The 144179-nt window shown below is 38.2% G+C and overlaps 1 protein-coding gene and 1 pseudogene across 1 annotated transcript in view; both read right to left on the reverse strand.

Annotated features, from left to right (window-relative positions):
- The window catches only part of LOC127073793 (meiotic recombination protein SPO11-1), a 3657-nt gene extending 1035 nt beyond the window's left edge, over positions 1 to 2622 (reverse strand). Inside the window, exons 1-11 of the mRNA XM_051015015.1 lie at positions 2352 to 2622; positions 2172 to 2271; positions 2013 to 2086; positions 1804 to 1905; positions 1303 to 1376; positions 1118 to 1134; positions 546 to 615; positions 429 to 465; positions 258 to 305; positions 98 to 156; positions 1 to 24 (exon numbers count right to left, since the gene is read on the reverse strand). The exon at positions 1 to 24 is cut by the window's left edge and continues 8 nt beyond it. Coding sequence (XP_050870972.1) covers positions 1 to 24; positions 98 to 156; positions 258 to 305; positions 429 to 465; positions 546 to 615; positions 1118 to 1134; positions 1303 to 1376; positions 1804 to 1905; positions 2013 to 2086; positions 2172 to 2271; positions 2352 to 2418 — 672 coding nt within the window. The 5' untranslated portion in view covers positions 2419 to 2622. The remainder of the gene's footprint in view (positions 25 to 97; positions 157 to 257; positions 306 to 428; positions 466 to 545; positions 616 to 1117; positions 1135 to 1302; positions 1377 to 1803; positions 1906 to 2012; positions 2087 to 2171; positions 2272 to 2351) is intronic.
- A 16073-nt stretch (positions 2623 to 18695) lies between these two features.
- Positions 18696 to 102822, reverse strand: LOC127136244 (ABC transporter C family member 3-like; annotated as a pseudogene).
- Positions 102823 to 144179: the final 41357 nt, after the last annotated feature.

Consider the following 144179-nt stretch of genomic DNA (forward strand, 5'->3'; position numbering starts at 1 on the left):
AGGAATATCTGGGTAGCCTCTTCCCTGTACAAAGATAGAATTCACACAAATGAAGTACTGAAGCAAAATTAAATAAGGTTTTCGGAAAATTGCTTACAGAAATGACAATGCAACGGTTTGCGTTGCAGAACTGGTCATTTGCTAATCTCTGGAAAACTGCAAGTTCAACATCAACTATCTTTTCAATAGAAAGTTATAGAAAAGCACCTTAACATTTCTCCTCATTTTTTCACTAAAAAATTAAAGAACTTAGTTACCTGATTCTTTCTCAACAACTAATATGTAGTCAGCAACATTTACAATATCTACAGACAGGAGTTAAGCGTTTATCATCTGCTGTTGCCACTTTTTCTTTAAGTTGATATGTAGAAAATATAATCATAAGGAAACTAAACAGATGCAGGGTATTCACCCAGAAAATATGATACCTTTAATTTCTTCGACATAAACAGGAATAGGGTGAGCCTGCAGAAAAGCTAAATATCTGCATGTAATTTAAAAGGTAAAAATAAATTACTACATTAAGGTTAGTTCTTAGTTCTTACCGTGTTGGGAGAACTGATGCAGTCAAATACCTTTTTTCCTTCGACAAATCTTATCCAGCCCATAACTAACCTGTAGTAGAAACAAGTTTAATCCATAAGTCATATTAGTCTTATTTTAATAGGAGTCAAACAATATCCCTTGAAAAAAGTGATAAATAACTGTTAATGCAGCTGAGATACAAATTTAGATGACTGAATCCCACGTATAGCAGCCCCATTAATGTTCCAAACACAGTAGGAAGAATCATAATGAAATTGTATTTTATTACTGGCATCATTATGATATCAATGAAACTGTATTTATCACCGACATATAATAATGAAATTTATGAAGCCAACAGAAGATATTAGAATTCCAAAAAATAGAATAAAAGTATCATTTGAAGTTCATAACTTTTAGATGCATCAGGGCAGGGATTCAAAGCATCAGTGGCAATAATTTGTTTTATACACAAATGCACACAGCACAAAATAGTTTCACATGTGAAAATAAAACTATCACGATTGTTCATATAAAATTAACTCTGACAGAAAAGTGTGTTTCCATGAATGAGTGTGATCTCATTAAGTACCCATTCCCGGCAGAAACCTACAAAAAATAAAATGAAAATACGTGGTTAGCTTGCTATTTGAAATGAATATGCAGCAAGAGACGCATAGCATAAAAATCATATCAAGTTTTTAATCACCAAATTAAGGGAAGCAAAAGAAAGAAAAACAGAAATAAATTGATAAAGTGAAGGAATAAAAAAACTACCACATTGAGGTTATGGCGACTGCACTGCATAAGGACACATATATCATTAATAGCACGATCCACAACTGATTGGTCTGCAATATGAAAATAAATAGAAGCGTACATGAAAAGGAAGTTAGTATCTGCCAAAAAAGAAATAAACCTTTATTTACCCTACAAATAAATCTTTCAAGAACCAACAATATAGAAATCATGGCACCAACTTTTAAACAATCTCATGTATAAGATTATGATAAATTAAGCCCGAATACAATGAAGAATCTAAATATATTTCTACAAAATTTTGTCATAAATAGAAGACATCTGATAATTCATGACACCAGAAACGGCACCGATATTGACACATCCACACTGGTAATTATTTGAAAAATGGATAAATTGAGCATAATCACAAGTGACACACATTTTTCAGAGGTGTCAGTGCTATAGCGGTCATTACCTATTGAAAATGAATACAAGTATCAACTATATGATCCATGTTGCAAAATTGTGAAGACTCACCCAAAAACACAGATGGATGCATGTAATAAATATCTCTCTTGGAACAATGTTTGTTCTCTTGCAAAAGCTTCTGAACAATCAGCAGAACTCTCAACATGACATCTAAAAGCAAGAAAACAAAAACTCAAAACCTAGAGAACAGTAGCACAACAGAACAATGAGCAAATTCAGTTTACAAATTGATGAAAGTAAAATACAGAGCGAGTGACCTAGCCTGTGAACGTGCGTTTCCTTGCAAAGTGTGAGAACCTGCTTGCCACACGGCAAATTGGAACTACAGAAACTGCATTGAAGAACAGAGAAGTTAAACACAGATGACGAATGAATAAGAAAGCGATAGAGAGAGTTCGGATTAGAAAGGAACCAACCAGTTGGAATCTGGAAGGATGCAGTGATTTCTGAATCGATCGAGGAGAATGATCGGTGAGTGTCCGTTGCTGAGATTCAGCAGTAAATCTCGAGTGAATTCTGAATTAGAAAACGAATGTGTTTGAATGTTTAGGTTTAGGGAAATTAGATATATGATTTTCATGAAGAAGAAGATGAACCTTTGATTTTGGTGAGTAGAATCGCGTTCAGTGGTTGTGATTCCGATTTCATCGACTTTCCCTCCATTTTTCTTCAATCTTTTACTTCTTCCAGTTTCAATTTCAAAGTTGATCAAGTTTTATGCAAACGCGCGCAATTCATTTATTTTGTATATGCCTTACTTAGACTCTTTGGATGGATGGAATAACATTGTTTTGGTCTTTTAAAATGAATAAAGCTGAATTGAAGGATTCATTTCATCACTTATTGATATATTTTTAAAATGAAGAATTTGTCTCTTCTCTCTTAAATTTTTTAAACTAAGGAATAAATCTTCATTTCACTCCGCACAATTCTATTTCAAACAATTTCTTTTCTTAGTGTACTTAGTGTGTTTTTTTAAAAATATAGAGGTAAATGAACACATCAAATCAAAAGTTTACTAAATGTGGAAAATCAATTCTAAAATATTTTTGACTTTTTTAAATATCAATCTCTTTTATAACTTAGTTATATAGAATAATTAAATCAAATGACTAAACATAATAAAAAATTATTTGAATTTTTCTAGAACGTTTGTCAACAAATTCGTAATTCTTTCATGTATGAAGTCAATGCATGAAGCTCGTTAAGAAGTGGAATAGTTCTCGTTTTTTCAGACTAGATAAATAAAAGTATAATTCAAAAATAATTATGTTTAATTAATAAAAATATTAAATGAAAATATAATTTTAAAAATTATTAAATTTACCAATTATACTGCAATTTCGGCGACGCTGATACTTCCTTAGGTGTGGTTGCAGTCGCTTACTTCAGAAGCTCTATTTTATTTGTTTGTTCTGATATTGTCTTAAACTAATCGGAATTCCAATAATCGATTAATTCTTTGAATACTTCCTCATCAATCCAATGAGAACGCCTTCCACGGGCAATCCAGCCAAGTCTGACACGCCTAAGAATGTCAGAAAGTCGAGCTCTACACTGTAGTCAAAATTATGCCTAACCAGGTCGTGATCTCTTATATCCCAAGTACATTTCTCCTGCATTGTTGTATGAATTTAAAAAATATATTAAATAAAGTATAATCGACAACATTTCAATAATCATAAAGTAATTAAAAAACAATTACTTATATGAATTAATTAAGTATACCTGAAATGACTTAAACCAAACATTTCTTTCGCCACTTAAGAGTTCCTCGTATGTCTTATAATTTTTTTTATATTTTTCTTGAATTCCCTCGCAACATGCAAAACATGTTCTGAACAGATTCGCATTTACTGCACATACCAATTTTCTTATTTTTCTGGGAAACACTGACGTTTTGCGTGGGGTCACCCCAGTACCCTCAACGGTCAAAGTTTGTTGAGGGTAGCCCCTCGTAACATGTAAACCGTGTTCTAAACAGGCTCTAAACACCAATAGCTCTTGGCTGAATCAATATTTCATACTGTGTGGGGTTACTCCTCGCTAAATTAAATGTGTCAATTTGCTTAGGGCTACCCCTCACAAACGTCTGATCACTAACCGCTCCAAAACTTTGAATAAATATTTGTTTCCCTCTTCAAGGAATTTGAGGCCATTTGAGGTCAGATCTTCAAGGAATTCTTATGTAATCTTATTCTTATTAATTGGTATTGTAATTTTGTTAGTATGAGTAACTAAACACTCTTAGGTTAGGTTTTGTCTAATGAACTTGTTTCAGACCTATTGGGACATATGTTTAATTTGATGTTGCATGAATTATCTTAGTTATATTTTTATTTAATTGTTTCTTTTACCTAATGCACATCATTTGAGATATTATGTTAATGTGATTATGGACATATAGGGAATACTGACCCTTAGTCTATGCGTCTGATCTAAGGCAATTATCGTACTTACGCATGTTGAATAGGGATAGGAGACCTCGAGTAGTGGCCTTAGAGTTAATGTATTGTATCATCGTTTGATTTCACTTACGCCGGTTGAATAGGGATATGAGACCTCTAGTATGAATCAGTAAGCAATACACCAAGGGATTGGGTTATATTGGTCTTGTTAACTCGTCGTGGAAATATAATGAAGCTTGATTTATGTAATGTATTAGACATCAACAGTGCAGAAATAGGGGATTATGGGCAAAACCTGACCACTTTCTCTAAATTGTCAGAACACTTGTTTTATTTTCAACTATAAACTTGAACCCCTCCTATTGTTACTTTTTACACTTTCATAACTATTGCTCTATTAAATAGTAGCCCATGTGGATTCGATACTATTTTTATTACTGCGACACTATCGGGGATTGTTGATAATTTCAACAAGGCAACGCTTGTGCAATGTTTTACTTATTTAGTTTTAGTTTTTTTTCTAGTAATTGCTTAATTATAGTGCTATTGGGGTATTTCTTGTTTGTGTATGTGCAATTCAGGTTCAGAATTGACACCGCTTGATCTTGAAATTGAAAGGACTGCATGTGCCATCATGAGAGCAGTTAGAGAAGCGACTCAAACTCAAAGGACGTTAGTAGAAGAAAAATCACTAATTTCTTCGGACTCCGAAGAGGAAATCATCATGGAAGACGTAACACCACCAACCATTATGGGGGACTATTGTATACCTATCAATGCAACACATGTTTCTCTAGGTTTTGTCCCAGCAAATCTAGTAAATTTTAACATCAAATATTATGTGCTTTCAGATCCGAGAGAAAATCAATTTGACAGGAACGCAACATGTGATCTATGGGAACATCAAGCATGGTTATATGAGACAACATCGATGTGTTAACCAGAAGGTATTATAGAGGATCATATCAAATTGAAATTATTTAGCTTCTCATTGGTGGGGAGAGCTAAGGATTGGCTATTGTGTCTTCCAAATGGAGTAATCAGAACTTGGAAAGAATTAGAAGATGAATTTCTGGAAAGATTCTTCACTATAATACATTCACAGAGAGAAAGGTTGAAATTATACACTTCGAGCAGCAAGAAACTGAATCTCTCTATGATTCTTGGGAGAGGTTTAAATTATTATTACGCAGATGTCCTAATCACAATATGAGCAACATGGAACAAATGCAGAGTTTTGTCAAAGGTTTACAAATTCAAGTATGAATGCTTTTAGATGCATCTGTCGGAGGTAAAATAAGCCTAAATGAATACAATTTGCAAATAAAAGAGACTTTAAGAATGTAGAAACAAAGAGCAGTCATAGTGAATTGACGTTAGAAGGTTACAAAAAGCTTCTTAAAAAGCTAGAACTGCTGAATAAAAAGTTGAATGTAACATGTACAACTCAAGAGTCTTCAATTGAGGTAGTATTCTTACTTTGTGCTAATTGTGGTGAAGAACATTTTGCATGTAACTGTGTTAGAGAACAACTTAGAGGAGAAGTAAAAGTTATAACCATAAATCCAAATCAAGAATCACCACAAATAGAAGCGAAAGTCAAAATCTCCTCTTTTGAAGATACATTGACTAAATTTATGTTAGTAACACAAAATGAATTCTTACAAGTTAATATATTACATAACTTATTGAACAAAAAGCACGAGGAGTCAATGAAAAGGCTGGAAGGGAAAATTTTGAATTTATCATAGCAAATCACATCACTAGAAAAAGAGAGAGGAGATTATGACGCAATAGAATTGAGAAATCACACGGTGTCCTTTGTTCCCAGTGTGAACAAGTAGAAAATAATTATGGAATAAAGCGGTGAGAAGAATGAGGAAACAAAAACAAAACCTATAGAGGAGGAAGTTTTGAGTGAAACTATTGTGAAGGGATAGACATTAGACAAATTCATTGATAAGGACTCACCTTTTAGGAGAACCAAATAAAAAATCATTCATGAACCAAACCCCGACTTACCAGATTATATCAAGCCACCTTATCATTTCATTAAGAAGAAACCGAACAGAGAAATGGAAGTGGGACAGTTTAAAAGGTTCATGGAGATGCTCACGTCATTACAAGTTATTATTCTGTTTTGTGATGCTCGGGAACAAATGCATGTATATGTCAAATTCATGAAAGAGATTATAAATGGTAAACACAAATTTAAGGATGATTAAAATCTTGCTTTAGCTTAAGAATGTAACACAATCATTCAACATAAACTGCCACCCAAACTAACAAATCCAAATAAATTTACTATTCGTTACTCTATAGGTTCATTAAAAAATGGCCAGGCACTATATGACTTAGAGGCGAGCATCAACTTGATGTCATTGCCCATGATGAAGAAATTAAATTGTGGAGATCCAAAACCTACAAAAATGACTTTGACTTTGGCCGACAAATTAGTCAGATATCCCTATGGAGTACTAGAGGATGTATTGGTAAGGGTTGATAATTTACTTTTTACTACTAATTTTGTCATATTTGATATGCTTGAAGATGCTGAAACACCATTATTGTTAGGTAGACCCTTTCTTGCTACGAGAAGATCTTTGATTGATGTAGAAAGAGGATAATTGTTTCTCGGGTTTAATAAAGAGCATGTAGTATTTAATGTGTTTGAAGTCGTGAAACACGCTCATGAGGATTTGCAATGTTACCAAGTTGATTTAATTGACGAATTGATAGACAATATCTTGAAAGAGAGGTTTCGCCATATCCAATTAAGAAAGTATTAGTACAATCTATTGAAAAAACATGTGAAGATGAAGATAATATTGAGGTAAATGAGTTGGTGTTACAAATGCGAGCAACACACCTGGAGCGTGCTAATAAAAGATTCAAATAATTAGGAGGCAGTTATGAGGAGAAAACAATGAATCCTGAATTAAAAGAACTTCCTGCATATTTAAAATATGTCTTTTTAAGTCGGAGAGATATGCACCCAACAATAATCAGTAACACATTATCAAATATTGAAGAAGAAAAGTTGTTACGAGTGCTAAGAGAAAAATAAAGAAGCATTAGGATGGAAGGTATCAGACCTGAAAGGGATTAGTCCAGCATATTGCATGCATAAAATCAAGCTAGAGGAAGACTTCAGGTCGGTCGTGCAACCTCAACGGTAATTAAATCTAGCAATGAAATTAGTGGTAAGAAAACAAGTCCTTAAATTGCTTGAAGCAGGTATGACTTATCCTATTTCTGATAGTTCTTAGGTAAGCTCAATTCATGTGGTTCCAAAACAAGGAGGTACCACCATTATACATAATGGAAAAAATGAACTAATCCCAACCCATACTGTTACGAGATGGAGATTATGTATTGATTATCGCAGGTTAAACTCGCCACACACAAGGATCATTTTCCCTTGTCATTCTTGGATCAAATGCTTGAAAGACTAGCAGTACAAGCCTATTATTATTTTCTATATGGATACTTAGGGTACAGTTAAATTGTCGTAAATCCAACTGATCAGAAGAAAATAACATTCACATGTCTATTCAAAATATTTGTGTATTGAAGGATGTCTTTCGGATTATGTAATGCTCTGACAACGTTCCAAAGTGCATGTTTTCTATTTTCTCTTACATGATTGAAAACTCAATAGAGGTATTTATGGATGACTTTTCTGTATTCAGTACTTCATTTGAATTCTATTTTGATTGATTAAATAATGTCCTAAAAAGATATACCGAGACAAACCTAGTTTTGAATCGGGAAAATGTCATTTTATGGTGACTGAAGGCATTGTTCTCTACCACAAAACCTCTGCTAAAGGAATAGAAGTCGATCAAGCCAAAATTGAGGTGATAGAAAAACTCCATCCCCCTCCCCCCGTAAATGTTAAAGGAGACAGGAGTTTCTTAGGTCATGCAGGTTTTTACAGGCGATTCATTAAAGATTTTTCAAAAATTGTAAAACCTCAATGTAACATGTTGATCAAAGAAAATAAATTTAAATTCAATAAAGATTGTCTACACTCTTTTTTTGTCATAAAAAAATAAATTGATAATTTCCCCAGTAATTATGTCACCCAATTAGGAATTACCATTTGAAATTATGTGTGATGCAAGCGATTATGCTGTCGGCACAGTGCTTGGCCAACGACACACAAAATTTTTCCATGCAATTTACTATGCAAGAAAAGTTTTAAATGAAAATCAGGTTAACTACACTACTACTGAAAAAGAATTGTTACAAGTAGTATTTGCTTTGGAAAAATTTCGCCCGTATTTAATAGGTTCAAAGGTTATTATTTATACAAATCATGCAGCTTTGAAATATTTATTCAATAAAATTGACTCAAAGCCAAGATTGCTATGATGGGTGCTCTTGTTGCAAAATTTTGATTTGAAAATTAAAGAAAACAAAGGGGTAGTAAATGTTGTTGCACATCACCTCTCCAGGTTAGAGAATGTTGAAGTGACAAAAAATAAACAAAGTATTACAGAGACATTTCCTGATGAGCAGCTAATGGCAATCAGTGAAAGATCTTGGTTTGCGGATATGGCAAATTATAAGGCTACGAAGGTTGTACCAGAAGAATACACTTGACAGCAGAGGAAACAATTCTATAAATAAGTAAAATTTTATTTTTGGGATGATCCATACTAGTTTAAAAGAAGTCTTAATGGTTAACTTCGCAGGTAAGTTGCAGATAAAGAAGCAAACAACATTATTTGGCATTATCATAGCTCGGCATATGGAGGACCATAGTGGCGAAAGAACTACAACAAAAATACTACATAGTGGGTTTTGGTGGCAAACCCTATTTAACGACTATAAGTTATATGTATCTACATGCCTCGAGTGCAACAGAACTAGTAACATCTCAAAATGAGACGAGATGCCTTTGAATATTATGCTTGAGGTTGAACCGTTCGATTGTTGGGAAATCTATTTCATGGGTCCATTTCCCTAATCAACCTCGTATCTTTATATTCTCGTTTGAAAAGGAATATTTTTGCCATATTCAGTGTACCTAGGGTGTTGCAATTAAAATTCCTGAACTTTAACGAAAAGATGGTTAAGGGGAAGAGATTATTGAAATTAGATGAATTAGAGGAGATGCAATTATCTGCTTATGAGAATGCATTAATTTACAAGGAATAGACGAAAAGATATCATGATAAAAAGTTAGTGACGAAATTTTCAAGTAGGACAAGAAGTCTTATTGTTTAATTCAAGACTGCGACTTTTTCCAGGAAAACTGAAATCAAAATGGTCAGGACCATTTGTAGTCACAGAAGTTTGTCAAAGCAGTGCTATTGAAATTCAAGATCCAGGTGATATGAGGAGATTTAAAGTAAATGTACAAAGGTTAAAGAATTATTAAGGAGGGGAATTTCCAAATAAAAAAGTTTGCCTAATACTTTTGGAACCTTGAATCCAGCAGTCAAGCTAATGACACAAAAATAGCGCTTCATAGGAGGCAACCCATCTTTTAACAAGTTTTTTCGTTTTTGCATAATTTAATTTATGTTAGCAGTTAGATTTAATAAGAGGAATTGGTCACTCTTGCACATTTCTTAAACACTATCTATGTTGTCTATAATGAATGAGTTTGTTATTGTTGTTTCTTTCAGATTTACAAAAATTGCAACTTTAGTATTGAACAGATGAACCAAAAGCACCATCAGATGAAACTTGATCATCAATAAAGTGACTTATAAATTGAAAGAAAAGGATGAAAAAGGAATCAACAGACTCGTAATCAACCTTCAGATACCTCAACTAGTAAGGTTTGAGCCAAATAACTTCCATTTTTTACTATTTCTTTCACTAAGTGTATCCATGCATTATTGCTTTATCAGGTTTGAACTATTTTCGATTCAATTTGTCAGCTTTGATTTACACACACAAAGGTAGTTGTTTTCTATGAACTTTGAACCTTTTTAAAACCACCCTATAGTAATAGGTAAAGTTATTTTCTAACCACTTTGAGCTTAGCCCTTCTTTCGGTGACTTAGCCTTATTTATTAGCCATGTGACTTGAATGATTACATATTTACACCCTCTTTTTGGAGTTAGGTAGAAATTGTTAGTTCTAAAGCTGTATGAAAAAGAATAAGTTCGGGGTTTCTCTTGAAAGTGAGCAAGGTCTAAGTTTGGGGTTACTAAAGAAAAAAAGTCAAAATTTCAAAAAAAATTGAGAAAATAAGAAGTTAAAAATAACTTCTTCAAAAAAAGAGAGAAAAAGAATGCAAAAATGAATATTAAGGACCACAATAACGATATCTCTAGTATCGTTAACCAGGAAAAGAGTTGGTATGATAGAAATAGAAGAACTAGGTACCTAATTCCAAAGGTTTAAACCTACTTTTCCAAAAATGTCATACCCGAACATAAGTCGCGTTACAACCGAAAAAATCCCTCAAGTGTGTATGTTTTGATTTCTTTGACAAATTCTATTAGAACATGATCAAACTCAGTATAAACTATTTTGCATGTTGATTGAGAGATTATCCTATCAATTGAGTGAGTCATGGTGAGATGAGAGACATGTTGAGTACTTGTCAAACATTGAGAATGTTTTCTGAATTTGTTGGATTGCAATTGGAATCTAGAATGGTGGTCAGGTAAACAAATTTCATATGATGATGTTCACTTGTTATTGTTGCAACTTGTTTTTCTGTTTGGAATTTGCAATACAATCAAGTTACTTGGGGACAAACAACGATTCAAATTTGGGGTTGTCATGACATTTTGTCATGGCATGTTTTCTGTTTAAGAAACAAAGAAAAACAAGTCAAAGATGATCAAATTTTATGAATAATGGCCAAAGAACATAACAAAAATGACCAAGTATGAAGAATTGAGGACGTAGAGAAGTTTGGTTGAAAAAAGGAGCAAAAGCAAGCAGGCTACTAGAATAATCACGCGCTGCATCACGCGCTATCGCACGCACGATAGAAAAAAGGAAAAGTGGCATCGTGGGCATGGAGGAGCTGCCAATGCAGTATTACGCGCGCGATGCAATCTATTGTGTACGTGATGGGCCTTTTTTCTAAGAAATTTTTGACGCGTTCTGGTACGATTTGATGGCTATAAAAAGACATACTTTGGACTTTTTTTAGGGGTTTTATGATTGGGTACTGGGGAATACAATTTATAACACCGGAAGTGAGTTTTGGAGCCCATTAAAAGCCATTAAAGGCCAGATCTTCAAGGAATTTTTATGCAATCTTATTCTTATCAATTGGTATTATAATTTTATTAGTATGAGTAGCTAAACACTCTTAGGTTAGGTTTTGTTTGATGAGCCTATTTCAGACATGTTGGGACATATATTTAATTTAATGTTGCAAGAATTATCTTAGTTATATTTCTATTTAATTGCTTCTTTTACTTAATGCGCATTATTTGAGATACTTTGTTAATGTGATTATGGACGTATAGGGAATACTGACTCTTAGTCTATGTGTCTAATCTAGGAAAATTGTCGTACTTACGCTGGTTGAATAAGGATAAGAGACCTTGAGTAGTGGCCTTAGAGTTAATGTACTATATCATCGCCTGGTTTCACTTACGCCGGTTGAATAGGGATATGAGACCTGTAGTATGAATCAGTGAGCAATACACCAAGGGATTGTGTATAGTGGTATTTTTAACTCGTCGTAGAAATATAACGGCGCTTGATTTATGTAATGCATTAGACATCAACAAGGGAGAAATATGGGATTTTGGACAAAACCTGACCACTTTCTCTAAATTGTCACAACACTTCTTTTATTTTCAATTATAAACTTGCCCCCCCCCCCCCCCCCCAATTGTTACTGTTTACATTTGCGCAACTATTGCTTTGTTAAATAGTAGTCCATGTGGATTCGATACTCTTTTTATTACCGAGGCACTATTGATACACTTGTCGAGAAGTCATCAGTCCTTAACCAGATTTTTCAACGTTGAACATTATTGTTCGCTTGGTAGGCCTTTTGGTCGAAGCACTTTGACCTTACCCTATGTTTGGAGAAATTCCCAGCGTGCTTCTTTGTTGAATTTCCTCTTTTGGAATTTTTTGGCTAACAATATGTTAGTGTTCATAGAGTGTAAGGTTATGAAAACCTGAATGGACTAACCAGTTCAATCAATTAGACCGAAAACCATGCATATGTTCGATATCATAAATACTTATAAGTTAGAACCTACTACTCTCGCTAGCCTGGTTTATAAACAAAAAAGACAACATTTACGCTTATTAAGAATGATAGTTAAATGCATATTATTTTCTTGATTTCATATAAAAAGAGATAATATGATTATTAATATACCCTTAATTGAATTGTCATCCCCTAATAATATCAAATAATTAATGTAGGAATAGTTTTAGAATTAAAGCATTTAATGCGTCTTGATTTATTCCCATTTGTTTACCTTTAAGGCCAAAATAATTAGATGATTTTTGTTTACAAATGAGTTCGGAGGGAGTACATATAAATTAACCGAGGTAGAAACCAATAAATTAGTGGTTCCACGGATTTTTAAAATTTCCATATTTTTAAAATTTATTTTAAAACAAAATATGATAAAATCTAAAATAAGAATATCAATAGATATTATTGAATCAGCTGCATCATTATTGAAATTTTCACACTAATGAATTTTGATTTTCTATTTATAACTAACACTCTCCGCTTTATTTTCTAATATTTTTAAGGCATAATTAGTTTCAAAGTCCATTAACTTAATTTAATATTTCACTTTAGTCCGTTAAACTAAAAAAAGTTATCTATTGGTTCCCTAAAAATTGTTGTGCTACACAATAAGGTCATTGTCGTTAAAAATATAGAGAAAAAACTTTAACTTACCTAGGTGGCATGAGAGGTAGGCAAGCCGAGACAGCATATATATCTAAAAAATAATATATTCTTTTTAAAACTAAAGAAATTTTATTTTAGGAGGTTAATAACCCCACCAAATATTAATAATGTGTAAACAAAATCAAACACTTCCATGAATGAATAATGTATAGATCAAACAAATATCTGCAACTATCTTTCCTAAATTAATTCATATCCGCAATAATATATAGATCAGATCAATCTTTAATTTGAAAATTTGACAAATATAAAAGTGGCACCCGAATTGTGGTGCATCCAGAGATAAGTTTATCAGCAATAGAATCATTCAGTTCTGGTAAATCTCCGTAAAAAAGTTCTTTGCACTCAACCTGATAGAAATGAAAGAGAAACTTAATTAGTTGATACGTTGAAAGTGTAATTGCCACACAACTTCATACACACAAATCAAAGGTACAAGAAAATGTTAAGATAGAAAACATCCACAAACTGTTCGTGAACAAGTTAGTATCTTATAAAATCAAAAGAAAACTACTATGCCGACTCGTTTTCCTAAAATAATTAATTTTTTAATTCAGCTTTAGAAACTTACTATAAATTGAGCATGAACAACCTAGAGGTTTTCCTGCATCCATGTTTAAGGAAAAACAAGGGGAAATGACTTTGTTTTGCCTCGAACGATTCTAATTATCAAAACTATTCATGCATATGTAGTATAAAGTTTAATAATAAAAAAACGATCATGATATATCACTTCAAAAGAACTGTTGTCACAAATCAGTTACTTAACATATTTCAAGCACATCACCATACCTTTAGTTTCAGCAGAAGGAATACTTTTGATATTTGTTTCATCCTTATCAATTGTTGTTGTTGATATGTCAAGTACAACAACATCAACAACCTAAAAAGACGAAAAAGTATCTTGTAGCAACCGACAATTTTAGCTAGCCAATGTGATATCAACTCATACGCACATTGATTATCAAGATGGCATAAACTACATACGTAAAGAAGGAAATGGTATTCATACGAAAATATTTTTCTTTGAGCCTGTTACTAAATGTAAAACATGCATGAGGAAACATTGACTGGTTCTGAATGTTTATTTGGTAGAACTTAGATAGAGGTTGGTGCGACTGCGGAAAGTTTTAAATCTTTCGTATGTCCTGCTTCCATGTTATTGAGGCATGTTCAAAGATTCGAAGGAATCCATCTTACTTACTATTTGACGTTTACAAAGTCATAAGCCTATTCAATGTTTACAAAATTAGCTTTTCAGTTGTTACAAAAGAGGATTATTGACCTGAATACCAAGGGGACATTCTCTGACACAATGAAGTAATGCGAAGAAAGAAAAATGGTCGCCCAAACAGCATCCGTATTCAAACTGAAATGGATACAGCGAATAAAATAGTTCAATTATGTAGTTCATATCGTCATCCCGGTCATAATCGTACTAACTGTCTCAGTGTTGTAACAAGCACAACAAGATAATTTTCATTGAACCTCTTTTGCTTTATATTAAAAACAACATTTATTTCATATGATAATTTTGTGAGAAAATACTATCACAAACAAATACAACACATACAATACATAAGCAACACGACATACTCCAACAAATAAAATATCATTACTATAACTATGCGATTACAACCATCAAAATAATTTTGAAGATATTATATGTGAACGTCTCTATCAGTCTTAATATCCACCCATACACAAACTTTTCCATTTTGGTCGAACGTGGACTCAAGCCATTGAATTCTTCTAATCCTTTCACCCTCTGTAATTTCTCCATCTAACCAACGGTTCAACGTCTGATTAAGACGTTTGAAGATTCTATATTCCAAAGTCGAATCTTTATCGGAGGTGCAACTACTGAAAAGATTAAATCAATATTTTTCTTGTGAATGTATTCAGACATGATTAAAGAAAACAAAATTGAAAGGGATTGAAGAAACTGAAGAAAAATGGAAGGAGGGTAAGAAGTTGTGTGAAAAATTATAGAAGATACGCATGATATTTATAGAAGAACCAAAGCATGCATGTGTTAATGCACTAGACTCCACACACACATAACACATGCACACATGCATGTGCCAATGCATGTGACGCCTACATGCATTGGTTTTGCATGCATGCGTCAAGGCTCTAGGTGCCTCCTTTGATGATTAGTTGGATGCGTCAGTTCAACTGACGTATAAGTAGAAAAATTGGTTATTTTGGTATTTTTTTTGAAAAATTAATTATTTTGGGATTTAATTTGAAAAATTGATTATTTAAAAAAATATATAATTTGGTTAATAAATTTTAAAAATTAAAAAACAATAAATAGTAAAATAAAATTGATTAATATTAAACAATTATATAAGCTAGTATTTACATAATATTAACCAATTTTATTTAATATTTATTGTTTTTTAATTTTTAAAATTTATTAATCAAATTATAAATTAATTGGTTAATATTATGCATTTTATTGATTAATGACGTAGTGAAGTTAGTTAATAAGCTATCAGAAAAATATTTGGTTAATAACCTATATTTTTGTGGTTAATGCAATAATAAAATTAACTAATGACAAATGATACATTTTTGTTACCAATTAATTTTAAAAAATATCATGTTGGTTTATTGTAATTAGATAATATATATATATATATATATTATATTAATATATATATATATATATATATATATATATATATATATATAATATATATATAATATATATAATATATATATATATATATATATATATCTATTATATATATATATATATTATATTGTCTTGAGATCATACACTTATTTGCATCGACTTCCTTACTCATATGTGCATTAGGATGGTGTTGACTGCTAGTATAAACTACTCGATGGACTACTTAAAAAAACTTAGAATTAAAGTCTTGGCATAATGGTTATTCAAATCAATGTCGCATACTTAAGGAGTTTAGGATGCTAGGACGGTACTGATATTATCGACACTTTCCCAAGTCTATCTAACAAAGTCTAAAAATAAAAAACGGTGGACTAGCCAGAAGCGTCTGCCACTATATGGTATATCTGAAAACAAAGAGAACTAAGTGTTTATGTATGAGACAAACAACTATTGGTTCATAAGGTGACACAAGATGGAGCTCAAAGAGATAATGTATTTGACGCTAAAAAAGAACAGTATATCACATGGAGTGAATGAAGGTAGATTATGAATGCATCATGAAGATGAATGGGAAAATGCCCTAAGGCGGGAGGAATAATTAAAATTATGCTTGCCAATGATTCACATCCTCGTGCCTACGTATTCTTACTGTGCAATGAGAAAGTCAGAGCATTCGTAGTTCGTGGAACCAAGAGAACAAAGAGAGATAAGGAAGTGATGAAAAGTAACATGTACCAACATAATGGTAGAAACTAAAAAGTTTGTCTAAGCAACATGGACTCACAAGACAAACCCAATTTCAAAGATTAATTGCAGTAGGAACAAGGAGAGAAATGTTTGTTTAAGCAATGGGGACTCATAAGACAAACACCACTTCAAGGATTAATTCCAGTGTTGTATAATACAGGGAATAATGTATTACATGTTGGGGAACAATCAATTTGAAATCAAAGGAGAATGTTATCTTGGATCCATGAAGGAATAGACTCTGAACAGAAGAGTAAACATGCGTCTTAGCCAAAAAAAATAGATGTTTGGGTATGAGCCAAACAACTCTTGGTTCTCAAGGTGGACTGTCGATATATCGTCCTTTAGGATATGTAAAGGTTGTTACTCATTCCTTCACAAGATCCCAAAGATCTTGATAATAGAACACAACATTCATCTGCTTGCAACAATTCTCATAATTATTGTTCTTGAGAATTGAAAGATTCGCTGAAAAATGTCTGTTTGGATGATTCATTGCCACTGTGATTTTCTTCCTACGAATCGCTCAAACTAAAGCTCTAGATACCAGATGTTGGAAGTCCACCACAACCTATGGAGAATTTCTATCAATCTTGCTGAAAAATATTATTATAACCACAGAATGACAATAAAAAGAGGAAAGGAAAAAAAAACGTTGGAGAAGAAGAAGAATATTTTCTGTAGAGTTTCCTTTTTGTCCACAACTTGTGGAAAACTTCTTTATTCACTTTACAATTGCAAAATTCTGTGAATATAATGTTATGAGTTCATTTCAAGAATAGGGGTTACTCCCTCCATTTATAGATTTAAGTTACCTTACTCCCTAAATCAAAACTCAAAACTATAAAAGCCCAAAATAGTTATCACTACTAAAAATAGGCCTAAGTTAAAATCCTGTGTGAAACAACATGCTTCGACACTTCGACACACTAATACAACACGACACATCCTTGTTTTATCGAGCAATCTGTTTCGACACAAGAAATTACAATTTAACAAACACAACAGCTTTTCTTACTAATCTTGATCAAGAAGCATAACCATATCACTATCAAGCACAAAAGTTATTTGATATGCGATGGTAATGATGGTCGAGTCAGTGAAACGCTTTCTAAGAATTTGTTGAATCAAGTTATCCATAGTTGTATCAACTGATGCAGTGGCTTCATTCATCAAGCACCAAAATTTTGCTCTTCTTAAGTTGGACCCTACCAAGGCAAACCAACTGCCTCTAACCCATGCTCCAATTCTCACCATTCTCAGTAACTATAAAAGCATCAACTTCCATATTAGCAAAAGGTTCAAGAGTAGAAATACTATATACTCCCTCTTGACCTAAATTTGGACCGAATAGGCGAATACATGTACGTTTTGCTTATATTTATGTTTAAACGGAGTAGTTATGTTCAAAAAAATTAGAGGACAATCCTAATACGTCAAGTTTTCCTTATTTATTTCTAACTTTGTCACCCGGTAGACATTCGTCAAAAATATTACAAGTATAATATTTTGGTTGGACAAAATCAAGTGTCATTGTTTTTGCATTTGTTTTCAACAAATAAAAAACATATAACTCACCTCCCATATTTGATCATCATTGTACTCTTCCAGGGAGTCCAGATTACTTCTCACAGTCCCCTTGAACAATAGTTGCTTCCAATTTGAAGAGTTTGAAAAAAAAATCTGAGCCAATATTATGAACGGTGCGAGAGCTCCTCCATATGCAGTTGTGATATACTTCCAATAAACTGAAAGCCCAACTTTACCTTTCACCCTTTTTCTTCATCTTGAACAAGTTGGCGTTTCAGTTTGCCAGTATCATTATCTGCTTTACCATTTTGCTCATTTTTGTTTACCTCTTCGAGAGGTCTAGAGATATTTACTTCTTGTTCTAACTTACTTATTTCATTAGATGCTTTTTCCTCACCCTATGATTCAAGCGTAGACAAAGCTTCTCTGTGTGCACCAACAAGTTCCTAAAATCGGTTCTAGTGTTAAGCAAATCAGCCTACTTTTCACTGAGTTATTTTTCCATCTTTCATGACCTATATACGACAACGGCCAAAAAAAAAGGTTAAAAGAAAATCCTTCCTTTAAATAAATGATAATACAATTATGATAAATACTCACCAATATAAGATCGGCAGTAGGTAAGAACTCCACTTGATGAGTAACATAAACAACTGTTTTTGAACTTAAAACCCCCATCAAGCATTCCCGTCACACATTAAAAACAGAAAATTTGACTTTAAAAAAATAGCCAGCCTTTTATATAGGCTCCTGAAGAATCCTGATTGTTGCAAGTGCCGACATAATCTTCCTGGATTCACGTGGGACCCCTATAACCATACAAGTACCAAAGTAACCATAGATACTAATGTAGGTGCAACCCAAAAGACAAATGTAGTTATGGCAGAAGTATAAAGAATTTTTTCAACCAACCTTGTTATGCGTCCCTGAGCTCGGTTATTTTAGATAGAAACCTCATTTTCCATTCTTGTAGTTTAAGGATCCTCATGTTCCTTAAAATTTCAGATGTGGTTTTCATTCTTGTATCCTTTGACTCCATCAAGTGTTTTTGAAACTTATCTTGCAACGATCCTAACGGAACATTTTCCAACATAACAACAATGGTCGTAACAAAAGCAGCAATTGAAGCAAGTTTGAGGTTTTTATACAAAATCAACAACGGCAATGCAACTTGCAAAACTACTAACCACATATCATGCATGTACCAATTGAATATACCAACTCTTTCAGCATTAACAATTGTTGTAAAATATTTTAATGATATATTAAAAAGTGATTCTTACATGTTACATCTACATGCTTTAAATAAGAGAGAATAGAAAATCTAATGGGCTTTGACTAATGGGCCTCATTACTAATAGACATAATTACTATTTACAATCTAATATTTATAACACTCCCCCTCAAGCTGGTGAATGGATATCTATCATTCCCAGCTTGCAAGTAAGTTGTCTGAATCTTTCTGTTGGTAAGCCTTTTGTTAACACATCTGCCAGCTGATGCCCGGAAGGAACGTAAGATGTAGTTATCAGTCCACTATCCAACTTCTCTTTGATAAAATGTCGGTCAATCTCAATGTGTTTAGTCCTGTCATGCTGAACAGGATTATGAGCAATACTAATAGCCGATTTATTGTCACAAAACAATTTCATAGGACCTTCACATTGTATCTTCAAGTCTTCTAGAATTTGTTTCATCCACAATAGCTCACAAATTCCTAGTGCCATAGCTCTAAATTCTGCCTCGGCGCTTGATCGAGCAACTACACTTTGCTTCTTACTCTTCCAAGCTACAAGATTACCACACAGAAAAGTACAATAGCCTGACGTAGATCTTCTGTCACTCACTGATCCGGCATAATCTGCATCAGTGTAAGTCTCCATAGTTAGATTTCCACCTCTTTTAAACAAAAGTCATCTCCCTAGAGTTGCTTTAAGATATTGTAGAACGCGGTCTACAGCCTGCAAATGTCTCACCCTCGGATCATGCATGAATTGGCTCACCACACTGACTGTATATGCCAAATCTGGTCTAGTGTGTGTCAAGTAAATCAATTTTCCCACTAATCTCTGATATTGACCCTTGTCAACTTTGTCACTTTCCTCCTCAAAGCTTATCCTGTGATTTTGTTCAATGGGAACACTTGCAGGTTTGCATCCAAGTTTGCCAATTTCCTGCAAAAGATCAAGCACATACTTTCTTTGAGAAATAAAGATGCCTTGCTTTGAGTAGGCTACCTCAATTCCCAAGAAATACTTGAGTTGCCCAAGGTCTTTCATCTCAAACTCTGCTGATAATTTCTCTTTGAGGAAATGTCTCTCAATCAAATCATCTCCTGTAACAATAATATCATCAACATAAACAAGAAGTACAGTCAGTTTTCCTCCTTGTGAATGTTTAAAAAATAAAGTGTGGTCTCCTTGACTTTGCTTATAGCCCAAACACATCATTGCCTTTGTGAATCTTCCAAACCATGCCCGAGGGGACTGCTTTAGTCCATATAAGGCTTTCTTCAATTTACACACCTTGTTAGCTCCATTTGTTATGCCAACACCTGGTGGAATCTCCATATACACTTCTTCCTCTAAGTCTCCATGCAAGAATGTATTTTTAACATCAAACTGTTGCAATTCCCATCCACATGAAGCAGCAAGAGATAGTAAAATTCGAACAGTATTCATCTTTGCCACTAGGGCAAATGTCTCCTCATAATCAATATCATACGTCTGAGTATAACCTTTTGCCACTAGTCTTGCTTTGTACCGATCAAGTGTACCATCAGATTTGTACTTTACAGTATAGATCCATCTGCATCCAACTGGACTTTTGTCTCTTTTCCTTTCAATAATCTCCCAAGTACCATTTTTTTCAAGTGCTCTCATTTCCTCATCCATAGCTTGGACCCAATTTCTATTTTGCAATATTTCTTCAACAGATGATGGGATTTTCACAGAATCAACAGCTGCAATAAAACTTTGATATTGTGTGGAAAGATGTTTAGTGGAGACATATTGAGAGATAGGGTGTCGATATAGGGAGGGACAAGATCTTTTATCCTTCCTCAAAGCAATGGGTAAATCAACTGGATTAGTGTCACAAGTATCAGAAATGGCACAATCATCACTAGAGGAATCATTTTCAGTACTTACCTCTAGTTCAGGCGATTGAATTTGTTTCTGGAGAAGGTCAGGTTTACTTCTTCTCTGATACACTAGAGTTGGTGCTGGAGGTGCTGATTCCTGTAAAACAGAAGGCCTTGAAGGACCAGGAACACTTACTGGCTCAGATTCAGGTGTTGAACTAGGACTCAAACTCAAACTAGGTGACAACTCGGGTTCAAGAGAGGGAACACTGATAGGTGTTCTAGGGAGGCTAGGACCAAGGATCAGAAACTCGAACTCTGACTCTGACTCTGACTCTAAGTCACTTATGTTCTCCCCTGAGACTGAGAACGAGTGAAATATGACACATTTTCATGAAAGGTGACATCTTTGGAGACAAAGAATTTTCGACTCGGAGGATGATAACATTTGTACCCTCTTTTGTTGGGTGCATAACCCAGAAAGATACATCTGACAGCACGGGGATCCAATTTGTTGCGATATTGTTTGTGAACATGAACAAAAGCAACACAACCAAAAATGCGAGACTCAAGAGTGTGTAAGATAGGAACAGATGGAAAGCGTGAAAGCATAAATTGGGCAGGACTTTTATTACCTAACACTCGAGATGGGACCCGGTTAATCAGATAGGCAGCAGTAAGAATTGCCTCACCCCAATAAGAGGTAGGAACAGACATTTGAAAAAGGAGAGATCTAGCAACTTCAAGTAAATGACGATTTTTTCTTTCTGCGACACCGTTTTGTTGTGGGGTGTCAACACATGTGAATTCATGGAGAATGCCATGTTTACTAGTGAAGTTGGAAAAGGTATGATTGACATATTCTTTACCATTGTCAGAACGAATTCTTTTTATGCCTTTCCCAAATTGCGTTTGTACCATATTATAAAATTGGATAAATATTTGTGGTACTTCGGATTTAGTATTCATCAAGAAAATCCAAGTTACCTGAGTACAATCATCAATAAATGAGACAAACCATTTTGCACCAAAAATATTAGAGGTAGGGGCAGGTCCCCAAACATCAGAATGAATCAAATCGAAAGGTTCATCACTTTTATTAAAACTGGAAGGAAAAGATACACGATTGTGTTTTGCCAACTGATAAACATCACACTTAAAAGACTCAACAGAATGGTGTAAGAACAACGGCGGAAACATAGACTTAATTATATAAAATGGAGGATGACCGAGACGCTTGTGCTGAAGCCAAATTTGTGAGGCTGAAGAGGAAGACTGAGACTGGAAACAGGAGGACAACACCTTTGGATGGTCATCAGAGAAGTAGTATAACCCTTCCTTTTCCTTAGCAATTCCAATCGTCTGCCCCGTGGTAAGGTCCTGAAAAACACAATGGAACATAGAAAAAATTACTTTACAATTCAGATCACGGGTAAGCTTATGGATGGAAATGAAATTGTGGGAAAGTGTGGGAACATGAAGCACAGATTGCAACTGGAATGGAGGTTGCAAGTCAATATTTCCAGTGCCAACAACACAAGCATGAGAGCCATCAGCAACAGTGATATAAGGAATACTCGAAGGTGTGGTATAAGAGCATAATAATGTGGAATCAAATGTCATATGATTAGTAGCACCAGAGTCAAGAATCCACGCATTCTTAGGAATATTACCACAAACAGTAAGAGATCGGGAGCACAAACTCTTACCAATAACTGCTAGAGACCCAGAACCAGAAGGCTTACTCATGGAGTCAAGCATAGACTTCAACCGTTCCACATCATTCTGACTGAAGGAGGAAAGATCAGTTCCCCTCTTTTCAGCCATTGAAAGGACAATCGAGAGAAAACAAACCAAGAAACAGGATGGGTTAGGGTTTCAAAGATGAGTGAACAAAAACAAGAAGCACGATGTGCTACAACACAAAACAACAATGACCCAAACACCCAAAAACAACAACAAACTGCAAACTACAGTAAAAAAAAAAGGCTCCGCTACAAAGCGGCTAGGGTTTAGGCGGAAGCGAATCCCCCAAAATCGGGAGCTCTTGATACCATGTTGTAAAATATTTTATTGATATATTAAAAAGTGATTCTTACATGTTACATCTACATGCTTTAAATAAGAGAGAATAGAAAACCTAATGGGCTTTGACTAATGGGCCTCATTACTAATAGAAATAATTACTATTTACAATCTAATATTTACAACAACAATCATGAAATTGATTATTTCTCCAGAAGTGTGACATTGCCTTGATTGACATGAAAGTGTTGAGGTTTTTTTATATATCATAGTAATGAGCCGTCCTCGGATACAAAGTCCGAGTTCCTGAAACCTAAAGAACCAATGCCTTTGTGTTAGGCACTCTAAGACCTTTGCAAGGAAAAACGCAGTAACCAACACATAGCCTTGATTCTCATATAGCCTTTTTCCATCAAAATATTGAACAAGAGAATTGGTAAGATAAGGACCGACATAAATAGCAAGAGTGTTTAACAGTGCAAGAAAAACAGTGATTACAAGCTCTTTCCACCCTGAGATTAGTATTGACTTAACCAACTTAAGTGAGGTTACTCTATTGACTGCACCACAATCAGCTTCTAGTTTTTCTCTAAAAGTTGGAAAATCTCCAACCACACTATCTCCACTATCTAGCTGAGGAATATCCTCAAGGTCTAAGATTTTCTTATTGCCAAATGTTATCAATGGACTCACCCATGTGAAAGTGAGATAACTCGAAATTCTAGCATTTGAATAAGGGCCTCTTAGTTTCTTTTAACTCCAAAGCATTACCATTACCATTACTAACATGTGTATCACCATTAAAAAGAGGTTCTTGAAGAGTTCTATCACCTTCTTCACTCTTAATTTTCACACAAACCCCATATAATAAAAGAATAAACCAACACAAATCGAAACCACGTCAGAAACAATGCATTGAATGGTTAACTCGATGCGATTTTCATACAAAACAACAATGTCAACCACAAAGCAATAACATGAAACAAAGATATAAAAGACACACCAAGCTCTAAAGAAAACTGGAAACCTTCTTTTTCTCTGACTTGAACTGAAGAAAAACAAGAACTCTTTATGAAAGCAAACACAAACAACACACCAAGCAACTGTTTTCAAATCTAAATCAAAAAGGGTAACAAGCTTTTCTTCTGACCAACCACTAGTATAACAAAAAAAATTATACTATAATTGTAACACCATAAGCCCCTTGTACAATTTTAATGCATAATTTTAATAGAAATTATGATCATATAGGGTGTCATTCACATCAAACTTATCCTATTCTATAACACGGGTTACAAAATATCACATAAAACCTGTCATCGCATGCTCACCTTCACTTAAGGTATCATCGCAGTATAATCATTATCAAATCAATTAAACATATTAATTTCAAATCCATGATGTTAAGTCTCATAACTTCAACTTTCATAACGCAATACAAGAATCGTAATATTCAACTCATCACAATGCTGAAATCTCATCAAACATAAACAACAACTTCAATAAAACAAAAGAAGTTAAAGAAAACGTTCTCAACCTGATGTTACATTGATCAGAGCGTGACCCTACTGATCGGAAAAATAACAAGTGTACTATTTTTACCGATGTAGTAATAAGGAGTTTTATTTCCAAGTATCGATCTCAAGGATTGCGTAGGAAATACTTATTTTAATTTGATTCTATCAGAACAAAAAGATAATGATTTGGTTGTTTTGAAATAGTAAACACGAAAATAGTAAAGATAATTGATTAAGATAAAAGATGCTAGGGTGAATGGTTGAGTTACCCAATTATGAATTCAGTCAAGATTTCCTTAATACATATGAAACATTCAATCACCTAACCTCAGAATGTTCTTACTTAAGTCCTTAAGGAAGAAACTATTAAACTACCAATTCTTACTCAAATGTCCATTCAATTAATCATTGGTTTTAATCATACAAAATATCAAGGTTTACGGTGATTTACGAAAGTTACTAGTCCTAGATGATGCATTCATAAACCCAATTGTGTGAAAACCCTAACAATCACAGTCCTGTTATTGAAAGTCGTAGATCAATTTGTATTTGTCCGATACAAACGCATAATAACATCACACAATTGAATTGAAATACGTAACATAGTAATCAAGAAATCATTTGTTCAAATTCATAACATGCGATAACATCAGGACCACCCCCTAGCATCAGGGGGTTTAGCCTCTCATAGTACTTAAAGAACTCATAAAGTAAAGATTAGACATTACAAAGAATTAGGAGAGTTTGATCTTCAATGGTTGATACCCTTGAATCTCGCCATCTTCAAATCCGTCGTATTCGCTATCTTCTCCAATGCAATGCTTTTGTTCGTCTATCAAAAGGTCCTTTCTTGTTTCTCTTCCAAGCCTTCTTATAGTTTCAGATGACCCTCTTCCAAGTTAAAGGTCCAAACTACCCTTACTGAGCAGAATCGGTTCAAACAGCAAAAATTAGGTTTTCCAAGCTGCGTTCAATCAACACGGCCGTGTGGTGGCACACGGGTGGCCGTGTTGTTCTTCAGGATTAATTTATTTCAGCATTAGTTACAGTAGCATCAACACGGGCCGTGTCCCTGCACACGGGCGCCCGTGTTAATGCACTGTTTTAATCAACACGGCCGTGTGGTGGCACACGGGTGGCCGTGTTGATCTCTGTTTTCTGCTTCATCTTTTGCCCTGCTTGCTCAACAACACGGCCGTGTGGTGGCACACGGGTGGCCGTGTTGACCTGTTGTTTTCTCATATTTTTGTCCTTCAGAGTGTCCAGAACTTCACCATTCTTGCTTTTAAACCTGTAACAATAACACTACCAAACGAAGCATAAACGAGATCTTTTTGACATAAACTCGTAATCAAATGCAATGCAATACCAAACCAACAAAACATGCTAATTGACTCAAATGCAACTAAAAACAACCATAAATCTTACCAAGGTGATGAAAATATGTCGGATTAGCGGCGTGAATTCAATGGAAATGGTGACCGATCACAACCTCAAACTTGTCTCATTGCTTGTCCTCAAGTGATGTATTGAGTCCAAACAAAGGTCACCCCCGAATTCGCTTTCCACAATGCAACCTAGTCTTTCACCCTTTGTGTTCTTCCTTTCCAATCGAGTTTCAGGTCTCTCCGATTCAGGCAGTTTACCATATTTCCACATCAGAAACCTCTTCACCTGCAAGCTTTTCACACACTCACAATATCTCTCAGGGTTAGGTGTGTACACTCACAGCACAGTATGCAATACCAACTCTTAACTTTGAATACATTCTAATGTCACTACCACAGCAGATTCCACACACTTTTTGAGGTCTTTTTAGGTTGTAACGGGGCTTGGGTACGGTGGGATAAACAAAAAAATTTGGATAACAAAGGGTTTTGAACTCGATAGTTATGTTGTGTGATTTTTCTTTCTCTTTATTCTGTGCATCGCATATACTCTGGGGGTTAATTTCACTTCTCTTGATTCTTTTTCTACTCAACTTTTCCGAGCATTTTATATCTGTTAGGATCTACGGTCTCGGCAAGTGCATTTTTCTCTTTTGTTTTTTTTTTTCTTTTTTTTTTTTTTTTTTTTTTTTTTTTTAAAGAAAATACATACTATTTTTCTTTTTGTATGATCTCATCTTATGCACTTGCCTTTCCTTTCAAGATTTCCACCCCAAACTTAGTTTTATTGCACATCTTGCAATTCACACAATCATATCGAGTTATGACATAAAAGGAAATGGATGATTAAAAGTTAACAGGGGGTTCATGATGAATAATGCTTAAACGTTAACATGGGGTTTACAATGAATAAAATGGCTAAGGCTCAATGGGGTTTACGAAGGGAAACATACATATAGGGATGGCTAGAAAGGCCCTGGCTAAACAAACAACTTGCCTCAGTGTGTGTTGTCATGCTGTGACGTGTCAACAGAACATACGCAAAATCAGAGTGATAAAGTCATACCTGGCTGAACTCTCATGTTGATATTTCGTGTTTGGCTTTTTGTGATCTCACCATGTTGGTTAGCTTGCAAGCTCTGAAGTCTCTTCGTGTTATGTGGTTCTTTCCTGACTTGGTCTTTCCATACCGCTTTCTTGGTCCGGTGTCCCCAAAATGTGTCCGACTTCTTTTCTCAAGGTTGCATCAACTTCCGGGGTGCCTTATCAGCCTTAGTTTGAGGGGTGTCATTCATCCACTATCATTGACCCCGGGCTCGTCCAACTGTTTCTCATCACTCTGTACACACAAGTAAACAACGAAAACAAACAAAAACAATACGACGACAACAAAACAAAAGCGATGGAAATAAAACATGAAAGGAAAACCCCCCCACACCTGAACTAAACATTGACCTCAATGTTTAAATCCAGATACAAAGGGGACTCACAGCGACTACTGTTGGTTTACTGCACTTGTGTGGTTTCCTTCCATTTGGAGGTGTTTGTGACTTTGCCCTTTGAATTCTCCTCCTCCCCTACACAAAATTTTAGCACACACAAAGAAAAATAAAAACGCAATAAATTAGAAATCAAACGCGTGGGTTGCCTCCCACGAAGCGCTTCGTTTAACGTCGCATGGCTCGACGGTTCATTTCCCTTATCATGGGGGGTATTTCAGGTTCAAAACCTTGTTGCACCTCTTGTCTACAACACGAACGTTGTCTCTTTTATCAGTGTGGACTCCTTTGTGCCACGATTCCTTTTTAACTATCCTTTCAGTGTTCGGAATCTTTCCATTTCGGGTGGCTACTGGCAGTGGTGAGCCTTTGATAGTATTCAATGTCCTGATTAAGCCTACTTGATACTGAGATTTTGTATCTTCCTCCATCTCCTGGTTTTCAATAGCCTTCAATGTTATTTCCTTGTTGTGAACTTTCAAGGTTAACGTGCACTCATCCATGTCGAGTTTGCATCGACTCGTCTTCATGAAAGGTCGACCCAGAATGATGGGTGCCTCATTGTCTTCAGGTATGTCTAGGATTACAAAATCGACTGGGAAAGTCAAGTCCGCTATTGTTACCAGCACATCTTCAGCTATACCATATGCATCTTTTCTTGAGTGATCCGCAAACTTCAGATTGGTCTTTATATCACTGATGTTTTTAATACCCACCCTGTGATAGACCGATAATGGCATCAGATTCACACTAGCTCTCGAATCTATTAGTACCTTTTTGAAGGTTCTTTCTTTGATTGTGCATGGTACTGTGACGGTTCCTGGATCCTTCTGTTTGTTAGGAATGTTCTGCTCCAGGAAGTTTGCATTATATTGTTCCTTACCAGATACCTGTTCTTCAGTGGTTGGTTTCTTTTCAGCCATTACCTCTTCCACGAATTTCTTGTACATGGGCATCCTTTCAAGTGCTTCAAACAAGGCCATATGACCCTCAATCCTTTTAAACATTGTCATGAATTTCTCCAAGTCTGACTCACTAGGTTCCTTCTTTGTCACTCTCTAAGGGTAGGGCAACTTAATCACCGGTTTAGTTCCTTTTGTAGTTTCTTCTTTAGTTGGCTCGCTCGGTGATATAATTTTTTTCTTTTTAGCAACCTCTTTCTCTGTCGTCGTGACAGTATTAACATTCTCCTGACCTCTCGGATTTTGAACTGTTTCACTTGGTAGGGAACCTGGTGTTCGAGAACTTGCCAGTTGTTGTGCTATCTGCCCCAGCTGAACTTCGAGATTCCTTAGGGAGGCGGTGGTATTTTTCTGATTGTTTCTAGTTTCTTCTTCAAATTGCATATTTTGAGCTGCCATCTTTTTAATTGCGATCTCCCAATCTGCCTTCTTAGGGACCTGTTGTTGCTGTTGCTGATATTGGTTTTGATATTGACCTTGTACCTGTTGTTGCACATTCCCGTTCTGATCCTTCCATGCAAAGTTGGGATGATTCTTCCACCCTGGGTTGTATGTGTTGGAGTAGGGATTGTTTTGCTTTAAAAACTTTATATCTTCTATCTGTTGTGGTGTTGCAAAGCAATGAACAGTATTGTGTGGTCCATTACAAATGCCACACACATCGTTTGGTGCCTGTTGTACTTGAGCTACTTTCTGAGCACCTATGTTTAGTGCCTTCAACCTTTTCTCCACCTCTGCAGCAACTGCTTCTTCAATTTTTACCTGTTTGTTTGTTTCAAGCTTCAAATCAATTACAGTGGATTTGCTTGACACCCTATCATACAATTCCATATGCTCATTGTCATACCCCAAAATTTGCCCGTTGATATTACAAGGTATCTTTCGAGGCATCCCGACTTATTCTGCAAGGCGCTGATCTCAAAGGAACAAAAGCCCAGCTCACAACAGACCCAATCCAGAAGAGGCCCAAACTAGCTTGCTCGCTAGGCGAGCAACTCCTTCGCCTAGCGAAGCTCGCAAGTACCAGAATGGTTGGGCTTCATTCTGAGCCCATTAGGTCATAAACTGCATGCTCGCTAGGCGAGCAAATCCTTCGCCTAGCGAACCTTCGCTACAGGCTCGCCTAGTGAAGCTTGCGAATGTTATAATTTTCGGGCTTCAGTCTGAGCCCATTAGGTCACCACTACCACTATAAATACCAGCTCTTCAGCCACGAAAAGGGAGAGACAAAAACAGAGAGACCAAGACGGACAGAGAAGGACGGAAACCCTGGCGCAGAAACCCTGCTGACCTAGAGAATTCAGAGTAAGGAACCCTGAAGGCAGCTCATCCGCACCGAAGCTACCGTCGCCCAACTCAATCCGGCATCCAGAGTGATCAGCCCCTTTCAACATCGCAATTGCACACAGGTTTGCGTATCACCACTGTTTTACGTTTCCAATCGACATTCTTTACATACATGATGCATTACGATTAGAGTTTTGATATGTAATTTGATTTCATATGTGAATCTAAATATGTCTGAATATCCTGTATAATTGTCTATGTTATGCCTGTAATCCAATGCCATGAAAGTTCAGGTTTCCGGAGATCATGCTGCCATCAAATCCAAAACCCGTGGCCACTCGCTAGCACATCGCTAAGCGAGCCTGTAGCGAGCATTCGCTGAGCCTTCGCTAGGCGAGGCAGGAGCGAACGAAGCAGTGGCTGTTTTGCTTCTTTGCTGCGGTGCCTTATGTTTGTTCGATCAATATTCATGATAATTCTGCATTATGGTCTGATTTAGGGACTGTTATGTTGTGGTGCAATTTCAATTGTATTTTACCTCGATACTCTAACCCGTGTGTTGAATTGTGCAAAGGTTACATATTCTCGAAGAAACGGCTGGCCAGGTGTTCCACCTTATGTGTGGGATACCCTTATGGCAATTCACTCTGGATTACTCAATTAATTTTAATATAGTACTTTTAATGTATCATTGTTAATGTATTGATTTTAATATGGAGATTTACCTAATTAACTTTAAAATATGGACTTTAAATAAATGATATCGGACCTCTCTTTTGCGACCCCACGATTACGGTATTACGGTCATGTCCCGCGAATGTAGGGATACACTTAGCAAAGACCCTTCGGTTAAATCATCATAAAATAAATCATGGTCCCTCGGACGTTGCCTTCGAAAATACGATTTTGTCCCTCGATGACCCTTCGGTGTAGCCTACGGTTAAATGATGATAGTCCCTTCGAATGCTAAGGTATCCTCACGACCGTTGCCTTCAATGACCAATTGATGACCCCTCGATGACCCTGTAACATCCAAAGGATAAAACTACTCACTTCTCAATAGTAAGGACAGTTTTACCCTCATGAGGATGGGAAATTCCCGGAAAGACCTCGGACAAGTATAACCCTTAATTGCTCATTCATAACCTAAAAAAAATACTTTTCACACCTCACACATTTCAAACATCCTTTTTTGGAAAATCACCACTTAGCATACATCCGTACTAGGATCATTGCCGAGTTATATTTTTCTAAACAACTTTCAAAATTAAACGAGATAACCACTTTGTATACATTCATACCAGAATCATTATAAAGTTAAATTCTCCTTTTCAAGTGTTTCCTACACATCTCTCAAACACTTTTTTCAAACTAGAAAAACATAAATGATTGAGCAATTAAGAGCCCATGGATAACCATGGATACAAAGGGTGCTAACACCTTCTCTTTGTATAATGTACCTCCCGAACCTAAGAATCTAAATTAAGGTCTTTCCTGTTCTTTTCCACCTTTCCTTATTGGATAAAAGAAAAGTCGGTGGCGACTCTTGCTAACCGCGACATTGCGATTAAAAACACAATAAAGTCAGTTCACCGTATGACAGAACTGGCGACTCTGCTGGGGAACATTAAAGAGAGGTCCATCTTAAAAAAAAAAAAATCATTTATGTTTTTGGATTGTTCCTTCTTTTAAGGGTATTCTGAGTGAAAGATCCTACACCCGGATCTAGTGTACCTTAGGTAAGTAGCAATAGATCATCGCGACTATCCGGCGTATACTGGAATGGTTAAAATGATGGCTACGGTTAATGTGACACTTTGGATGTCCTGATGCTCCTCATGTTACTTGAGGAAAAATTTGGCTTCCGCGTGGTGTCATCAAAGCATTAACCAGACCTTTAGAACCCTAATTGACTCATCCTAGCCATTAGAAAGTAGTGGGATAACTGGCTTCGGTTCCGACTGAAGTTGGTTAATACTCGATACTACACTCTTTGAGATTGGACTTTAGGGAAGCTTTGGTCAACCACTTGGTGTTGCATTAAAGTGGACTTAAAGAAAGGTCGATGATTTGAGATCCTTCTAGAACCCGGTTACTATTCTAGGACAGGTTGAACCAACCAAACTTCAGTGGGGAGGGTATTTACCTAAAGAACTCATGCAAGCCTTAAAACCTAGGAATGATTGTGTGACTTGTTTATGCTTATTATTTGCATAACATCATAACATCATAACATCATAACAGCATAACATCATTATACTAACCATTTCAAGGACTTAGGAATTTAGCTTTGCTCTGTTAAACAGGTTATGACTTCCAGGAAGACTATCCGGATTAATCTTGTGGCAATCTCTCCTCAACTCAAGGATTTAGTGTCAGAACTCCCCGATCACGCTCAGTTCAACAAAGAAACATGGTTCTATCCTCAATTTGGTTACCACTGGTTTCAAAGAAGATATGATGAGAGTGCTTTTCCAGTTCTTCGATCCTAAACATCATTGCTTCACTTTCCCAGATTATCAGTTGGTACCCACATTAGAAGAATTCTCCAAGTTGCTTGGGTTACCTATCCTTGATCAAATACCTTTCAGTGGTCTGGAAAAGATTCCGAAGTCTGAAGAGGTTGCCGCAGCTTTACACATGACAAAGGCTGACATTGAAACCAATTGGGTAACGAGAAGTGGAGTTAAGGGTTTACTTGCCAAGTTTCTGATAAATAAAGCCCGAGAATTTTTAAAAGTTATGAATGTCCGTGCTTTCGAAGACATCCTGGCATTGCTAATCTATGGCTTGGTGTTATTCCCTAATCCGGACCAATTCATAGACATGAATGTTATTAAGATATTTCTCACTCATAACCCTGTGCCTACCTTGCTCGGAGACATTTTGCATTCCCTTCACACCCGTACTATGAAGAGACAAGGGACTCTCATGTGCTGCGTACCTTTATTGTCAAGGTGGTTTATTTCGCACCTTCCTCAGTCAGTCTTGAAGAATGATCAAAATCTGAAATGGTCTCAAAGGATAATGGCACTCTCCCATTCAGACATCCGTTGGTGTTCTAATCTCAGAGAAAATGTTATCCTCATCGACCGTTGTGGAGAATTCTCTAACGTACCGCTCCTGGGGATAAGAGGAGGTATTACTTATAACCCAGCTTTATCTCTACGTCAGTTTGGGTATGCGCGGAGAGATGGTCCACATGAGGTAATTATTCAAGGCACTGTGTTTGATTATGACGACGACTCTCAAGGTCTCCGCCAAAGGTTTGTACGAGCTTGGGGCATGGTGAAAAAAAGCACTTTAGGACAGAAAAATTCTATTCCTATGGAGCCTTATCTCAGATTGGTACGCGCCAGAGCTCGTGAACTTGTCATGCCATATCTTGCAGTCGGACCATTGATTGTTGAATCAGGGGTCGAAGGAGGTACTTCCCAGATCATTTCTTATCCAGATATGCCTACCGATGTTGAGGAACTAAAGAGATCCTGGATCCAATTGAGAGAGGAGAGGGATACTTTTGAAGCCCAGTTCAATGCAGAAAGGAAGAAAGTACTAGAGCTCACAAACCAGCTTAATGAGGAACGAAGACTCAACGCATATCTTCGCCCAAAAAGAAGCCGTCCCTGGGAGACCTGAGCTTTTATTGTTTTTATTTTTCCTTGTTGTAATGAACATTGATTAAGAAATTAGTAATAGGAGTTCCTCTCTTTTTGGTAGTTTATGCAAAGTTAAATTCCACAGGTCCTTGAAAACATTTCATACATTGCATTGCATAACATAACATTGCATAACAGGTATTCTGAAGGACCATATTCTCACGGTCTGCCTCTTACACAGAAAAATGGATCTCGAACAAACCGTCAAAGATCTCCAGACTCAGAATGCTCAATTCAAGGAGATGATGCTAAGCTTATCCAAGGGGCAGGAGGAACTGAAGGCTCTTTTGGTCGAAAAGAAGAAAGACAAGAAAGCTGTGAGTTTCATTAACCCGGGAAGAAGGCGTAAAGGACAGGCTACGGGAATCAAATTTGGAATCCCGAATGGCCCAGAAGAGAGGGCGGAGAATGATTCAGAGGAAGAGAATGCTGATTTCTCCAACCCTGAGGATGACAATGAAGAGTATGAAAATGAACAGTACTCTCCAAGAGATGATAAGTACAAGTTGCTGGAAGAACGTATGCTAGCTATGGAGGGTCAGAAGGCGCCTGGTTTGGATTTCGAAAGTTTGGGTTTGGTCTCCGATGTGACCATTCCTTGCAAATTCAAAATCCCCACTTTCACTAAGTACGATGGTGCGTCATGTCCTCAGATGCATCTAAGGGCTTATGTGAGAAAGATTCAGCCGCATACCACTGATAGGAAGCTGTGGATCCATTTCTTCCAAGAGAGCCTGTCTGGCACACAGTTGGAATGGTATTATCAGCTCGAGAGCTCTGACATCCGCACCTGGACTGATTTAGCAACAGCTTTTTATAAACAGTACCAGTATAATTCTGAGCTAGCGCCTACTCGGCTACAGTTGCAGAATATGGCTATGGGATCTAAAGAAAGCTTCAAAGAGTATGCTCAGAAATGGAGAGATTTGGCCGGCAGGGTCAAACCCCCTATGACTGACCGAGAATTAGTAGACCTGTTCATGGGTACCCTGACTGGCCCATTCTACAGCCATCTGCTGGGAAGTTCTTCATCTGGTTTCACTGAACTTATACTGACAGGTGAACGGGTGGAGAGCGGCATCCGAAGTGGAAAGATACAGGCAGCTACCTCTACAAGCAGCAAAAAGTCCTACCATGGGAAGAATGAATCGAATGATGTGTATGGTCAAAAGAATCATAATAAAAAAAATGGTGACCACGCCGTTGGAGCAGTGACAATCGCAGCCCCGCCAGCTCAAAACTTCCAGCAAAGACAAGACAGACCAAGAAGGCAGTTTACCAAGCTCAATATGACTTTAGCACAAGCACTGCAAAGTATGCTAAAGGCAAACTTAATCACCCTCAGAGGTCCTCCTGCAAATGTCAACACTACTTCACCTCGTTATAATCCTAATGCCAGGTGCGCATATCACTCCGATAGCCCCGGGCATGATACAAACGATTGTTGGCTGTTGAAGAATAAAATTCAGGATATGATCGACGTTGGGGAAATTGAATTCGAGCCTCCGGAGACTCCTAATGTCATCACTGCACCTATGCCTAATCATGACAAGGCTGTTAATGCTCTCGATGACGATTCTCTCATCACTGCTGTAGCGGACTTAACATCTCCTCTCCTGGCCATCAAGAAGAAGTTGTTGCAAGCTGGTTTATTTCCAGGTTGTGCGGAAAATTGCGATCTCTGTCTATTCTGACCCGATGGTTGCCTGAAATTGGGGAATGGTGTTCAACGGCTGATGGACGATCGTACAATTCTCTTTGAAAGGGTTCCTAAGGCGGAAAACCCTATTGAAGAAATATCTGTGATTGCAAGGTCCAAGGTTCCAGTGAAGATTACTGCTCCCAGGGTACCTGTGAAGATTATTGCTGAGCCCAAGGTAGCCCCCCTAATCATTACCGCACCTGGCCCAGTACCGTATTCTTCAAGTAAAGCCATTCCGTGGAATTATGGAGGCGATGTCTACATCCATGGCGTAAAGCAAGTTGGTGATTCTGTTAATCCTAATGACATTGTTGGGACTAGTAAAGTCACTCGAAGCGGAAGGATCTTCTCTCCAGAAATCTCACCTCCAGTTCCTGAAAACCAAGGAAAGGAACCAATCAACCCTTCTCAGTCAGAGATACCGATCGAAACTACTACTGAGGACGTTGCCAAACGAGAGATGGAAGAAGTGCTGAAAATCATCCGCAAGAGCGATTTCGATGTGGTAGAACAGTTAGGGCATACTCCTTCTAAAATCTCGATGTTGTCCTTGTTGTTATCTTCTGAATCTCATGCCAATGCCTTGATAAAATTCTTGAAGACTGCCCATGTACCTCAGGAGACCTCCGTCGATCAGTTTGAAAACTATGTTGCTAATCTGACTGTTGACAATGGGCTAGGCTTTTCCGATGCTGACCTGACACCAGCGGGAAAGAATCACAATAAAGCTCTGCATATCTCCATTGAGTGTAAAGGGATCACCTTGTCTCATGTGTTGATCGATAATGGCTCTTCTTTGAATGTGTTACCGAAAGCCGTGCTCGATAAACTTGACTGTAAAAGCATTGAATTGAAGCCTAGTGACATTGTGGTGCGTGCTTACGATGGTGCAAAGAGTGTTGTCCATGGTAAAGTCGTCCTCCCTATCAAGATAGGACCTCAAGTCTTCAACACTACCTTTCATGTAATGAACATTCGCCCCGCCTATTCCTGCTTGCTGGGACGCCCTTGGATTCATGGGGCAGGCGATGTAGCTTCGTCTCTCCATCAAAAGCTGAGATATCCAATAGAGGGTAAGATTGTCACTGTGTGCGGGGAAGAGGAGTATATCGTCAGTAGTGTGCATACCTTCAGGTATGTTGAAATGGATGGTGAATTCTTCGAGACTCCGTCTCAGTCATTTGAAGTGGTTCCTCCGCCCAGTCCTGTCCTTAAGCCAACTCCCTTTGTGCCCGAGGTTGTTAGAGCTCCTCCCGCCATGGTTTCCCTGAAGGACGCTCAAGCTGTGGTTGAAGATAGTGGCTGTACTGGCTGGGGTCAACTGATCAACATACCCTACAAGTCTGATAAATCTGGTCTGGGATTTAGCTCTGAAAAGATGGTCAAAGATCAAATCAATGCTGTAGAAGATGCTGACAGTGATTGCGACTTGGATAGCTGGATTTTCCCAACAATTGGTGACGGACTCAATAATTGGAAGGCTGAAGACACTATCTCGATCTCCTTTAGTCAGGAGTAATTGTTATTGTCCATTTAGTATTGCAAATTTTTTAATTTTTCAATTGAAGCATTGTGTCTACGCCCGGAGCACAATAGCTAATTTGTTAAGGGTTTGTCATTTCATAAGCATATTCATATTCAATAAATCAATGGACTTTTTGCATTCAAATATTGCGCTCTTTATCTTTCCTGTCGTCTTTCAAACAAGCTATGTTTTCTTACACACACTCACGTAACGAATTGAAGATCCGTATCCACTCTGGATCCTATGGATAATAATTCCGCTACTGTTCATTATGACTTTGAAAATCCGATCTACCAAGCCGAAGATGGAAGTGAGGAAGATTGTGAAGTACCTGGAGAGCTTGCCAGACTGTTACTGCAAGAGGAAAGGACTATACAGCCGCATGAAGAGTCACTCGAAATCGTAAATCTAGGTACTGAAGCGGACAGAAAAGAAGTCAAAATAGGAGCAGGTTTGGAAAACAGTGTCAAAGAAAGATTGATTCAGATGTTACATGATTATGTAGAGGTTTTCGCTTGGTCTTATGAAGACATGCCCGGATTGGATACTGGTATAGTGGTGCATCGGCTGCCGATGAAGGAAGATTGTCGTCCTGTTAAGCAGAAGGTTCGCCGCATGCGTCCTGAAATGTCTGAGAAAATCAAAGCTGAGGTTACGAAACAATTCAATGCCGGTTTTCTAGCCGTTACTTCTTATCCTCAATGGGTTGCTAATGTGGTACCAGTGCCGAAGAAGGATGGTAAGGTGCGAATGTGCGTAGATTACAGAGATTTGAATAAGGCAAGTCCCAAAGACGACTTTCCACTCCCGCACATCGATGTTCTGGTAGATAACACCGCTCAACACAAGGTATTCTCATTCATGGATGGTTTCTCAGGTTATAATCAGATTAAGATGGCGCCTATGGACATGGAGAAAACTACGTTTGTGACGCAATGGGGCACTTTCTGTTACAAAGTAATGCCATTCGGTTTGAAGAATGCATGAGCAACATACCAGCGTGCTATGGTAGTTTTGTTTCATGACATGATTCATCACGAGATAGAAGTATATGTGGATGACATGATAGCCAGATCTCATACTGAAGAAGAACATCTCGATCACTTATACAAACTATTCGAGAGGTTGAAGAAGTACAAGTTGAGATTGAATCCGAACAAATGCACCTTTGGAGTAAGATCCGGTAAACTCTTGGGCTTTATTGTCACTGGTAAAGGGATTGAGGTTGACCCGGCCAAAGTGAGAGTGTCATGCGGTGAACTGACTTTATCGGATTTGTAATCGCAATGTCGCGGTTAGCAAGAGTCGCCACCGACTTTTCTTTTATCCCATAAGGAAAGGTGGAAAAGAACAGGAAAGACCTTAATTTTAAATTCTTAGGTTCGGGAGGTACTTTATACGAAGGGAAGGTGTTAGGCACCCTTCGTATCCATGGTTATCCATGGGCTCTTAATTGCTCAATCATTTATGTTTTCTAGGTTTGAAAAAGTGGTTGAGAAATGTATGAAAGATGTTTTGAAAATGAGAATTTAACTTTGTAATGATTCTTGCATGAATGTATACAAAGTGGTTATCCCTCTTAATTTTGAAAATGGTTTAGAAAAATATAACTTGGCAATGATCCTAGTACGGATGTATGCTAAGTGGTGATTTTCTAAAAAAGGATGTTTGAAAGGTGTGGGGTGTGAAAAGCATTTTTCTATTATGAATGAGCAATTAAGGTTATACCTGTCCGAGGTCTTTCGGGGCATTTTCCATCCTTATGAGGGTAAAACTGTCCTTACTATTGAGAAGTAAGTAGTTTTATCCTGGGGATGTTGAAGGGTCATCGTAGGGTCATCGATAGGTCATTGAAGGCAACAGTTGTGAGGATACCTTAGCATTCGAAGGGACTATCATCATTTAACCGTAGGCTACATCGGAGGGTCATCGAGGGACAAAGTTGTATATTCGAAGGCAACATCCGAGGGACTATAATTTATTTTATGATGATTTAACCGAAGGGTCTTTGCTAAGGGTATCCCCATATTCGCGGGACATGACCGTTATACCGTAGTACCGTAAGGCAGCAAAAAGAGGTCCAAGATCACTTATTTAAAGGTCATATTTTAAAGTCAATTAAGTAATTAAGTCCATACTAAAATCAATGCATTAAAATTAATATATTAAAATTAAGACGTTAAAATTAACACATTAAAATTAATTAGGCCACTTAGGGTGAGTCTCCACAAGGGTATCCCACAAATAAAGGGGAAGACCTAAACAGCAATCTTTTCCTGGGACATATGAACCTGTTGGCAATGGAGTCGCAACCTTGAATTGGCCGATCGGATAGAATTGAGCGGAGGTGACCTTGCTGCCGCCGTAAGATTAGATTCGGTAAAAAGGCACACAATAGTTTCCGTTGTAGAAACTATTGTGCGAAAAGAATCAACTAAATACCAAAAGGGAATCAGGAATTGCAAAAGAAATAGTATAGCACTTGTAAAACACAATGCCTAAGCTGCTGGAAAAGAAGAGAAAATGCAAAGGCGAAAACGGCAAAGGAAAAAGAATCTCGGCCAAAGCTCCCCCTTTTAGGTTTTCAAGGCGGCTATTTATATTGTTGTCATTAGGTCATGCCTGCTGCCAAAAAAGGTCTTCAACGCGCGCGTGGATCTAGGGCCCAACGGATCTTCAAGTCTCCGAAGCATTATCTGCGCCCAAAAGTAGGGGAATGGTGTGACGTTCGTCACACCATGTGTGACGCCCGTCACAGGGGTGTGCGAGGCGTGACGCTCGTCACAGCCTCTGTGACGCTCGTCACAGATGCCACACCCGTGTTCTTGTACTTTGGGTTGGGCTTTGCTGTTTGGATCGTTTTCTTTCCTTTTTGCACCCCTTTTCCTCCGCTTCCAAATAAACCACTTTCATATTATCATTAGGTGAGCGTGTAGCGAGTAGGCCAGTTTGAGTCATTCGCGAGCTGGGCCTTTGTTCCTTTAAGTGTCATAAAATGAGTCGGGGTGCCCTGAAATGTCTTGAAATATTAATGGGCAAATTTTGGGGTATGACAGCTGCCCCTGTTCAATATTCTTGAACCGAGAGAGTAGAATGGTATGTGCACCCTTCGTGGTCTGGAGGTGGAAGATTATTGAACACTAGAATGCCCCGAAAATTTGCGCTTGTCAATTGGTCTTGATGGAGATGGGCTTAAAGATGCCATCCAGGAAGTTTGATGATGGGAGCTTCAGACTGTGTCGTACGTTAGGCCAATTTGAAGGCATGGGTGCCACACTGGGTCGTACATTAGACCGAATAATGAGTCATCCATTAGGCTGCCGACTTCGCTGGGGAGTCGGAGTGTGTCATATGCTGTTGGGGATAAAGGATCAGAATGGACCATACGCTAGATCGTATCTGAGTTGAAGAGAGAGCCGTTCGTTAGGCAGGTGACTTTGATAGGGATGAAAGATCAGAACGGATCGTACGCCAGATCGGTTCTGAGTTGCAGAATGAGCCGTCCGTTAGGCTGAATCTGCTTGAAGAGGGAGTAGTTGTATACCAGACTACCATTCAGGAATGTACCTGTCCGAAGGCAGCACCTGAGTAAGGGAGTAGCCGTATACCAGACTACCATTCAGGAATGTACCTGTCCGAAGGTAGCACCTGAGCAAGGGAGTAGCCGTATACCAGACTACCATTCAGGAATGTACCTGTCCGAAGGTAGCACCTGAGCAAGGGAGTAGCCGTATACCAGACTACCATTCAGGAATGTACCTGTCCGAAGGTAGCACCTGAGTAAGGGAGTAGCCGTATACCAGACTACCATTCAGGAATGTACCTGTCCGAAGGTAGCACCTGAGCAAAGGGGAGTAGCCGTATACCAGACTACCATTCAGGAATGTACCTGTCCGAAGGTAGCACCTGAGCAAAGGGGAGTAGCCGTATACCAGACTACCATTCAGGAATGTACCTGTCCGAAGGTAGCACCTGAGCAAGGGAGTAGCCGTATACCAGACTACCATTCAGGAATGTACCTGTCCGAAGGTAGCACCTGGGAAGATGAAGGTCTAACTTGGTCGTGCATTAGACTGTAATTGAGTTGAAGAAGGTCAGAATGGATCGTACGCTAGATCGTATCTGAGTCGAAGGAGTCATATGTTGAGCTGAATCAGAATGAACCGTATGTTAGGCTGTATCTGTATACGTTGTACTTGCAATAAATGTCTGGGATGGGCTTAAAGATGCCATCGCTAGGAGGATATCGAAGTGTTGTCAGAATGAATGTTCCCATGAATTGCATCTGGAATATGTATCTGAATCTTGTCTGTGATTGATAAAGGCGTCTGCCTGAATGAGCCTTTTACTTTGACTATATCAGGAGGATAATTAATCTGCAAAGAAAGGTTAGCGCTATGCTATGTCATGATGCATGAGATGTTTTATGCTTTCGAAAATAAATGCGAATGTTGTATGCATGCGTATGTGGTGAAACGATGTAATGAATGAGTTATGCGTATGAGAAGTTCTGCTTGGGGACTCTACTGGGGAAAATAAATCCCCATCTACTGATTGGAGATATTCGTGTTGAGGACCCTCTCTCGGCTGGGGGTTCTGATTTCTGTCTGATGGTAGAGATATTCAACAGAGCCTGGCTGGGGATGGATGAGATGATCAATCTGTCTGATGATGCCGACCTCCGTTGGGGAATAACTGGCGTTGCCGGGGAATCGAATTAGTAACAGCCTCCTTGGAAAGCATGGTTAGACCTTCTCCTCGATCCTGAAGTCGTGTAGTAATTGCTATTGCTATTTTAGGCATGCATTTTTATAAACATTGGTCATATCCGAGTGCATAAGTCAATTCAAGTCAAATCAATGGACATTTACGCAACCAAAACAGAAAAGTAAAAAACAAAAGCGTCTTTTTGGAGATGAAATTGTATTGATGTTGAAAGAGGGCCTATAAACAGGCAATTTATGTACAAGGAGACAGAAATCCTAGTAAGAGGAAATTGTCAAGAAAGCAAAGAACAAGCTATGAAGGAAAAGTCCTATCGATTCTAATTCCACTACTGTCATCATGTCTTCAAGCATCTCATCTCTTGCTAGCGGATAGAAGTGATTGGCTTGTTCAGTCCCTTGAACTTGGTTGAAGCTGACAGAGAACGGGACATAGTCCTACGCTTTAATCCCTAATTTTTGCCTGGACCGCCTTTTCAGGTTTTCAGTCCACCGGGATACCCTTTTTTGCCCAAGCCGCCTTTTCAGGTTTTCGACTTGCCGGGTGTACATTTTATATGTTTATCCCTAATTTTTGCCCGAACCCTTTTGGTTCGCCGGGATGCCCTTACTTTTGCCTAGGTACGTCGACCTAGCGGGTCTCTGTTATGCGTAGTATTTTTTAACTATGTCCGCGTTCACAGGATGCGGGAAGTCTTTGCCATCCATTGTAGCAAGTATCATGGCTCCACCAGAGAATACCTTCTTAACCACAAACGGCCCTTCGTATGTGGGAGTCCATTTGCCTCTGGGATCACCTTGTGGTGGAGTGATACGCTTGATCACCAAGTCGCCAAGTTGGTACACCTGTCTCTTAACTCTTTTGTTAAATGCCTGGGTCATGCTTTTCTGATATATCTGCCCATGACAAACAGCCGCAAGTCTCTTCTCATCAATCAGATTTATCTGATCGAGTCGAGTCTGAATCCATTCATCTTCATCTACGCCCGCCTCTTTCATGATTCTTAGAGAGGGGATCTGAACTTCCACTGGTAAAACGGCTTCCATTCCATAGACTAAAGAGAAAGGGGTTGCCCATGTCGAAGTGCGGTAACCATGAAGAGCAAATGGTAACATCTCATGCCAGTCTTTGTACGTTACCGTTATTTTTTGTATGATCTTCTTGATATTCTTATTAGTAGTCTCCACGGCGCCGTTCGTCTTTGGCCGGTACGGAGAAGAGTCATGGTGCTTTATTTTGAACTGCGTGTAGAGTTCAGTTTAGTACAATTATCAGTGATAACTCTCTCAGGGGACAGCAGGTTTCTCAGATGCATATTTGATAGAATCCCTCTTAGAAATCAATAAAGTGGTATGATTCAACATATACTGTCTTAGTCGGCGAGCAGCCTAGGCCAAAGCGTAGCAAGCTTTCTCAGGCTGTGAGTATCTTGTTTCACAGTCGGTACCTTTTGCTAAAGCAGTATATGACATGCTCTTTTCGACCAGACCCGTCATGTTGCCCCAGCACACCTTATTGAATTTTCTAATACGGCCAAATACGTGATTAGAGGTCTTCCTTCAACTGGCAGCATTAGAATTGGAGGTTCTTGGAGATATTTCTTGATTTGGTCATTCATCATTCCATACCATCTCTTGATTTTTCTTTTTTTCTTGTAACTTGAAGATGGGTTTGCAAGTTGCAGTCAAGTGCGGGATGAATCGGACAATGTAATTCGAGTGCCCCCAAGAAACCTCTGACTTCTTTCTGGTCTGTTTCAGTACCCATTGCAATTTCCATTGACTCCTCCTGCGGCTGTATGGTCTTTTCCTCTTGTAGTACCAGTCTGGCGAGTTCTCCAGGGACTTCACAATCCTTCTCACTTCCATCCTCGGCTTGGTAGATCGGATTTTCAAAGTCATAATGAACAGTAGCAGAACTATTATCAACAGGATCCAGAGTGGATGTGGATCGGAAAATTGTTACGTGCGTGTGTGCAAGAAAACATAGCTTGTTTTGAAAACATGACAGGAAAGACAAAGAGCGCAATATTTGAATGCTAAAAGTCCATTGATCTATTGAATATGAATATGCTTATGAAAATGACAAAACCCTTGAAAAATTAGCTATTGTGCCCCGGGCATAGACACAATGCCTTAAAATGCTAAAACAACAATAACAATTACTCCTGACTAAAGGAAATCGGGATAGTGTCTTCAGCCTTCCAACTATCGAGTCTGTCACCAATTGTTGGGGAAATCCAGCTATCCAAGTCACAATCGTTATCAGTATCTTCCACAGCATTGACAGTCTCATCTTGATTAGGCAGAGGGGCAGTGATGACATTAGGAGTCTCAGGCGGATCAAATTCAGATTCTCCGGCGTCGATCATATCCTGAATTTTGTTCTTCAACGATCAACAATTGTTTGTATCATGCCCGGGGCTATCGGAGTGATATGCACACCTGGCATTGGGATTATAACGAGGAGAAGTAGTGTTGGGTTTTGCAGGAGGATCTCTGAGGGTAATTAAATTTGCTTTTAGCATACCCTGCAGTGCCTGTGCTAAAGTCATATTGATCTTCGTAAACTGCCTTCTTCCCGGGTTAGTGTGCCTCACAGATTTCTTGTCTTTTTTCTTCTCGAGCAAAAGAGCCTTCAGTTCCTTCTGCCCCCTGGATAAGTTCAAGATTATCTTCTAGAGTTGAGCATTCTGAGCCTGGAGGTCTTTGACAATTTGTTCGAGGTCCATTTTTCTGTGTGGAGGAAAACCGTGAGAACACTGATCCCTTTAGAGTACCTGTTATGCTATGTTATGCTATGCAATGCATGAAATGTTTTCAAGGACTTTTGGACTTTAACTTTGCATAAACTACCAAAAAAGGAAACTTTTTTTTTTGTTTTTTTTTTTTATTTTTTTTTATTTTTTTTTTTTATACAAAACAGAGCAAAGTTAAATCCCTAAGTCCTTGAAATGGTTAGTACAATGTTATGATGTCATGATGTTATGATGTTATGAGGTTAAATAAATAACAAGCACAAGCAAGTCACACAACCATCATTCCTAGGTTTTAAGGCTTGCATGAGTTCTATAGGTAAGTACCCTCCCCACTGAATTTTGGTTGGTTCAACCTGTCCTAGAATAGTAACCGGGTTCTAGAAGGATCTCAGATCATCGACCTTTCTTTAAGTCCACTTCAGTGCAACGCCAAGTGGTTGACCGAAGCTTCCCTAAAGTCCAATCTCAAAGAGTGTAGTATCGAGTATCAACCAACCTCAGTCGGAACCGAAGCCAGTTATCTCACTACTTTCTAATGGCTAGGATGAGTCAATTAGGGTTCTAAAGGTCTGGTTAATGCTTTGATGACACCACGCGGAAGGCAAATTTTTCCTCAAGTAACATGAGGAACATCAGGACAACCAAAGTGTCACATTAACCGTAGCCATCATTTTAACCATTCCAGTATACGCCGGATAGTCGCGATGATCTATTGCTACTTACCTAAGGTACACTAGATCCGGGTGTAGGATCTTTCACTCAAACAATCCCTTAAACGAAGGAACAATTTAAAACATAAATGATTTTTTTTTTAAGATGGACCTCTCTTTAATCGTCCCCAGCAGAGTCGCCAGTTCTGTCATGCGGTGAACTGACTTTATCGGATTTGTAATCGCAATGTCGCGGTTAGCAAGAGTCGCCACCGACTTTTCTTTTATCCCATAAGGAAAGGTGGAAAAGAACAGGAAAGACCTTAATTTTAAATTCTTAGGTTCGGGAGGTACTTTATACGAAGGGAAGGTGTTAGGCACCCTTCGTATCCATGGTTATCCATGGGCTCTTAATTGCTCAATCATTTATGTTTTCTAGGTTTGAAAAAGTGGTTGAGAAATGTATGAAAGATGTTTTGAAAATGAGAATTTAACTTTGTAATGATTCTTGCATGAATGTATACAAAGTGGTTATCCCTCTTAATTTTGAAAATGGTTTAGAAAAATATAACTTGGCAATGATCCTAGTACGGATGTATGCTAAGTGGTGATTTTCTAAAAAAGGATGTTTGAAAGGTGTGGGGTGTGAAAAGCATTTTTCTATTATGAATGAGCAATTAAGGTTATACCTGTCCGAGGTCTTTCGGGGCATTTTCCATCCTTATGAGGGTAAAACTGTCCTTACTATTGAGAAGTAAGTAGTTTTATCCTGGGGATGTTGAAGGGTCATCGTAGGGTCATCGATAGGTCATTGAAGGCAACAGTTGTGAGGATACCTTAGCATTCGAAGGGACTATCATCATTTAACCGTAGGCTACATCGGAGGGTCATCGAGGGACAAAGTTGTATATTCGAAGGCAACATCCGAGGGACTATAATTTATTTTATGATGATTTAACCGAAGGGTCTTTGCTAAGGGTATCCCCATATTCGCGGGACATGACCGTTATACCGTAGTACCGTAAGGCAGCAAAAAGAGGTCCAAGATCACTTATTTAAAGGTCATATTTTAAAGTCAATTAAGTAATTAAGTCCATACTAAAATCAATGCATTAAAATTAATATATTAAAATTAAGACGTTAAAATTAACACATTAAAATTAATTAGGCCACTTAGGGTGAGTCTCCACAAGGGTATCCCACAAATAAAGGGGAAGACCTAAACAGCAATCTTTTCCTGGGACATATGAACCTGTTGGCAATGGAGTCGCAACCTTGAATTGGCCGATCGGATAGAATTGAGCGGAGGTGACCTTGCTGCCGCCGTAAGATTAGATTCGGTAAAAAGGCACACAATAGTTTCCGTTGTAGAAACTATTGTGCGAAAAGAATCAACTAAATACCAAAAGGGAATCAGGAATTGCAAAAGAAATAGTATAGCACTTGTAAAACACAATGCCTAAGCTGCTGGAAAAGAAGAGAAAATGCAAAGGCGAAAACGGCAAAGGAAAAAGAATCTCGGCCAAAGCTCCCCCTTTTAGGTTTTCAAGGCGGCTATTTATATTGTTGTCATTAGGTCATGCCTGCTGCCAAAAAAGGTCTTCAACGCGCGCGTGGATCTAGGGCCCAACGGATCTTCAAGTCTCCGAAGCATTATCTGCGCCCAAAAAGTAGGGGAATGGTGTGACGTTCGTCACACCATGTGTGACGCCCGTCACAGGGGTGTGCGAGGCGTGACGCTCGTCACAGCCTCTGTGACGCTCGTCACAGATGCCACACCCGTGTTCTTGTACTTTGGGTTGGGCTTTGCTGTTTGGATCGTTTTCTTTCCTTTTTGCACCCCTTTTCCTCCGCTTCCAAATAAACCACTTTCATATTATCATTAGGTGAGCGTGTAGCGAGTAGGCCAGTTTGAGTCATTCGCGAGCTGGGCCTTTGTTCCTTTAAGTGTCATAAAATGAGTCGGGGTGCCCTGAAATGTCTTGAAATATTAATGGGCAAATTTTGGGGTATGACAGCTGCCCCTGTTCAATATTCTTGAACCGAGAGAGTAGAATGGTATGTGCACCCTTCGTGGTCTGGAGGTGGAAGATTATTGAACACTAGAATGCCCCGAAAATTTGCGCTTGTCAATTGGTCTTGATGGAGATGGGCTTAAAGATGCCATCCAGGAAGTTTGATGATGGGAGCTTCAGACTGTGTCGTACGTTAGGCCAATTTGAAGGCATGGGTGCCACACTGGGTCGTACATTAGACCGAATAATGAGTCATCCATTAGGCTGCCGACTTCGCTGGGGAGTCGGAGTGTGTCATATGCTGTTGGGGATAAAGGATCAGAATGGACCATACGCTAGATCGTATCTGAGTTGAAGAGAGAGCCGTTCGTTAGGCAGGTGACTTTGATAGGGATGAAAGATCAGAACGGATCGTACGCCAGATCGGTTCTGAGTTGCAGAATGAGCCGTCCGTTAGGCTGAATCTGCTTGAAGAGGGAGTAGTTGTATACCAGACTACCATTCAGGAATGTACCTGTCCGAAGGCAGCACCTGAGTAAGGGAGTAGCCGTATACCAGACTACCATTCAGGAATGTACCTGTCCGAAGGTAGCACCTGAGCAAGGGAGTAGCCGTATACCAGACTACCATTCAGGAATGTACCTGTCCGAAGGTAGCACCTGAGCAAGGGAGTAGCCGTATACCAGACTACCATTCAGGAATGTACCTGTCCGAAGGTAGCACCTGAGTAAGGGAGTAGCCGTATACCAGACTACCATTCAGGAATGTACCTGTCCGAAGGTAGCACCTGAGCAAAGGGGAGTAGCCGTATACCAGACTACCATTCAGGAATGTACCTGTCCGAAGGTAGCACCTGAGCAAAGGGGAGTAGCCGTATACCAGACTACCATTCAGGAATGTACCTGTCCGAAGGTAGCACCTGAGCAAGGGAGTAGCCGTATACCAGACTACCATTCAGGAATGTACCTGTCCGAAGGTAGCACCTGGGAAGATGAAGGTCTAACTTGGTCGTGCATTAGACTGTAATTGAGTTGAAGAAGGTCAGAATGGATCGTACGCTAGATCGTATCTGAGTCGAAGGAGTCATATGTTGAGCTGAATCAGAATGAACCGTATGTTAGGCTGTATCTGTATACGTTGTACTTGCAATAAATGTCTGGGATGGGCTTAAAGATGCCATCGCTAGGAGGATATCGAAGTGTTGTCAGAATGAATGTTCCCATGAATTGCATCTGGAATATGTATCTGAATCTTGTCTGTGATTGATAAAGGCGTCTGCCTGAATGAGCCTTTTACTTTGACTATATCAGGAGGATAATTAATCTGCAAAGAAAGGTTAGCGCTATGCTATGTCATGATGCATGAGATGTTTTATGCTTTCGAAAATAAATGCGAATGTTGTATGCATGCGTATGTGGTGAAACGATGTAATGAATGAGTTATGCGTATGAGAAGTTCTGCTTGGGGACTCTACTGGGGAAAATAAATCCCCATCTACTGATTGGAGATATTCGTGTTGAGGACCCTCTCTCGGCTGGGGGTTCTGATTTCTGTCTGATGGTAGAGATATTCAACAGAGCCTGGCTGGGGATGGATGAGATGATCAATCTGTCTGATGATGCCGACCTCCGTTGGGGAATAACTGGCGTTGCCGGGGAATCGAATTAGTAACAGCCTCCTTGGAAAGCATGGTTAGACCTTCTCCTCGATCCTGAAGTCGTGTAGTAATTGCTATTGCTATTTTAGGCATGCATTTTTATAAACATTGGTCATATCCGAGTGCATAAGTCAATTCAAGTCAAATCAATGGACATTTACGCAACCAAAACAGAAAAGTAAAAAACAAAAGCGTCTTTTTGGAGATGAAATTGTATTGATGTTGAAAGAGGGCCTATAAACAGGCAATTTATGTACAAGGAGACAGAAATCCTAGTAAGAGGAAATTGTCAAGAAAGCAAAGAACAAGCTATGAAGGAAAAGTCCTATCGATTCTAATTCCACTACTGTCATCATGTCTTCAAGCATCTCATCTCTTGCTAGCGGATAGAAGTGATTGGCTTGTTCAGTCCCTTGAACTTGGTTGAAGCTGACAGAGAACGGGACATAGTCCTACGCTTTAATCCCTAATTTTTGCCTGGACCGCCTTTTCAGGTTTTCAGTCCACCGGGATACCCTTTTTTGCCCAAGCCGCCTTTTCAGGTTTTCGACTTGCCGGGTGTACATTTTTATATGTTTATCCCTAATTTTTGCCCGAACCCTTTTGGTTCGCCGGGATGCCCTTACTTTTGCCTAGGTACGTCGACCTAGCGGGTCTCTGTTATGCGTAGTATTTTTTAACTATGTCCGCGTTCACAGGATGCGGGAAGTCTTTGCCATCCATTGTAGCAAGTATCATGGCTCCACCAGAGAATACCTTCTTAACCACAAACGGCCCTTCGTATGTGGGAGTCCATTTGCCTCTGGGATCACCTTGTGGTGGAGTGATACGCTTGATCACCAAGTCGCCAAGTTGGTACACCTGTCTCTTAACTCTTTTGTTAAATGCCTGGGTCATGCTTTTCTGATATATCTGCCCATGACAAACAGCCGCAAGTCTCTTCTCATCAATCAGATTTATCTGATCGAGTCGAGTCTGAATCCATTCATCTTCATCTACGCCCGCCTCTTTCATGATTCTTAGAGAGGGGATCTGAACTTCCACTGGTAAAACGGCTTCCATTCCATAGACTAAAGAGAAAGGGGTTGCCCCTGTCGAAGTGCGGTAACCATGAAGAGCAAATGGTAACATCTCATGCCAGTCTTTGTACGTTACCGTTATTTTTTGTATGATCTTCTTGATATTCTTATTAGTAGTCTCCACGGTGCCGTTCGTCTTTGGCCGGTACGGAGAAGAGTCATGGTGCTTTATTTTGAACTGCGTGTAGAGTTCAGTTTAGTACAATTATCAGTGATAACTCTCTCAGGGGACAGCAGGTTTCTCAGATGCATATTTGATAGAATCCCTCTTAGAAATCAATAAAGTGGTATGATTCAACATATACTGTCTTAGTCGGCGAGCAGCCTAGGCCAAAGCGTAGCAAGCTTTCTCAGGCTGTGAGTATCTTGTTTCACAGTCGGTACCTTTTGCTAAAGCAGTATATGACATGCTCTTTTCGACCAGACCCGTCATGTTGCCCCAGCACACCTTATTGAATTTTCTAATACGGCCAAATACGTGATTAGAGGTCTTCCTTCAACTGGCAGCATTAGAATTGAAGGTTCTTGGAGATATTTCTTGATTTGGTCATTCATCATTCCATACCATCTCTTGATTTTTCTTTTTTTCTTGTAACTTGAAGATGGGTTTGCAAGTTGCAGTCAAGTGCGGGATGAATCGGACAATGTAATTCGAGTGCCCCCAAGAAACCTCTGACTTCTTTCTGGTCTGTTTCAGTACCCATTGCAATTTCCATTGACTCCTCCTGCGGCTGTATGGTCTTTTCCTCTTGTAGTACCAGTCTGGCGAGTTCTCCAGGGACTTCACAATCCTTCTCACTTCCATCCTCGGCTTGGTAGATCGGATTTTCAAAGTCATAATGAACAGTAGCAGAACTATTATCAACAGGATCCAGAGTGGATGTGGATCGGAAAATTGTTACGTGCGTGTGTGCAAGAAAACATAGCTTGTTTTGAAAACATGACAGGAAAGACAAAGAGCGCAATATTTGAATGCTAAAAGTCCATTGATCTATTGAATATGAATATGCTTATGAAAATGACAAAACCCTTGAAAAATTAGCTATTGTGCCCCGGGCATAGACACAATGCCTTAAAATGCTAAAACAACAATAACAATTACTCCTGACTAAAGGAAATCGGGATAGTGTCTTCAGCCTTCCAACTATCGAGTCTGTCACCAATTGTTGGGGAAATCCAGCTATCCAAGTCACAATCGTTATCAGTATCTTCCACAGCATTGACAGTCTCATCTTGATTAGGCAGAGGGGCAGTGATGACATTAGGAGTCTCAGGCGGATCAAATTCAGATTCTCCGGCGTCGATCATATCCTGAATTTTGTTCTTCAACGATCAACAATTGTTTGTATCATGCCCGGGGCTATCGGAGTGATATGCACACCTGGCATTGGGATTATAACGAGGAGAAGTAGTGTTGGGTTTTGCAGGAGGATCTCTGAGGGTAATTAAATTTGCTTTTAGCATACCCTGCAGTGCCTGTGCTAAAGTCATATTGATCTTCGTAAACTGCCTTCTTCCCGGGTTAGTGTGCCTCACAGATTTCTTGTCTTTTTTCTTCTCGAGCAAAAGAGCCTTCAGTTCCTTCTGCCCCCTGGATAAGTTCAAGATTATCTTCTAGAGTTGAGCATTCTGAGCCTGGAGGTCTTTGACAATTTGTTCGAGGTCCATTTTTCTGTGTGGAGGAAAACCGTGAGAACACTGATCCCTTTAGAGTACCTGTTATGCTATGTTATGCTATGCAATGCATGAAATGTTTTCAAGGACTTTTGGACTTTAACTTTGCATAAACTACCAAAAAGGAAACTTTTTTTTTGTTTTTTTTTTTATTTTTTTTTTTTTTTTTTTTTATACAAAACAGAGCAAAGTTAAATCCCTAAGTCCTTGAAATGGTTAGTACAATGTTATGATGTCATGATGTTATGATGTTATGAGGTTAAATAAATAACAAGCACAAGCAAGTCACACAACCATCATTCCTAGGTTTTAAGGCTTGCATGAGTTCTATAGGTAAGTACCCTCCCCACTGAATTTTGGTTGGTTCAACCTGTCCTAGAATAGTAACCGGGTTCTAGAAGGATCTCAGATCATCGACCTTTCTTTAAGTCCACTTCAGTGCAACGCCAAGTGGTTGACCGAAGCTTCCCTAAAGTCCAATCTCAAAGAGTGTAGTATCGAGTATCAACCAACCTCAGTCGGAACCGAAGCCAGTTATCTCACTACTTTCTAATGGCTAGGATGAGTCAATTAGGGTTCTAAAGGTCTGGTTAATGCTTTGATGACACCACGCGGAAGGCAAATTTTTCCTCAAGTAACATGAGGAACATCAGGACAACCAAAGTGTCACATTAACCGTAGCCATCATTTTAACCATTCCAGTATACGCCGGATAGTCGCGATGATCTATTGCTACTTACCTAAGGTACACTAGATCCGGGTGTAGGATCTTTCACTCAAACAATCCCTTAAACGAAGGAACAATTTAAAACATAAATGATTTTTTTTTTTAAGATGGACCTCTCTTTAATCGTCCCCAGCAGAGTCGCCAGTTCTGTCATGCGGTGAACTGACTTTATCGGATTTGTAATCGCAATGTCGCGGTTAGCAAGAGTCGCCACCGACTTTTCTTTTATCCCATAAGGAAAGGTGGAAAAGAACAGGAAAGACCTTAATTTTAAATTCTTAGGTTCGGGAGGTACTTTATACGAAGGGAAGGTGTTAGGCACCCTTCGTATCCATGGTTATCCATGGGCTCTTAATTGCTCAATCATTTATGTTTTCTAGGTTTGAAAAAGTGGTTGAGAAATGTATGAAAGATGTTTTGAAAATGAGAATTTAACTTTGTAATGATTCTTGCATGAATGTATACAAAGTGGTTATCCCTCTTAATTTTGAAAATGGTTTAGAAAAATATAACTTGGCAATGATCCTAGTACGGATGTATGCTAAGTGGTGATTTTCTAAAAAAGGATGTTTGAAAGGTGTGGGGTGTGAAAAGCATTTTTCTATTATGAATGAGCAATTAAGGTTATACCTGTCCGAGGTCTTTCGGGGCATTTTCCATCCTTATGAGGGTAAAACTGTCCTTACTATTGAGAAGTAAGTAGTTTTATCCTGGGGATGTTGAAGGGTCATCGTAGGGTCATCGATAGGTCATTGAAGGCAACAGTTGTGAGGATACCTTAGCATTCGAAGGGACTATCATCATTTAACCGTAGGCTACATCGGAGGGTCATCGAGGGACAAAGTTGTATATTCGAAGGCAACATCCGAGGGACTATAATTTATTTTATGATGATTTAACCGAAGGGTCTTTGCTAAGGGTATCCCCATATTCGCGGGACATGACCGTTATACCGTAGTACCGTAAGGCAGCAAAAAGAGGTCCAAGATCACTTATTTAAAGGTCATATTTTAAAGTCAATTAAGTAATTAAGTCCATACTAAAATCAATGCATTAAAATTAATATATTAAAATTAAGACGTTAAAATTAACACATTAAAATTAATTAGGCCACTTAGGGTGAGTCTCCACAAGGGTATCCCACAAATAAAGGGGAAGACCTAAACAGCAATCTTTTCCTGGGACATATGAACCTGTTGGCAATGGAGTCGCAACCTTGAATTGGCCGATCGGATAGAATTGAGCGGAGGTGACCTTGCTGCCGCCGTAAGATTAGATTCGGTAAAAAGGCACACAATAGTTTCCGTTGTAGAAACTATTGTGCGAAAAGAATCAACTAAATACCAAAAGGGAATCAGGAATTGCAAAAGAAATAGTATAGCACTTGTAAAACACAATGCCTAAGCTGCTGGAAAAGAAGAGAAAATGCAAAGGCGAAAACGGCAAAGGAAAAAGAATCTCGGCCAAAGCTCCCCCTTTTAGGTTTTCAAGGCGGCTATTTATATTGTTGTCATTAGGTCATGCCTGCTGCCAAAAAAGGTCTTCAACGCGCGCGTGGATCTAGGGCCCAACGGATCTTCAAGTCTCCGAAGCATTATCTGCGCCCAAAAAGTAGGGGAATGGTGTGACGTTCGTCACACCATGTGTGACGCCCGTCACAGGGGTGTGCGAGGCGTGACGCTCGTCACAGCCTCTGTGACGCTCGTCACAGATGCCACACCCGTGTTCTTGTACTTTGGGTTGGGCTTTGCTGTTTGGATCGTTTTCTTTCCTTTTTGCACCCCTTTTCCTCCGCTTCCAAATAAACCACTTTCATATTATCATTAGGTGAGCGTGTAGCGAGTAGGCCAGTTTGAGTCATTCGCGAGCTGGGCCTTTGTTCCTTTAAGTGTCATAAAATGAGTCGGGGTGCCCTGAAATGTCTTGAAATATTAATGGGCAAATTTTGGGGTATGACAGAGAGCTATTCAAGAAATGCCAGCTCCCCGTACGGAAAAAGAAGTCAGAGGTTTCTTGGGACGCTTGAACTACATTGCCCGATTTATCTCCCATTTGACCGCTACCTGCAAACCCATCTTCAAATTACTAAGGAAGAATCAAGAGATGATGTGGAATGACGACTGTCAAGAGGCTTTTGACAAAATCAAGAAATATCTCCGGGAACCTCCAATCCTGATACCACCAGTTGAAGGAAGACCTCTAATCATGTATTTGACCGTGTTAGAAAATTCAATGGGTTGCGTATTGGGGCAACATGACGAGTCTGGTCGAAAAGAGCATGCCATATACTACCTGAGCAAAAAGTTTACCGACTGTGAAACAAGATACTCATTGCTCGAGAGAACTTGCTGTGCTTTGGCCTGGGCTGCTCGCCGACTAAGACAGTATATGTTGAATCATACCACTTTGTTGATTTCTAGGATGGATCCCATCAAATACATGTTCGAGAAGCCTGCCCTCTCCGGAAGAATAGCGAGATGGCAGATGATCTTAACAGAGTACGATATCCAGTATACTACCCAGAAAGCAATCAAAGGAAGCGTGCTAGCTGATCATTTGGCTCATCAAGCGGTGGACGATTACCAATCTATGAATTTTGAGTTTCCAGATGAGGATGTCATGCTTGTTGCCGATTACGAAAAACCTAGACCGGATGAAGGACCCGAACTGGGATCCCGATGGACTATGGTCTTTGACGGATCTTCTAATGCATTGGGCCATGGGTTTGGGGTTGTAATTATTTCTCCCGGAGGTTACCATACACCTTTCACTGCTAGACTGTGCTTTCATTGTACCAATAATATGGCTGAGTATGAAGCATGTATTTTGGGACTCAAGGCTGCTATAGACCGGCGAATCAAGTTTTTGAGTGTGTACGGAGATTCAGCCTTGGTAATCAGTCAGATCAAAGGAGAATGGGACACCAAACATCCAAATCTCATCCCTTACCGAGAGCGGGTGATGACATTAATCCCACACTTTGAAGAGATTACATTTGAACATATTCCACGGGAAGAGAATCAGTTGGCAGACGCATTAGCTACCATGTCATCTATGTTCAGAGTCAGATGGGACAACGAAGCTCCCAGGATCACTATTGAACGATTGGATGAACCAGCACACTGTTATGAACTTAACGCTGAGAGGGTGCAGGAGAAACCTTGGTTCCACGACGTAAAAAGATATTTAGAAGCTCAGGAATACCCTGAAGGGGCATCCATCAATGACAGAAAATTCCTGAGGAAGTTCTCCGCTAAATTCTTTCTGAGTAATGGAGTGTTATACAAACGTAATCATGATTCGACTCTGCTTCGCTGTGTGGATAGAAAGGAAGCAGAAAGGATTATGGAAGACATGCATGACGGTATTTTTGGGACTCATTCTAGTGGACATACGATGGCCAAGAAGATTCTGAGATCAGGGTATTATTGGTCTACCATGGAAGCTGATTGCCACCATCACTCCAGAACCTGTCACAAGTGCCAGATCTATGCGGACAAAGTACATGTGCCTCCTGCTCCATTGAACGTGTTGACCGCACCTTGGCCCTTTGCAATGTGGGGCATTTATATGATTGGGGAGATTAAACCTACTGCTTCTAATGGACATCGCTTCATCCTTGTCGCTATTTATTACTTTACAAAGTGGGTAGAGGCCGCCTCATTTGCTTCTGTCACCAAGAATGTGGTGGCACGGTTCATCAAGAATAGTCTTATTTGTCGGTATGGTATCCCTGAAAGAATTATCACTGACAATGGTACTAATTTGAACAACAAGATGATTACTGAACTCTGCACGCAGTTCAAAATTAAACACCATAACTCTTCTCCGTACCGGCCAAAGATGAATGGCGCCGTAGAGGCTGCTAATAAGAACATCAAGAAGATCATACAAAAGATGACAGTAACGTACAAAGACTGGCATGAGATGTTACCGTTTGCTCTCCATGGTTATCGCACTTCAGTACGCACTTCGACAGGGGCAACTCCTTTCTCTTTAGTCTACGGAACGGAAGCCGTTTTACCAGTGGAAGTTCAGATTCCCTCTCTAAGGATCATGAAGGAGGCGGGTTTAGGCGAGGATGAATGGATTCAGACTCGGCTCGATCAGATAAATTTGATTGATGAGAAGAGACTTGCGGTTGTTTGTCACGGGCAGATATATCAGAAGCGCATGACCCAGGCATTTAACAAAAGAGTCAAGAGACAGGTGTATCAAATTGGCGACCTGGTGATCAAACGTATCATTCTACCACAAGGGGATCCCAGAGGCAAGTGGACTCCCACATACGAAGGGCCATTTGTGGTTAAGAAGGTATTCTCCGGTGGAGCCATGATACTTGCTACAATGGATGGCGAAGACTTCCCGCATCCTGTGAACGCGGACATAGTTAAAAAATACTACGCATAAAAGAGACCCGCTAGGTCGACGTACCTAGGAAAAAGTAAGGGCATCCCGGCGAACCAAAAGGGTTCGGGAAAAAATTAGGGATAAATATATAAAGACGTATACCCGGCAAGTCGAAAACCTGAAAAGGCGGCTTGGGCAAAAAAGGGTATCCCGGTGGACTGAAAACCTGAAAAGGCGGTCCAGGCAAAATTAGGGATTAAAGCGTATGACTACATCCCGTTCTCTGTCAGCTTCAACCAAGTTCAAGGGACTGAACAAGCCAATCACCTCTATCCGACAGCAGGAGATGAGGTGCTTGAAGACATAATGACAGTAGTGAAATCAGAATCGATAGGACTTTCTCTGCATAGCTTTCTCTCTGTTTTCCTGGCAATGTCCTCTTACTAGGATGTCTGTCTCCTTGTACATAAATTGCCTATTTGTAGGCCCTCTGTCAAAATCAATCCAATTTTATTTCCAAAAGATGCTTTTGTTTTACTTCCTCTGTTTTGATTGCATAAACGTCCATTGATTTAATTTGAATTGATTTATGCATTTGAATATGATCAATGTTTACAAAAATACATGCCTAAAATAGAAATAGCAATTACTACGAGACTTCAGGACCAAAGAGAAGGTCTAACCACGCTTTCCAATGAATCCGTTGCTAATCCTACTCCCCAGCAAAACCAGTCATTCCCAGAGGAGAGTGGCATTACTAGACAAATGGGTCATCTCTTCCACCCCCAGCCAGGCTTCTGTTGAACATTTCTACCATCAGACAGAAATCAAGCATCCCCGGCTAAGAAAGGGTCATCAATACAAATATCTCCGACCAGAAGAGGAGATTTATTTCCCCAGTAGAGTTCCCTGGAAGGATGTTCAGACGCATGGTGCATTCATTACATCATTTCATATTACATACCTGCATACAATGCTCACATTTACTTCATTCCGCATCATATACTTTACATCATTTCATAGCATGTATATGCATGCCAGGTTCGCAAGCATAAAGCATCTCATGCATCATGACATTGCATGAAACTAACTTTATTTTTCAGGCTAATTATCCTCCTGATCACATTCAAGATTCGAATACAGCTCTCAGATGTAATCCATCTGACGAACGTTCTGACATCCTCCCAATGGTGGCATCTCTAAGCCCATCCCAGATATTCACTGCAAATACAACAAATATTATCAGATACAGCCTAACGTACGGTTCATTCTGATTCAGCCCAACATATGACTCCTTCAGCTCAGATACAGTCTAACGTACGATCCATTCTGACTTTCAACAACTCCAATACGGTCTAACGTACGACCCATTTGGATACTCAAATCCTCAGATACTGCCTAGCGTACGGTACATTCCGGGGTGTAGTCTAGCGTACGACTACTTTCTTCTTCAGATACAGCCTAACGTACGGCTCATTCTGCAACTCTAATACGGTCTAACATACGACCCATTTGGATACTCAAATCCTCAGATGCTGCCTAGCGTACGGTACATTCCGGGGTGTAGTCTAGCGTACGACTACTTTCTTCGTCAGATACAGCCTAGTGTACGGCTCATTCTGCCACTCAGATACGATCTAGCGTACGATCCCTTTTGATCTTTCATCCCCAGTAAAGCCATCCGCCTAATGAACAACTCACTCTGGTATTCAGACACGGTCTAACGTACGATCCATGCTGATTCCTTATCCCCAGCAGTATATAGCACACTCTGACTCCCCAGCGAAGTCGACAGCATAATGGATGACTCACTATACGGTCTAGCGTATGACCCGGTATGACACCCATGTCTCCAGGTATCGTCTAACGTACGACGCAATCTGGAGCCCTCATCATCAAACTACCTGGATGGCATCTTTAAGCCCATCTCCATCAAGACTAATTGACAGGTGCAAATTTTTGGGGCATTCTAGTGTTCAATAATCTTTCACCTCCAGACCACGAACGGCACATACCATTCTACTCTCTCGGTTCAAGAATATTGAACAGGGGCAGCTGTCATACCCCAAAATTTGCCCGTTGATATTACAAGGCATCTTTCGAGGCATCCCGACTTATTCTGCAAGGCGCTGATCTCAAAGGAACAAAAGCCCAGCTCACAACAGACCCAATCCAGAAGAGGCCCAAACTAGCTTGCTCGCTAAGCGAGCAACTCCTTCGCCTAGCGAAGCTCACAAGTACCAGAATGGTTGGGCTTCATTCTGAGCCCATTAGGTCATAAACTGCATGCTCGCTAGGCGAGCAAATCCTTCGCCTAGCGAACCTTCGCTACAGGCTCGCCTAGCGAAGCTTGCGAATGTTATAATTTTCGGGCTTCAGTCTGAGCCCATTAGGTCACCACTACCACTATAAATACCAGCTCTTCAGCCACGAAAAGGGAGAGACAAAAACAGAGAGACCAAGACGGACAGAGAAGGACGGAAACCCTGGCGCAGAAACCCTGCTGACCTAGAGAATTCAGAGTAAGGAACCCTGAAGGCAGCTCATCCGCACCGAAGCTACCGCCGCCCAACTCAATCCGGCATCCAGAGTGATCAGCCCCTTTCAACATCGCAATTGCACACAGGTTTGCGTATCACCACTGTTTTACGTTTCCAATCGACATTCTTTACATACATGATGCATTACGATTAGAGTTTTGATATGTAATTTGATTTCATATGTGAATCTAAATATGTCTGAATATCCTGTATAATTGTCTATGCTATGCCTGTAATCCAATGCCATGAAAGTTCAGGTTTCCGGAGATCATGCTGCCATCAAATCCAAAACCCGTGGCCACTCGCTAGCACATCGCTAAGCGAGCCTGCAGCGAGCATTCGCTGAGCCTTCGCTAGGCGAGGCAGGAGCGAACGAAGCAGTGGCTGTTTTGCTTCTTTGCTGCGGTGCCTTATGTTTGTTCGATCAATATTCATGATAATTCTGCATTATTTGGTCTGATTTAGGGACTGTTATGTTGTGGTGCAATTTCAATTGTATTTTACCTCGATACTCTAACCCGTGTGTTGAATTGTGCAAAGGCTACATATTCTCGAAGAAACGGCTGGCCAGGTGTTCCACCTTATGTGTGGGATACCCTTATGGCAATTCACTCTGGATTACTCAATTAATTTTAATATAGTACTTTTAATGTATCATTGTTAATGTATTGATTTTAATGTGGAGATTTACCTAATTAACTTTAAAATATGGACTTTAAATAAATGATATCGGACCTCTCTTTTGCGACCCCACGATTACGGTATTACGGTCATGTCCCGCGAATGTAGGGATACACTTAGCAAAGACCCTTCGGTTAAATCATCATAAAATAAATCATGGTCCCTCGGACGTTGCCTTCGAAAATACGATTTTGTCCCTCGATGACCCTTCGGTGTAGCCTACGGTTAAATGATGATAGTCCCTTCGAATGCTAAGGTATCCTCACGACTGTTGCCTTCAATGACCAATTGATGACCCCTCGATGACCCTGTAACATCCAAAGGATAAAACTACTCACTTCTCAATAGTAAGGACAGTTTTACCCTCATGAGGATGGGAAATTCCCGGAAAGACCTCGGACAAGTATAACCCTTAATTGCTCATTCATAACCTAAAAAAATACTTTTCACACCTCACACATTTCAAACATCCTTTTTTGGAAAATCACCACTTAGCATACATCCGTACTAGGATCATTGCCGAGTTATATTTTTCTAAACAACTTTCAAAATTAAACGAGATAACCACTTTGTATACATTCATACCAGAATCATTATAAAGTTAAATTCTCCTTTTCAAGTGTTTCCTACACATCTCTCAAACACTTTTTTCAAACTAGAAAAACATAAATGATTGAGCAATTAAGAGCCCATGGATAACCATGGATACAAAGGGTGCTAACACCTTCCCTTTGTATAATGTACCTCCCGAACCTAAGAATCTAAATTAAGGTCTTTCCTGTTCTTTTCCACCTTTCCTTATTGGATAAAAGAAAAGTCGGTGGCGACTCTTGCTAACCGCGACATTGCGATTAAAAACACAATAAAGTCAGTTCACCGTATGACACTCATTTGAGGAAATTGCTTCAATTATCTTCTTCATACCGGTGGCTGTTGCAAAGTTAGCTGAGCCACCAGCTGCTGAGTCAAGGATTTGTCTCGTTTGAATTCGAAGACCATTAACAAACATTTGCATCTGCTCAGTTTCATCCATGTTGTGAGTAGGACAAGCCACTAGAATTCTCTTGAATCTTTTATAGGCATCTCCTAGTGACTCACCCTCCTTCTGCTTGAAGTTTAGGATTTCGTACCTTTTTCTCAGTGACACTGATGCAGGAAAATATTCATGCAAGAATGCTGTTTCCATCTCTTCCCATGTAGTGATACTGCCAGCAGGTAAGGAATAGAACCACTCTTCGGCTTCATCTGCTAAAGTGAATGGGAACATACGAAGCCTTATTGCTTCTTCGTTATGTCCAGGCATTTTCAGCGTTGTGCTCATAGTTAAAAACCTTTGGAGATGCTTGTTGGCATCTTCATTCACTCTTCCAGAAAAGGACCGCCTTTCAAGTTGATTAATGGTGCTGGGATGCAGCTGAAATTGGTCGACATTTACCGGTTGGTTTACAATTGTCATACGACCACCCGGAGTGTTGTTTCCGCCATAGTCACCGAGAAGTCTCTCTGGTGGTGGTGGTGGTGGATTAGCAGCCATGATTTCAGGAATTGTTTCCGTGTCTGAATCTGAATTCTCTGAGTGCACTGAAACAACTTCTCCCTCCGCTTTCTCTTCTAATTCCAGTTTCTTTCTCTTAGCTTGTCTCAGCCTAGCGCGAAGAGTTCTTTCTGGATCTGCGTCAAAAGAAAAATTCGCTGAGGACTTACCTCGCATAAACAAGTTAGACAAATATTTGAATTGAATAACAAGGTCGTCACAGATAAAATTTTGGTTGACGAGCAACAAAATTTCAATAGAATAAAAATTAAAATAGGTAATTTGGCAATCCCCGGCAACGGCGCCAAAAACTTGATCGGAAAAATAACAAGTGTACTACTTTTACCGATGTAGTAATAAGGAGTTTTATTTCCAAGTATCGATCTCAAGGATTGCGTAGGAAATACTTATTTTAATTTGATTCTATCAGAACAAAAAGATAATGGTTTGGTTATTTTGAAATAGTAAACACGAAAATAGTAAAGATAATTGATTAAGATAAAAGATGCTAGGGTGAATGGTTGAGTTACCCAATTATGAATTCAGTCAAGATTTCCTTAATACATATGAAACATTCAATCACCTAACCTCAGAATGTTCTTACTTAAGTCCTTAAGGAAGAAACTATTAAACTACCAATTCTTACTCAAATGTCCATTCAATTAATCATTGGTTTTAATCATACAAAATATCAAGGTTTACGGTGATTTACGAAAGTTACTAGTCCTAGATGATGCATTCATAAACCCAATTGTGTGAAAACCCTAACAATCACAGTCCTGTTATTGAAAGTCGTAGATCAATTTGTATTTGTCCGATACAAACGCATAATAACATCACACAATTGAATTGAAATACGTAACATAGTAATCAAGAAATCATTTGTTCAAATTCATAACATGCGATAACATCAGGACCACCCCCCTAGCATCAGGGGGTTTAGCCTCTCATAGTACTTAAAGAACTCATAAAGTAAAGATTAGACATTACAAAGAATTAGGAGAGTTTGATCTTTAATGGTTGATACCCTTGAATCTCGCCGTCTTCAAATCCGTCGTATTCGCTATCTTCTCCAATGCAATGCTTTCGTTCGTCTGTCAAAAGGTCCTTTCTTGTTTCTCTTCCAAGCCTTCTTATAGTTTCAGATGACCCTCTTCCAAGTTAAAGGTCCAAACTACCCTTACTGAGCAGAATCGGTTCAAACAGCAAAAATTAGGTTTTCCAAGCTGCGTTCAATCAACACGGCCGTGTGGTGGCACACGGGTGGCCGTGTTGTTCTTCAGGATTAATTTATTTCAGCATTAGTTACAGTAGCATCAACACGGGCCGTGTCCCTGCACACGGGCGCCCGTGTTAATGCACTGTTTTAATCAACACGGCCGTGTGGTGGCACACGGGTGGCCGTGTTGATCTCTGTTTTCTGCTTCATCTTTTGCCCTGCTTGCTCAACAACACGGCCGTGTGGTGGCACACGGGTGGCCGTGTTGACCTGTTGTTTTCTCATATTTTTGTCCTTCAGAGTGTCCAGAACTTCACCATTCTTGCTTTTAAACCTGTAACAATAACACTACCAAACAAAGCATAAACGAGATCTTTTTGACATAAACTCGTAATCAAATGCAATGCAATACCAAACCAACAAAACATGCTAATTGACTCAAATGCAACTAAAAACAACCATAAATCTTACCAAGGTGATGAAAATATGTCGGATTAGCGGCGAGAATTCAATGGAAATGGTGACCGATCAAACTTATCCTATTCTATAGGGTGTCATTCACATCAAACTTATCCTATTCTATAACACGGGTTACAAAATATCACATAAAACCTGTCATCGCATGCTCACCTTCACTTAAGGTATCATCGCAGTATAATCATTATCAAATCAATTAAACATATTAATTTCAAATCCATGATGTTAAGTCTCATAACTTCAACTTTCATAACGCAATACAAGAATCGTAATATTCAACTCATCACAATGCTGAAATCTCATCAAACATAAACAACAACTTCAATAAAACAAAAGAAGTTAAAGAAAACGTTCTCAACCTGATGTTACATTGATCAGAGCGTGACCCTACTAAAGGAAACGACAAACTATTGGAAGCCACTTCAAGAGCTATCTTCCACTTACTTCAACAAAGCTACTCTTGAGTATCTGTATGATGCCCATGTAAAGGTAACTTTCAAACAAAAAGGATGAGAAATAAATTCAAATAATAAGCGGCGCATAACAATCAGAGTAGATTAAATATAATATAGTTCAAACATAACCCACTATACAACACAACACATATATTCAAGTTCACTCACTTCATAATAATATGCATTGTGACTCTTAACCATATTATATACTCAAATTCATGCGGTACTGATATCAACGATGGTTCTTATCATGAATCGGGTCTCAATCAACTGCGAACCCATGAGTCTCACACTGAGCTCCGGACAGTCACAAAGTCCCCTCATCGAGACTTGTAGCCCGCCTCTTTCACCAAGAACAACAACTCATGATGCATGAATGAATGAATGCATCATTGTCACAATTTAACAATAATTAACAGTATCACATTGAATCGTATGATTCCTGTACAACAACCACATGGTATTTTCCACACCAAAACTATATATCTCAACTCAACATGTTATCATTATATATGACAATTCATATCATAATCACATTAAAAATATAACACAACAACATCATAATCATCAACGACATCAAAATCATCATAGCATTCATCATCAACATAAAATCAATAATACATACAAGCCTCATCAATTTTTCATACTAATACAACAGTATATAATTACATTATTACTTGATAGGAAATCTCATTAGCTTTCCAACGCTTTGAACGACGTCTAAATCGGACTTACGGGTCAAAAGGTATGGCCAAAATTGTCGAACAATGTAAAACAAACATTCTGGCAGTTATATGTCGATGCATGACTCGTACAGGTCGGCTCACGATCTTTACATGTCAGCTCATGACCTTTTCAGTTTGGATCATAACCTTTTCAGGTCGGAGCATGACCTTTTCAGGTCGGCACATGATCTTTCCAAGTCGGCACATGTACTTCATTTTTAAAGCATGTAACGTTCTGTGAGATGCGCTGACTCCATGTGTCGACCTATGACCTATACAGGTCGGCACATACTGCGGAATTGACCCAAAAATTAGTTTTTAAACCATCCAAACACTCCCTCATGTGGCAAAAACTTATGCTACGAAAATCCATCAAATAAATCTAATTTCTCATGGTTATAGTTTCCTAACTCATCATTTACTCCATAATTTTCATGTATCAACATCATATTACAACACATCATCATACTCATCATCTTTAAATCACCAATAACAGAATCAATATCAAAGTCTTCAAACATCAATCAATGACATAATATCATCAACAACATCACAACAAACTATAAGCATACATAGGGTTACCCAATTTCACATCAATTTCATCATACAATCAACAATTATAACACAAACATCATAATTGAGATTTAAAACACCCAATCCTAAGGAGGTTAAGGGTTCCTCCATCTACCCTTCCATCACACCCCTTATTATTGAAACCATTTCTCACTCTTACCTGAAATCCTGATAATTGATGCAATCCTCTCTTGATTTCCCTTCTTCTTCCTCTAGCCAATTTGTCTCTTATGCTTCAACTTCCAAAAATGTTTATTGTGACATCTATCTCCTCACAATTATCTCTATTTTTCATCTAAAAACCTAATTCCCTCATTAGGTTATCCTCATCTTAACCTTAATATTTTTCCATAATGTCTACCTTGTCCTCACTTACTCAACATAAGTTCAATATTACCCTCAAAATCTCTACACACTCCCATTTTCTTATTATTTTATTAAATAATCGATTAAATCATAATTATTTTAATTATCTAAAATAACTCTAAATGATTCTATATAACTCCTATGGTCAGAATCCCTTAATCATAAAAATATATAATTCTAACAAAATTACATAATTAAATCAAAATGACTTACATAAAATAAATTACTAAAAGTGGGGTGTTACAGTAATTGACAGACACTTATGCCCAATTGATTGGGTTAATGAAAAAATGTGCCATAAACGTTTAGGACAATGTCTTAATCACTTGTAACGGATATATATATATATATATATATATATATATATATATATATATATATATATATATATATATATATATATATATATATATATATATATATATTAAACGATTGATTTTAGGCCAACTAGTCGATTGGAGCACATCAATTCTGGCCCTACAAATTTTCCTTTTTTATACCAATATCTGGCATATAAATAGAGGTCTCTTCCATCATATATTCACATTCATAATTGTGAGCTCTCATATCTCACTCCTCACTGTCTCTCTCTCTCTAAAAATATTTTCTCACTTTCTCTCACTTAAAAATTTAATCGTAATGCTTTCGAGAAAGGTCTTTTGTAAATGAGGCATTTGTGTAATTCTGAAAGGATAGTATTATAAATTCACTAAGGAATAAGTCTTCTTGACTAAACCTGTATAATTCCTGATGTCTTCTTTCTTCCCTTAACTTTTAATTTTTGCTGCTAATTTCTAAAATATTTTTAAACTCTGAAAATGATCCTCAAAGTATTTTAAAACACCATTTTCTTTAGACTGAAGAGGAAAATTTGAACTAGATTTAAAAACCTAGAGTTTTATTGTAATGTTCCTATATGATAGTAAATTTCTTTATGTTTACAATTGCAAAACCGCCAAGAAAATGTGGGATACTCTTGAAATGATATATGAAGTTTCTCCAAGTATCAAACAAGAGGAAATAAACACGCGAGGTGAAGAAGATGAATATATTATTCATCAATGGTTTTCAAATTTTATAAATTCTAGAAATTATATTGAAGTATTTGTCACTAACCAATGTCTAAAAATTAAGAATTGGAAACTTAATTCAATCCTTAAATTGAAAGATGAAAGTTTTCATAAACTTTAGGAAAACCTACTCAAAGTTATAATTGGACAAATAAACGTGATAAATGATAAGTTCGACTTGATAACCTGACACTTCATCCTAGACAAAACCTAACTACTGTAGCGGGGTATTCGTTACCATTAGAGATATTGAATAAATCCAAGGTAAATCATACAAGTCGAGTCGCCACCGCACTTCTATTTATCCAAAGGAATGGTTAGAAAGCGAACAAAAACCTAAAAGTTTTATCGAATCAAAAACTAGTAAAAATGTCAGAGATCTGGGTAAGGGGGTTGGTTATGCAATGGGAAGGTGTTAGGCACCCAAAGCATCCTAGGTACTCCTAGAGAGCCCTTTTCACATTTGTTGTAAGGTTGTTGTTTTTTTTTTGTGAAAATTTATTTGTGCAAACATGATTGAATGGATGAGAAAAGAATATACAAATTTATTTACATTTTGTGTTTGAATGGATGAACCCATTGCCTACGTACCATCTTAAAAAAAAAAGATTAGGATCAAAACCTCGTAGTTCAGGGTAAAAAAATTCAAAAAAAAGTTGGTGAATTGATTGGTCCAAAAACCTTAAGGTCTTTTGTTATCAAAGGGAGAAAACTCAACCTAAAACCACAAATCCACCATGTGAGGATAGCTTCAACATGCTAGTGAGGGGTTAACCCTATAATAAGCATGGAAGACTCATTGTCCATCACTAAGGATAAAGGTGAGTATTATATCTACCTCAAGGATAATTCAAACCTAATATCTAATGGTTATAAAAAAAGGTTTGATTAAGAAGGTGGCCATTGAAATCACAAAAAGTATTTGAATGAGTTATATTTACCAATTAAAAGTATTTACAAAAATATGGTTAAAGTGGATTAAAAGGTTCAATTCAGAATAAGTGTTATGAAAAATAAGTTTTGAAAATCAAAAGCATAAGGCTTAGGTTTCTAATGTTGAAAACAAAAGTTATTGTTTGCACAAAAAGTTTTGGCTTGAGTTAGAATGGAAAAAAAAAAAAAGGGTTAAATTCCTAAACATACAAGAGATAAGGGAAAAGAAAATAAAACCACATTAGGAGTTCCCCTCTTGAGATCATATTGATGATCCAAGTAGCTCACATCCTTTGGAATAAGCAGTCACAAACAAATATCTCAAGCCATTAAGCACAGGTAATCGGAATAAACCTCCAGGGGGTATCCCACAAATAAAGTGGAACACCAGGCCATCTCTGCAAGAGTCATGTGAGCCCTCACAAAAAAACTCAACAAATAGGTTAGAGAAACAAGATAGGGTAATCAAGAGTTGCCCCCAAATCAAAATGTAACCACATGAATCATGCCATTAAAATTCACAAAAAATATCAAAAAAAGCAACCAAGGGCAGGAGGCCTAAACCTCTTGTCAAACACATATATTAAAAGGGTATCAAAAAATTTCAGGTTGAAAGTATAAAGTAGTGAAAATAGGGCATACCTGATTGGGGAGGATCGATTGAAATTGAGTTGCACTCGTGAGGTTTGCAGAGCAATCTGAGGGTTTATATGAGAGGGAATTGGTTCTTTGGCGATGAGTTCCCTTCAGCCTCTGGAGGTTGCTCTGAACTCTGTTAGCTCTTCTCTCACTTTCTTTTTCCTGCCAGGGTAATAGGAATGGCATGTCATTTTGTTTCACTGAAACTCTGAATTTATAACCTGGTTTTTGTGTACCTTGGGCTCAAATGAGAGAGGCCCAAGTCCAAAATTTTTTTTTGTTATATTTTATTTATTTATTTATTTATTTGTTTTCGTTTTTTTTTTAGTAAACAAAAGTAAGAGAAACAATGATGTATAATTCAAGCATGCTTGGTGATCTCAAACCAACCACAAGGAGTCCCACCCAAAGGCAAAGGGAACCAAGATGCTCATGATCCTTGAGGCTGTGCAAATGCAATGTTATGATGCCATGAGGGATCTTAGGGTCAAAATTGGGGTCTTACAACTACCACGAGAGTTGTTCTTCGATGATGATTTTGAATAGTCCCACCTAGTTGCCTTAGCGTGTTTAATTTCATGCAATTTCCTATTTTTCATAATTTAATTTAATAATTTCTCTTTTGTAATTTAAATTCCTAGCAATCTCAATTAATAAAAAGAGTGATATTTTCCTTTTTCTATTGCTTATTTGCCTATGTTTGCATATTTAAATTATGATAATGCATACTTACCTGCCTTTTTTATTTCGACAGAGGGGGAGAAGTATACTCTCTAGAGGAGTAGAGTATATTATCTATTTAATTGATGGTGAGTTTAATTACTCCAAACACATATGTGTTATTTCTTTTACCACGTCTCTTGAGAGATGCATTGTCATCATCAAAAAGGGGGAAAATATGGAACCTTGTTTTGCATGTTACGTCTTTAGAGCATACTTTTGATGATGACAACTAAAAAATGAACATGCTTATGATATTTACAAGTCTTTAAAGAAAATAACTAAAGTTAAGTGCAAAATGATTAAAGATGTAATCAACTCAACATAACGTGATAAGTTGGATTATCTGATGATGACACCTAAGTGGAATATAACTTAAGCCTCATCTCAAGTAAAGATCAAACAAATGTCTACAAGATTGAGAAAACTGGAAAAAAAATCTTAAAGTATAAGAAAGTATGCCTAAATGCATATGAGTGAATATATTGTAAATGCATTAGGGTTTTCTCGTAGAGTATACGACTAATCACCACACACACACACACACACACACACACACACACACACACACACACACACACACACACACACACACACACACACACACACACACACCACAAACACACACACATATCTTTTAAAATTATTTTTCTCAATAAAATATTTTCATAAATTCCTTGAAGTCATGTTAGATGAGTTGGGAGCTGTCAGAGTAGCCATGGGCAAAATTTTGTATCTGCCAATCGATTGACACCTTATCCCAATCAATTGAAAAAGCTCAAAAATATGTCATATGTGATTAGGACAACATCTTAATGATGGGTAACAGCTACATATCTTTACTCACTATTTTTAACTTAATAATCAATTATTTTTAGGGTAACCAATCAGTGTGTATTGCCAATCGATTGACAAGTCATAAAAGAACTTAAAAATTATTTCTTTTTTGTGTCAACCTATAGCCTATAAATAGAGGTTCATTCCTGCGTATCTTTTCATCCAGAAACATGAGAATTTCGTATCTCACTCCTCACAGTCTCTCTAAAATATTTCTTTTACTTTCTCTCACGAAAAGCTTAGTCATAGCACTTTCGAAAATTTCATTTTGCAAGCGAGGCAATTGTATTTATGGAAGGGTAGATTTGTAAGTTCACTAAAGGAAGTTTTGTTTTTACCTTGGTTGAACAGTTCATCCATCTAGGTGATTATTTATTTGGGTTCAAAGTTAAACTCGTAAAAAGCTTGATTTTATGAGGATTTAGTATTAAGTCACTCGATTATATTCGAAGGCTCAGCTTGTGTAAAAGTCTTCATAATATTCAAGTTTAGCCCGACATTAAAAGTTTGGTAAGGTTCGAGATAAGCCCGATGTTAAAATATCTTAGGTTCTTGGTTAGCCCGGTATAAAACCAATGTTTGACTCATGAGTAAAGCCCGATGTTAAAAGCTCTCACAGGTTCAAGATTAACCTTGTAAAATCTTGGTTTAAATCTTGAAGACTAACCGCTTTAAGCCTCTTTTTGGAAGGAAGACTAACCGTTTCAATCCGCCATTTGGAAGGAAGACTCGTCGCTTTTCTCCATGTCTAATGTTTGGTTAGAAGTTATCCATAAACTTCATTTTCCTTGTAAAAGGGGGTTCGAGAGTTTAACCTACTAAAAACTCTTAAGTTTATTAGATACTCTTAAGAACAAACTCGGGGAGAGGATTATGTCTTTTTCTTTTGACCGAACCTCTATAATTTATGGTGTTCTTCTCTCTTCCCTTAACTTTTATTTTTTTGAACTTTACCTTTTAAATATTATTTTCCAGTGCTTTATTTGGAAAACGATTTAAAAATATTTTTAAACTCTGATTTTGATCCAGACAGTTTTTCAAATTTAAGTTTTTTCTAAAACACATAATTCACCCTCCCACCTCTTATGTGTGAAGTTGCATATCCAACAAATACAAGTATAAGTATATGATAATAACACTCACCACTTGTGAATATTTGTTGATACAAGAATACTACACAACAAAAAGAAATATATTTTTAAGTTCTACAGGTATTGCAAAACAGAATTGGTGCATAATATATATATATTATATAATATATATATATATATATATATATATATATATATATATATATATATATATATATATATATATATATATATAATTGATAGATGATAATTTAATTAAATTAAATATTCACCTCCTTGTTTCATATGCGAGAAGCAATATGGTTCAAATGGAGTGGGGACAATGATATGTTTGATGAAACCCCTAAGATATCTTTTGGATGTGGGACCTGGAGCAGAAGAAGGTGTTTGTGTCTGACCACGAGCATGAGACCAACAACCCTGACTCTGAGATGCCAACCCCACCTCATGATGGAAACCTTTAGCACCAGACGTCTGCCATGACTCAAAACATGTATGTTGGACTGTGATGCATGCCTTTCTTTTTAATCACATATGTATGTTGAATTACTCTATCATGCCTTAGCAGGGCCGACCCTGTGGGTGTGCGACTTGTGCCACCGCACAGGGCCTCAAAAATTTGGGCGTCTCAAATATTAAAAATATATTAAATATTTATTATATTGGTTGTTTATTAAATATATGTAAAATGTTTATGTATTGGCTTGATGGAAGTGTATCAATGTATTTTAAATGGTCATGACCTGAGTTTGATTCTACCATAATCTTGTTTAAGACTAAAATATTATATTTTTATAATCATTTTTTATTATATCTTTTAATATTATTTACGATTTAAATAAAATTTTATTTTATTTAAAATATTTTTTATTAGAGCTCAACACGAAAGATTAGTTTAGGGCCTCGAAATGTTTTGGGTCGGCCCCTGTGCCTTAGTCGTTCCTATACATCTGCCATTTTCTATAATTTTAAATGAAATATGATAAACAAATACATTAAAACATATGCAAATATAAAAATTGTGAAACAAACAAATTAAAACATATGCATAATGTTTTTGTCATGGTCCGAAAGGATGATTCTACAGTGCACTCTTTATGATGTCGGAAAGATCGATTTGGATGGCTTCTAATAGGGGTGTATATGGGTTGGGTAAACCCAACAAACCCAGTAAAATCCATCCAAGTCAATCCAAAAAATGGGTTGGGTTGAGTTATTGAGTGAATACGATTTTTAAAAAGGAAAAAACATTCAAAATAACTGGGTTATGGGTAAATTCACACCCAACCCACAAAACTCATGGGTTATTGAGTAACTATTTTTTGTAATTTGATGAGTGGTGACTTTGATATCTTTAATCTTCATTGCTTCCATTACAACCTTTTAAACATATTTTATTTTCTAAGTAATGATTTAACTTATTTATGATGCTTCACTTTGACTATTTTGATATTAATTCTTGTAAGTTACAATCATTTTATACAATTTTAGGTATTATCTAATGTAACTTTGATATTTTTAAATATGTTTATAATGAATTTTAACATGCATTTAACATTCAATTTTAAAAAAAATAGCGGTAATAGATTAAACTACTTATTAAGAAAAAATATGACACATAATTTATAATTATATAAGGAAGAAAAAAAAAGTAATTGGATAATCCACTATCCAACCCAATCCGATCCAATCCAAAAATTTATTGTTTTATCCAAACCGACCCAACGATATCGTGGATGGTTTTCACCTCACCCAAACCAGTGAACCCTATATGAGTTAGGTCTTGATTTTGGCTAAACTCAACTTAAACCGACTAATATACACCCATAATCTCTAACATAGTATTTTTAAGATCCTATGAAACTATATAAATAATAAATACATCGTAAATTCAAATATACCTAATAAAATGTTTGAATATTTACATGACATTGATATAACATCTGATTTAGATGAAAAATGAGACTTTAAAACTTTTAGAATTTTTTAAAAATATGAAATTAAGAATGAAGGAAGAGAAGACTCATTCGTGACTGTATTGATACACTCTAGAAGGAAGTTTCAAAAACATGAAATGTCTAGATAGATTATTTCCATCGTATTCAAAATGAAAATTTAGAAGTTGGTTGAGAAAATGTATGATAGATTGAAAAATTATTTATTTTAATTTACAACTATAAATTAAACAATTGTAAAAAATAAATTCTTGTTCTAGAAAATGGGCTTAACTGTTGAGCTAAGTGAATTAATCTTTTTAATTTTATAATGTTTTTTTCTATAAGTTTTCTTTTTATAGAAAAAAATAATAATTATGGTATTAATAAAAATTCAATATATATACTATTTATTTTCAATGCTCTATATAGATTTGAAACTTTATATCATTCAAAGTCACTTAAACTTTTGTTTATTAAAAGAAATTGAATATAGACAACCCTTTTATCATTGGACAGCTATACAAACACTTGAGCTTCCTTATCGGAGAATGATTTCCCACGTCCTCTTTTGAGAAAGGGATTGAAAGTAACTTAATCAGACAAAATGATTTGAGATTAACTTTTAAATAAAAGAAATAAAATTGAGATTAGGGAGTAATGGCATGCATGTCAATGATGTAATGACAATTACATCCGCGCTCAAATGTCTGCTTCTGCATTATATATATAATCAAGAATTGGTGGCCTTTTCTCTTGATTGTATTCAAGGGCCAAAGCTAGTTAGTAGAATATTCAGGGCTAATACTATTGTCAACAAGATTTATCATAAATAATATATCTGAATACATAATATGTTATCTAGTTACACCAATGGTAATTTTGTGTTTGATGATATAGTGTTTGATTTTATAATTTTGTCTTTGATTTTATAAGTAAAATTGATTTTGACATATCTGAATGAAGCTGTTAAAAATTAAAAAATTAATTGACTCTAATACTAATTATAAGATCTAATTACAGTCATATTTTATGTTTTTAAAGGATGAAGTTATGATCATTAAATTACTAGATTAAAAAAAGTTATAATTTATGTAATTTTTTATTTTAAATATGAATTTTATGTTTAAATTTATTGCTTATTTGTTCAATTCATTTTTAAGTAAATGAAATTAAACATAAAATATTATATATATATATAATATATATATATATATATATATATATATATATATATATATATATATATATATATATATATATATATATATATTATATAATATATATATATATATATATATAATATATATTAAAATCAATTTTATAGAATTTTTGAGTTTATCTCTAAAATTATGGTCCACTTGTTTTAGTTTTAATAAAAAAAATATTTTCTAAAGTGTTATATATATTTTTTACAATGAAAAATATAAAAAGTTAAAATAAAAAATTAATTTAAATAAGCTTTTTTATAAAATATTATGTTAAATGTTTCATTGTTTTATTATAACATTTTTTTTATATTTAAACTTCAAAACAATTACTTAAATTTAAAATTATTTTAAATAGTTTTTCATAAAGATCATTTTTGAGATATATCTTTTTAAAAAATATGTGTAGCGGGGTATTCGTTACCTTTAGATTTATTGACTAAATCAAAAATAAATCATACAATTCGAGTCGCCACTGCACTTCTATTTATCCAAAGGAAAGTTAGAAAGCGAACAAAAATCGAGAAGTTTTATCAAATCAAAAACTAATAAAAATGTCAGAGATTTGGGTAAGGGGGTTGGTTATGCAATGGGAATGTTTTAAGCACCCAAAACATCTTTAGTACTCTAAGGGAGCCCTTTTTGCAAAGTTGTATGGTAGGTTGATATTTGTGAAAATATTTGTGCAAACATGATTGGGGAGATGAGAAAAGAATATACAAATTATTTACAATTTTGTTGTTTGAATGGATAAACCCATTGCCTACGTACCATCACAAAGGTAAGATCAAAACCTCGTAGTTCGGGGTAAAAAATCTTAAAATATGGGTGAATTGATTTGACAAAAACCATAAGGTCTTTTGTTATCAAAGGGAGAAAACTCAACCTAAACCAACAATCCACCATGTGAGGAGAGCTTCAACATACTAGTGAGGGATCCACCCTATAATAAGTATGGAAGACTTATAGTCCAATCACTAAGGATGAGGTGAGGTTTACATCAACCACTATGATAACTCAAATCTATGGCTAATGTTTATGAAAAAGGTTTTAACAAAGGTGGCCATTGGAACCACAAAAATAATTTGAAGCGAGTTGTATTTACAAATTAGAAGTGTTCACAAAAATGAAGTCAAAGTTGACTAAATGTTCAATTCAAAACAAGTATTAATGAAAAGAGTTTGAAAAAATCAAAGGCATAAGGCCTAGGTTTCTAATTTGAAAAACAATGTCAATGTTTGCACAAAATGAGTTTGGCTTGGGTTAGAGTGGAGAGAAGAAGAGAAGGGCTAGTCCTAAACATGAAAAGATGAGAGAAGAGAATAAAACCCTTAGAGTTCCTTTCTTGAGATCATAAAGATGATCCAAGATGCTCCTTTCCTTTGTACTTAGCAATTAACTCAAGCAATCAAACAAATATTCAATCAAGCTCCTAGGATTTCCATTTGGCTTGTCTCTTAACTTGGATGCTCATGACAATGGTCCTTCTAACTATCTCAAGTTTGGAATCCCTATCACACAAGAACAAACAATCAAAAAGTTCACAATGCAATAGTAGAAATGGACAAAGAGAGAGTTTATATTAGGGGTCCTTTCAAGTCAACATCAAGATGTAAGCATTCTAAAGGCATGAAGTCTAGTTGCTCTTCAACAATTTTAGCATTCTAAAGGCATGAGATCTAGTTGCTCTTGAACTCCATTAAGCATAGGTAATGTCCTAATTCTAAGTCCTTTCTCCTTTTTGCATTGAGTCCACACAAACAAAGACAAAACAAACACAAGGCAATAGTATATTTACACAATAATTTGCTCAAATGAGCAAAAGGCAAATGGCATAAACATAAACATGAGCTCAAATGAGCAAAAGGAAAAGACAATATGAATAAATGAGTAAGAAATTAAATTGCATTAAAGTAAATTGCAAGAATTAAATGCTTGAATTAAAAGTTAGTAATTAGTAGTTAGTGTTAGTGTGCCATAAGACAATTTAGCGCTATGTTAAGCAATCGTAAGTGGACTAATGTAGTAGTCACACCTATCTGAGACCGGTCAATAAAACTATATGCAAATAAACACAAGTTGGAGATCATGACTAGTAAGCCAAGCTCCTACAACTTGTCATGCCAAAAGAAAAGAAGAATAACCTTGTATGGATTTCAAGTTCTTTGCTTGACCAAGAAGCAACCTATCTTGGACACAAAGCAATTCACTTGATCTTTGATCAAGTTGAATTCGATTTGGATCAAAGAAGGTTAGGCCCCTCATATGTCAAGGCTAACCACAAATCATTAACTCATTGGTCAAAAGAAAAAGAAGAAGATGAGAGATGAAGAGGAAATGTACAAAATGAAAATTCAAAAGACATAACCAAAACACAATGATCAAATGTGAATGGGATCAACATCAATCAATGGTAAACATAAGTGAAATGAAGATTAGAAGTCAAGAAAGGTCAAACATATTTTTTGTATTTTTTGGAATTAAAATAATACATAAAATAAAATGAACAAAGTAAGGTCAAACTTCAAATCCAATTCAAATCAACTTGGATAAGTCCAATTGGATCATCATAAGTCTAACATGGTCAAACAAGGTTTGACAAATTTTCTTAACATTTTTTGAAAACAGAAACTATTTTTAAACAATTTAAAATTAAGAAAAATAACACAAATGGACTAAAATCTCAAATAAATCTCAAATCAATTAAGAAATTGATGATAATATTTTTCATAGATTTATCATCATCCACATGTATTAAGAAAATATTTTTGGCATTTTTGAATATCAAAAAGTATTTAAAATGAATTAAAAACAACCAAAAACAAAATAATTCACAAAAAATATTAAATGGAATCACAAAAATAATTAAAAATCAGATTATGAAACTAGAATTTAAGAGGATTTTTTTGCAATTGGTTCCATATTTTTGTGATTCCAAATAAAAGAGTTGTGAAATTTTGAAAATAAATGGAATAAAAGAAAATAAAACAGAAATTAGGAAAATAGAAAAAATCAGGAAGCGTTGGATCATCATTCATTAATTGACGTAGCCAATCCAAGGGACATGAGGTGCGCGCGCATGGTGATCATGAGTCAACAACATCACACCACGAATTAAAAAGAGTCAAACAAAAGCATGGCCAGGATTAGATCGTGGTAGCCTCATCCAAGGGTTCAGGATCAACCACGTGGGAACGGTGGTGGAAACCACCGTCTTCTCTGGTGAGTTAACTAAATCCGGCCACCAGTTGCAGGTTTTGCAACCTCAACCAAACAAAACGTGCCTTATACCAAATTACAGTTGGGGTGATGTACATCACCCCTATAACCTTGGATTTCACTCAAGATCCCTATAGAAGGAGAAATCTGAGATGGAAAATCCAGGTGTTCAATCTGCAGAGCAACAATTCATGAAATTAAAGCCACCATTGGCCTGCCTCTCACACGAGGACTTCAGAAAACCAAGCAAACTCAAGCAAACACAATATATAGTGAAATTCGAAGCAAAACAGTTGAGATGTAAACCTTTGAAGTGCAGCTTTGATGAGCACGATGCACTCCAATTCTTGATTGCAGCTTGATCTTGAGGTATGGTATAAATGCAAGGCTTAAGAATTAGTATTGAAGATCAACTGATGTTGTTGAAAATCAAACTTGAAAAGTGAAATGAAAAATGCAAAATTCCTTTGGTGTAAGGTTGGGATTCAATTCTAGCAGAGTTTTAGGCGCCTTCAGGTTGATCATTCAATGAAGCAAGCATCCTATTTATAGATGAAATGAAAGACAAGCAAGGCAAAAACTTGTGTGCATGATCATTGGGTCCTCCATGCATGGGCCTGTACAGGCGCATGTGAGGCCCAAAACCAATTGGCAATGAATGTTGAGCTTAAACCAAGTTGAATTGGACGTGTGATTTGAATGGCATTTGCTTGTGTATCAAGATTTCATGTGAATTCCATATTTGGGCCTAAATGTTCCCTTCTTCGAAAGACATACATAATAAATCCAAACATAGGCATGTGAGTAATGGTTGGAAAGGTATTGACATAAGGAACAAAAGCTATGTTGTACAAAAATCCATTTGGAGTTTAGAAAATTGTGAAAACTGGCCATGAAGTTTGATGTACAAAACATGTCTTTGAAAATTTTGCCAAAAGTGACCAACTTCAAGCCCTTCTGTTTCAATGATGCAAGCCTCAAATGGAAAAACCTTCAACACGAAAGTTATAGATATTTTCAACACAATCAATTTGGACTAAAACTTTGCACCATTTGGATTTTTTATGAGAAATGTATGGGCACTTGAAGTTGGACTTTTTCAAGATTCAATGGCTTTGGTCCAAAGTGACCTATAATGTTTTGTATTATCACATGTGTTTCTTTTAGGATTATGAAATTTTGTCCAACATAACATTTGAATTATACATATTAATATTTCCAATTAAATTAGTCTCACTTCAAAATCATAAAAAATGAAGGAGTTAGGTCCTTGGGAAGTTGACCCAAAATTAGGGTTTCAGTCAAAATGACCTATAATGTTTTGAAATGAATGATGACCTTACAAGTTTCAAATGGATTTTTGATGAACATTAAAGTTGTTCATATGGTTCTTAAGAACATATTTTCTCTTGGGGTAATCATCATTTGACGAACACATCAAAAGTTAGGTCTCAGTGGATTTCAAAATAGTTAGATGATTTGACTGGTCAACTTCTCAAGTCCAAACTTCAAATCTTGATGAATGAATGATTGAGGATATTTACATAGGCTCATATATTCATAAAATGATGAATGAAATAACTTCCCTTGATTGAATTTGATCATAGGTTGAGGTTTCTTCATGAGCAAGGCACAGTAAATGCACATCTGAATTAGGGTTTCCTTGGAAAACAAGCCTCAAGCCCTTTGGTTTATCTTGATCAAATTGACAAATTAAGATACTTGGGAGAAATATATGATGATTGAGAGATTTGGGGACCATTGTCATGCTTGCTTTCATCTTCATCTAGCCATTTTAATGAGCATAGGAGCCTCCTAGGAGAAAGGGATCTCATGATTGCTTAAGCTTCAAAACAAACAAGTTAGTGACATATTTTTGTGCTTTTGGTTAGTAAACAAAAAATAAGAAAAGCAATAATATACAATTCAAGCATGCTTGGTGGTCTCAAGCCAACTCACATAAGTCCTAACCCAAAGGGTAAAGGAACCAAGATGCTATGATCCTTGAGACAAATGCAATGAGCAATGATGTGATGTCATACGGGATCTTAGGGTCAAAATTAGGGTCTTACAGATGCCCCTATTTAAGATCATTCTAGCCGGAGATATGAAGGTTAAAATCTTCGTCTCGACGAGGTGGAATGGGCTTAAATAATAAGAAAGAAATGAATTTTGGTCCCTAAGAGACCTCATGATGCAGATGTATGCATGCAACGGTTAATACTCTGTGGGGATATATGTCCACAAAAAACAAGAAATCCGGAGAAACTGAGAATCCAAAGGAGTAATACACTCACTAGGGAGGCAGAGACTATGGGGGGAAATAAGGGTAAAAATGCGTGAGCAGGTCACGACTTGAAACTTGCTGGGAAACACGAAGGGATTCCACGAAAGTAAATCAGTGGAAAGACTCGAGCCGACGCAAAGATGCATGTATTGGAGAATATGCCAATACAGCAAAACTATCCACAAGGGATACTTCGGATAAAAATCCGGACTCTGGTGAGGAAATCCATAAAGGACTCAGTTGAGGAAACAAAAAATGAGGTATTACCGGTTACTGGGTAATAAAACTCAAAAAAAGAGACACGTGATCGCACACCGGTATGAGGGTGAGAGAACAACACGCTCAGGGAGAAAGAATATCTAAGACTAGTATAAGGGTGAGAGATATCAATCATCCAAAACATCTGAGGGAAACCTAGAAGGTATATTTCAACTCAGGAAAATCTGACTCCACAGGGGACAAACAGTCATAATAGGGAGCAGAAAGAAGGAACACCAGGGATACCGGTTACTGGGCATATAATAGGTGACCAACCAGGCGTGAATTGGGGAATATTTCCAAGACACTCATCATCCGGAGGGAGGGCTGAAAAAGCAAACTTGACTTACAGGATGGGCATTCAATTCCATAAGGAAATACGAATCTTACTCAACTGGGGAAGAAAAAGACTTCGACTGAAGAGCGCATGAGATGTATTATCTATTACCGTCAGGACGTAGATAACATACTCGCATAGAAGATTATCCACAACCGGTTACTGGGTTAATAAAGGATAAATCGACCGAAAAGAAAGGACATCGGGATACCATCTACTGGGTATATAATGATGACCAATCCAAAGGAGAAACAATCATTACCAAACACGGGTAAATGAAAGATGACTCGGTGGGGATACATTGACAAGAGGAATGGTCCAGGAGATATATCACCGGCTACTGGGTGGTGTACTAAAAAACGAAGGAAAATCAATACCGAATATTGGATAAAGATAACCAACAAAGAGGGGATTACATCCGCTGGGGAGAGAATGAACAATTACTGTTTACTGAGTAACTGATCACCTGAAGCACAGGGAATTGCAGGGGAAATAACAAAGAAAGGGGGTCAATCTAGGAACAAACTAGAGAGACACAGTAAAGCAAGACTCAACCCAATGAGGATATAACTCAGGGGAGTAATTCCGTCCCAATACATATTTAGGGAGGAAACTGAAACAATAATCATCCACGAGGACATAACTCAGTGGGGAGTATAGAAGGAAAGATAGATACTTTATGCCTATGGGGCTGACCCAAAATGAAGAGATCAGACACAACATCTGCTTGGCGAAGAATATTTCATCAACAACAGGAGATAACAAGTAAAGATATATGGCAAAGAATGCAATATGAATATCTGAATGCTATGATTATGCATGTATATGCGTGGTTTATGTATGATTAATGCTGACAAACAGACATATCTAACACAAACAGGTCCAAAAATTAATGGACAGACATCCGGTATAACATCTCCAAAAAAAAAAGAGGTCGGGCCCACAGGAGAAATTAATTCTGGTGGGAAACATCAAATACCAGGAAACACCAATCACCGTCGGGGATCAAGCAGAGTCGTTGCCGGGGTCAAAGACTTCCGTTGGGGACCAGAGACCGCTGTTGGGGATAAGCAGAGGTCACACCTACCAAATTCTGGGGATCTTCCAACAATTCTCGGGAACATGCAGAGATATGGATAGGATCAGTCATAGAAGAACTCTATTGGGGATCTTATCAGGCAATAGTATGAAATTCTATGGGGAACAACCACCAAACAAAAACACATCAACCAAGCATTCTCTTCTAACCGCTGAAGAAACATCTCTGCTACCGGGAGAAGGAACAAATTGCTCCACTAGGGGAAGCTATAGAGTCACCGCCAGGGATTTGTTGCTGAACAAACGAGATCCGAGGCAGGGGAAACTCTATCGGGGAGCTCAACACGGATAGGATCCATCGTAGAAGAAACTCTACTAGGGACCTTATCAGGGGGAAAGGATATGAAACTCTGTGGGGAACAACCACCAAACAAAAGTTTCAACAAATAAAACACTTTCTTTCATATGCTGGAGAGATATCTCTGCCAAGGAGAGAGAACCAATGCTCCGTTGGGGAAGGAAATAACATCTTCAACACCAGACCTGCCAGGAGGAAACTTTCCAATAAGGAGGGGAATACAAATATCAAGCTCTAATCAGGCAACTCGTTGAGGAAGACTGAAGGCGATCATACTGGGGATAATCTGCTGTGAGCAACCCTACCAGGGATGAGTTGTAAGTCAACTTGTTGAGGAGAGGCTACAAGCCAAACTGTTGAGGATTTCCACTCATGCTGGGAATTCCTGCTCACTCTGCGGGAGATTTCCATTTATGCTAAGGGAAAGACATACCTCCTCGAATTGGATAGCATATCAATTTTTATCAATTTATAATAGATTTTAGGTCAGTCCACACAAGGGATGACAACCATATAACTGATAAAACACAGATGCTAGACTCAGACTCTCTGGGGATCTGAGGACGAAGGTATACACATCTCCCGAAAGATCAAGGCCAAAACTCCAGATTCCCTGGGGACTTGATGATGTATCACCCTTCTCTGCGCTCACGGAGGAGACAACCTAAAAGATGATGAAGAGAATAAAAATATGCTAGGAATATGAACAAATGTCTTACCCTTTTTTAAAACGAGTTCAAGTTTTTTTATTATTTTAATATTTTTCTATACTTTTTTTTAAAATTAGAAAATAACTATCTTTTTAAAATTAAAACAAACTGGTCACATATTTGACTTATTATTCAGATTTAATTTGGAAAAATATTTTAAGAAAAAACTTTTTGCAAAGCTAAAAAATAATCTTTAATAAATTAGTTAAAAGGCATATTAAATTAGTGAGTTATGATGCATTTTAAGAGTTATGGATAATTTATTCAACACCAATAAAAAAATAGTTATACATAATTTAAAAAAAAATAATCAATAAAATAATATTTACTTCACTTATTCACTTACAAATTTATTGATTCAACTAATTTTTATTGGTGTGGGTAAATTTCTCGCAGGTTCTTAAAAGAAAACACAATATATAATATATATATATATATATATTATATATATATATATATATATATATATATTATATATATATATATATATATATATATATATATAATTGTTTTGAAAAGGCGAAGATTAGATAAGATAAGATGATGTTTGTGTTTGTAGGTTATATGATACAACATGTGAGAGACTTAAAATTCTCATAATTGATAAAACTCTTATCTAGGGGACTCATCGGCTTCTCGGGTGAGACTACTTCCAAAAATCACGAGTAAGGAATGCGACCTATATCAAGTCCTGGAGACTTAGTGTCAAATCTTGCTAGAGGGTTCGGTAGAAGTCCCGCCTGAAAGGCTAAACACCTCACCTGAGGGACTCAACGTCTCAACAGTCAGGTTGCATGATACAACGTCTAAGGGACTCAGGTTCTTTAAAAATTGACTAAGAGTGCCTCATCTGAAGGATGTAGCGCCTCATAGGCCAAGCTGCATATTAGTAAGTATGTAAAGGCATGAATTCTTAAAGGTCAACTGGAACCTCATAAGGGAAAACATCAGTCCTCAGGATACTCCCATTAACCACAAGTTAAAAAATACTTCACCCTCTGTCAAATGACTCATGCATAAGGGACTATGTAAGGTTATATTTACAAATAATCTTAAATAGAGCGGCAACTTAAAACCTCCCTAGAAAAAGACGACGATGTGAGGTCGCCTAAATGGAGGTACCGCCTCGCCCTTAAGTTTTCCTCGCCCCATAAGAGGAAACCGTGAGATAAGACGTGTCTTAGGTGAAGAGAAAGTCATAGTCATTACTAACTCACGTCTCCTTTGAAAATAAGGATTCAACTGTCCACCTTTTGACTAAGGAGCGACGATCTTTCCCAAGAAAATCCTAGGTATCGAGAACCCATATGAATATTTTATCCCTTAAGAGGATAAAGGATATTCTCAAGTCCTACATATCTACTACTCCTCAAAGAGCATTACGCTTCTAGTAGCCCTAACTGTAACACCCCGATTAAAATAAGAGAATTATTTAATGGAGTTAATATTATTTTATTAATTTAATTAAATAAAGTTGAATTATTGGATTATTATTATTATTATAGATGTTATTCATTTTAATAATAATTAAATAAATAAAATAAATGGAATATGAAGAGTGGAAGGGTAAAAGTGGAAATTGGATAAAAGAGGCCAAAGTGAGGACTCAGGTTGTTTCACGTGTTTTGCCTCAGAGTCAGAGAAAGGGGGGAGAAACGCTGAAGAGAAAGAGAAGGAAGAGGAAAAGGCCAAAGATTGCTCAGAGCTTCCTTCAATCCAAAGAGGTAAGGGGTCTGAACCTTATTAAACAATAATATGCTGAAAATGGTGAAATATTGGATGAACGAAATTGGGATTTTAATCGAAGGAATTCGTAGAAATTATATGCAATGATGTTAGGATTTGTGAAATCGAATAGGGAACTGTTTGTATTAGATGATATGAGTAATTTTGTGCGAAATTTGGACTGTGGAAGGATGAATTTGGATAGATCTCGTAGCAGAGAAGCCATTGCAGATCTGGAGATCTGGTTTCTGGTCATACGCGTATGGCACTAGGCAATACGCGTATGAGATGGCCTGGTACGCGTATGGCACTAGGCAATACGCGTATGGATGAGGAAGATGATGTTTTGAACGTGTTTTGGTCTCTGTTGGTACGCGTATGGGAATGTGATACGCGTAGCATACGCGTATGGACATGGGCAATACGCGTATGGATTTGGTCAGGCGTGGGTAATACGCGTATGAGCATAGGCAATACGCGTATGGGCAGACTGTGGTCTTTCCGGGGCTGTTGTTGTGCAGTTTTGGTTGTTTAGGCTGAGCGAGGTAACTTAGCTGATGCATGGTATATGAGGGATCATTTCCCGTTGCTTTGAGTGGTATAGATATTAGTAGAGTGTGATAATACTGTGTTTGATTATATGGCATGATGTGATATGCTTTTGGTGATAGGATGTGTTAATGATGATGATAACATGACTATATGATGCTGTTGTTGCTATGTTGATTATGATGCATGCTTGGTGTGCATGCATTCATGAAAGGCCGATGCCTAGTGATGAACGGACTGAGTTCCAATGATGTTGTTGACTCCGGGCTTGTTGAGAGGCTTGGTTCCTTGCGGGGAACTCGGATTCTATGGTGATGAATCTGGGAGTGGTGATCCTGTAGTTGGTCACAAAATGGGTATACCGAGTCGTGTTGAGTCATGCATGGGTGTGTGCATTGCATTTGATATGTTGTTTTGTTGATGTTCATGAATATGTTGATTATGAGGATTATGATGAGCTGTGTTGGCATATGTGAAATATATTTATGTTTATATTTCTGTCGTTATATTATTATTTAATAATGTAATTCTCACCCCTTCTGCATGTGTTTATGTTCATCTATGATGAGCAATGTGCAGATAAAGAGGAGTAGCTATTGTTGAGGTTTGAAGAATAAGTGTAGAGTTATTCTACAGAGTCGAGTCAAATGCTCTGGTCATGTGACACCGGGGTTATGGGATTCGATAGATAATTGATTATTATTTACGTTGTTTATGATGACTAACATGTTGAGATATTTTGTTAAGATAATGTTGAACCATTATTATGAATTGTTATATGATGAATGATAATATTAATGTTGTTGTCCGCTGCGAAGTTTTAATAAAATAAATAATATGTTTTATGTTGTGATGCGATAATTGTTATGTTGTAAGAAATGTAAACTCTTCTACATGTTGTACTCTGATAATCTATTTAAATATGTCGTTTGGGTAGAAGGGTGTTACATTAGTGGTATCAGAGCATTGTCAGTCCAGTCGAGTCATAGTGTGATGTTTTCCCTGTTGGTCGATTAGTGTAAATGACACTGTCGATATTTAACGGTTGTAGTTGTGTCGTGCAGAGTATGGCTGGAGAAAATGACCGTGCGATTGCTGAGGCTTTGGCTGCTATGGCGCAGGCTATGCAGGCGCAGCAGAATCCGCCGGTCGACGAGTTTAGGAATTTGGGAAGGTTTCTGAAGAATAACCCTCCTACATTCAAGGGGCGCTATGATCCAGATGGTGCTCAGATTTGGCTGAAGGAAATTGAGAAGATTTTCCGGGTGATGACGTGTACTGAAGCACAGAAGGTGCAGTTTGGTACGCATATGTTATCTGAAGAGGCTGAAAACTGGTGGGATAACACTCGACAGAGGATTGAAGTACCAGGTGCTGAGATGACTTGGGAAAGGTTCAAGACGGCCTTTCTGGAGAAATATTTTCCTGCTGATGTGCGATGTAAGAAGGAGATGGAATTTCTGGGACTGAAGCAGGGTAACATGTCTGTTGCTGATTACGCTTCGAAGTTTGAGGAGCTAGTACAGTATTGTCCTCATTATAATAATGCTGATGCTGAGGAATCCAAGTGTGTCAAGTTTGAGAACGGGTTGCGTCCCGAGATCAAACAAGGCATTGGTTACCAGGAGATTCGTAGGTTTCCTACACTGGTTAACAAGTGCAGGATATTTGATGAAGATAGCAAGGCTAGGACTGCTCACTACAAGAGTCTTAGTGAGAAGAAGAATAAGGATCGTGGTAGTCCTTATGCATCTCCGAATGGTAAAGGTAAGCAGAAAGTGGTAGATGCGAAGAAGCCAAGTGGGGGAGGATCTCCCGTAGCTGGTAAATGTTTCAAGTGTGGCGAGCCAGGCCACCGTGCTGATAATTGTACCAAGAAAGTGCTGAGATGTTTCCGATGCGGTCAGGCTGGTCATAGAGTTACGGAATGTAAGGATGCTGGTCCGACATGTTTTAATTGTGGCGAGAAAGGCCATATCAGTTTGCAGTGCTCGAAACCGAAGAAGGCGGCTACAGCAGCTCATACTACTGGTAGGGTGTTTGCTCTGAGTGGGGCTGAAGCTCCTAAAGAAGATAATCTGATTAAAGGTACTTGCTTGATTAATAATGTTGAATTGCTTGCTATTGTTGACACTGGTGCTACTCATTCGTTTATTTCGTATGAGTGTGCGACCAGGATTGGTGTGATTATGTCGTCCCTAGGCGGAAGTATGGTGATAGATACTCCTGCTAATGGTTCTGTGAAGACTTCTGTTGTCTGTCGAGGTTGTCGTTTGACGATCTTTGAGAGAGAGTTCGTAGTTGATTTGGTGTGCTTACCCTTGCACCAAATTGATATTATTCTGGGAATGAATTGGCTAGAATTCTATGGCGTGTTTATCAACTGCTATAGTAAGACGGTGCGGTTTTCTGAAGTTGGTGAGAATGATGAGGCAAGATTTCTATCTGCTAGGCAGGTGGGGGAATTTGTGAAAGATGAAGCTCAGATATTCGCTTTATTTGCGTCTCTGCAAGCGGATAAGAAAGTGGTGAGTGTAGATTTGCCTGTTGTCTGTGAATTTCAGGATGTGTTTCCGGAGGATGTAAGTGAATTACCTCCAGAACGGGAAGTCGAATTTGCCATTGACTTAGTACCAGGTACGAGTCCAGTGTCGATGTCTCCTTATAGAATGTCGGCAACTGAATTAGTTGAATTGAAGAAGCAACTTGAAGAATTGCTTGAGAAGAAGTTTGTGCGTCCAAGTGTTTCTCCTTGGGGTGCACCAGTATTGTTAGTGAAGAAGAAAGAAGGTACGATGAGGTTGTGTGTCGATTATCGGCAGTTGAATAAGGTGACTATCAAGAATCGGTATCCATTGCCGAGGATTGATGATTTGATGGACCAGTTGGTTGGAGCTCATGTTTTTAGTAAGATTGATTTGCGGTCGGGTTATCATCAGATCCGAGTGAAGTCAGATGATATTGCGAAGACTGCTTTCCGTACGAGGTATGGTCATTATGAATACACTGTGATGCCGTTCGGTGTGTCTAATGCCCCAGGTGTGTTTATGGAATATATGAATCGTATATTTCATCCGTACCTTGATAATTTTGTTGTGGTGTTCATAGATGATATATTGATATATTCTAAGACGGAAGAAGAGCATGCAGGACATCTGAGAATTGTTTTGCAGGTGTTAAGAGAAAAGAAATTATATGCAAAGTTATCTAAATGTGAGTTCTGGTTGAAGGAAGTGAGTTTCCTTGGCCATGTGATTTCGAGTGGTGGGATTTCTGTTGACCCGCTAAAGTTGATGCTGTATTACAGTGGGAGACTCCGAAGTCTGCTACTGAGATACGCAGCTTTCTGGGGTTAGCTGGTTATTATCGCAGATTTATTGAGGGCTTCTCTAAGTTGGCATTGCCGTTGACGCAGTTGACTAAGAAGGGTCAAGTGTATGTGTGGGATGCAGCTTGTGAAGCGAGTTTTGTTGAGTTGAAGAGGCGGTTGACCAGTGCTCCAGTGTTGATCTTGCCTAATCCTGGTGAGTCCTTCGTTGTTTATTGTGATGCTTCTTTGATGGGTCTTGGTGGTGTTTTGATGCAGAACGGTAAAGTTGTAGCTTATGCTTCTAGACAGTTGAAAGTTCATGAGAGGAATTATCCTACGCATGATCTAGAACTTGCAGCTGTTGTATTTGTGTTGAAAATGTGGAGGCATTATCTGTATGGTTCCAGATTCGAAGTGTTCAGTGATCACAAGAGTCTGAAGTATCTGTTTGATCAGAAAGAGTTAAATATGAGGCAGAGAAGGTGGTTAGAATTACTGAAGGATTTTGACTTTGAATTGAGTTATCATCCCGGTAAGGCTAATGTAGTTGCAGATGCGCTGAGTAGAAAGTCTCTACATATGTCTATGATGATGGTTCGGGAGCTTGAGTTAATTGAACAGTTCCGTGATATGAGTTTGGGTTGTGAAGTTTCCGCTGATAGTGTAAAGTTGGGTATGCTGAAGTTGACTAGTGGAATTCTGGAAGATATTCGGAATGGTCAGCAAGTTGACGTCGCTCTAGTTGATCATATTACTATGGTTAACCAGGGTAATGGTGGTAATTTTGAGATTGATGAGAATGGCATCCTGCGATTTAAAGGTAGAGTTTGTGTTCCTGAGGTGTCTGAATTGAAAAAGAGTATTCTTGAAGAGGGCCATAGGAGTGGATTGAGTATCCATCCAGGTGCAACTAAAATGTATCAAGATTTGAAGAAGTTGTTTTGGTGGGCTGGTATGAAAAGAGATGTTGCTAAGTTTGTGTATGCCTGTTTGACTTGTCAGAAGTCAAAGATTGAACATCAGAAACCGGCAGGTATGATGCAACCTTTGAAGATTCCTGAATGGAAGTGGGATAGCATTTCCATGGATTTTGTGACGGGATTGCCGAGGACGGTGAAAGGTAATGATTCTATTTGGGTGATTGTGGATCGGTTGACTAAGTCGGCGCATTTCTTGCCGATGAAGATTAATCACCCTTTAGAGAAGTTGGCAGAGTTGTATATCGAGGAGATAATGAGGCTGCATGGTATTCCATCCAGTATTGTGTCTGATAGAGATCCCAGATTTACTTCTAGATTTTGGGAAAGTTTGCAGAAAGCGTTGGGGACTAAGTTGAGGTTGAGTTCAGCTTATCATCCTCAGACTGATGGTCAGACTGAAAGAACTATCCAATCCTTGGAGGATTTGTTGAGAGCTTGTGTGTTGGAGCAGGGTGGTTCTTGGGATAGTTATTTGCCGTTAGTGGAGTTTACTTATAATAATAGTTTCCATGCTAGTATCGGTATGGCTCCATATGAAGCATTGTATGGTAGGAGGTGTAGAACTCCATTGTGTTGGTATGAATCAGGTGAGAGTGTTGTACTCGGACCTGAGATTGTGCAGCAGACGACTGAAAGGGTTAAGATGATTCAGGAGAAAATGAAGATTTCTCAGAGTCGTCAGAAGAGTTATCATGATAACAGGAGAAAGGCACTTGAGTTCCAAGAGGGAGATCATGTGTTCTTGAGAGTTACTCCGACGACGGGTGTGGGTAGAGCTTTAAAGTCTAAAAAGCTTACTCCGAGGTTTGTGGGTCCGTATCAGATTTTGAAGAGGGTTGGGGAAGTGGCGTATCGGATAGCTTTACCGCCGTCGCTTTCTAATCTGCATGATGTGTTTCATGTATCTCAGTTGAGAAAATATATTGCGGATCCTTCGCATGTTGTTCAGTTGGATGATATCCAGGTGAGGGATAATTTGACCATTGAGGTGTTGCCAATTCGGATAGATGACCGAGAAGAGAAGACCCTGAGAGGTAAGAAGATTGCTCTAGTGAAAGTTGTTTGGGGAGGTCCAGCTGGTGAGAGCTTGACTTGGGAGCGTGAAGATCAGATGAAGGAGTCGTATCCGGCTCTATTTGCTTGAGGTATGTTTTCGAGGACGAAAACTCTTTTAGTGGGGGAGAGTTGTAACACCCCGATTAAAATAAGAGAATTATTTAATGGAGTTAATATTATTTTATTAATTTAATTAAATAAAGTTGAATTATTGGATTATTATTATTATTATAGATGTTATTCATTTTAATAATAATTAAATAAATAAAATAAATGGAATATGAAGAGTGGAAGGGTAAAAGTGGAAATTGGATAAAAGAGGCCAAAGTGAGGACTCAGGTTGTTTCACGTGTTTTGCCTCAGAGTCAGAGAAAGGGGGGAGAAACGCTGAAGAGAAAGAGAAGGAAGAGGAAAAGGCCAAAGATTGCTCAGAGCTTCCTTCAATCCAAAGAGGTAAGGGGTCTGAACCTTATTAAACAATAATATGCTGAAAATGGTGAAATATTGGATGAACGAAATTGGGATTTTAATCGAAGGAATTCGTAGAAATTATATGCAATGATGTTAGGATTTGTGAAATCGAATAGGGAACTGTTTGTATTAGATGATATGAGTAATTTTGTGCGAAATTTGGACTGTGGAAGGATGAATTTGGATAGATCTCGTAGCAGAGAAGCCATTGCAGATCTGGAGATCTGGTTTCTGGTCATACGCGTATGGCACTAGGCAATACGCGTATGAGATGGCCTGGTACGCGTATGGCACTAGGCAATACGCGTATGGATGAGGAAGATGATGTTTTGAACGTGTTTTGGTCTCTGTTGGTACGCGTATGGGAATGTGATACGCGTAGCATACGCGTATGGACATGGGCAATACGCGTATGGATTTGGTCAGGCGTGGGTAATACGCGTATGAGCATAGGCAATACGCGTATGGGCAGACTGTGGTCTTTCCGGGGCTGTTGTTGTGCAGTTTTGGTTGTTTAGGCTGAGCGAGGTAACTTAGCTGATGCATGGTATATGAGGGATCATTTCCCGTTGCTTTGAGTGGTATAGATATTAGTAGAGTGTGATAATACTGTGTTTGATTATATGGCATGATGTGATATGCTTTTGGTGATAGGATGTGTTAATGATGATGATAACATGACTATATGATGCTGTTGTTGCTATGTTGATTATGATGCATGCTTGGTGTGCATGCATTCATGAAAGGCCGATGCCTAGTGATGAACGGACTGAGTTCCAATGATGTTGTTGACTCCGGGCTTGTTGAGAGGCTTGGTTCCTTGCGGGGAACTCGGATTCTATGGTGATGAATCTGGGAGTGGTGATCCTGTAGTTGGTCACAAAATGGGTATACCGAGTCGTGTTGAGTCATGCATGGGTGTGTGCATTGCATTTGATATGTTGTTTTGTTGATGTTCATGAATATGTTGATTATGAGGATTATGATGAGCTGTGTTGGCATATGTGAAATATATTTATGTTTATATTTCTGTCGTTATATTATTATTTAATAATGTAATTCTCACCCCTTCTGCATGTGTTTATGTTCATCTATGATGAGCAATGTGCAGATAAAGAGGAGTAGCTATTGTTGAGGTTTGAAGAATAAGTGTAGAGTTATTCTACAGAGTCGAGTCAAATGCTCTGGTCATGTGACACCGGGGTTATGGGATTCGATAGATAATTGATTATTATTTACGTTGTTTATGATGACTAACATGTTGAGATGTTTTGTTAAGATAATGTTGAACCATTATTATGAATTGTTATATGATGAATGATAATATTAATGTTGTTGTCCGCTGCGAAGTTTTAATAAAATAAATAATATGTTTTATGTTGTGATGCGATAATTGTTATGTTGTAAGAAATGTAAACTCTTCTACATGTTGTACTCTGATAATCTATTTAAATATGTCGTTTGGGTAGAAGGGTGTTACACTAACACCGTAATCTAACCGCCAACCTGCAACCAAGAAGTGTCGACCACCAACAAGACCTTTCACATCATGTGAGCTATTCCCTCAAACAGTCTAAAAAACAACCATACAAGGCTACTCGCCGCGGTGAGCTATTCCACACCCCCAAACATGGTTTGATTCAAAAGTTTGTGAGTAGTTATGACTTGGTCGACAGTTTCATGAGTTTGACGAGTCATTAATTTAAGTTCATTATGTTTTAGAATTGTTTTAAATTAAGAGGGTTACGTTTAATATAATTAGAGTGGAGCCTGAAAGGTTTAAAATGGAATATTTATAGTTAGAGTTGATTTTGATACATTTAGAGTTGTGTGAATTAAATGAGTTGAGTTTTCTGATATGTTTACAGTTGAGTTGGAGAGTAAATAAGTTAAAGTTAGAGTATGCCTTATGACTCTTAATTTTGAATAAAAAGTGTTAGAGTTGTTTGTGAACTCTGTTGAGTTATGAGCATACCATTTTGAATGTTGATGATTGTGTAATGTTATTTTATATCCTGTTGGTGAGCGTTGTTGAGTAGTCATATAATTATATATTATGTTGAGTTATAGTTATATATTATGCTGAGCTATGTTGATATGTGCGGTTCAGAGAGCAACTACTATGGTGGCCTTATATTAGCGATGATGTAGGTTTAGAGAGGAACCTGTGATGAGTATTGCATTTTTTTATTGCATTCATGCATCATGTATATCAAAGATATATGACAGACTTAGATTCAGTGATGAGTCTGATGGTGACGGACTTTGGTCCAGGGATGAGTTTTTGGTTCGGATAGGGGATCGTTGATGAGTTTGGGTTCAGAGAGGAACCATCGATGAGTGGATTAATCAATAACTTAACTCTGATATCCAAATTTGGTACCACATGCATTGGAGTAGAAGAGTTGATTATATTGCATACATACATACACTTGTGATTGAAGATTGTTGTGAATGATTCATATGTTTGATGTTTGAGTGTGTTATCCTTTGTTATTTTATGCAACACTAACATTTACGAATATACTCTCACCCCCTATTGTTTATATGTTGTTCTTTACCCCTATGGTACAGATACTAATGTATAGGAACCTTAGTTGTTGTTGAGTTGGAGGATGGCATAGTGACCTTCTTCGTTATTTTCTACTTTTTGAGTTTATTGTAGTTTTCGTGCGTCGCTATGATAGTGTAACACTGGGATGGTTTACCTATTTCTAATTGTGTTTATGAGTTTTTGGATTATTGATTAAAATTAAGTTGAATTATATTTTTTTGAGACAATTAAAGTAATTTTGATGTTTTGAATTCAGCTGCTTTATTATAATATTTTTGAGTAAGATGCATGTTGAGAATATGTAACACCATTTTTGAGAAAACTATCATGCGTGTTTCATTAAATAAAGAGTTTGGGGTTTAGGGTGTTACAAGTAGGACTTCGGTCCAGGGACGAGTTGGATACCTCAGAAACATATCTCTGAATATCCTAGAGATTGATACCACAAGCATAGGAGTAGAGGAGATGAACATTGCATACCTAATTGCATTTGTTAATTGATTATTTATTGTCATTCAATTTTGTGATTGTGATTGATTAATTATAATGATTATACTATCCTTATTGTTTTATGAACCGTTTATATATGGAATGTATTTTCACCCCTTTTTATTTCCATGTTGTTTTATATGTATGTTATGCAGATTCTGAGGTATAGAGTAGTGAACATTAGATGTTACTTATTTTGGAGGATGGCAAAATTTTCCTACTTGCTGCTTTATTTCTTGTTTTGTTCGTCATACCTTATCAATTGTTTAGTTTTTCGTTGTGTCGCTCTGATAGTATAACAATGGGTTAAGAGTATTTTGAAAAATCATTAGCACACACGAAGATATACTTTTTCCACCAAGACTTTCCACTTGCATAAGACCCATAAGGTCCATGTGAAGTAACTCAAAAAATTTAAAGGTGGTAAGATGTTGCAGCTTCTTGTGCGACACATTAGTTTGCTTACCTATTTGGCAGTCTCCACAGATTTTTCCTTCTTTAATCTTGAGTTTTTGTAATCCCTTGATAGCTTCTTCAAATATGAACTTTTTCATGTTCTTGAGGTTGAGATGACCGAGTTTTTGGTTCCATAGCTTGGTCTTATCCACCTTGTATATCAAGCGTGTTAAAAGTTGATTCTTGTTTTGAGATATCCACATATAACAGTTGTCTTTGGAGCTTGAACCTTTCATTAACACTTCTTGATTTTTGCTAGTAACGATGCATTTTGATTTGTTGAAGTTCACATTCATACCTTGATCACATAGTTGACTAATACTAATCAAGTTAGCAGTTAGTCCTTCTACCAGCAACACATAATCAAGGCAAGGGAAACCCGGACATACCAATTTGCCTATACCCTTAATTTTTCCTCTAGCTCCATCACCAAAAGTAACATAACTATTCGAGTAGGGTTTTAACTCTTTTAGATAGCTCTTTTCCTCTAGTGGGAACTTTTGTTTTTTTGTTCATGGAGTTGTAGTCAAATCACATTGCCTTCAATTTCCTATACACCTTCCCAACTTCCAGGATTTCATCCAGCATATTTGAACCATTGCTCAACATACAAGCATATTTTGTCATATTTTCTAGTTTGGAATTTAACAAGGTGACCTCCTCTTTTAAACCAGTGATCACTACTATAAAATTCACCTAACATAACATGTTATTACCATGGATATTAAACCAACCCAGGTAGTAGCTCTTATTTAGGCGTCTGCTTTTTTATTTATTTTACTAAAAGACTTTTCACTATGGTCCATAGTAATAATCGTAGTGATATGTTAATGCTTACATGATTTGATTCCCAACACCAACAACTTTCCTTTTTTATTACAATATGGGTGTTTCAGTTATAATGTTAATATTTATATTAAAAATAAAATACCTTTTACCACGGTCTAAAGTATCAACCGTTGTGAAAAGTGTCTATATTTTATCACGGTCATTTTAAGCAACCATGGTGAAAAATGTAACATATATTTAAGTGAAAGTTCGCTTTTTCAGGACAGAATAATTGTCTCTCTCAAAACGAAACCCTAACACACTCTCTCACACCTTTTCCTTATGCCATGAATGTTCTATATCACTTATTCACAAAACCTAAACATATCTTCTTCATCTCTTATGGATCAAGGAAAGGTGTTACACAAAACTTATTTTTTTCACTTCCTTTTCACATTTCAGGTACGTGAGACTTTTTCACATTTTATGTTGTTGTTGATTTTGCTTTTGTTGGTATATGTTGTATGTTGTTTAAGGTATATTGTTGTTGATAAAATTGATATGTTTTTTTATTATTTATTTTTTGTGATATATGTTATATGTTATTTAAGGTACGTTGTTGTTGATAAAAGTTGTATGTTTTTGATAAATGTTGTATGTTGTTGATGGTTTTGTGTTTGTTTATATATGTTGAATCTTGTTGTTGATAAAAGTTGTATGTTGTTGATAATTTAGTTTTTGTTGATATATGTTGTATGTTGTTTAAGGTAGTTGATAAAAGTTGTATGTTATCGATGATTTTGTGTTTGTTGATATACGTTGTATGTTGTTTAAGGTATGTTGTTGTTGATAAAAGTGGTATCTTGTTGATGATTTAATTTTTGTTGATATATGTTGCATGTTGTTTACGGTATGTTGTTGTTGAAAAAAGTTGTATGTTGTTGATGATTTTGTGTTTGTTGATAAATGTTGTATGTTGTTGATAAAAGTTGTATATTGTTGATGATTTATTTTTTGTTAATATATGTTGTATTTTGTTTAATGTATGTTGTTGATGATGATTTATATGTTGTATGTTGTTGATTTTGAATGATATACCTTGTACAATGCAGCTTTCACTACGTTGAACCAAGACGTCCTATAAGATGAGTTTATTTGTCACATATGGTTTGAATGTTTTACCAACCCGTCACTAACTAAATAACCTTTCTAATTGAATTATAAATTTATAATATTCAAAATTAAGTTATGTTAGAAAACAACTTACATTGATAAATGTTTTTCGAGCTTTCTTCCTTGCATTCTACATACCTTCCTCTTTAAGAGTTATAATTTGGTTTAATGCTTGTAATTCTTCAACCAACACTTCCTTCTAATACTAATACTAAAAAAAAGAGACACAGAGAATGAATGGAAGAAATCTAGGAAAACATTGATCATTATAACTTGTTATTCTAATATAACTCAATTTGTCAAATTATTAATATTTATATCATATTGAAAATGTTATATGTTTAGTGAGTAGTTGGTAAAATAATAATTCCACATATATTATAATAAACTCAAATGAACACATCACCACGGTTGTAAGATATAACCGTAGTGAAAAGTTGTGCGTTGAGTCTTTCACTACGGTTGGAAAGAACAACTATGGTGAAACATTCAGAAAACAACCAAATTACTGGCCTGATAATCGAACCTCTAACCTCTACCTTTTACTACAATTATCATAAGAAACCGTGATGATACGTAAAGCCTACTGTATTTTTTTCCACGGGTTCTAGTCAGTGGTGGTAAAGAGCGTACTTACTACCACGCCCTACATTACTCTGGACCTCCACCTGTGGTAATATCCTTCCCCCAACTATGGTGATACGTAAAGTGCTACTGTGTTTTTACCACGAGTTCCAGTCCATGGTGGTAAAGAGTGTACTTACTACCGCATCCTACATTAGCACAGACCTCCACCCGTGGAAATATCCTTCCCCCGACTGTGGTTAGATGTCCTTTCCATAGTAGTGGATGGTTGAAATAATTTTCTCTTTTTCCTGAAGGAGATTACTTATAATCTTCTTCTATTTTTCTCCTACCATGCATGCTTCCTCCAACTTGATGTACAAAAGTTTGTATGTTTCAGCTAACTCTTCATCATAGATATCTTCATCACTAGACTCACTATTAGATTCACATTTTCCAATGAATGACATCACATTATTATTTGTTTCTTCTTCACTTTCATCTTCAGAATCTTCATCAGACCAAGTAGATGACATTCCCATTTTTTGTTTCTTTAAAAACGTGGAACATTAAGCTTTAATGTGACCAAAACATTCACATTCATGACATTGTATTTCTCTGCCTTTGTTTGGGTAAGACCCCAATTTTGACCCTAGGATCCCTCATGGCATCATGTTATTGCACAAGTGCATTGCCTCAAGGATCATAACATGTCTGGCTCCTTAACCCTAGGGTTGGGACTTGTGAGAGTGGTTTGATACCACCAAGCATGCTTGTATTATATATTATTGCTTTTCTTATCTTAACTATTAACCAAAAGCACAAAAATATGCCACTAACTCTTTTTGTTTTGAAGCTCAAGTGATCATGTGCTCCAATCCTCCTAGGAGGCTCCTAAGCTCAATGATGTGGCTAGATGAAGATGAGAGAAAGCATGACAATGATCCACAAAGTTCTTAATCATAATATATGTATCCCAAGTATCTCAATTTTCCAATTTGATCAAGATAGCCCAAAGAGCTTGAAGATTGTTTCCTAAGGAAACCCTAATTCAACTATGCTTTGACTGTGCCTTGCTCATGAAGCAACCTCAACCTATGATCAAATTTAATTAAGGGAAGTTCTTTCATTCATCATTTTATGCATATATGAGCCTATTTGAGGCCCCTCAATCATTTATTCATCAAGATTGGAAGTTTGGGCCTTGAAAAGTTGATCAGTCAAGTCATCTGACTAAACTAAGGATCACTAATATACAACTTTTGATGTGTTTGTCAAATGAAGATGACCCCAAGAGAAACATTGTTCTTACAAACGATATGAAAAACTTTAATGTTCATCAAAAATCCATTTTAAACTTGGAAGGTCATCATTCATTTCAAAACATTATAGGTCATTTTGACTGAAACCCTAATTTTGGGTCAACTTCCCAAAGACCTAACTTCCTTAATTTTTATGATTTTGAGGTGAGACAAAATGCATTGGAAATATTAAGATGTCTAATTCAAATGTTATGTTGGACAAAATTATATAATCCTAAAATAAATACATGTGATAATACAAAACATTATAGGTCACCTTGGACCTAAGTCATTGAATTTGAAAAAGTGCCCAACTTCAAATGCCCATAACTTTTCATGAAAAATCCAAATGATGCAAAATTTGAGTCTAAATTGATCATATTGAAAATATCTACAACTTTGATGTTGGAGGTTTTTCAATTTGAAGCTTGCATCATGGAAACAGAAGGGCTTGAATAGGCTTGCTTTTTGGGAAAATTTTCAAAGGATGACTTAGACATGTTTTGTGCCCAAACTTTCGCAGCTAGTTTTCATTAATTTCCAAATGCCAAATGAATTTTTTCCCAACATGACTTTTGTTCCTTATTTCAAGGGCTTTCCAACCATTAATCTTATCACTTTTTTGGACTTTCCATGTGTGAGTTTCGAAGAGCTCTTTCTTTATGTTTATTTTTGCATTTCATGTTGAAACTTAGTGTGCAAGCCAATTCCACTTCAATTGCACGTCCAATTCTATTTCATTTGATCTTAGCATGGTTTAGCACCCATTATTGGGCCTCACATGCGCCTGTACAGGCCCATGCACCAAAGTTTCAAATTGCCATGCACACGAGGGAATCATGAACTCAGCCCTCTTCAGCTATAAATAAGCAATCAATCTCATTCATTTGGCAACCTTGTGGAGACCTGAAATGTTGCAGCACTGAAATCCCAACCATTACCAAAGGAATTTTTCCAGATTTTTCTCTCTTTTTCAAGCTTGAAATTCAACATCATTAGTTGATTTTCAAAGCTCAATTCCTTAGCCTCTCACCTCCATTACATCTCCAGAGCAAAAAGGGATCAAGATCTTAAAGAATTCGTGGCCTTGAGAGCTCCATTTCAGAGGTAGAACTTCAAACTTTTTGGATCTAGATCTTGCAATTCAATGTAGTTTTCTTTGGTTTGTGTGGTTTTCTGAAGTCCTCACACTTGAGACAGGCCAATGGTGGTCTCAATTCTTCATTTCGTGCATTTACAGTTGACATACAATGATCTTCCATCTCACGTTTCTCTTTAAATAGGAAGAGTGAGGAAGATCCATGGATCCAGTGGTGGTGTACATCACCTGAGATTCATTTTGATGTCCTTGTTTTTCATTTTCGTTACAAAAAATTTCTCTGCAACTGGTGGCTGGAGATTGTTGGATCACCGGAGAAGATGGTGGTTTCCACCACCTGCACCACGTGTGCATCTTCAGAACCATTGGATCATGCTTCCACGTTATAATCTTGGCCATTCCTTATGTTTACTTGTTTTAAATCAATATGTCGCGCGTTTGACTTATGTCCACCATGCGTCCTCACCTTTGGGCCTTTGATCTGTGCCATGTCAATTAGTGAGGTTGATCCTGTGGCGCTGAATTTTTCATCTTTTCTATTTTAATTTTAATTTCAGTTAATTCCTTTTATTTTCAAAAATTCATAAAAAATTTATTTGAAGTCACAAAAATATGAGACCAATTCCAAAAAAATTCTTGAAAAATCTAGTTTCATATTTTGATTTTTAAATATTTTTGTGATTTCATTTAATATTTTTTGTGAATTATTTGGTTTTTAATAGTTTTAATTCATTTTAAAATACTTTCTGATATTTGAAAATTCCAAAAAATATATTCCTAACACCTATGGATCATGATAAGTCAATGAAAAATAGTTTCATCAATTTCTTATTTGATTTGAGATTTATTTGAGATTTTAATTCATATTGTGTTATTTTTATTGTTTTTAATTGTTTTAAAATAGTTTTTGATTTCCAAAATTGTTGAGAAAATTTATCAAAGTTTATTTGACCATGTTAGACCAATGAGAATTTAATTGGACTTGTTGGAGTTGATTTGAATTAAATTTGAGGTTTGACCATGTTTTGATTATTTTATGTTGTATTTTATTTTAATTCAAAAAATACCAAAAATTATGGTTGATTTGTTGACTTGTAACCTTCATTTCTCTTCTGTTTGGCATTGATTGATGATGACTTGGTTCACATTTGACCAATTGAGTTTGGTACTTGAATTCTCTTTCCCTCCATTTCATCTTCATCACATTCTTTTCATCATTTGGCCAATGAGTTAATGTCTTATGGTTGGTCTTGACAAATGAGAGGTTTAACCTTCTTTGATCCAAACCAAACTCAACTTGATCCAAGATCAAGTGAGTTGTTTTGTGTCCAAGATAGGTTGCTTCTTGGTCAAGCAAAAAACCTAAAGTCCATACAAGGCCCTTCCCCATTTGTTTTGGCATGACAAGTTTGTGGAGCTTGGCTTACTAGTCATGATCTCTAACTTGTGTTTATTTGCCTATAGTTTTATTGACCGACCTCAGATAGGTGTGACTACTACATTAGTCCACTTAAGATTGCTTAACATAGCGCTACATTGTCTTATGACAAACTAACATAACTTCACTAATTACTAACTTTAATTTGAGCATTTAATTTCTTGCCCTTTACTTTTAATGTCATTTATTTCTTGCTCATTTATTCATATTACTTTTCATTTTGCTCACTTGAGCACATATTTTATGTTTATGTCATTTTTCTTTTGCTCATTTGAGCTCATTATTATATATAAATATATTGTTGTCTTGTGATTGCTTTGTCCTTGTTTTGTGTGAACCTAATGCAAAAAGGAGAAAGGACTTAGAATTAGGACATACCTATGCTTAAAGGAGTTCAAGAGCAACTAGGCCCCATGCCTTTAGAATGCTAAATTTGTTGAAGAGCAACTAGGCCTCATGCCTTTAGAATGATAAATTTCCAAGTTGACTTTAAAAGACTTCTTATCTAAATTCATTCTTTGTCCATTCCTCTTATTATGTTGTGAACCTTTTGATGTTTGCTCTTGTGTGATAGGGATCCCATCTTGAGATTGTGAAAGAAGGACCATTGTCATGAATAGCCAAGTTAAGAGACAAGCTAAATGGAGATCCTAGGAGCTTGAATCCAAAATTGTTGTTTGCTTGTTTGTGTGCTAAGTCCAAAAGAAAGGAGCATCTTGAATCATCTCTATGATTCCAAGAAAAGGAACTCCAAGGGTTTTATCTTTCCCCTCTTATCTTTGTATGCTTTAGGACTAGCCTTTCTCTTCTTCTCCCCACTCTAACCAAGCAAAAATCTTTTCTTGCAAACTTTAATTTTGTTTCAAACTAGAAACCTAGGCCTTATGCCTTTGACTTTTCAAAAAAAAACTTTTCATAAATACTCATTGTGAATAAATCTTAAATCCTACTTTGACTTCATTTTTGTAAATACATCTAACTTGTAAATATAACTCACTTCAAGTTGTTTTTGTGGTTCCAATATCCACTTGTTAAAACCCTTTCATAAAACATTAGTCATAGGTTCGAGTTATCATGGTGGTTGATGTAAATCTCACCTCATCCTTAGTGATTGGATTATAAGTCTTCCATACTTATTATAGGGTTAACCCCTCACTAGTATGTTGAAGCCTTCCTCACATGGTGGATTGTTGGTTTAGGTTGAGTTTTCTCCCTTTGATAACAAAAGACCTTAAGACTTTTGATCAAATCAATTCACCAATCTTTGTGATTTTTACCCGAATTACGAGGTTTTGATCCTACTTTGTGATGGTACGTAGGCAATGGGTTCATCGATTCAAACAACAAAATTTGTAAATATAATATATTCTCTTCTCGTCCCCCCAATATTTTTGCACAAATCTTTTCACAAATACCAACCTACAACACATATTTGCAAAAAGGGTTCCCTTAGAGTACTAAGGATATTGTGGGTGCGTAAAACCTTCCCATTTCATAACCAACCCCCTTACCCAGATCTTTGACATTTTTATTAGTTTTTGATTTGAAAAACTTCTTACCTTGGCTTTTGTTCGATTTTTAGCCTTTCCTTTGGACAAATAAAAATGCGGTGGCGACTCGAATTGTATGTTTACTTTTGGTTTAGTCAATAAACCTAAAGGTAACGAAAACCCCGCTACAGTTTGGTTTGTTTTCATCTTTGCTCTTGCGCTAGAAACCAATGTTCTTGGAGTTGTCTGACCCTTTGTCTTTTATGAGCATAACTCGAACGCAAATATATCTTGCTAAATACACAAGCACCTATTAAATGATCCATCACATCATCAATCCTCGGAAGTGGATACTTATTATTTATAATCACACAAAGCCTCATACTACTGTCCTTTTTCTTTCCTAACAACACCGACGCATCCCAAGATAAAACACTCAGACGAACAAACTTATTCTCAAGAAGATCTTCTAATTGCTTCTTCAATTCACCCAACTCTGAAGTAGACATCCTATGAGGAGCCATCAAACTAGTACCAGGTACTGAGTCTATAAAAAACTCCACATTGCACTCTGGCGGCAAATCACTAATATCATCTGGAAACACTTTTGGAAAATCACTCACTGCAGGTATCTTGTCCAACACAACTTTAGTATCTGCCTTCATAGAAGCTAATATCATAAACACTGCAATATCGTCCTTCACAAACTCATTCACCTGTTTAGCTGACACGAATAACTCATCACTAGTATTAAACTCTAGAAATGACACTGTCTTGGAAAAATAGTTGATATGAACATGATTGAACTCCAACTAGTTCATTCCAAGGATAACATCAAGATTCCTCAAAGGTAGACACACTAAATCCATACCAAAACTCTTATAATATATAATAAGCGTACAATTCAAACAAACCCATGAAGTGATTACCGGACCTAGAGTCGGGGTATCAACAATCATGTTCCCATCCATAGAAGACAAATTCAAACCCAACTTCTCAGCACAAACAAGTGAAACAAACAGATGAGTTACACCCGTGTCAATAATAGCAATCAAAGGAATATTATTTATAAAACACGTACCTTGAATCAAATGGTCAGCACTAGTAGTCTTTGTCCCAGACAAAGCAAAGATTTTCCCTCCTGATTGTGCTTTCTTCGGCTTCTGACAATTGGTACTGATATGACCCTTTCTTTCACAATTACAAAAAATCATCCTATCACTCCTACTATCTACAACACGGTGACCTGTGTTACCACACTTAAAGCACCTCAGAACATTATTCTTGCACTCATTAGCATGGTGGCTCGACTAGCCACATTTTAAACACTTGACAGAAGTAGAAGTCCCTTCCCCAGTAGGCTTTTTCTCATCTGTAGCCCTCTTTCCCTTTTCCAGATGGAGCATTATATGGTTTTCCCCTAAATTTATTATTTTCCTTCCTCTCACTAACACTCTTGTAGTGAGCGGAATGAGCCATGCAATCTTCATCATAAATCCTACACTTGTTCACTATAGTAGGAAGCATGCAAATATCTCGGTAGCCAATACCCTGATTAATCTCATGTCGTAGTCCGTTCTCAACTTAATGCACTTGGACCCCTCCACAGCTGCACCATTGTAATAAGGGTAGAACTTCACTAGTTCCTCAAACTTGGCGGCATACTTAGAAACTATCATGCTTCCTTGCTTAAGCTCAAGAAATTCAATCTCCTTCTTGCTATACACATCTTCGGGAATGTACTTCTCAAGGAATTTCACCCTGAATACAAACCAAGTGATCTTAGCACCAACAATTTCTAGTCTCTGGTAAGTGTTATCCCACTAGTCCTCAGCTTTCTCAGATAACATGTGAGTACCAAACAATACCTTCTGCTCTTCAATACAAGCCATTACTCGGAAGATCTTCTCGATCTCTTTGAGCCACATCTGAGCACCCTCCGGATCATACATGCCCTTGAACGTCAACAAATTATTTCTCTGAAATTTTCCCAAACCACGAAACTCATCACTTACCTGATACTATTGTCCGTGTAGTGTATGGGCCACTAACTCTAAAGCATCAACAATAGCGCGATCTTTTCTTCCATCAATTGTTCACATCATTAAATAAGCATAGAAGAAATAATGTATCAATATTGTACACACATATGTCGCATACTAGGGACTTGACTACATTACAAAACCTGGCCGGATGGACCAACCAGGCTTTGATACCACTATGTAACACCCTAAACCCCGCATACAATTTTAACACATAATTTAATAAAAATTACAACCACATAGGGTATCACTCACATCAAACATATCCTACTCCATAACATGGGGTTATAAAATGTCACATAAAACCTGTCATCACATGCTCACCTTCACTTAGGGTATCATCGCGGTGTAATCATTATTAAATCAAATAAATACAATAATTTCAACTCATGACGTTTAGTCTCATAAACTTCAACTTTCATAATGCAACAAAAAGAGTTTTATTATTCAACTCACAAAAACTTTGAAATCTCATCAAAACATAAATAGCAACTTCAACAAAACAAAAGAAGTGAAAGAAAATGTTCCCAACCTGATGTTACATGATCAAAGCAAGACCCTACTAAAGAAAACATAGAACTATTGGAAGCCACTCCAAGAGCTACCTTCCACTTACTTCAACAATGTTACTCCTAAGTATCTACACGATGTCCATGTAAAGGCAACACTCAAACAAAAATTGTGAGAAATAACAAGTCAATATAAACAGTGTAAAAATGCTAAGGTAGAGAATACACATCAAGTACATATTCATTACACAACTATAAATAACATGTTCTCACACCCAATTCATGATAGCATTTACATAATCACATCCAATCATAAACATCATGAAAAATCAACAACATATGTAATCATATATGCAAATGTACTCCAAAACTGATTCATTATGCATGTGGTACCATTCATGAGCACTCAGGTTCATCTCGCTCTCGGTCCCCACCATAGGATTAGAGCACACAAAATCATTACCACCACCAAAGGTAACGCTTCACCAATTTCTGCTTAAAATAGGCTACTCGTTGACGATCCCCACCATAGGAGCAAACCAAAACTAGATCGAAGCCCGTACCCTATGATGCATGACTCTCATCATCATGCATTATCACAACAAGGTTCACCAAAAGGATCCCTATACACATCTCACCATTTATGCATCATATCATTCATCATGCACAATAACCTATTCATGTTACAACATCAATAACATCAACAAATAGCAATAACTCATCAAACATGATTCCACAGCCATTCATTCATGTTACTTCACCAAAAAAATAACACATCATCGTATAAACATGACGAGTCACTAACCAATCATACAAGTCATCACAAACATATCTACAGTATATAATTGAATACAAGTCAAACATTTCACCAAGCATAACCATGAGGTAGCCCTATGCGTTAGCTTTTTAACGCTTCAAACAACATGTTATTTGGACCTACGAATCAAAAGATACGACTAAAATCGTCGGAGAACACAATAAAGGTAAAACAATTTTTTTCACAAAATTGGCCCATGACAATCGATTGTCATAGGATGACAATCCATTGTTTCCATGAGGATTTTGCTACTCACTTCTTAAAACAGACAAACAATCGATTATCAAAAAGGTGCAATCAATTGTAGTGTTAATATTTTTTAAAAATTTAACTGGTGCAATCGATTGTCATCTGGTAACAATCGATTGTCATCTGGTGACAATCGATTGTCACTTAAGCCTTTTCCAAAAATCCCAGTTTTTACACACGTTCACCTTCTCCTTCCTCCCTAAATCACCATACATGAATCCAACCAATTTTTCCCAAAAATTAGTCAACTCCAACATGAATTAAACACATGCTATCACAACCATCACATGTTACAACACTTATTTTCATCATGATTCATGGTTATCCATCAAAGATTGCAACAACAATTTCATCATCAATCATGAACGTAACTCAAGGATTCAAACATTCATCAATGGCAACATTTTATACATGTATGTTCATGATATTTCAAACATATATTCAGCTATAAAAACACATATACACATAAGATCAACCAACAAATTCTAGAAATTCATCATATAACAATTTATCAAAAGGGAAACCTAAAACCCTAATGAGATTAAGGACTTCTCATCACTACTCCATCATGCAATACACCTAACTAATAGCCCTTTCTCCCTCTTGTCTGATTTCAACAAAAACACTTTTGATCCTTAGGGTTCTTCCTCAACCTCAAGCCCTTGCTCTTCCTCTTTGCCTCTTTTGCTCCAACTCTCCAAAAATACGTATTGAGACTCTCAGGTTCTCCAAATCCCTATTTTATTCCAAAACATATTTCCTTCTAATTAGAATTTTCCCTTTTTACCCTCTAACTTGTCCTTGTACTCCCTTCTTATCCTCCATATTTTCCTTAATTTCAACATTGCCCTCAATTTCTCTATATATCTTATTTTCTTATTATTTTATTAAAAAATCTAATATTCCTTATTTTTCTATCACCCATGCTATTTTAATCATTTACCTCATAATTCTATTTATTTAATTAATTCAAATAAAAATATTATTTATTCTAATAATTAATCAAAATTAATTAATTTTTAAATAAATATGTCAAGCTCTTACTCTCTTTATACATCTACTTCAAGGAAACTTACCCCCACAATCATACAACACATAATTTAGAACACCAATTAATCATATAAAATTCTAAATAATTAAATTAATTAATTGAATTCGGGGTGTTATACAATGTGTATAACTTGCTTATAACATATTAACATATAAAGGGAAATAAATCATAAAGCAATAAAGAACACAAAGGATTGTTAACCGAGTTTGATGCAACGTCACCTACGTCTTGGGGGCTTCCAATCCAAGAAAGGAAATTCACTCTCAATAGTATTAGTACAATTAGTCTTAGATGAACCAACTTTGTTCAATGCCTTTCTACCTAATACTACCTGTGACTTTCTATTTAGGACTCTCCCTAAATATGAGAGCCCCTATCACTTTCTCTTAATCACTAACCCTAATGATCAATACATAAAACAAGTTTGAAGATTGTCGAATTACAATTCAACTAATAAAACAACCTTTATGCCTTTGATATGGAACTTAGAAGCTATATGGTGCACAAATAACAATAAGTGCAAAGACTCAAATATCATACACTATCACACTATATCTTTAATTCTTGCGCATAAGCTCTTATTAGGAATGAGTCTTCTTATATAGAAAAATATCTGTTGGGCCTAGACATCTGAATTGATTCCAAACATATTTTGTTTTAATGTAGATTTGATTTGCTATACATTAATGTCTACCAAGAGATTTGATCTCATCTAATTTGATGTGGTCTTGGACAATCTTTTTAGCCAATCTTCCTTAAAAAATATATTGTTAAAAGATACAACTCATAAATGACAAATCTCTCTGAAACTAATCAAACACACGCACAGATTTACTCACGTAACTTGGCTTACTGTTTACCTTGGATTTTGGTAAACAAACACTAGTCTTCCACAATTGATATTTTGATTACTACAGGATCGACTAGATTGATCATAGGACATATGTGTATAGTTTTTTGTTCTACTATTACGTTCTTCGAGGATAATGATAAAATTAAAAGTAATGCAAAGAAAAATTTGTGGAAAATATGAAGAAAAAACATAATTTCGACATGAAGGTAAATGGCATGTAAAACGACTTTAATGTAAATAGATTGACATTGAATGAAAATATGGTGTTTCGTACACACATATTCTCAGACAACTCTTTTCTCAATAACACTTAGATACTTCAAGTGGTTTTAAGTTTGATACAATATTGAGCACACTGAATCCTAATGCTAAGGCTCATATTTATACTACTTTGACAGTAACGGTAACAAATGGTCTTTTCTTCAGAAAACAACACGTTCTTGCTTGCATCTGTTTCGCCTTTCGCAGGCCTCCACACATCCTTTGAATGATTTAGATAAGGCCAGAATATGGTTATCAACCTTACCTTGGATGTTGATTTTATCTTCGCCGAACTCATATTCGAACCATTTCAGGAATTTCTAAACCCTATAACGTTATTTCGACAATATAGCAATTTCTTTGTTAAATTCCAATCGAAAAAGCTTTGTCTGACTCTTGTCGAAGTCAGCTTGGATTTCTTCCAAATATTTCCTTAAGTTTTACACTTGACTTCTTATATATTTTTTTAGTGTCGAATTTACAGATAACAAATTTTCCCCCCAAAATGTCTTTTTCGACCAAGTGGAGAAAGGGACATTTTTTGAAAGCTTTTGACGCGACAACACTTACTATTGTGACGTCATAGTCATCATGACCACTTTTCTAAAATATCTCATTGGATACGTGCAAACTGAAAACACCATTATTATCCCTATATTTATGGGAGCAGCATAGCAACTTCAAAAGCAACCGCCTGCTTAACCAATTGTCGCAACCTGAAAAAGGAGATGCGAAAAAACAACCGGCGAGAAAGAAAAGATAGGAGAGTCGCCACCGTGCGTTATTTATCCCAAAGGAGGGAAAGGAAACGCTCGAAGTAAACCTGGAAAAAGGAAAGGAAAAGACAAGGTCTCTCAACCAAATCCTGGGTTCGGGAGTCGATTATGCGAAGGGAAGGTATTAGCACCCCCTATGCATCCGTAGTACTCTACGGGATCCACTTTTGTTGTTCTTGTCTAAAGGGTGTGGGTTTATCTAATGTACTATTTGCTAAAAGAGGGGGTCAAAAGAAAATGACTCGCACGGATATCGCATCCACTGCATACGTATCTCATCTGGATATGAGAATCGGAGTCTTCGTAGCTCGGCTGCCTATGGGCTAAAGATGAGTGTGCTCGCTAAGACATTGCGTCTTATGCCTACGTATCTCATCTGGAATGAGAATCAGAGCAAACCGTAGTTCGGCTAAGTACGGGTTAAGGGTTGTGTTTTTTAGATGAACGACGTTACTATGCAATCTACCGGATGCTCGACCTTTGGAGACTTACTCGCCTGTAGTAGAAGGAGTTAACGTGTTCTTAGGAGAAGAAAAATCAATGAGTTTGTTTGGGTTTTAGGAATGCTCATGCAAAAAAGGAAGTCCTAGACGAAGGAACAGTGCTACCTTAATTTACATGCAAACAAGAGACTATACGAAGCCTAGCAATCCTATGGGGAGACGATCACACCATACAAAACAAACATGCATAAAGTAAAATGCCACCAAGGGGGCTCAAACCTACATGGGTAGGGCTTTAGTCAAGAGGGGTCATATCAACCTCAACAAACAAGCCATGGAATAGGTAATCAAATGGGCTCTTAACCACTGACACTGAACGTCAGGGTGAGCAGATCAGAAGGGTAATGAGGATAAGACCTCATAGCTCTTAACCCTGGATAGGGTGAGCTCATGACAAAAAGTGGGGATTCAGAAAGGTGGAACCCTCTCCACTGACTGATCGGACAAAAGATCTTGGGCTTTTGTTCTGAAGCTTCGACACGTAGTGCGAGCATAAAGAACGACACACTGAATAACGGGGGATTGATTACTAATCCCTTTTATCCGTCAATTGCCTCTTCGTGGAGGTCTTTAGCACTGATGCCTCTTCTTGGAGGTCTTTGGGCATAAAAGTAAACAAACAAAAGAAAAAATTGCCTCCTATTGAGGTCTTCCAGCTAAGAAAGCGGTAAAATGCGGGAAAGATAAAGGGATCAAGAGGTCTACCACACGGATAAAGATCCGAAGTAATAACAGCTAAAGAAATAAGAAACCCATAGATCTCTCGAGCTGGCACCATCAAAGAAAGCAAGTCAATACAGGTAATCGGAATAAATCTCCAAATGGTATCTCACAAATAAAGTGGAATGCCAAGCAAGCTATCCTTTCAGGAGTCATGTGAGCCCTCACCAAAAAACTCAACAAACAGGTTAGAGTGACAAGATGGGGTGCAATCAAGAGTTGCCCCAAATCAAAATGTAACCACATGAATCATGCCATTAAAATTCACAAAAAGAGCTCACAAAAAGCAACCAAGTGTAGGAGGCCTAAACCTCTTGTCAAACATATGCATCAAAAGGGTATCAAAAATTTCAGGTTGAAAGTATAAAGTAGTGGAAATAGGGCATACCTGATTGGGGAGGATCGATTGAAATTGAATGGCACGGTTGGGTTTGCAAAGCACTCTTAGGATTTATATGAGAGAGAATTGGTTCTTTGCAGATGAGTTCCCTTCAGTCTCTGGAGGTTGCTCTAAACTCTGTTAGCTCTTCTCTCACTATCTTTTTCCCAGGGTTTTTTGGGAGATGGAAGTCTAGAATTTATAACCTGATTTTTGTGACTTTGTGGGCTCAAAAGAGAGAGGTTCAAGTCCAAGATTTTTCTGTTATATTTTATTTATTTATTTATTTATTTATTATTATTATTATTTTATTTATTTATTTATTTATTTCGTTTTTTTTTCAAAACGCGTGGGCTTTGCCTAGCGAGCATGACAGTTCAAGAAATTCCTCTGAGCGTAGGTGAGTCTGGTGGCTTTTCTTGGGACTCGCTAGGCGACCCATTCTGCTCGCCTAGCGAGCATGACAGCTCATGAACAAACTTTTGCTCCTTCAAGATTAACATTTTGACTGATGAATAGACCCCATTTGAACATGTTGGAAGTATCTCAAGCCATTCCCTTGTGTTGACTGATCACCCAGATAAGACCCATAAAGCGTCTTGGATGATATTCGAGCTTCTTGGATCTAATTCCGATTGACATGATGAAATGCAATATGAAATGTTAAATGACCTAAAAATGAATGCATGAATGAGGGGGGCAAATTTTGAGGTATTACACCAATGAGAAACACACACTCGTCCTACTATTCGTCCCATTTATCATCACAAAGGAAATGTGAAAGGATTTTTCTCCCTCTATAAATATTCTTCATCTTCCTTCTTTGTAAATTTTCCATCTCTTGAGCTCATTACCTCTAATTTTCCTCTGATTCCTTCTCAGAAACAATCTACACCAACTTTTCCTCTTCCAAAGTTCAAATCTTCAACAATGGCATCTTCAAAGACCAAGAATAACAAAGCTGGAAAACAACATCAAGATTTCTTATCACCCATAACCCAGATTGAAAAGCCATCACCAGTAGGAAATCAAGAATATGTTCCTGAACCTCATATCCTTGAAGAAAAACTCAAAATCTATCAATCCCAAGCATTGATTCCTCTCACTATTGCTAGTAAAACTCATGCGCATATGGGTCCTTTGCCTGACCCTAATGCCGATGCTGAAAAACTCAAAAAGTTTTTTCCCACTTATCGTCGCACAAAACCCTTATTCAGTAATCCAGACACTAATGATTCCCAAGTGAAAACTATAGATGATAATCGGGCAAAGTCTTCGACTGAAGCTTTAGAAACAAAAAAGCATATTAACCTAAATTATATGAGTGGCACTCTTAGAGGGTTTCACTCACACCCCTTGTCGAAAGACCCTGAATCCTATCTCACTTAGCTCACCAAAGTTGAGAAAGAGAAATCCCAATTTTGGAAAGAAATTGGTATTTATGACATGATTCAATTGTCAAAAGTAGGGCCAGGATATAGTTAAAACATGCTAATAGCCTCTTTATATTTTTGGGATAGTACTCACAATACTTTCCATTTCCCCTGTGGATTATTGACCCCTACCATTTTCGACATTGCTATTATTACTGGTTTTCGACCAACTAGAGAAGTCTTTGACCCAAGCGACATTAAAGAAAACACCATTAATTTTGATACCAACAGAGCCATTTTCACTCGTTATATATTTGACCATCACAATATTGAAAATGTTGAGGTTTCTGACGAAGAGCACATTGCCTTCCTGGCTCTTTGGTTGTCACGTTGTATCTTCTGCTCAAAATCTTTTCAAGTTTCGAAGATATTTTTAACTCTGGTGAACCAACTGCATGTTGGACGCAATATCTTCCTAAGTTAACTGACCTTGGGTTCACTTTATGAGTCTTTGGGAGAAGCTATCGAAATTCTGAAGATCTACCATCCAGGGACAACCTGATACAAGTTGGCCCATACTGGTTACTCCAATTATGGTTAAATGCCACCTTTGAGCCCTTACTCCCAACCTACAACACCATCAATAAAGAGGACGAAGAGATAAAAACAGGTAAGTTGAAGGGATACTCCTGGCTCATCTGACCCCAAATGACGAAGGTTCAAGCTTACAAACCTCATTTTTTGGATATATGATTATGTTCGCAAAACGCTACAATTTCACTCCTTCTATGGCTCCCTTTGCCAACAGAACCCATGGCCCTGAGTGGTTTACCAGAGAATTCCCCGCTTCTTCGAATGATCAGGAATCATTGATCAGTCACCATTTGCATTGAGTTTTCGTTACTGATCCGACACGAAACAGAGGCTTTTGACACACTGTGCAACCATTTATGATACGTTTCGAGTTAGTTTTATTTCCGTCATTTTATTTAAGCATTTTTATCATTGTTATGTTTTACTTATATTTTAGTGATTTTATGCGTGGGATAGCTGTGTTTTTGTCCGACAGGTCCAAGTAGAAGAACCATGGAACTCAGAACGAGACAATGTGAGATTCTGGCAAGCAGAGAAGCAGAAAATCCCAGTACAGGAGGCCTGACACGGCCACCCGTGTCAGCTGACACGGGGCGTGTCAGGCAAGGAAGGACGTGTGAAGAAAAACAGTAGTCTGACACGGCCACACGTGTCAGCTGACACGGGCCATGTCAGGCGCCTCCACCAGCCGTGTCACCCCATTCCAGGGGCGTGTCAGCCATGACAGTAGGCTGACACGGGTCGTGTCAGCCCAAGCCCAAAAGTTCAGTTTTTCTCGGGCTTTTCTTCGTCGGGCTTTTTCAGAGATATTTTTGGACATGTCCAACTGCTGCTTGGAATTTTCACTATAAAAGAGGGTCTTCTGCCAAAGGAAAAATCATCTTGGAATACGGCAAAATACAGTATTGTGAAGCAATCAAGTATTACAGAGATCAAGGCATTTGGAGAGCTGGAGGTTTTCATGAGCGGGAGCGATTGAAGATCAAAGTCATCAAATTACTTGTAATGTGTAATTTTTATCTTGAATTTGTTTTAAACAATATGAGTAGCTAAACCCCCCATTGTTAGGGGGGGGGGGGGTGCCTGATTTAGAATTGTAACGAATTTGAGTTTACATTTGCATTTATAATATTGTTTTTACGGTAACCTTTTGATGTGTTTATTGCTTTCTCTTTCGGACCAATCGAGATTGATTTGTGGTTATCAATTAGGCTGGACCACCATTGATAAGGTTTTCATAAGGTTACTCTACAGTAGATATCACCTAGGACTAGGGATACCCTGTATGAACCAAAGTATTCTTGATATTATACAGCTTAACTTCACCCTAATTGGCTATGGACATGGAAATTAGGGTAGATTGATTAAAGGTTTTCTCACCAAGGACTTGGGAGAAAATACCCTTAAGAACTGGTAGTAATGTATATTTGTTGATGCAATAGTGACTCAGAGTTGTTACAGGGATAAATCATACACCTTCCCTGGCATTGTTCCTTTTTCTCTATAAACCCTTATTTTCATCCTTCTTTACCTTTACTTTTATTATTATATTTTTACACCTAAAAATCAAATTAATACTTTTTGTTTAATTGAATGATAATTTAAACTCAATATTAACTTGCAGTCCTTGAGATTGACATTCGGGGGATTTCCCATTATTACTATAAAAGGAAAAATAGTACACTTGCTATTTTCCTGATCAATCATAATCTTTGGCTATATGGGAGGTGTTCCTCACTCCTAAGTTGATTGCCTTCAGACTCAGACCGTCGAAGAACCAGATAACCTTGGTTAACTATCAACCCAATCTTGTCTCTTGATAATTTGGCCTCATCCAATTAATGCCTAAATATCTCTATGACCGAAAAAGCGCCATCTGCCTTTACAACATGTGGTTCATTGAGGATGAATGCAACAAACATCTATCTCTATATGATGAAGTTGCCAAACTTACTCTCATCTCTTTTTGACCATCACTTTATTGCACACAAGAATTTGACATTTGGTGGAGAAATTAATACACCAATGAAATATTCGACGTTCCTGACCTTAATCAACATCCAACTGATGCTTTTACATCTATATAGGATGGGTGCAAGAAAGGTATAACAACTCATATCAAGGAGAATAAAGCATTCTAAAAATACTTTAAAACTGTCTACAGACCTAATGATCTCAGTTGAACCATCCGTGAGGCAACAACCTCTATTTCGTGTCGATTGCCAAGCGATGACCTAGGCTTGGCATTTGGACCTCCATTCCCAGAATGGTTCGTCTGTGAGGATTCAATAAAATTTCTTCGACGAGATTCTCAAAAGCTTGCCAAACGGGTTGTTTCGACTAAGCTTACTCTAGACAGTTTCAAAGGTTTCCTTCATGTTGATATAGAACATGCTTGCGTTCTTACTCCAATACTTGGAGGTGTGGAATAGGAGGATCCTTTGATTTGCTTCTTTTGAAATTTCTCTTCTATGTTCCCCTGACCTTAATCTTTTTGGTTCACTCATTTCTTTTCTCAACTGTAAAAATCAAAACCAATGTTGCAAAGGAGACTGTTGCAGCGAAGAAAGCTTCCGCTTCAGCCAAAAGTGGTGACCAGAACGAAGAGAGCAACCTCACGAAGACCACGGTAAAATTATTATTCACACATTTTTAAGATTTCATCAATTGCATATTTAATTTGCACTATGATAATACCTTTGTTATTTTCAGGTTGCTCGAAAGCCTCTTCCAACTCCTAAAAAATGAAAATTATACTGGTTGAATCAGATCCTGAGGATCTATCACCAGACACTTCTAAACTTGGCAAGAAAAAGACAAAGTCAAAAGCATCAGATTTTGCTCCTCCATAAAAAACCAACGTAACACCCAAACCATCAAAATCAACTACTCAAAAAGCCATTGGTGTTGGTTCTAAACAAACCACTGTTGTGCCTGAGCATGTTGAAAGTGAAAACTCTAGTCTTGGTGTAAAAGGACTCAAGGTATCTCAACTTCGTTTTACTTTCCTTTCGTCAAACTTTTATGTGCGATTAATGGTAATGATTTAGGTTATTTCTTCCATTGCAGGATGATTAACTTAGTACTGAAACTTCTAGCATCAAGCATGAAGTTCCTAGAAGCACTAATATTCCCAATGCCCTTCCTCCATCTAATAAAGAGTCAAACAAAGGATCAACTAGCGAAGTCAACCAACTTGTCGAAGTTCAATAAGATAAACCTCTCAACCATGTCTCTCCTCAACAAACTCTCTCAACAGCTTGTGAAAGTGGCAACAAAGCTATGGAAACTAATAACATGGAAATCCCAGACACAAAAGAACAAGAACAAGCAAAACTAGATGACTCTTCCCCAAAAATTCCAAATCATGACAAAGATGGGCATAATGGCGAAGATGAAACCTTGCTTAACATTGATGAAGAAAATCAGACTGAAGAAGGTCCTCACAAAACCCCAACCCCAATGGGTAACATTATTGTTACCAACCCATCTGCTAGGATTATTAAGGAAACCAGAATCTCTTTGAAAGTCACCAATACTCCTCTTATTCAAGAGGAATTGGATAATCTAAAGAAGAACAAGCCAGCTGAATTTTTGAAGGCTGTGTTAAGCGTACAAGAAAGTTCCACTGAGAAAGGCTTTAGCTCTTCAACTGCTTCTGGTAGTCGTTTTACTATCAAAACTGATGACCAACTCCTCAAACAAATCAGAGAGCAAGCTTTCGATGTCAACTTGATCCAAGTGTTGGAGGGCAACCTAAATGTTATCTATGGAATCAAAAATTTGTTGAAAAAGGTTGACATTCTAAGCATTTCTCCAGAAGCTGCAAATTTCATAGTGGAACTTGGGTTTCTTCTTGATCAAGTCTCTGCGGATCTCTTACGTAAGAAAGAAGCTTTGACCAAAGTTAAGAGGAAAAAATAAACTCAAGTAGTAGAATGGAATGCGGCTACTGAATCTACTACTAAGGTTGAAATTCTACAGAAACCCTTCTATCAAAATCAAGAGAATTCGCACCTGTCTACCAACATCTCCACTTGGGAAGAATAGATTAAGGAACTACGGGCTAAAATTCGAAAGGCCAAGGATCGTCAAGACGATATCCAAAAGCTTGATCGCCAACAACTTGGTGAAGAGATTAAGGTGTGCGTCTATCATGTCAAACGAGCCCAATAATTGGGAACTGGAATTGATACCCTTACTCTTGGCAAGTCTGCCCTCGAACGTCACCTGCAGGTGTCCATTGCAAAATACAATCAAATGAAGGCTTCTCTCCCAATTGACTTTTGCACTTAGTTAGACGTTGAATCAATGTTATTTTTTGATTTTGGAATTCCTAGATAATGTAATTTTATAATGAACAACCTTAGCCATTTTGGCCTTTTAATTTACCATTTTGGCTTCTACGTTACACATGCATCTATTATGTTAATATCTTAATTTCTTGAATTATAGGTTTATATTTTCTCAAGTATTTCCCATTTACCCTCAGGAGTCTTTTATATTCTGCTAACTCTTCGATTTCATAGGCGTTATTCGAAAAAACTTGGATAATTTGGAAAGGTCCTTCCCAATTTGGGGACCATTTACCTAGTGTTCTATCTTTTCGATCCATAGGTAGGATTACCTTCCATACCAAATCTCCAATCGAATATGTTTTAATTTTTACCTTTTTATTATATGCTTCCTCTACTCTCTTCTTTTGTCTTCTCAATAACTCTAAGGCTTTCAACCTCTCTTCATCTAAATTAAATAGTTCATCAATCATCATATTACAATAAGATTTAGACGGAATCTCGTATTGCCTATGAACTCTAGTTTAATGAAGATAAATTTCGAATGGTAAAACTGCGTCATGCCCATAAGTCAAACGAAAATGCGTAGCATTCATGGCTTCCTTAGGAGACGTTTGACAAACCCAAATAATTTGATCTAAAGCCATATGCCAATTCTTTGGCTTTTTTCCGACATGCTTATTTATTAACCCAATCACTACCTTGTTTGCTGCTTCAACTTGACCATTTGCTTGAGCATAATAAGGTGTATACATTAATAGTTTAATCCCTACTTCTTTAGAAAATTCTTGCATCTTTTGACTAGTGAACACGGATCCTTGATTAGTTGTAAGGGTCTCAAAGATTCCAAACTATAAATCATGTGTCTTTGGATAAATTCAATCACTGCTTCTTGATCAACATTCACCAAAGGTATGGCTTCGATCCATTTAGTGAAGTAATCAATACCTACTAAAATGTACCTCTGACCGTTAGATGAAGCCGATCGAATTTCACCAAACAAATCCAATTCCCAACCTCTAAAGGGCCAAGGCTTTACTACGGAATGTTGTTCGCTTGCAGGAACATGGTGAATGTATGCATGTATCTAGGATTCTTGAAACCCTTTAGCGAACTCAATGTAGTCCTTCAACATTGTAGGCCAATACATTCCTTGTCGAAACAACAATCGCTTCATTTTGTGGCCAACTTGATAAGTCCCACACGCCTCATGATGGATATTTAACAAAGCTAAATATGCCTCACTTTCACAAAGGCATTTGAGCAGAATTCCTACATGTATCTTTTTGAATAATTCATTTCCCATAAGTGTATAACTTAAAGCACGATACCTGATTTTTCGCTCTGCAGATGCTGTTGGGTTTTTTTAGATAATCTACTATTGGCTTTCTCCAATCCGTATCAGTTAAGTTATCTATGGTCAATATTTCGAAAATTTCTCCGCCTGAAAATCCCAACTTTGTCATTTCTAAATCTGATGGAGATAACTTAGTTTCCATTATTCTTCCTCGAACTTCAATTGAATCCTCTAACTTTTCTTTCAACACTTTATACCCATAAGCAATTTGGGCCAAATCATTTGCCTCTTGATTTTCGAGTCGAGGGATGTGCCTAATGTTCGCGTAGTCAAACTTTCGTAGCAGTCTACTTGCTACCACATAATACATGATCAAATTTTATTTGAAACATTTATATTCTCTATTTATCTGTTCAACAACCAGTTTAGATTTCAAAGGCATGTAGGTAAAAGAATATTCAGTTAAAGCAAGTTCCCATTTCCCATTTCTACTATGTAAGATTGGCTTAGAAAACAAATGTTTTATTATGTCGAAATGAGAAGAAACATACACATCAATCGACTTTATATAGTGCTTTAATTTAGTGCAAGAGAAGTACAGACATAGGCACAATTTTTCAACCACACTATACCTAATATATGCATCATTAAGGACTCAAATAAGATAATAAATGACTCTTTCTATGCCATTCTCACCCTCTTAAGCAAGCATGCTCCCTATAGTTACCTCAGATGCAGAAATATATAACCTCATACTTTCACTTCTACAAGGAGGTGATAGAATTGGAGGTCAAACAAGATACTCTTTGATTTTTTCGAATACTTCTTATTGTTCTTGTCCCCATTCGAAACCTTCCTTTTTTCATTCGAAGAAGAGGCGAAAAGGCTTAAGTTTTTCCAATTAGGTTTGAGATGAACCTTCTTAGGAAGTTAATCTTTCCCAACAACGACTATAATTCCTTCTTTGTTGATGGCGCTTTCATTTCCCTTATGGCCTTGGTCTTATTTTGGTTGATTTCAATCCCTTTTTGTGGACCACAAAGCCTAAAAAATCCATGCCTACACACAAAACACACACTTGAGAGGATTCATCTTCAGACCATGTTTCCTCGTCCTTTCGAATGACTGTCGGAGATAGTCAATACGACTTTTGCTTGACACAAATTTAACAACAATATCGTTAAAGTAAATATTCATAAAAGTCTCAATGAAATCATGAAAATAGAATTCATTTCTCTTTAATAAGTTGCCCCAACATTTTTTAGATCAAAAGGCATGACCACTCATTCATAGGTGCCAAGGCTCCTGGGCACCAAAACACGGTTTTAGGGACATCTTCATCAACAATGAAAATCTGATTATATCCAGAATACCCATCAAGCATACTAAGATACTCGAAACCTGCGGCTGACTAGCATTTCTACCACTGGAATTGGGTATTCATCCTTTGGGGTTGCTACATTCAAATCTCTGAAGTTAATTCCAACCCTCAAAGTTCCATTCTTTTTTATAACAAGAACAATATTAGCAATCCATTCGACATACCTTGTTGTGCAGATGAACTTACATTTGAGAAGCCTTTCTATTTCTTCTTTGATTTTCGATAGGACTTATGGTGCGAAATGCCTTGGAGTTTGCTTGACTGGCTTTTTTCCAGGATTTACAAGAATCTTTAACTCCACTAAATCCTTATCCAATCCAGGCATCTCACTGTAATCCCAAGCAAATCAATCTTTGTACTCTTTCAAGAGTTGGATCACTTTGACCTTGAATTCTGGGCTAAGGTTGACACTTATATACGTTGGCCTTTTGCTTATTCCATCTCCTAAGTCGATTTCTTATAGGGGATATTGCGCCAAAATTTTGATGTTAGGTGCTACGAGATCCTTCTCAAAACCCAAAGGCTCGTCATCATAGATGGTGTCGAGCCTATGGCTAGTCACTCGTCGTGTTGTTTATTAGGGGGATTTGGTTCAAAATCCACACAAGGCCCTTCAAAGGGTACTTCGGTTTCTTTGGCTTTGACAACCATGTACTTTACTTCGGTCTCTAAGGCTGATTTTAATCTATTTCCGACTATGTAAGCCGGAATCTTTTCCAGCATGCTGGATTCAGACATAATTGTTGTCTTCGTCTCCCTATCTAGTAGATCGGAGTCCTGACACCCCTTCAACTTCGCTTACTTCCCCCATAATCTCTCCATCCCAATTGAAACCATTGGTTGGGTGCAGATTTAGGAAGTAAAATGCCCTATCAGAAGGCATGTATGAGAAACCCGCAGGGCTACAAGGAGTGATGTTCGCCAAATTCTTGTCAAAATGGCGCTTATCCACATGATTAACCTCAACCATAAAATAACTTTGGTCAGCCTCAATGTTTTCCACTATGTCTTCTTCTTTCCAGATCGAAATCCTTTGATGGAGCAAAGATGACACTTCTCATATCCTATGAATCCACTCTCGACCCAATAGTAGATTGTAATTGGCCCCGAATGCTATGACCGTGAACATAGTTGGTCTTGTAATAGACCCAATTGTTAGGTCAACCTAAATCACTCATAGAGTATGGCCAGTTTTCCCTTCATAATTGGATAAGACCATATTGTGTGGCCTCAATTCTGTGTCAAATTTACCAATCATTTATAACATTAACTACGACATTAAGTTAATTGTCGCACCACCATCTACTAGAATCTTTTTTACTCCAGTATCTTCCATTCTGCCTTTTATAAATAAAGGCTTTAAATGATTTTTCATTCCCTCGTTCGGCCTTTCAAAGAATGCGTTTTATTCTTCAATGCAGCTGTTATTCATCACATAATAGCACACTGGCATGTGTTTAGCCATTTCTGCTTCGTCCATTTATTTGGTCTCTTTGACCTCTGTTACCTGATCATATTCTCTAGGTAACATAGATACCACGATACAATTGATGTTCAGAGATGACTCTGATCCTGAGTCGAAGTCATCAGTTAACATATCATCATTTTTTGGGGGTTGCTCCGATATCTTCTCTTTGGGTTTCTCCATCCTAGGAGAAAAAAAGCTTCCTTTCCACTAGTTTTTTGTCTTTGCCCTCCTTGTTAAATTGAGGCTGGTTAGTGATAGACTCTGCCATGTCTTTCCGAGTCACTTCTCTTTTGGCCTTCCTTCTCCTATGTTGTCTTCTCCATTGGGATCTTGACATAGGATATTTTCCTTTGTAATTCCCAGATCCATAAACTTGTTGTTTCGTCACCTGGAACTCTTTTCGATAAGCAATGGAAGATCCTCGATCGAACTAGAAGCTCCTCCACTTCTCCTGACCTTGGCCCTGTTTTTTAGGGGGCCTCACCCAGTTATCCCTAGGGACATCAACAACGGGCTTGAACGAGGCTTGCCTATTCATATGGAGATTTGTGCCTCCTTGTTGTTGTCTTTGAGGGATTCCCCGTTTGTCAAAGACATACTGGTTCTGAGCGTCCTTCCAGTTTCCCCGGTGACGGGAAATTCGAACTCTCTCTATATTCTCAGCAGCCCTTTTGTCGAAGACAAAACTGCACCTTGGGCACAACATCACTTCAGACTTCTTCCTCTGGAAGCGGTGGAGAAATTCGATTAAAATTCCGTCCTCTTTAGGATAAGCAACCTTTAATTGAACTTCACTTCATTGGGTGCTTTCCTCATGTGCCCCCATGTCAACATCTTCACCCAGTTCGACCGTGTTGACCTGCATGTTAGGACCATCGGTAATCCCAATCTATTTCAATCTAACCATGAGGCCTTCAGTAGCCTCAGTTATTTCGACACCTTGTTTGAAACCCTCAGCAGTTTCAATCATATGGACCTTGTTATAAAGGCCTTCAGCAACCTAGATCATGTTTACATCAGTAGGTTTAGCGTAATGGGAATTTGCCACTTGCAAAGGATCTGAGTCAATCTTTATCTAGGACTTTCCCTTGTCACCAAACTTTAACCTTCCGTCTTTAATAGCATTCTGCACAAGATCCCTGAAAAGAAAACATTGTGAGATTTTGTGGCCTAAAAAATTGTGATACTTGTAAAAGCCTCATTTTTTTCGTTGTTCTAACGATAATGTTTTAGCATCGGGTGGCACTATCATCTGGCCATTTTTTACTAGCAAATCAAAGATCTGATCACACTTCATCACGTCGAAGGTGTATGTTCTCTTAGGGTACTTGTCACTTTTTTCTATTTCGACGGTTTTTTTTCCATTCGCAGGCGCAAGAACCTTGCAAGAGTGAGGTGGCCCCTATTTCAATTCAGCCAAATCGATTTCGCTCTCATCGAAACCTATAAGATCATTACATATTTCCTGATTATCCTTATCCATTTCGACGTACGCTACCATTTCCCTTATGTTGTTCTTACTTGCCCTAGCTTTTTTGGCTTTTAAACGTTCCACCTGTCGAACTCAGTCTGCTAATTGGGTCATATCTCTTAAATATTGGGTGTCTAGCTTCTTCCTAATGGAATAATCTAAACCACCGGTAGCCATTTCGACTAGTTCGTGTTCGGGAACTTGTGTGAAATACATCGCCTTCAAAAAACGAAACCTATTTAGATAATCATTTATTGGCTCACTAAACTTGCGTTTAATACTCGCCAATTCCTTCAAACTGATCTTAGACTGCCCCATATACAATTGTTCATGGAATAGTCTTTCTAAACGAGTCCAAGCATGGATGGAGTTTATTGGGAGTGTGATGAACCACGTGAAATCATTTTTCTTGAGGGAACTAGGGAAATATCTTCTCCTTAAGTTTTCGTTGTTGGCAATGTCCCTAGCCTCAGTCAAATACCTGGCTATGTGTTCGACAGTAGATTCACTCGTATCACCATAAAATTTTGTGAATTTTGGGACTTTCCATCCCCTGGGAAGTTCAGTTTGTAACACATATCCAGATAAAGGAGATGTATAGTTTGGCCTTTGCAGGCCTATGTTTACCCCATTTCGCGTCATAATCCTTTTAACCGGTACGTGGCCAAATATTGTAGAGCCAAGAATGCCAGAGGCAGTACAGCTACAGAGAGTACCCGGGCTTCTGATGGTCCTGGTACTTCTACTCCTGGACTTGATCCCTACCTGCGAGCTATGTGCGATTATAGTTTTGAATGGATGGCGGCATCCCAGAGAGCCATGATAGATATGCACGACTCTATGCAGCGGTTACAGCTGCAGGGAAGTGGTGCTCATGCCTTGATGACGCGTGAGCAGTTTCTGCTTAACGCCAACTGGCCTGTGGACAGGCCTGTCTATGGTGAGGGGGCGGGCGCTGGTGCGTCTTCAGGTGCTGCAGCTGATGATGATGATGCTGAGGATGATGAGGCTACCGGTTCTGAAGCCGGTAGCGAGGAGGATTCTGAGCCCTTGGAGGGTTAAGTTGTTGTATTTTTCAGTTTTTATGTTTATTTCTATTGTATTTTCGGATTCTGTATTTTGACTTTGGTTTTGTACTTTTGGGGTGTTTTGTCCCCCATGAACAAATTTAAATTTTCAGTAATGTTATTTATTTATGTTTTTAATTTTGTTTGTTTAATAAATTTTTGGTTGATTGAGTGGCAAACCTTCTAGATTGGTTGCTCCTCAAAGAAGTACCCAATGAAGGTGCATCCGAGCTTGGATGGCAATGATAAGAATAAACAAGTGAATGAGGCTAAGGTACATGGTTACCTCCGGCTAGAATTTTAGAATGCATTAAGAACTTTACTCTTTTTGGTAAATTGAATATTGTCTTTTTGCAACATAATTGAATGAATGTGTCATCTAGAACTTAAAACCACAAATTGTGAGGAAACCTCCATTGTACACTTAAATGCTGGATTCTAATAAGTTTTGTTGATTCATTTGATTCATGCTTTGTCTTTTATTATTTTGAATATGTGGAAGTAATTAGAAATGATCAAGGCACTTGTTTTCTATCGAGCACAACTACATCCAAAAACAACTTACCTGTGAGCAGAGAGAGTATTCGTTAACCCCTTTGAGCTTAAACAGTTGAATCTCTGCTTGAAATAAAGCGAGATTTCAAAAATCTTTTTTTTACAACCCAGAAAATCTTGATTATTGTTCTTTTGCCGTAAAAAGTTAAGAGCATTCACTTAGGGTGAGTAAGAAATAAGTTGGGGAGAATCGGTAAGTACCACAACTCTTGAAAAAGAAAAGAAAAACCAAGCAAGCATTGAAAATAAAAATATAGAAAAGAAACATCTGTTTTGTAAATATGATGTGAAAGAAAAGAACAAAAATAGAAAGAATGAAAATGAATGCTTGCTTGGAAGAAAAATAGTGAAAAAAAAAATTGAGTTGTGAAATAAGAGTTGTGAAGGTTTCAAATAAGAAACAGATGGAACGAAGTCGAGATGTGTGAATATGTGTACAGTGAATATTTCTTTTGCATCGGCAATTTCGTTTTCAATGGCCTTAGAAATGACCCTTGTTTGTTAACCTGACCAAGCTTCAACCGAAAAGCCCTTAGTGATCTTCGTGCTTCCACATTACCATTTATAATTGTTAGACATTGTATGAATCGGATTGATTTCTTCATTATTTGTTAGAGAGTGAGATTATTCCCGCGGTTGCAAACGCGTAAATTCTTCATTCCTTATTCGAAGAGGAGAGATAGGGTGATTCATTCAGAATAATATTGTTGTAGATAGATAAATATTTCGCATTGCTATTAAGTTTTAGTTCTTGTGTATTATTTTATTCGAACCGTTGGAAACTTGTATATGCTGATTCGCTTGTGTTTGAGCCGTTTTATCCAACTTCGGAGAAACCTTTTTCTTAAAGCAAATCCTCTTGTCCTTCAAGGGGCATACTTTGCTTGAGGACAAGCAAGAATCTAGTTGGGGAGAGTTGTTAGATGCCCAAAAGTGCTTATTTGAGCTATCATATGTGGGCATCTTTCACTCCATTTCCTTGCTAAATTGTCAAAAACCACCTTTGTTTTAGATGAAATGCATTACATTGATAAACGATCTTGGTACCTTTGATTTGTGTGTTATTGTGCAGGAAGAAGGCATGAAATAATTGAAAATGAAGACACAAGAAAGTTGGCAAAGGAACCAAAGAAATCAAGCATTCATCAGCCTGCTCGCTAGGCGAGGGCTGTGGCGAAGCACTCGCTAGGCGAGCGCCCAGCGAAAAGCTCCAGTAAAATATCAATAAATTCGCTAGGCGAGCTGCTAGCGAAGGTGGTAGCGAGTTCGTTCAGTTTTGGTGAAAAGCGCAGCCAGCACTCACTCGCTAGGCGAGGCTCTAGCGAGTTCCCAGTAGCCAAACCTCTCAACCTCGCTGGAGCGAGGGTTGAAGCGTGCCCTTCGCTAGGCGAAGGTTTTGTTCGCTAGGCGAACATGACAGTTTGAGATAGCCTGTTTCTCTGGGCGCAGGTGCCTTATGTGCCTCAATTAGACCCTCGCTAGGCGAGCCATTCTGCTCGCCTAGCGAGCATGACAGCCCAGTACAGCTCTATAAGTAGCAAGTGCCACTTTTGAGAGCCATACCTTAGTTTTACCTAATTTTTCCACTTTTGTACTTTCTTAGAGATATTTTCCAGCATTGTTCTTAGGATCTTTTATGCCCTAGATTTCATTTCTCTTCATCTTGTAACCATCTTCTACAAAAAGAAGGTGGATTCCCATCCAATCTCGATTATTCGACTCGGATGTTGATCAACCTTCTTCCGAAACTTGCCGACCAAGCTACCATGAAAATGAGTAGCTAAGTCATCCATTTGTCAAGGTTAGATGTAGGTGATTACTAGCTTTGTGTGTAAATGTAAGGATCTTCATGTGTAAACTCTTTAATGGTGAATATATGATGAAAACTTTGTTTCTATTTAAAACTCTTTGTGTTGGTTTATGATCGAGAGATGTTTACCAACTCTTGACCTAGGTTTTCATCCAATCTTGTTTGTTAGCTAGAGATAGTAATGAATGATTTTGTTCACCATAAGGTTGAACCAAAAAGTTGTCATTTTGATAGATTGTGTTCGAGAGAAACAATGGATCAAAATGGGAAAACTCACAATGTGTGTTCGAGAGAAACATATTGGGAGGACTTTGTGAAATGATTTATCATCTAAAGGAGTTTATAAGATTGTTGACCGAACAAATACATGCAAAGTGATCATCGAACCCTAACTTTGGCAATATTTCTCATTTATTCAAATCAAACTTTTACCGCATTGTATTACCTTTTTATGCAAGATAACGTGATTAAAACCAAAACCCCCTGTGTTACTTAAGCTAAGATTAATACAACCATCGAACGACGGTGATATCTTACAATCCCTGTGGATACGATAACAAAAACCCGACACTTAAAATTACAATCAAAAGAGCAATGACGCGGCTATAAAAAATCTCGAGACTCAAGTTGGGCAACTTGCTAAGCAACTCGCGGAACAACAAACTGGTCCTTCCTTTTCGGCAAACACGCAAACAAATCCTAAGGAGCATTGTAAAGCGATCATGACGAGAAGTGGGAGGGAGTTAATTAGTGAGAATAAAAAAGGAGATGAGAGAGAAAATGAGGAGGAAATAGTTGAGGAAAATATTGATGGTGAAGTGGGGGAGTGGAGTGAAGAGGAAGAAGTTGAAAAGAACAAAAATAATGGTGAAGTTGAAAAGAAAAAAGGTGTGGAGATTGAGAAAAATACAAGTGATGAGGTAATAAGGGAGGTAGTGAAAAAGCCTAGATGGAAGAGTGCTAGAGTTGCAAAGGGAAAGGAGGTAGTGAGCGCTACTCCAATCCAAAACCTCCCTTATCCTCATGCCCCGTCCAAAAGGGAGAATGAACGGCATTACGCCCGGTTCATGGATATTTTTAAACAGTTGCAAATCAACATTCCGTTTGCCGAAGCCTTGGAGCAAATGCCCAAGTATGCCAAATTCATGAAGGACATACTAACAAAAAAGTGGAGGTATACGGAACCGGAGACCATCGTCCTTGATGCGAGCTGTAGTGCCATTATTCAAAGGACGCTTCTTAAGAAAGAGGTTGATCCGGGAAGAGTTACATTGCCGGTTAAAATTGGTGACGTCTATGTCGGGAAAGAACTTATTGACTTGGGGTCAAGCATTAATCTTATACCTTTGTCAATTATCAAGAGACTTGGCAACATTGAGATTAAGTCCATCCGAATGACGTTGCAATTGGCGGATAAGTCAACGACCCATCCTCATGGCGTAGCCCAAGATGTTTTGGTGAAGGTCGACAAATTCTTTTTCCCGGTCGATTTTATTGTTATTGATATGGAGGAAGATGATGATGCTCCGCTCATCTTGGGCCGACCGTTCATGAAGACCGCGCGAATGATGATAGATGTTGATGACGGTTTAATGAAGGTGAGAGTTCAAAATGAGGAAGTTACATTCGATCTATTCGAGGCAATGAAGCATTCAAAAGATAGAAATGATAGCTTTCGCATCGATGTGATCGAAGACGCTATTATGGAGGTTTCAAAGCATATTCATGAGATATCTCCTATGGAGTTAGCTCTTGACGACTCATTGGAGGTTTTCACTGTTGAAGAAGAGCTAGCTCTTGAGGAATACTTAAAGGAACTTGATAGTTTAGACGACCTACAACCATGGGAAGTAGAGGAGGAAAACTTGAAGAAGGAGGTTATTGACGAAAAAGCGCCAATTGAATTGAAAGTGCTACCCTCTACTTTGAAGTACGTATTCCTAGATGAGACCGAGGCAAAGTCGGTCATCATAAGCAACCTTTTGACAAATGAAGAAGAAGCCCGTCTAATCATTGTGCTAAAAACAAATCAAGAAGCCATGGGTTGGACTCTTTCCGATCTAAAAGGAATTAGTCCATCCTATTGTATGCACAAGATTTTGATGGAGGAGGATTTTAAGTCGGTGGCTCAACCACAACGCCGCTTAAATCCTACCATGAAGGAGGTTGTTCGAAAGGAAGTTGTAAAGCTATTGGATGCGGGAATGATTTACCCGATCTCGGATAGTCCGTGGGTTAGTCCTGTGCAAGTTGTTCCGAAGAAGGGTGGAATTACCGTAATCCGAAATGACAAGGACGAATTGATCCCTACTAAAGTTGCAACGGGATGGAGAATGTGTATTGATTATAGGCGGTTGAATACCGCGACTCGAAAGGACCATTTTCCACTCCCATTTATGGATCAAATGCTCGAAAGACTATCGGGCCAACAATACTATTGTTTTTTGGACGGCTACTCCGGGTATAACCAAATTGCAGTTGACCCGGTTGATCATGAGAAGACGGCTTTCACGTGTCCGTTTGGAGTGTTCGCATACCGAAAAATGCCTTTTGGGCTGTGCAATGCACCGGCGACCTTCCAACGATGTGTGCAAGCCATTTTTGCCGATCTGATAGAGAAAACAATGGAAGTCTTCATGGATGACTTCTCGGTATTTGATGGGACCTTTAGTCTATGCTTGGCAAACTTGAAAACGGTGTTGGAAAGATGTGTGAAGACCAATTTGGTGCTTAATTGGGAGAAGTGTCACTTCATGGTGACCGAGGGGATCGTGCTAGGCCACAAAGTCTCTTCAAGGGGGCTTGAAGTGGATCGAGCTAAGGTTGAAGTGATAGAAAAGTTACCCCCTCCGGTGAATGTGAAGGGCATCCGTAGCTTTTTGGGGCACGCCGGGTTCTATCGGCGCTTTATCAAGGACTTCTCAAAGGTGGCTAAGCCTTTGAGCAATTTGCTCGCTAAGGATCAGGTATTTCTCTTGACCGATGATTGTTTGCAAGCTTTCGAAACTTTAAAAGAAAAATTGGTTACCGCTCCAATAATAGTCGCTCCCAATTGGAATGAAAATTTTGAACTAATGTGTGATGCGAGCGACTACGCAGTTGGAGCGGTACTTGGCCAAAGAAAAGATAAAAATTTTCATGCAATACATTATGCAAGTAAGGTTCTTAACGAGGCTCAAATAAACTATGCCACTACGGAAAAAGAACTACTTGCAATAGTGTATGCGCTAGAAAAGTTTAGATCTTATCTTATAGGGTCTAAAGTCGTGGTGTATACCGACCACGCGGCGATTAAATATCTGCTCACCAAACCGGATTCGAAGCAAAGGCTCATCCGTTGGATCCTCTTGTTACAAGAATTTGATGTGGAAATCAAAGACAAGAAGGGGTCGGAAAATTTGGTGGCGGATCATTTATCCCGCTTAGTGAATATGGAGGTTACAGCGTCTGAGAAGGAAATCCGGGAAGAATTTCCTGATGAAAAACTGTTTAAAGTTCAAGTTAGGCCGTGGTTTGTAGACTTTGCGAACCACAAGGCGAGTGGTTTTGTGCCTCCCGACCTAACTTCGAACCAAAAAAGGAAGTTCCTTTCGGATGCCAAGTATTATGTTTGGGATGACCCATACTTGTTTAAGTTGGGTAGTGATAACCTATTAAGGAGATGCGTAACTGGCGATGAAGCGCAGAGCATCCTTTGGCATTGTTACAACTCGCCTTACGGCGGACACTATAATGGGGTTAGAACGGCCACTAAAATTCTTCAATCGGGATTTTATTGGCCCACTATTTTCAAAGACGCACATACCCATGCGCAAAGTTGTGACAGTTGCCAGAGAAGCGGAGGGATTGGTAAGAGAGATGAGATGCCTCTCCAAAATATCCAAGAAGTGGAAGTATTTGATTGTTGGGGCATAGATTTCGTAGGACCATTCCCACACTCTTATGGGAACGAGTACATGCTTGTCGCAGTCGATTATGTCTCTAAGTGGGTTGAGGCGATTGCCTCACCTCGGACGGATGCGAAAACGGTGATAAATTTTTTGAAGAAAAACATATTTTCCCGTTTCGGAACCCCCCGAGTGTTGATAAGTGACGGAGGGTCACACTTTTGTAATGCACCTTTGGAAACTATTTTAAAACATTACGGTGTATCCCATAGGGTGACAACTCCGTATCACCCACAGGCTAACGGGCAAGCTGAGGTCTCTAATCGTGAGATTAAGAGAATCCTCGAAAAAACCGTGTCTAATTCAAAAAAGGAGTGGTCCCAAAAATTGGACGAAGCATTATGGGCCTACCGTACGGCCTTTAAAGCTCCAATTGGCCTAACTCCCTTTCAATTGGTGTTTGGTAAAACTTGCCACTTGCCGGTTGAATTGGAGCACAAAGCCTTGTGGGCCCTAAAATTTTTAAATTTTGAAAATGAGTTGGCAGGTGACAAAAGGAAGGTGCAACTACTTGAGTTGGAAGAGATGCGCAATGCCGCATACCACTCAAGTTGGTTGTACAAAGAAAAGGCAAAAAAGTACCACGACAAGAAGCTCCGAAGCAAAGAATTTGTGCCCGGACAGTTGGTCCTATTGTTCAACTCCCGGTTGAAATTGTTTCCCGGGAAGTTGAAATCAAAATGGTCCGGGCCATTTCGGGTGAAAGAGGTGAAGGAGTACGGGGCTATTGTCATCGAAGACATGGACAAGAAAGATAGTTGGACCGTGAATGGCCAACGATTGAAAGTTTATCTCGGCGGTCATGTGGATCGCGAGAGCTGTGCAATTCCGCTTGATGCTCCTCTGTGAGCATCACACCGTCGAGCTTTGCCGACGTTAAACAAGCGCTAGTTGGGAGGCACCCCAACATTGTAAGTATTTACTGTTTTTTGTGTTGTGTTGTGTTGGGTTTCCTAGTGCTAACCATGCTGGATGAACATGAAATTGCTGCCTTTGAAAAAGCACTTGTTGTCATGCTCGCTGGCTGCTCGCTAGGCGAGGCAGTAGCGAGCAGACTCGCTAGCTGCTCGCTAGGCGAAGCAGCAGCGAGCGCTGCATGACAACACTTATTTAAAATCTCAGCAGGGCACTCATTTTGCCCCAAACACAATTTTTCTGTTTTTCGACTCTGCTGAGGAAATTTTTACAGAGCTCTCCACACTCTCTCATTTGCATCTCTCTCACTAACAACTTGGTTCCCTATTTGGAGATTGCAAACCCTACTCCACTTCACATTTCAATCTATCACTGTAACTAAGGTTTGCCCTACTACATTTTCTTTATGTTTGAACTTTGTATTTCCAATTTGAATGACAATTAGGATGAGTTGTGGTATGGGAAACTTTAGGTTTGCATGAGGGAGTTTAGGTTTTGCAATTTGGGATTTTAGGTTTTGGAATTGGGGATTTTAGGTTTTGCATGTAAATGTGTAATCCCCAATAGCCATAGAAGGTTTGTTTAATCGATAAATCATTAGGTTCTGAAATTGAAACCATTAGAGTATGGGTTTTGGGAAATATTCTTTGAACATGTTGAAAACCCCAAAAACCCGTAAGGTTCGCTAGCACTCGCTAGGCGAACCTGGGGCGAGCGTTCGCTGCCACTTCGCTAGGCGAAGCAGCAGCGAGCCTGACAGTCTTTTGAAAAATGGTTTTGCTGTCTAATCTGTTTGGTGTGTGTTGTTTCCTTTTATATTTTGCAGATGGAATCAAGGTCTGGAGCGTCAAAGAAAAGAAAGGGAGGAAACACTTCCCGGTCTGTACCTATCCAGTTTGATAACGACAAATTTGTCGGCCCGAAGCAGGCCGCCAGGTACATTTCTCTGGAGAAACGGAAAATTCTTCCGGAGAAGCGATTTCTCATCAACCCTCAGGGCACGAATAGATCTTTTTCCGGGTTGATTGACACAAAGAAATGGGATCGGTTGATTAATCCCCTGGAGCATTATGACATAGCAACGGTGCGTGAATTTTATGCAAACGCACTGCTTGATGACGACGAGCCCTTTACTTGGATATCTAGAGTGGTCGGGTGTCCAGTTGCATTTGATCGGGATGCCATCAACCGAGTCCTTGGGGAACCGCTCCAGCTGGGAGCTGAAGAGAGGGACACATACCACACTGACCTACGGCTTCACCGGGATGTTCCAGCCATTTCTGCCGCCCTGCTATTAAGGGGGAAATCTGTTGAGCTGAACCCATCTGGGGTTCCAATGAGGTATCACAGGGAGGACATGACTCCCATGGCTCAACTGATACTGCTGTTGGTGCTGACAAACATCCAGCCTAAGTCCCACACCTCTACAGTGCCGATCCCCGTGGCACATTTGGTCCATTCTATCCTCACCAACATCCAGATCGATGTGGCGAGGATCATCGCTAACGAGCTTAAGTCCGTGATCGAGAGCGGGCTAAAGTCGGGGGCTCATGTGAATTATCCCCTAGCTTTCCCGTGCTTGATCATGAGTTTGTGCATTCAGGCAAAGGTGAAGCTTCCGTCTCGGGGTCAGGTAAGGATCCCGTCGCCGATCGATGACCGGTACGTGGCCAAATATTGTAGAGCCAAGAATGCCAGAGGCAGTACAGCTACAGAGAGTACCCGGGCTTCTGATGGTCCTGGTACTTCTACTCCTGGACTTGATCCCTACCTGCGAGCTGTGTGCGATTATAGTTTTGAATGGATGGCGGCATCCCAGAGAGCCATGATAGATATGCACGACTCTATGCAGCGGTTACAGCTGCAGGGAAGTGGTGCTCATGCCTTGATGACGCGTGAGCAGTTTCTGCTTAACGCCAACTGGCCTGTGGACAGGCCTGTCTATGGTGAGGGGGCGGGCGCTGGTGCGTCTTCAGGTGCTGCAGCTGATGATGATGATGCTGAGGATGATGAGGCTACCGGTTCTGAAGCCGGTAGCGAGGAGGATTCTGAGCCCTTGGAGGGTTAAGTTGTTGTATTTTTCAGTTTTTATGTTTATTTCTATTGTATTTTCGGATTCTGTATTTTGACTTTGGTTTTGTACTTTTGGGGTGTTTTGTCCCCCATGAACAAATTTAAATTTTCAGTAATGTTATTTATTTATGTTTTTAATTTTGTTTGTTTAATAAATTTTTGGTTGATTGAGTGGCAAACCTTCTAGATTGGTTGCTCCTCAAAGAAGTACCCAATGAAGGTGCATCCGAGCTTGGATGGCAATGATAAGAATAAACAAGTGAATGAGGCTAAGGTACATGGTTACCTCCGGCTAGAATTTTAGAATGCATTAAGAACTTTACTCTTTTTGGTAAATTGAATATTGTCTTTTTGCAACATAATTGAATGAATGTGTCATCTAGAACTTAAAACCACAAATTGTGAGGAAACCTCCATTGTACACTTAAATGCTGGATTCTAATAAGTTTTGTTGATTCATTTGATTCATGCTTTGTCTTTTATTATTTTGAATATGTGGAAGTAATTAGAAATGATCAAGGCACTTGTTTTCTATCGAGCACAACTACATCCAAAAACAACTTACCTGTGAGCAGAGAGAGTATTCGTTAACCCCTTTGAGCTTAAACAGTTGAATCTCTGCTTGAAATAAAGCGAGATTTCAAAAATCTTTTTTTTACAACCCAGAAAATCTTGATTATTGTTCTTTTGCCGTAAAAAGTTAAGAGCATTCACTTAGGGTGAGTAAGAAATAAGTTGGGGAGAATCGGTAAGTACCACAACTCTTGAAAAAGAAAAGAAAAACCAAGCAAGCATTGAAAATAAAAATATAGAAAAGAAACATCTGTTTTGTAAATATGATGTGAAAGAAAAGAACAAAAATAGAAAGAATGAAAATGAATGCTTGCTTGGAAGAAAAATAGTGAAAAATAAAAATTGAGTTGTGAAATAAGAGTTGTGAAGGTTTCAAATAAGAAACAGATGGAACGAAGTCGAGATGTGTGAATATGTGTACAGTGAATATTTCTTTTGCATCGGCAATTTCGTTTTCAATGGCCTTAGAAATGACCCTTGTTTGTTAACCTGACCAAGCTTCAACCGAAAAGCCCTTAGTGATCTTCGTGCTTCCACATTACCATTTATAATTGTTAGACATTGTATGAATCGGATTGATTTCTTCATTATTTGTTAGAGAGTGAGATTATTCCCGCGGTTGCAAACGCGTAAATTCTTCATTCCTTATTCGAAGAGGAGAGATAGGGTGATTCATTCAGAATAATATTGTTGTAGATAGATAAATATTTCGCATTGCTATTAAGTTTTAGTTCTTGTGTATTATTTTATTCGAACCGTTGGAAACTTGTATATGCTGATTCGCTTGTGTTTGAGCCGTTTTATCCAACTTCGGAGAAACCTTTTTCTTAAAGCAAATCCTCTTGTCCTTCAAGGGGCATACTTTGCTTGAGGACAAGCAAGAATCTAGTTGGGGAGAGTTGTTAGATGCCCAAAAGTGCTTATTTGAGCTATCATATGTGGGCATCTTTCACTCCATTTCCTTGCTAAATTGTCAAAAACCACCTTTGTTTTAGATGAAATGCATTACATTGATAAACGATCTTGGTACCTTTGATTTGTGTGTTATTGTGCAGGAAGAAGGCATGAAATAATTGAAAATGAAGACACAAGAAAGTTGGCAAAGGAACCAAAGAAATCAAGCATTCATCAGCCTGCTCGCTAGGCGAGGGCTGTGGCGAAGCACTCGCTAGGCGAGCGCCCAACGAAAAGCTCCAGTAAAATATCAATAAATTCGCTAGGCGAGCTGCTAGCGAAGGTGGTAGCGAGTTCGTTCAGTTTTGGTGAAAAGCGCAGCCAGCACTCACTCGCTAGGCGAGGCTCTAGCGAGTTCCCAGTAGCCAAACCTCTCAACCTCGCTGGAGCGAGGGTTGAAGCGTGCCCTTCGCTAGGCGAAGGTTTTGTTCGCTAGGCGAACATGACAGTTTGAGATAGCCTGTTTCTCTGGGCGCAGGTGCCTTATGTGCCTCAATTAGACCCTCGCTAGGCGAGCCATTCTGCTCGCCTAGCGAGCATGACAGCCCAGTACAGCTCTATAAGTAGCAAGTGCCACTTTTGAGAGCCATACCTTAGTTTTACCTAATTTTTCCACTTTTGTACTTTCTTAGAGATATTTTCCAGCATTGTTCTTAGGATCTTTTATGCCCTAGATTTCATTTCTCTTCATCTTGTAACCATCTTCTACAAAAAGAAGGTGGATTCCCATCCAATCTCGATTATTCGACTCGGATGTTGATCAACCTTCTTCCGAAACTTGCCGACCAAGCTACCATGAAAATGAGTAGCTAAGTCATCCATTTGTCAAGGTTAGATGTAGGTGATTACTAGCTTTGTGTGTAAATGTAAGGATCTTCATGTGTAAACTCTTTAATGGTGAATATATGATGAAAACTTTGTTTCTATTTAAAACTCTTTGTGTTGGTTTATGATCGAGAGATGTTTACCAACTCTTGACCTAGGTTTTCATCCAATCTTGTTTGTTAGCTAGAGATAGTAATGAATGATTTTGTTCACCATAAGGTTGAACCAAAAAGTTGTCATTTTGATAGATTGTGTTCGAGAGAAACAATGGATCAAAATGGGAAACTCACAATGTGTGTTCGAGAGAAACATATTGGGAGGACTTTGTGAAATGATTTATCATCTAAAGGAGTTTATAAGATTGTTGACCGAACAAATACATGCAAAGTGATCATCGAACCCTAACTTTGGCAATATTTCTCATTTATTCAAATCAAACTTTTACCGCATTGTATTACCTTTTTATGCAAGATAACGTGATTAAAACCAAAACCCCCTGTGTTACTTAAGCTAAGATTAATACAACCATCGAACGGCGGTGATATCTTACAATCCCTGTGGATACGATAACAAAAACCCGACACTTAAAATTACAACCAACAAGGGGCACCAAAGAAATCTGAAATTTGCGTCATTTGTGCTACCAATTGCTGACTAGTCTGAGCATTTTGCTGATTAGTTTAGGTAGTATTTTGGATTAGGGGTTTGAATATCACCCCCATATGTTGGGCAAGCATATGAACCATCTCATGGTTGATTTCATTAATTTGCTGCCTTAAAACCGCCGCATAATTGGTTGTGAAAGTGGTTAATTCGGCAGAAAATCCCATCCTCGGGGGTTGGATGCTTCGACCTAAATTGTTAACGGCCAATCCCAAACCTTGTAATAACGAAATTATAGTCTCTATTGGATTAGTAAACATTGACGTACACTTATGCAAGTTTGCCATCCTAGAAGTTGGTATGCCATTGTTGAGACAGTTTTTAAGTGTCGGGTTTTGTTATCGTATCCACAGAGATTGTAAGATATCGCTGCCGTTCAATGGTTGAATTAATCTTAACTTAAAGTAACACTAGGGTTTTGGGTTTTAATCAAGTTATCTTGCATACAAAGTAATTAATTGCGGTAAAAGTTACGTTTTGATTAATATGAGAAATATTGTCAGAGTTAGGTTTCAATGATTACATTTGCTTTGCATGTTTTTGCACGGTCAACAATATTATAAACTCCTTTAGATGATAAATAATTTCACAAAGTCCTCTCAATGCGTTTCTCTCGAACACCCATTGTGAGTTTTGTCATTTTGATCCATTGTTTCTCTCGAACACAATCTATCAAAAAGACAACGTTTTGGTTCAACCTTATGGTGAACAAAATCATTCGTTACTATCTCTAGCTAACAAACAAGTTTGGATGAAAACCTAGGTCAAGAATCGATAAACATCTCTCGATCAAATACCAACACAAAGAGTTTTAAATAGAAACAAAGTTTTCATCATATATTTACCGTTAAAGAGTTTACAAATGAGGATCCTTACATTTACACACAAAGCTTGGAAATCACCTACATCTAACCTTGACAAATGGAGACTTAGCTACTCATTTTCATGGTAGCTTGGTCGGCAAGTAAGAAAAGAGGGTTGATCAACATCCAAGTCGAATGATCGAAGTTGGATGGGAATCCACCTTCTTTTTGTGGAAGATGGTTGCTAGATGAAGAGAAATGAAATTAGGGCATCAAAAATCCCTCCAAACAATGCTGTAAAATATCTAAGAGAAAGTACAACAAAATGGAAAAGTTGGTAAAAAGTGGTATGGGCACAAAAAGTGGCACCTGCTACTTATAGACAAGTGCAGAACTGTCACGTTCGCTAGGCGAGCAGAATGGCTCGCCTAGCGAAGGCCAAAAATGGGCACAAAATGCCCCTGCGCCCAGAGAAAACTGGGCCTGTGGAACTGTCATGTTCGCCTAGCGAACAGACCTTCGCCTAGCGAAGAACTCGCTTCAACCTTCGCCCCAGCGAGGTTGAGAGGTTTTGCTACTGGAATGCTCGCTGGGGACTCGCTAGAGCCTCGCCTAGCGAGCTAGTGCTGGCTGCTCATTTCACCAAAACAGACTGAATTCGCTGCCACTTCGCCTTCAGTTCGCCTAGCGAATTAATTAACCAATTTACTGGAGCCTTTCGCCAGGAGCTCGCCTAGCGAAGGTTTTGCTTCGCCACATCCTCGCCTAGCGAGCTGGCAGATGAAATGCTCCTTTGCTTTGGTTCCTTTGCCAATTCTCTTGTGTCTTTATTATCAATTAATTCATGCCTTTCCTGCACAATAACAAACACATCAAAGGCACCAAGCTTGTTTATCAATGTACGCATTCCATGTAAAATAAATGTGATTTTGGCAATTTGAGCAAGGCAAAAGAGTGAAAGATGCCCACATATGATAGCTCAAATAAGCACTTTTGGGCATCTAACAACTCTCCCCAACTAGATTCTTGCTTGTCCTCAAGCAAAGTATGCCTCTTGAAAGACAAGAGGATTTGCATAAAGAAACAGTTTCTCCGAAGTTGGATAAACGGCTCAAACACAAGCGAAATTCGCATATACAAGTTCCCAACGGTTCGAATAAAATAATACCTAGGAACTTAAACTTAAATAGCAATGCAAAATATTTATCTATCTACAACAATGCTATTCTGAATGCATCATCCTATCTCTCCTCTTCGAATAAGGAATGAAGATTTTGCGCGTTTGCAACCGCGGGACTAATCTCACTCTCTAACAAATAATGAAGAAATCAAACAGATTCATACAATGCCTAATCAATCATAAATGGTACTGTGGAAGCATAAAGATCACTAAGGGCTTTTCGGTTGAAGCTTGGTCAGGTTAACAAACAAGGGTCATTTCTAAGGCCATTGAAACGAAAGTGCCGATGCAAAAGAGACATTCACAGTATTATTCACACTACTCGACTTGTTTCATCTGTTTCTTATTTGTAACCTTCACAACACATATTCCACAACTCAACTCTTATTTTTCACTATTTTTCTTCCAAGCAAGCATTCATTTTCATTCTTTATATTTTTGTTCTTTTCTTTCACATCAAATGTACAAAATAGATGTTTTTTTCTACATTTTCTATACATATATTTTTCTATGCTTGCTCGGTTTTTCTTTTCTTTTTCAAGAGTTGTGGAATTTACCGATTCTTTTTCGTTCTCCCCAACTTATTTCTTCCACAACCTAAGTGAATGCTCTTAACTTCTTACGGCAAAAGAACAATAATCAATATTTTCCGGGTTGTAAAAAAAGATTTTTGAGATCTCGCTTTATTTCAAGCCGAGATTCAACTGTTTAGGCTCAAAGGGGTTAACAAATACTCTCTCTACTCACAGGTAAGTTGTTTTTGGATGTAGTTGTGCTCGAAAGAAAACAAGTGCCTTGATCATTTCTAATTGCTTCCACAATTTCACAATAATAACAGACAAATAATGAATCACATGAATCAACAAAACTTATTAGAATCCAGCATTTAAGTGAACAATGGAGGTTTCCTCACACTTTGTGGTTTAGGTTCTAGATGAAACATTCATTCAATTATGTTGCACAAAGACAATATTCAATTTACCAAAAAGAGTAAAGTTCCTAATGCATTCTAAAATTCTAGCCGACGGTAACCATGTACCTTAGCTTCATTCACTTGTTATTCTTATCATTGCCATCCAAGCTCGGATGCACCTTCATTGGGTACTTCTTGAGGAGCAACCAATCTAGAAGGGTTTGCCACTCATTCAACCAAAATTTATTAAACACACAAAATTAACAACAAACATAAATATCATTAACTGAAAAATAAAATTTTGTTCGTGGGGGACAAAACACCCCAATAGTACAACCCATGGTCAAAATACAAAATTCAAAAGTACAAATAAAAATGCCATAATAAAAAAAACTGAAATACAAAAAACAAAAACTTAACCCACAAAGGGCTCAAGACTCCTCCTCACTACCGGCCTCAGAACCGGTCGCCTCATCATCATCCTCATCATCATCATCAGCTCCCACCCCCTCAGAATAGACTGGCACGTCCACGGGCCAATTTGCATTAGTCAGAAACTGCTCCGTGTCATCAAAGCATGTGCACCACTACCCTGCAGCTGCAAACGCTGCATCGAGTCGTGCATGTCAATCATAGCCCTCTGCGATGCTGCCATCCACTCGAAATTGAATTCACACGCAGCCCGCAGGTATGGATCGACCCTGGGAGTAGAAGCACTAGGACCATCAGAAACCCTAGTGCTACCTGAGGCTGCACTGCTGCCGGTGGCCTTAGCTTTGCAGTATTTTGCCACATACCGGTCATCAATAGGAGCCGGGATCCTAACCTGACCCCGAGACGGAAGTCGCACTCGTGCCTTAATGCACAGACTCATAATCAAACAAGGGAATGCAAGGGGGCAATTCACCCGAGCCCCCGACTTCAGTCCGCTCTCTATTACCGTCTTCAACTCATTGGCAATGATCCTCGCCACATCAATCTCAACATTGGCGAGGATGGAATGTACTAAATGTGCCACTGGGATCGGCACAGTAGATGTGTGGGATTTGGGTTGTATGTTGGTCAAAACCAGAAGAAGAATCAGCTGAGCCATGGGAGTCATATCCTCCCGATGATATCTCATAGGAACCCCAGATGGGTTCGGCTCTACTGATTTCCCTGGTAAAAGCAGGGCGGCTGTAATTGCTGGGATATCCTTGTGCAGCCGGAGGTCAATATGGTACTGGTCTCTCTCATCAGCACCCAGCTGAAGCGGCTCCCCGAGGATTTGGTTGATTGTATCCCTGTCAAAAGGAACTGGCCGACCGGCCACTCTAGAGACCCAAGTGAAGGGCTCATCATCATCAGGCAATGCGTTAGCGTAGAACTCCCGCACTGTAGCGATGTCATAGTGTTCCAAGGGATTTATCAACCTATCCCATTTCTTTGTATCGATCAACCCGGCAAAACTCCGATACGTGCCCTGTGGGTTGATCAGAAACCGCTTCTCAGGCAAAATGTTTCGCTTCTCCAAAGCGATGTACCGTGCCGCTTGTTTCGGGCCCACAAACTTGTCGTGGTCGAATTGGATCGGCACGGTTCGTGAAGTAGTTGCCGCTCCCTTTCTTTTCTTGCCAGCACTAGCTCTTGACTCCATTCTGCAAAACAAGAGATAAAGCAACAAACACGAAACAAACAGATTAGAACCAAAACCGTTTTATAAGGGACTGGTTTGCTCGCTGCTGCTTCGCCTAGCGAAGTGGCAGCGAATGCTCGCCCCAGGTTCGCCTAGCGAGTGCTAGCGAACCTTACGGGTTTTGGGGTTTTCTGCATTTTCAAAATTTTTTCCCCCAAAACCTGTACATACAAGGCTTCCACAGCAAAACACAATGATTTCTCATGACTATGAATTGTTCTATGCTATTGGGGATACCTAATTTCATGGAAAACCTAAGTAAGAGTAAATCCCCAATTAAAAAACCTAAATGCACAACATTGCAAACTCCCAAAATTGCATGCAACCTCAAGGTTCCTATCACACCTATCCTATTTACCATTCAAATTTGGAAATAAATAATGCAACAAAAGAAACATGCAATAGGGCAAACCTTGAGGTAAACGGATTTGGAAAGGAGAAGTGGGAAGTGTTTGCAATTGACCGACACACAAATGTTGTTGATATGGATGCACGGTAGAGAATTTGAGAAGGCAAATCGCACACTTCAGCAGAGCAGTTTAGAAGAATTTTTAGGGTAAGGGCAAAACTGCCCTGCTGAACTGTTTAAATAGAACAGTTCTGGTGCGCTCGCTACTGCCTCGCCTAGCGAGCAGCCAGCGAGCGCGCTCGCTGCAGCCTCGCCTAGCGAGCTGCAAGCGAGCATGACAGCAAGTGCTTTTGCAAATGCAGCACTTGCATGTCATCCAATACTCATACAACATCAAACATAAAACAGGAAATACTTACAATGTTGGGGTGCCTCCCAACTAGCGCTTGTTTAACGTCGGCTAAGCTCGACGGTGTGATGCTCACAGAGGAGCATCGAGCGGCTGAGCACAACTCTCGCGATCCACATGACCGCCGAGATACACTTTCAATCGTTGGCCGTTCACGGTCCAACTGTCTTTCTCGTCCATGTCTTCAATGATAACGGCCCCGTACTCTTTTACTTCTTTCACCCGAAATGGCCCGGACCATTTCGATTTCAACTTCCCGGGAAACAACTTCAACCGGGAGTTGAACAATAAGACCAATTGTCCGGGCACGAATTCTTTGGTTCGGATCTTTTTGTCATGATACTTCTTGGCTTTTTCCTTGTACAACCAACTTGAGTGGTATGCGGCATTGCGCATCTCCTCCAACTCGAGTAGTTGTACTTTCCTTTTTTCACCGGCCGACTCATTCTCAAAATTTAAAAATTTGAGGGCCCACAAGGCCTTGTGCTCCAATTCAACCGGCAAATGGCAAGTTTTACCAAATACCAATTGAAACGGAGTTAGGCCAATTGGAGCTTTAAAGGCCGTACGGTAGGCCCATAATGCTTCGTCCAATTTTTGGGACCACTCTTTTTTAGAATTCGACACGGTTTTTTCTAGGATTCTCTTAATCTCTCGATTAGAGACCTCCGCTTGCCCGTTAGCCTGAGGGTGGTACGGAGTTGTCACCCTATGCGACACACCATAATGTTTTAGAATTGTTTCCAAAGGTGCATTGCAAAAGTGTGACCCTCCGTCACTTATCAACACTCGGGGTGTTCCAAAACGAGAAAAGATGTTTTTCTTTAAAAATTTTATCACCGTTTTGGCATCCGCCCGAGGTGAGGCAATCGCCTCAACCCACTTAGAGACATAATCAACAGCTACAAGCATGTACTCATTCCCGTAAGAGGGTGGGAAAGGTCCAACAAAATCTATGCCCCAACAATCGAACACTTCCACTTCTTGGATATTTTGGAGAGGCATCTCATCTCTCTTACCTATCCCACCACTTCTTTGGCAACTGTCACAACTTTGCGCATGGGTATGTGCGTCTTTAAAAATAGTTGGCCAATAAAATCCCGATTGAAGAATTTTAGTGGCCGTTCTAACCCCATTATAATGACCGCCATAAGGCGAGTTGTGACAATGCCAAAGGATGCTCTGGGCTTCATCACCAGTTACGCATCTCCTTAACAGGTTATCGCTACCCAACTTAAACAAGTATGGGTCATCCCAAACATAATACTTCGCATCCGAAAGGAACTTCCTCTTTTGGTTCGAAGTTAGATCGGCCGGCACACAACCACTAGCCTTGTGGTTTGCAAAGTCTGCAAACCACGGCCTAACTTGAACCTTAAACAATTTTTCATCAGGAAATTCTTCCCGGATTTCCTTTTCAGATGCGGTAACCTCGACATTCACCAAGCGGGATAAATGATCCGCTACCAAGTTTTCCGACCCCTTCTTGTCTTTAATTTCGACATCGAATTCTTGTAACAAGAGGATCCAACGGATGAGCCTTTGCTTCGAATCCGGCTTGGTCAGCAGATATTTAATCGCCGCGTGGTCGGTGTACACCACGACTTTAGACCCTATAAGATAGGACCTAAACTTTTCTAGCGCATACACTATTGCGAGTAGTTCTTTTTCCGTTGTGGCATAATTTATTTGAGCCTCGTTAAGAACCTTACTCGCATAATGTATAGCATGAAAAGTTTTGTCCTTTCTTTGGCCAAGTACCGCTCCAACGGCATAGTCACTCGCGTCACACATTAGTTCAAAATTTTCATTCCAATGGGAGCGACTATTATTGGAGCGGTAACCAATTTTTCTTTTAAAACCTCGAAAGCTTGCAAACAATCGTCGGTGAAGAGAAATACCTGATCTTTGGCGAGTAAATTGCTCAAAGGTTTAGCCACCTTTGAGAAGTCCTTGATGAAGCGCCGGTAGAACCCCGCGTGCCCCAAAAAACTACGGATGCCCTTCACATTGACCGGAGGGGGTAATTTTTCAATTACGTCAACTTTAGCTCTATCCACTTCAAGCCCCCTTTTAGAGACTTTGTGGCCTAGCACAATCCCCTCGGTCACCATAAAGTGACACTTTTCCCAATTTAGCACCAAATTAGTCTTCACACACCTTTCCAACACCGTCTTCAAATTTGCCAAGCATAGACTAAACGTCCCACCAAACACCGAGAAGTCATCCATGAAGACTTCCATTGTTTTCTCTATTAGATCGGCAAAAATAGCTTGGACACATCGTTGAAATGTCGCCGGCGCATTGCAAAGCCCAAAAGGCATTTTTCTGTATGCGAACACTCCAAACGGACACGTGAAAGCCGTCTTCTCATGATCAACCGGGTCAACCGCAATTTGGTTGTACCCGGAGTAGCCGTCTAAAAAACAGTAGTATTGTTGGCCCGATAGTCTTTCAAGCATTTGATCCATAAATGGGAGTGGAAAATGGTCCTTACGAGTCGCGGTATTCAACCGTCTATAATCTATACACATTCTCCATCCCGTGGCAACTTTAGTCGGGATCAATTCGTCTTTGTCATTACGGATTACGGTCATTCCACCCTTCTTCGGAACCACGTGCACGGGACTAACCCACGGACTATCCGAGATCGGGTAAATCATTCCCGCATCCAAAAGCTTCACCACTTCCTTTCTTACAACCTCTTTCATCGTAGGATTTAAGCGGCGTTGTGGTTGAGCCACCGGCTTGAAATCCTCCTCCATCAAAATCTTGTGCATACAATAGGATGGACTAATTCCTTTAAGATCGGAAAGAGTCCAACCCATAGCTTCTTGATTGGTTTTGAGCACAATGATTAGACGGGCTTCTTCTTCTTTTGTCAAGAGGTTGCTTATGATGACCGGCTTTGCCTCGGTCTCATCTAAAAACACATATTTCAAAGTCGAAGGTAACTCTTTTAATTCAATTGGCGCTTTCTCATCAATTACCTCCTTCTTCAAATTTTCTTCCTCTATTTCCCACGGTTGTAGGTCTTCCAAGCTATCAAGTTCCTTCAAGCATTCCTCAAGAGCTAGCTCCTCTTCAACAGTGAAAACCTCCAATGAGTCGTCGAGAGCTAACTCCATAGGAGATATCTCGTGAATATGCTTTGAAACTTCCATAATAGCGTCTTCGATCACATCGATTCGAAAGCCATCATGTCTATCTTTGGAATGCTTCATCGCCTCGAATAGATCAAAGGTGACCTCCTCATTTTGAACACGCACCTTCATTAAACCGTCATCAACATCAATCATCATTCTTGCGGTCTTCATGAATGGTCGGCCCAATATGAGCGGAGCATCATCATCTTCCTCCATATCAATTACAATGAAATCCACCGGGAAGAAGAATTTGTCGACCTTTACCAACACATCTTGGGCTACGCCATGAGGATGGGTCGTCGACTTATCCGCCAATTGTAATGTCATTCGGATAGACTTAATCTCGATGTTGCCAAGCCTCTTGATAATTGACAAAGGTATAAGATTTATGCTCGACCCCAAGTCAATAAGTCCCTTTCCGACATACACATCACCAATTTTAACGGCAATGTAACTCTTCCCGGATCAACCTCTTTCTTAGGAAGCGTCCTTTGAATGATGGCACTACAGCTCGCATCAAGGACGATGGTCTCCGGTTCCGTATACCTCCGCTTTTTGGTTAGTATGTCCTTCATGAACTTGGCATACTTTGGCATTTGTTCCAAAGCTTCAGCAAACGGAATGTTTATTTGTAATTGCTTAAAAATATCCATGAACCGGGCGTAATGCCGTTCATTCTCCCTTTTTGACGGGGCGTGAGGGTAAGGAAGGTTTTGGACAGGAGTAGCGCTCACTACCTCCTTCCCTTTCGCTATTCTAGCGCTTTTCCATCTCGGCTTCTTCACTACCTCCCTTATTACCTCATCATTTTTATTCTCCTCAATCTCCACATTTTTTTCATTTTCAACTTCACCATTATTTTTATTCTTTTCAACTACTTCCTCATCACTCCACACTCCTACTTCACCATCAACATTTTCTTCCACTATTTCCTCCTCAATCTCCTTCTCTTTCTCTCTTTTTTCACTCGCCATTCTTTTTTCGTTTTCACTACCCAACTCCCTTCCACTTCTCGTCACAATCGCCTTACAATGCTCCTTAGGATTTGTTTGCGTATTGGCCGAGAAAGAAGGACCGGTTTGTTGTTCAGCTAGTTGCTTGGCAAGTTGCCCAACTTGAGTTTCAAGATTTTTTATGGCCGCGTCATTACTCTTTTGATTGGCCATTGACATTTGCATGAATTGCGTCAATGTCTCTTCCAATTTAGAATTGACTACCGGCGGTTGTTGAGATTGATACGGATTTTGGGGAGGATTTTGACGGCTAGAAGAACCACCTCCATAACCTTGGTTATGATAATAGTTGCTTCTAGGTTGGAACCCTTGGTTCCCTTGGAATTGTTGTTGTTGTTGTTGTTGTTGAGGGTGCGGTTGATAAGGTTGTTGTTGTCTTGGTTGATAGTCCCGTTGATTT

The sequence above is a fragment of the Lathyrus oleraceus genome, chromosome 4 (assembly GCF_024323335.1).
Source record: "Lathyrus oleraceus cultivar Zhongwan6 chromosome 4, CAAS_Psat_ZW6_1.0, whole genome shotgun sequence".
Classification (NCBI taxonomy): domain Eukaryota; kingdom Viridiplantae; phylum Streptophyta; class Magnoliopsida; order Fabales; family Fabaceae; genus Lathyrus; species Lathyrus oleraceus.